The 144,179-nt window shown below is 42.0% G+C and overlaps 1 protein-coding gene across 4 annotated transcripts; it reads right to left on the bottom strand.

Moving 5' to 3' along the window:
* Positions 1-72,980: 72,980 nt before the first annotated feature.
* LOC141797346 (ephrin type-A receptor 4) lies at positions 72,981-136,920 on the bottom strand. 4 transcript variants are annotated; one of them, XM_074678650.1, is made up of 18 exons: positions 136,628-136,920; positions 134,835-134,902; positions 131,803-132,466; positions 110,558-110,713; positions 101,946-102,281; positions 94,656-94,780; positions 94,401-94,560; positions 92,399-92,504; positions 88,924-88,979; positions 88,307-88,420; positions 87,483-87,668; positions 83,803-83,864; positions 82,523-82,732; positions 82,266-82,415; positions 81,642-81,838; positions 79,160-79,318; positions 76,445-77,650; positions 72,981-74,504 (listed from the first exon to the last, which is right to left on the bottom strand). In XM_074678650.1, exons 1-17 carry the CDS (start codon positions 136,722-136,724, stop codon positions 77,536-77,538), a joined length of 2,961 nt encoding a protein of 986 aa, XP_074534751.1. In that variant the 5' UTR covers positions 136,725-136,920; the 3' UTR covers positions 72,981-74,504; positions 76,445-77,535. The 4 variants fall into 4 exon arrangements, with proteins under 4 accessions (XP_074534751.1, XP_074534749.1, XP_074534750.1 ...); XM_074678648.1 differs by having other exon boundaries at positions 92,399-92,510; positions 136,628-136,918; XM_074678649.1 differs by having other exon boundaries at positions 88,924-88,982; positions 136,628-136,918.
* Between the last annotated feature and the right edge of the window lie 7,259 nt (positions 136,921-144,179).

Genomic DNA, 144,179 nt, shown 5'->3' with positions numbered 1-144,179 from the left:
CTTAAAGGCACTCGCCGCTTAGTGTATCAGTCCGCGCGCACGGCGTGCCAGATATAAACAAACGCAGGTAGTCTGCCAGGACGAAGACACACGATGAGAACTAGAGCCTTATTTAGCGGTGTTTTTGTGTGAAAGCAATGCGCTGAAAATTCTCTAAATAAAGCGTGAATGCAGACCGATATCAGAGTTTTCGTTGGGAGTGTGTTTATTTGTGATTTTGGTCAAGTAAAATATGGCCCCGTCTGAGTGCAGAGGAAACCGGCAGAGGAGCAGGGAGGGGGTGTTTGGTGCGAGCGCTCTGGGCTTCTGCTGCACAAAAACACTGCTGTAGGGGTAATTTCTGCCCTAAACCTTGTGATAGGACCCAACTTGTTCCATCCCGGAGTATCACTTTAATGCCCTGACAGTGGCAATAAGCTTTAATTTTGTATTTACATTTTGTAAATTTGATTTGCTCTAAACATGTGATTTAACTATTACTGTATAACAAGTACTGGTTTAGTGTTTGCATGACAGATGTTATGGCACTTTCACAATGTGATTAATCATGATTAATCATGATTAATCAGGGAAATCATGCGATTAATTACAATTAAAAGTTTTAAACATTGCCCAGCCCTACTACTTACTAATTTTACTTTACTAAAACTGTATTTAAGTTTTTTAACTCTTTCTTTTCTTTCTTTTTTTTTTTTTTACCATATTCCTTTTTTCCCCATAACAGTCCATATTGATGATATTATAGAACTTTTTATTTTTTAATTTAAAAATAAAAAATAAAAATAAATCTTGCAGTAAATATAGCCTACAACCACAAAGGATTTGATGCTATGCTGCTAAATTGGAAACCTTGTTTAAAGGGACTGTGAAAAATGTTCTGGTGATTTCTTTGTATAAGATTTAAGTTTCCCAGGATTAATACTGCATTTCCCATGAGCATCATTATCCCCTGTTGTAAAGATGGGACTCTTGCCAATTCATGCAGTTCAGCTAGAAACACTCTTGTCATAAGAATTAAGCAAGAGAACCTCTCTTCTGGGAGCTCCCTGACCTGCCACGTGCCTACCTGGAACGCCAAAGCCTGGGGTTGTATTACTTCTATTAGGAAGTAGTGTATTTATTTGAAGCAATGTGCTACTTCTAAATTACATAATGACTTAAACATCCACACAGTTGAACCTTTTTGTCCTCAAATAGAAGAGAAGTGAAGTATTTAAACTCCAGAGACGCCTCACAGTGCCTTTAAACACCACACATCTGTGTCTGTCCTCTCTCCCTGTGTGGCTTTTGATGATTCAGGGTGACAAGAGGAGACAGCGTGCGAGCAGAAAGGGGATTCATCTTTTTCATTACCAGCTCTACAATAGTGTGTGGCATTCACAACGGCTGGCATTGATTCTTGTTTGTGGATATGCCTTTTGTGAGAGGTTAAATCCACTGCTGTCTAATGATGCTTTCATGTCGTCTATCTCTTCATTCCCCTCCCTGTCTCTGCCTCCGTCCTGCTCTCCTCTAATAAAGAGAAAGAGGCAATATGCATCAGACATCAAACGACATCAAAGCCCACATACTGTTTACCTCCCGTGCTTTCTCTCCTTCATGCTCTGCTCTTCTTTTTAGTGTTTTTTTTTTACCTGTCTGCAGACGCTGTTTGATGTGGAGCATCAGCAGACAATGTTGCTGTATGTGTGTGTGTGCGTGTATGTTTTCCTCTATAGACTAAGGTATTGTCCTGGTCTCAGATGCAATCAATCCACAAGTCACCCGGTGAGTGGATTTTCCACACTCACACTCAGATATACACTGAGTGTGAGTGTCTCCATGAACCTTACCTAAAAAGAGAAACTGAAACCTTTTCAACAAGCTCATCTGCCCTTTTTATCCTGGACTTTGGGGGATTTTTTGAGCAGACATTGCTGCCTGCACTGATGTAAGCACCAAACAGAAACTGAAGCAGGGATTTCCCTGTGGGCTTGTGCACCAGTGGGCATGCTACACTAGATATAAAATCACAGCATGACTAACACAGTTTGATCTTTCTTTAGACTCACCAACCAGCTCCAAAATGTGTTAGTTTGAATGTGCCTGTGTGTGTGTAGATACCATAAGATGAATCCATGTTGTAACCCTTTGCTGGGTTTACTTTAAAACATTCTGATTGTTCGACGCAGAGTGAGACTGCCAAAACCAAAAATACAACCATATCTGCAAAAGAGCCTGTCACAAGACGTTTTTGCACTTTTGTTTTTAGTAAATGCAGTCATTTTGAAAAGTGAAAACACTAATAACAACTGAGTATTAAAGACATAAAGTTTCTCTGGGTTGGTGATTGTGCTCAATTAATCTGTGCTTTGGTTTTAGTTCATGTAAATTGTATGTAAATTGTTTATCTCGTGTCTCTTGCACACTTTTATAACTAAAGCAGGATTTGAGCTCAGTCTTACTTGTTGGTCTAAGTGGCTAAACCCAAACAAACATCAGCACATGTTTTAGGGGTATGTCTTTTTTGAACACAAAGTGTACCAACATTTAACCCTTCAAAATATTTGAAAACTCTCCTGTGAGCCTGGCTGGTTATTTTTGAAAAAAAAAAAAAAAAATGTTTGTGTGTATGTGTAAAGAGGACTAGCTCAGTCTTTTAGCTCTACAGTTTTGCGGTACATTACTTTTAAGTTCTGCATAACATTTAAGCCTGAGGGTAAGCACTCATTCAAACATGTCAATTTGAAAGACTCTGTTTTTATTGTTAAGATATCAGTTTGATATGTAATAGTATAATAGTGGGTTAGTCAGCAATCAATCACAACTAATGCTAATGCTAAACTTTTATATTGCCAAGCAGTTGATAATAATTTGAAGGCTTTAAATTTATTTATTTATTTATTTATCTGTCTTCAGGGGTCTTTATTTTATTAATGGGAGATGCTCTGATTTCTGTTTGGAATATTTCTGTAGTCTAAAGCGTATTGACCAATCGCAAATCAGTATGCTTTGGTATAGCAGGAAAATACACTACAATAACACAGTGGCTTCTAAAGACGGCAAACTGACGCTGATTTAAAGTGCGGCTAACAATCTGCTCTAGATCAAAGAGTACACTTCAAATTGTCAATTTTATCTCAATCAAGAGCAAGTTAATTGCAAGAAAACCATCCTCATTTGTGGCTTCATACCATTGAAGCAGGTTAGTGTTGAGCCTCGGTGCAACTTACTGTCACACTGGCCATCCAAACTGTGCCGTGCTCAAGCACGATTTACCCCCCTTGCAGTGCCATTCCCCCTGCTGGAGAGTATGGCCAGCGGTCACACTACTCCAATATTAACCAGACTTTAGCAGGTATCACACACATACATGGCCCACCTACATCATCGTGAGGCGTCTGTTTACATGAAGCGCAATCTCATCCAAGTCAGCACAGTGAGACACAGAGAGCACTGCTACAACTTTGACTTGACTAGCGGCTTATGATAAGTTGTATTGGGCCAACAAAGCCCCCTAACACCAGCTATTGTCGAGAGGTGCGCTCACTCCAATCATACATCATGGATCACACGCCCTGTCCGTGTGCTTGTGCTCGTGCATAAAGTAAACCGTGCCGAAGCCCACCTCTCTGAAGCGTGCCAAGCTTTGCAGTCACACTGGCCATTTGAAACTTCAGCTGTCTTGTCAGACTCACCAGAAAAAGATGAACCAGCACTGTTTTAGAGGATGTACTGAACCAAAAATTGACCTTGTTTATTTTGATGTCTTCACCAAAGGTAACTTCTCAAGTTGCCCAGTGGATTGTAAACAGTGGAGGCATAAAAGGCTGGTTAGTAAGCTAAAACAGTGTCAAGGAAAATATGACCATTCTTCCAAGATTAGGAGACGTCTTCTCTCCTTTTGTAAGATACCTGGGCACTTGTACTTTCCTGTAACAAGCAGCTAAAATGGTCATTCACTATAAAGTTAGAGCATCATAATAGGGCATTTCAGTGCAATAAATGTTTTGACACTGCCTCCAGCTTCCTCTGGCTGCAGATGTATCGACAGAGGTCAGACAGAGGTCAGTCAGAGGATAGAAACATATATTCACTGAAGTCTTTTGGTCGACTGATGAATGTTTTTGGATCCCTGTGTGGGATCAAAGGGTGTCGAGGTAGTTCTCACAAGTCCTGCCCTGACAAAGACGTGTGATTGTGTGTGACTGTGATGAAGTGAGGTGCCCTGTCCTCCTCCAAGGGCCTGTAACTCAGGGTCTTCATCAATCACTCCCTCCCCTTCCTCCCTTTGCTGTCCACTCACCCCTTTAATTCTCTCTCAGCCAGCGTCCGCCACATTCCTCAATCAAGCCCGCCGTCCGCTGGTCTCTGTAGATGACTTGTTTCCCTCTTTCACCTCTAACTCAGGTCTACTCATAAACTTTTTCACGCTCCTCACTGTCCCAGCCGGTCCTGTTGCTGACTACATTCACTTTTTTCTCTGTATCTGTCTCTCCCATCACATTTGTCCTCATCACCCTATACTTAAGCTCCAGGTGAGTCCCGTTGAGGCTGCGTAGTGTGTACATTGTGCTGCCAAGGCCTCTCCCCACACTTGTGATTTATGAGGCCTTTTACAGCAGCTATGTTTGCCTAACAGTCACCTATCAGAGAGAAATCCCTCCTTCCAGCTCTTCATTTCCTCACGGACTTTCTACAGACCCCACCTGTCAACTCCAATGACCCCTTTTTTAAAAGAACAACCTAAGTAACAGCTTGTAATACCTCTCCTGCATACATACCTCCACCTGAGTGCCAAATATCTTACAAATTCATTTATGTGACTGATTCAGGACACTTGGGGTTCTCTGTTGTGTCTTACTTTATTTGAAATTCCTGTCAACCTCGCTGTAGAGTTCATACTTGTGTTCACCAGGGTGCTGATACTGCCCTGGTACATGCAGATGCTGTGATATTTGAGTAATAGAGAGACACAGGCACTGGTGTTCATATATTCAGCGGAGGAAATGGCTTCTTGTACTTTTTTTTAGAGCTCACTGAGGGTAATAAAGGGGCCACGATCAAATTCAAAATCTGACTTTTGAGCAAAATTGTAAGATGTTTTCTCAAAATTTGATATTTATCTTATTTCACCTCAGTTTGAACTTTTGCACAAACCAAAATCCAGCCTGTACGCTTTGAGAAAAAATAAAATAATATAACAAAAAATCACCAAATCCTCAGCATGTGCGGACTACTGAGCATTAGTAAGAAAAAAATAAAAAGTAGCTCTGCTGAGTTTCTTGTTTCCCTGGATCAAAACGCCAGAAGAGGAAGAAGAAAGAACTTCAGTATAAAGTTGAAATCTTCGTCGAGGATGAAGCTGCTTTTCATTTGATTCCCTGAGTAAAAAAGAGGGAGGGTGGAAAAAGAAGTGAAAGTAGAGAAGGATGATAGCGATGAAAAGTTGTTTTGAAGAATGTTGTTCATAAGCACCAAGATGTAAGGATATGAGTTATCCTCCTGAGGGGTGTTTGCTTGCTTTGAGGGCTCTTGAAGCGCTGGCAGATATGTGATTCACAGCACTCGTAGCAGTATGGTGACATAAGCCCGACAGTAAACACTGAACAGGTGGGGAGAAGAAGGACGTGCCTCTTATATAAATCTGTTAGATTTGTTTGAATATCAGGTTTGGAAAAAGGCTCTGGTTTGCTTCTTGTATGTGTGGAAAATGTTGTGTCTCCATACAATCTGCTGGTGAATCCCTCCCGTGTGTTTTGAAATGTGCTGCGTGTTGTATTCACTGTGGGCCTTCATGTTCGCTTCCACATGGTGAACGTTTCAGATCCTGATGTCTGTTTGTATCCATTCGGTTGTAGCTCGTATCCCGTTTCAACCTAAACTGGCAGTGTGGAAAAGAAACGCTGAGCAACCCAAACAAAGATATCGCATCTGTTCTGCATGTATTCAGCTTTGTTCTAGGGCTGTGCCTTTAAAACTGAGCTTCTTTCTATGATCCTCCCCCACTGTTGGATGAAAAACAGCCTTTTTGATGTTAATCTTCAAATCTCTAAATTTTTCAAAGGTTTTAGCATCCTACTAATGTTTTTTTTTTTTTTTTTTTTAATGTTGTGAGTATGAGAATGGTACAAAGTATTTGAGTGAATAACAGATAACTAATTACATCCTGCTCCAACTGGGGAATACAAATGAGAAAATACATATTTTAAACTATATTTAGGCTGCACACAAAACTGTAGTAAATCAATAAGTACTCAAGTTAAAGTAGTTAGTGTATAACTCTATTTACTCCATGAAAGAAAAAAATGCAACATCCTCTGCTCTCTCCAGTTGGTTTCATCTTGTATTGATAATCATGCTCATGATAATAATAAAATGACTTGTACAAACTCAGAAATTATGGAAAAACAGCAGAATCCAGCTTTCATTTTCCTCAGAAGTTTTTGGTCTGTAAAGTATTATTGTTGTGAATAAAAACCTCTTTTATAGTAACACGAGTAACACTTTACTTTAGAGGTCCGCAAATTTCATCACACTTAGGATTTAAATAGAAAAGGTTTTTTCTTATTTCTTTAAAATTGGCACATAATTTCTTTAAAATAATGTCCAAATTCATTGTCCCAAGTCACAATTGGTAGGTCACTGTTTTTCCAGTTTCTTTGAAATTTACTCCAAATTGCAAGGTGAGAGGGTGACGATATGCAAATAATTTATTTCAAATTAAATCACAACCCACCACAAAATGTTTTTAGAAGTATCCCAACGTTTCTGCTATTTCCACAGAAGCAGATGATAAATATCTGCTTCTTGAATACAGAAGTTAGGTTCATTGTTTCCTCTGATAATTACCTTTGAAATGTTAAGAGAGTAATTACTTTTCCCAATAAGCAGTTGATAGTTAGCTATTTGTTATTTAATTTCACCAAGTTCTTTAGTACCCAGTTTGTTGATATTCATAATTGAGGTCACATGTAAAATGATAAACCTTTATGATTAGGCCTATAATGTTTGACATGATACAACTGAACGCTCCAGATGTGATATTCACCCAGAGTGGGGTTGTAAATTGGCCTTACCTGATTGTGATAGACACTGCGAGTACAGGCGCACTGCAAAACAGAATCTGGACAGAGGTTATGTACTAATTTTCACCAAATTCTCATGAAATTTCAGGAGTAATTTCAAAGAAATAAGAAAAAAAACTTTGTCTAATAATTACTTCAGTGCAATGAAATTTGCGGACCTCTAAAGTAAGTGTTACCGTATCACAAATGTTTTCAATGTATAGTAAATGGGGGTAGTAACGTTAGGTTCAAATACTTGCAAAAAGAAACTTTCCATGTCATAATCTCTCTTGGAGCTGAGCACATTTAAAAGTCTGATCCTAAAATGTCTGGTTGAGACCATTCTGTATTCAGTGACGAGATGTGGTTTGTTAACAAGACAATAAAGAAACTTCCTCTGATTGTTTTTACAGGAAAGTGTTGTAAATTATGGCAAAAATAATCTATTTTCTGAACATGACTGAGACTAAAACTGAATTCAAAATTCTTGCTATTCGTCTGAATTCTGGACAAAGCTGCTAAACATGAAATCCTAAACTTAAAAGGCTGCTATAATCTAGTAGAATGAAAGGTTTTTCTTTGCCCATCACAAAGAGGAGACGAAGAGAAATCCTTTCACAAGTTGAGCTGTCAAAAACAAACGCTTAAAAGAGAAACAGCCAATAAAATTCACCGACACAAAGAAAACAACACTCCAGCTTCAAGCCTTTGATAAAGGGTTTTTTTTTTTTTTTTTCCTCGGTGTTCGTCTGATTCTAAAGCAGAAAATAAAAGTTGGAAAGAGCTTTTCATTATTTTTTTTTTTTCTTTTTCCTTTACTTTTTTTTCATACTACGACAGACCAAGCAGAACAAGGGAACATACTGAAACCAGCTGTTTCAATCGTAGAGATCAAAGTAATTTTATATGCACACATTAAAACATCAGATTTTTATCTGTTAACTGTAATCTTTGCAGTATTTTACTGTAATATCTGCAGTTACTGACTGGAAAAGGTCTTAAGGATTGTGGGAAAACAGGAATAATACTGTTAATGAAGATACAGTAATAACACAGAACATATCTAAGGCCACTATTTTACAGTTTAAAATAAACATTTAACATTTTGATTCATTTTTAATCCCACTTATTTAAAATACAGATCAAAACCCTTGGAAGAGAAGATGGGCAGGTTTCAGGAAGGAAATAAAAAAAGACAGGTATTTTGAAGAACCCTGAGCAGAAATGTAGCACAATGGTCAGGTTAAGTATCATTTGAATTCCCTTTTTTTGTCTAAAACAGATCAGTCACTTTGTATTTCTTCGACAAAGCAAAGAACACAGCAGCATTGTCACCCTGCATGAGTGTGTGTCAGGGTTGTTTTTGTGTCTACATGCATGACTAGACAGGAGTGTGAGAGCGTTTGTGACCCCTCATGTGTGGTCAGCATCTGTGTCACTTGTATCATACTTGAGATCTTCCTCTCCACTGTCACCTGAGCTGCTCTAGTCCCCGCCCACTCGCCCCAGGCTTCAGGTGCATGAGACCATCCATTACCCATCAATCATCCCGTCAAAAGCTGCCGATCACATCCCTCTGCACCTCCACCGTCCCTACCTTTGCGTTCCTTTCTCTTCCTTTTAACAGTCCATCTTTTGTTTCAGCTTTTAGCGTCCTCTGATTGCTGTTGTTTTTCAATTTCATGCCCATTTCTTCCCCATAATCAATTCGCACAACATGCTCATTACTTATTACGCTTTGCCTCGGCTGCAATTGTCTTGGAATTCAATAATCATTTTGCTTCTTTTCTGCTCGGTAATTGAGGCAGTGGAGTGTGTGAGTGTGTTTTTCTTCGCAGTCTAGTCGACTCTATCGCTCTGTCTTTCATTCTCTCTTTGCGTTGTGTGTGAACAAGTGTCTGAATAAGTGTGTGTGTGTGTGTACCACGGTGGCCAAACTGCGCACAGCTTGAGCACGGCAGCCCATAGAGCAACACATTAATTACACTTGATAAATACACGACATGCATGGAAATTTTCACACTTATAGTGGAGGAAACACACACAAGGACACACTGTCTCTGTATCTCTTGCTTCAGCATTTTAATTAAAAGCCAGAACTCCCAAATGTTGTCAAAACGACACACACAGGCAGCTCCAGTATTTACAATCCGATGAATTACGTCTTCATGCTGAAAACAAAACACTAATAAATCATACTTTTCACTTTTAATGCTGGATCGGGTGACAAAATATGACAGAGTTTTATGCTAGGTTTCATTTCCTAATGGTTCAGGCCTTACCTCTCGCAGTCATTCTCTTTTTTTTCCTCTCTGTTGTCAACTTCCATCACTGTCCTCATCTATCCTGGGCTCCTTTCTCCTGCCTTCACCTCCTGAGTTTCCTGCCAACATTACCTCTTCTTCTACACTTTGTCCTCTGTTTCCTTCTTTCCTGCACTTTCTTCCTCCTGCACCCCTCTCCTCCCCCCCTCGTTGGGAATACGAGGTAATTTAGAGCGATGTAGGTTAATGACAGCAGAGACCACAGTGGCCTGGTGTCTGGGAATCCAGACTAGGACATCTGACAGCCTTACTGTATGCACTGATGAGCTCTGAGGAACCTCATATGATCTGGTTTAAGTCGGATAGACCTGAAAAAAAAAGCTTCTTAGTGCCCTATTTTTCTTACGCCATGGCTAATAAAGGTGGCAGGCTGTGTGAGTTCACATACCTTTCCCCGCTGCCAACCTGACACCAAAACAAACCCTGACGCGCCGTCAAGCCTGAAATATTCAGAAGCTTTCTATAGGTGACTCCCGCTCTCAAACCCTGCTCAGCAGCCTCCTCGGCCCATCTGTCAGTGCAGCATAGGAGGAGGCATTAATCAGACAGCTCTTGACCATAACAGACCCCTCTCAGCCACCCCAAACATCCCTCAGTTCTCACACTGTTGTTTGTCAATGTCCAGCCCGCAGCGCACAGGCGACACAAAACCCTCCTTTGTCTAATTGGCTCTTTAAGACGCCCCGGCGATTAAAACTCTCTCCGGTGGCAGCAGAGGAGGCTGTAGCTGGATCACCTCCCGCTGAGCTCTGACAGGCTACTGTTTACTAAAACTGTGTCTGTTCACCCCCCAACTCCGTTATCTTTGCTTTCTTTCTCTGTGATTCTCCCACACAAAGGGAGGCTGCACCGAGCAAGGGGAAGCCCTAAGGCAAACAGAGGCCCAGGCAGGAGGACAGAGGGCTATTGATGGCCGGCGTGTTGACAATGATCCTGTAGACGCCTCCAAATGAACAGGAGGAACAGATAAATGGTTAGCTTCTGTGTAAATTGAAACAAAACTATCTTGCACACTTTAACTTCAGTTTCTGTGAATATTACCAACTGTTTCAAACATGGAGTCTGAGTGATGTCACTGTTTTTGCTAAAACTCTCATTGGTTTTCCTTTTCTTTTTGGCTTCAAGTGCTGACGAGAGGAACTGCAATTTCTAGCACCTCCACACCTTGAAACATCCAGAGTATCGCGTTCATTTTAGGGTATCCTGAGGTCTTCAAAAAACCATCATTAGTCTGAGATCAAATGGCGTCCGAGAGAAAAAGAAACAATGCCCACGACACATAACTTCTTCAGTGAGGAACTCATAGGCCAAAGTTAGGATAATATTCCAATTCAATTTTGTGTGAAAAATCAGAATTGACCAGATTTCTAGATGCACATATGTTCATGTAACTTGTCATTGTAATTCATATCTCAACTTTTGTTGCCTCTACCAGCTACAGCGGACATGCACACTTCCTGGCATTCTCATTCACACACCTTTTTGTAGCTGAGTATTTTAAAATAACAATTGTGTATCTCCAGGCAGGATATAAAAAATGTAAAATGTTAGAATAAAGTAAACGTGAACCACTGACTTTAGATCAGGGATCTCAAACTCATGCCATGGAGGGCCAAGAGGCTGCAGGTTTTCTTTCCAACCAAAAACTCCACCAGCTGATTTCACTGATGACCTCACCTTCAAACAAAGAGAAGGGACTAATCCGTGAAATCAGCTGGTGGAGTTTTTGGTTGGAAAGAAAATCTGCAGCCTCTTGGCCCTCCATGGCATGAGTTTGAGATCCCTGCTTTATCCATGTCAGCGAAGCAGGGTGTGAGCTAACAGGAAGTGGAGCGGGCAAATTTATAGAAACAGCACAGGGTGGAATTCTTATGTTTTAAGAGTGGGTGAGGCAGACTGGGGAGCTGTCCCACTCCAGTTTAGCTTCATTACCGCTTACATCATGAGTCTGAAACATGCCCCAAAACTAGCCCAGGAACAAAATCAGAACATATTTTTTGCTAGGGTTGCTAGGGTAGAGCAAATGTGGATCAATCTTGGTTAAGTGATGAGTGGTAACAGGTGGAGCAGCATGGTGGGACTTTAAGCTGGAAACGACAAAGGTGACCACTATAGAATTGAGGAGCCGAAATTCTCACTACTTCATTCCTCTCACATGCTCTGTTCCTTAATGTAGGATTTATGTGTTCCCTGCCGATATAGGGGTATGTATGTTTTTTGTTTCTTTTTCTATTGTTTCTTTTCTTTTTTTTTTTTTTTTATATAAGGCTGTTTTGTTTGAAGTAGTTCAGTTCAAGGATTTGGGGTCTGACTCATAAAAGAGGTTTTCCAGGGACTTGATGCTTTTTCAGCTGAGGTCTGACACCTTAAACTGAGACCTAAAAATGTCCTAAAATGAACATCAAAGAAGTAAAGCAAATTCAAAATTACATTAAGCATCATGAAGTATGAAGTCAGCCTGGATGTCATAAGCCGACGTTCCTTAATATTTCAATATTACAATAAGCCTAAAAACTGAATATATATATATATATATATATATATATATATATATATATATATATATATATATATATATATATATATATATATATATATATAATGTTTTTGTATGTTAACCTGTTTTAGAATAACAGTAGAAAAATATTTGAACAAGTTTCAAAGATGTTGAATGGGGACACTCAGGTTGAGAAGAAGCAACTTTTGAAAAATATATACACAGACAGAGAGTCTTTGTTTACTTTGCTTTCAGAATGATTAAGTGCTGATACTTCTGACAACAGGACATGTTATACAATATGTTTTCCTCCTTGCCCTCATGAATGTTAAGATAGCAATTGAAGTAGTACGGATGCACTTTATTTAATCTGCCAATGTCTAAATGCAGCCAAAGCTGTCCACAAAATGTAACCTGTGGTATGAAAATGAAAGAACTTCAGACTATAAAGAAACGCCTCCAAAAAAACTCTAGTTTTGGTGATAAATCCATTAACTTCTTTTTGCCAGATCCAAAGAATGACCTGGTTTGGTGAGACAGGATCTGACAAGTCAAGACTTGCTGTATGAAACATGCTAAATGAATTTTTCTTCCTCCTGAATGTTTGCACATTTAGTTAATCAAACAAAACAAACTTGGAAACCAATGCATGAGCTAACTGGAGGAAATGTATCTCATTTTCTGAGTGACAATTATTCCCGAATGTTGGCTCTGTTTGTGCATTCGTGTTCTTGCAAATTGTGAAAATTGCACATTCATCATGCCGGCAATCATTTTATCTTTCTTTGCAATTTGTGTGGAGTCAAATCAATCATATCGCAAATCACAAATGTGCCCTAAAGGGCTTGACATTTTGTACAGAATGCAACACGCTCTATCATCAGGAGAAACACAGAATGATGAAGTAATCATGCAGGAATGTGAGCTTCTTGTGTTTGATTGGCAACCGCACTGGCTGGTGTGATGGAGTCACATCACAGAGCAGCAAAAGTCGAGCAAAACAACCACTGGTATGGATGTTTCATCAATATTAAAATCCATCTGAATCTGGCACAATGATAATAGAGAATACTAAGAAATGTTCACATCAATCCAAAATGAGCTGTCAGGTTTTCAAACTTTAAGTAACAGAGGTAGAAACAGGTCAGTAAGTTCCATGTTTACTCAGTCTGATGTACCGTAGAGACAGACCACGGTGACATGTTTTATTTTCCCCACTGCGTGCTCAAACCTGCCCAAAGCAGCTGCAGATCACGACTCAGGAAAGTGAAAACTCATTCTTTCTGTTTGTTTTCTTAATGCATACAGAAGAGACTGATTCAGGGCAGGACGTGACAGATAATAACCCCAGCAAGGATCCCGTCTGAGCCCCGCGATTGGAAGGAAAAGTGGCAATCTTTAGCAGATATCCAGCCACACTTTCCTGTTAGTTTGATCATTTTCACAAAGTGCATATCTGCTTTTTCACTGTTTTCGCCCGAGGCAAATTTCCGTCTTATTATCTGTTCAGCAATTAGCAGGCAATCTGCTCATTATCAAGCCAATTATCCCGCACTAATAGCATGCTTAATCAATCTCATTTTATCAATTATTACCGTTTAAGGAGGTGAGTGCTGGATAATGATGCAGTAATTTGAAGTCAGAAAGAGTTGGAGAGATAAGAACTAAGTTGTTTAGACTGTGAGGATGTGTGTGTTCTCTGACGCAGAGCGCCGCTGTGTTTGTTGCTGTGGGCTGTGAGTGCTTGTCTGCGCACTTTCCTGTGCTTGTGATAATCTGTGTGTGTGTCTGCATGTCTGCGTGAACTTGAGCGTGCAGAGATGAATGGCAGCCTGTGAAGCGACAGGAGTGTGTGAGGTGGTGTGTGTGTGTTATGCCTGTGGCAGCAGCTGCTGAGTGCAACATTGTCCTCTGGAGATAAGAGGAGGGGGGCCGCAGTCACAACTGTAAGACTTATCAAAAGGGAGCACGCACCATTACACAGCTATTCTGACAGCCCCAAACCCACCATTACACTGTTATACACACACACACACACATACACACACACACACACACACACACACACTCATACGCAAAGCATATAGGCTCACTAACAGCCCATATGGATGCATGCTTGAAAAGATTTGCTTGAGCATACACAGAGACAAATTCTGTATACAAACACAAACCATATGGATCCCTTCACACACACACACACACACACACACACACACACACACACACACACACACACACACACACACACCAGACACACACACACACACACACACACACTTACACACACACACTCTTTGAAACACACTCACTTGTAGCAGTCAGTGTAGTTCCTCCCTTCAAACCACAGTTATTTCTGTAATAACCCCTCATGCACGTAATGTCTGTGTTTTCCTGCAACAAAAACACCACACACACACACACACACACACACAAACACACACACATGCTGTTTCCCTGCCATTGCCCATGGATGCCCAGGCGGGATGCCCTGAAGGGGGCATGGAGGACAGGATATCATTTTCAGAGGGGACTCATTGGCCCGTGTAGCCCTCTCCCCACAGGGGCAGGGTGTGTGTGAGTGTGTGTCATGATGAGGAGAGGAGGGTGGGGTTGGGGGGCATTAATTACCTGTGTGCTTCTCCCGCTGAGGGAAGCACAAAGGTCGCCCCCGCCGAGGGGCTAATTATTAGGAAAAGAGCTTTTTAATTTACCGCTGTCTGCCGCCATTCCAGCGAGGAAGAGAAGCATGTCAGTCAGCGCTGCCGCGTGTGTGCGTGTGTCCGGGCAAAGTGTTGATGTGGCCCGCACAGGTGGCCCTCCATCTGACCCTGTGACCCCCCATGACACGCACGGTTTATCAGGAGCCCATTGTGTCCACGATGCTCACAGCTGTCAATCACCCGCGCAGGGAGGAGGCGGACTGGGACACAGGGGTGTACTGTCAGGTCAGAGGAAGTGCTGGAAAAACAACAACAGCCTTTTATCTTTTCACTTTTTTGGTGTTGGTGTAAAGCTCATGTGTTGTTGCAGACACTTTGAAGTGGTGTAAAGGTGCATTTTGTCCCAAAAACTTTGAGTGCTGTACTCTGAAGACCATGTCTACTGTAAAATACACCTGGACCTCCGTATGTCAACATGTAGGTAATGTTGTTACCTGACATTAATGCAGGGGGACATTCTGAATTGCTGATCCCTCCCCATAATATTTCGTTTTTTGGAGATAGTACATCCATGATATGAGGAATTCATCAGTTCTATAATTAACACCTCTGGCTCACATCCCAATCCACTGAAAGATCAACAGCAACCTTAATGTTGCATTGTTTGAAGCAGGAGGACAAAAAAAAAAAAGAAACAGTGAAGAAAGGCCAGACAGCTCTCTAAAAAAGTGGTACATGAAGTTCATTCATGAGGATACTGTGTCTACTGTATTCTTATGCATGGTTAGAAGCTTCTGAGACCATAGATAGGATCCTCCATTATCCATCTATTAAAACAGGGCACTGGGCACGATGGCGCCCCAAAGTTCTCCTGTTCCTGTCCCCCCATGTATATCTCACTTTCATTGCATATTTCTGGTAGGGATGAAACTGGAAAGCAATTGCCCATCGGGGATAATAATTGAAAAAGTAGTCTGAAAACTGTAATCTGAAATCCATCGGTCAAGTTTTCACAATAAATAATGTCGTCAATACAAATCCACCACAATCTTTGCATTTCAAAACGTGCATTTTTTTCTTCACAATTTTTTTGGCCACTCTCTAAACTCAAATTCATATTCTGTATGTTTATGTTTCTGGTGTGTCCATGCTGTGCTATGGTAGAAACATGCAGGTGCAAGATGGCAACATACATAAAGGGGCACACTGCCATGTAGAAAAGGCTCACACAAAAATAAATAGAATGGGGCACCACAGGGTATAGCCTAGCAGTGTAGGATGTGAGCTCTTTAAGACTAGCCTTTCAGCCTGCAAAGGGAAATCAGGACCAAATATGTCTGCTACCTTGGTACTGACCAAGCAGTATCCTCTGGTCTAAGAATTTCAGACAATGCTGAAGTGCTGAAATCCGCTGTTTCTCAAGTGTCCGCTTGAGGCTGGCTCTGGAAGTACTGGAAGCCATGAGCCCCGTTTCCACCAAGCAGTCTGGTTCAGATCAGTACGGTTTGGAAAAGGTTGGCTAGGTTACGCTTGATCTTGTTTGAGTTTCTACAGCCAACCGTGCCCCCTCCTGGTAGGGGGCGTACACCCGCATGTAGTGTGACGCTGTAGCAGCGCGACACAGTGTACCCCGCTTATAAATCCAACGAAGAAGAAAAACGCGACACTGTAAATAAAGAGCATAGATAGACGACATGCAGCATTTTGTCCTCTCTGTGATTGGCATGTAGCTCTTTGATACAAAGTTCGATCAAGCTTTGTTTCAGAGACGTCTGTGTGCCGCCAGGACACATGCAGCTGCTGTCGCATGGTAAGTGATAATTCTTCCAACCATTCCAGTCAACCTTCTGCAGTGTTGTAGCTTCACCTTCTGAGAGTGGATCAGTTCAGTCTGGCACCCATACAAAAGGATCCGAAAAAGTGGGACGGTTCGTCTTGGTTATTTGGTGATCTGTCCCGGGATAAGTCCGTGGAAATGCCACAAAATGCGTGCTATACTAAGACAAACCGAACCAGACTGCTTGGTGGAAATGCAGCTATACACACACACAACCAAAAAAAGTTGTTACAACAGCAGAAACAAACGTACATACAGACCAAAAACGTCTCCTCTCTGAATCGTTAATTTTACTATCAGCACACACTGTACGGGGGCTGAATTTTTTTCTAACTTAACAGTTCAGAGGATATTATTATTATACAGAGGATTTATACAGTCTATGGTACTAACAGCAGATCGATCCATGAACATGGCAGGCTGATTTCATGATAAGTTGATATCAAGCGTCAGGACTTTGGAAATGGTTATGTGGGCCAGGCCACGAGTTAAAAACCCCTCACCTAGGGGCTGAAGTAAAATAGGAATGCTCCATTAGAAACATCTTAAACTTTGCCAATCATGATTGATTAGTCGACATTTGATTTTAAAGACCTAAATGTCCGTGTACTTTATTGAATCAATTGGTGCAACTTCTGCTTTATTTGGACCCAGAAAAAGCAATACTGGATCATTTTTGCTAAATATTTCTGAAAGTGCACTTTGGGAAAACACATGGTTCACTATATTTCACACAGTGATTTTCTCTGTCTAACCAAGGAATCGGGGGTTCTAAATATTTTGTGTTTCCACATTGAGACAACACTTAAATGGTGGTCTTGTTACCTGTTTGAGAGCGTAATGTTTGAGCTGGTTGGGCAATTTTTTCACTTCTTTGAAACTCAAAATGAAATTGAACGTTGACATCCCTCCACCTCTGGAGAATAGAGTTGGAAACCATAATAAGAGAAGATAAGGTAATCAGGGAGGTGTGAGAGAAGAGGATACTCTCTCTTTGTATCACTGAGCATCCACCAGGGATTCAGAGGCAATGATAACCAAAGTCAAAGCTCCTCTTTCCAATCTGGCAGTAATGTCCTTACTAAATAGAAATAATCATCTGCGGCACTTTCCTGCTGGTGATGTGAGTCTTTGAAGTCAAACACACACAAATTCTCACGCACAGACACACACTGATATATTTGTTTCACATTCCCTTTGACACCTAGATTCACCCCATCCCACCCCAATTCTTAGCCACTCTTTTAGCATGCAGCACTGCAGCTGCACCCGCACAGCAGGGGTGGGATCTGTGGATTTTTCAATCAGCAGCGGCTCTGTGAGCTTCTCCCCTCCTTTTTTTTTCAGATAGTCTGTCAGGTTGCTCCCTCCCAGCTCCACCATCCCACAGTCTGTCAGATCCTGCTCCTTCTGTCTCCGTCTGCAGATCTGTGAACCCAAGCACTCACCCACACCCCAACCTTCAATGCACCCCCTGGCCTCAAACCCAGCAGGGGTCCCGGTTTCCTGACACACAATGATCTCTCAATCTGAGGGGAAGTAATCCATTTAGCATGTGCACGCGGGTTTCATTTTGGTGCCTTTATCAACACGTTTCCCCTCCCCTCCCCTCCCTCCTGCCTCTCACGGTGCAGTCTCATGATTCTGCAGCCGTGGGTTTAAGAGGGCTGAAGTGATCAGCACATGGCTGGTTTAGTCTTTTCAGTCAGGCCTGTGAATAAGCCGGGTTCATTTCTGTTACATGCTCTGACATCTGCTGGGCTGGATTGTGATTCCTGCGATGAGTTTCATCGGCTCCAGCTATGATATTCAAATTAGAAATCATTGTAGTATGATCACAGAGCAGGTTCTTCATGTCCCTGCTCTGACAGATCGCTACCTCTTCTTTTCAAAATTCTACATCTTTATTTTTCCCATAAGGCTCATTATAGAGGAAAGCATTTCAAATACAGGAAATGTTCCCACTGGTGAAATTGTCAGATAGGATGTTCTTTGAGAAGGAGTGAGGCATTGGAGTCTTCAGCTGTAACACAAAATGACACCAGCTTCTGAAATGCACATGATTGTTATATAATATGACTCACGGATCTGTGTCATGGTTCACTGTGACTGTGCAAAAAGGTTTCTGTAACTTTAGGCTCAAAATACTTGGTAAAACTTTACCAAAGGAAGAAAACCTGGCCATAAGTTAAAACTGGGCCTTTTCCTCAACAATCGACCAAATTAAAACCAAATTAAGAGTCTCAGTCTCCTTGATTTAGTTTTTGGTTGTGTTTCTAAAAAACAAAAACCTCAAACTGTTTGCTCTCAAACTTATCTGCAGTGTTACCAGCAGTGCATTCCCCTTAAATAAAATGGTATCCTTATAGACTTCACACCCTCAGGATATCGTCTGATGTACTTCTCTATAAGAGGTGAGTCCCTCTAGGATAGAAGTTGCAGAAAACTGTGGAGGTAAACTTACAGTTACAGTGAAGCTTGTTTTTGGTTGTTAGCAGAACAGTTCAGCCAAAAAATGTTTTATTAGCTCAAGAAAAAATAGCCGACTGGGGAAATTCTCAGAAGATTACAGCAAGATTTGGTATTCATTTTACTGCTCACTAAAAACAGAGCTAAGTAAGATAAAGAAGCACAGGGGCCGCAGAAAATTATGCTGTCTTACTTCTTCAATTGGAGATAAAATTATCACAAAATGATGGTCTCAAAAAATGCTATTTTCAATTTTGTTTCCATAAAGAAACAGAGAAAGATAATGTGCAGAAATCAAAGTTAACTTTACAGTTTAGTATTCATGGTGTTAGTTTAGAAGAGCAGGGATAAACAATAAGCAGGAAGTTGTAGCTTCCCAAATACTCCAAATATTTGGAAATCATTTCATTGCTTTAAAAATAATCATGCATCTTCTGTTGAAAAAGGGATCTGTTGAAGCCACAGTTTGATTGTGTTCATAGTCTCCATGACTTTCCTGTGGCTCAGTACTTCATTGTGTTACATCGTATCAGCTAATTTCCCCATATGAGGACATGATGACTTTGGAAAACTACTTCTTGTTCAGAGACAAGGTTGAAGTTTTACACTTTTTCTACTGGTCCTGAATAGATAGGTAGGATTAGAAATGCAAAGCTAACAAAAGCTCGCATTTCAGGAGGTGGAGTGTGGTGAATTTAACAGCACTTAGCAGAACAGACTCAGTAGTAATGCATCATAAAAATCTCATGATAATTTTTTTAACTAACCCATTTTAAACCTGAGTGTAAAATAATTTTGTTTTATTTTGGTTGACATAGGATGAGCCTGTCAAATCTACATGAGGAAATGATCACTTTTACACTGAGGCTGTCATCTTGCACTGCCCTGAACAGGAAAAACTAGAACAGGCCTTATGAGGTTTTGTGTTAAGTGGCCATGCAAAAAGAAACAGTTGGATGAGATTAATAAGAAGATAAAGAGAGTAGCTGTTTTGTGAAAGAGTTTAAATCTGAGACAAATGCTATTGTCACCATGTAGGCTAACGTTACAGGTGACTGGCCACATGCTCATCCTGCAAACCAGCCACATATACATATACATATATATAACACATACGGTTGCTAGGCGCTACCCAAGTAGCTGCCTGTTGCAGCAGCTCTCTCGTCTTTGTCCGTTTCTTGTAATTTTTTCATCTCTTTTTCGTCATCTTTGTATTTGGAGTGGATCATCACTTTGTATGGTTCATTGTTGGTCACGGACACCAAACTTTTTGTGGCTTCAGCGGTATTTTTTACTACTTTTCTACTGTGTTTGTCTGGAGATCCTACATGTAACCATGGCTGCATTGTTTACATGCAAAATTAGCTGTTAGCAGCCTGTAGCATGTCAATGCTAACTAGTGTAGGGCTTGATGATTTCCCTCGAGCTGAGGAGAAGGAGGTGAGGACGACGTGCTGGTTCTCGGATGTGACCTGGGAGGTGACGACGTGGACCTGTCCTTCCATCCATCGTTGTTGGGAACGTGGGATCTCGCTCCGGGGGATGGATGAGCTAGCTGTGCTAATCCAGCGGCATCATGCTGTTCACGGACGTGGCTGACGGAGCTGACATCGGATGCCGCGACACATCGGAGGAGCTTCGCCTGCTGTGAGCAGACAGGATCCAGGAGACAGAGACTGAACAGACTGCTGGGGAGGCTCAGTCCTGGACCCTGTAGAGGTGGAGACTGGCTGGGCTGGAGAGTGGTGGACGAGTGGTGGACGAGCGGTGGACGAGTGGTGGACGGGATGTCATCATCTAATTTCTTATGGCCTTTTTTGCACTTTCTATACTCTTTCTTACTTTTGTTTTCTTAAATGCTGCGGTGACTCCTGAATTTCCCCTTGGGGACAAATAAAGTATTTTCTATTCTATTCTATTCTTTTCTACCACGTTGTTGCGACTTGTCATGACTGACAGGTATCAAGGTGATTAAACACATTTTCACTTCCTCCTCTCATACCAGCCACTCAGCATTACCTTACTGACCCACCCCAAGCTATTCCAGTCACAAAAACGGGGGAATGTGGCAATTCTGGACAACTGCTCTTTTTTTTTTTTTCCCATTGGCCCCTGACAGAGTCTTGGCTCCGGCCTCTGTCACTTCTCAGATGAGAGGTATGAGTAAAGTTTTCAATCAAGAATCTGGCTGCTAGATATTGCTAAATATTTTCATCTCTGTCGCTTTAACTCTGTGGTCTTCATAGAAAAAGGTAAGATGGTGAAATTCTCATGAGACTTGATGCTTCCACTCAGAGTGAAATAAAACAAGATGATGATTTGCATGAATCAGCAAAACACCTGACTGAGTTTTCTACCTCATCACGGTCAGAATCTTTGACATCAATCTTTGTTACTTACAAGACCTTGGATGTGACAATATCCCGTGCCATGTTCTGTTAAGTGGTTGATGTGTGAGCCCTCCTTAGTTTTGCAGATTTTTTTTATCTTAAACCTCACCAGGTCTCTTTTCTTAGATTTCCCGCTTTTGTTACCATGTTTTCATGCAGTTTCTCTGCCCAGCATCTCTCATCTTAAATTTATACATTTGGTCTCTCATAACTATTTGAGGCCTGATCCTCTAAATCTGATGTATGTGTTTGGTATAGAGAAAGTATGAGCAGTGAGAACTTGCTCTCCCTGCAGTGTCGTGAGGAGAGGATCTCAGAGCTCGGCAGAGTTGAAGTAATGTTTAATACAAGAAGAGAGCAGCAGCAGAAATCTGCAGAGCAACCGGTCGGCCCCGGCCTCTGCAGCGAAACTAACGGGCTCAGGGTGTCAAGCTAAGAGGTCACGATTCACACACACATTCATACGACGAGAGAAACACCAGCTCACACACACACTCATTCAAAGATGGGCCACTGTTGCCATGGGAACAACCTGCCAAATTCTGTGAGTGAGACGTATTTAAATGGAAATCTGTCCTCACCCCCCCACCACTGTTGCACAAATCCAGATTCATTTCAGACACCCGTGTTAGCCCCCCTCCTTCTCCCATGTCTCGGTGCGTTTGGCCATGGCTGGTCGCACTGCAAAGACAGCACAGCCCAGAGGTTTTTAAGCAGATTATCAAACCCGCAGTGAGAGCAGTGGGGGCGGGGATGTGCAGAAAAACTAATAAACACAGGGCAAAAAAACCACAAAGACATTTGGGGAAAGGGGTTGAAAATGGGAGGGTGTTCGGTGATGATTTAATTCAAATTGTCATGTTCATGGCTGTAACAGAGACAGAATAATTCTAGCCTTAATATGGATTTACAAAATGATACCCAGCCATCTGGGGAGTGGGGCTGAGAGTGGACATAAGTGCAAGGGAGGAAAAAAAGTTGAGACTTGAGGATTTGGCTGAGGATATGTGACAAAACCTAAGTGGCAAATTAAGGCTGAAGTTTTTCCTCTCCATTTCTTGTGTTAAAGCCAGTGTGAAAGAGAAGTGGAGGGTTTGATGTCGAGAGGAAAAAAAAGACCCTGAAGAAGAAAATAGGACAGGACAGAAAAATGCAAGAGGGGAGAGGAGGGGAGGGTGAGGGTTAAAGGATTTTCTCCTTCAGTGTGTTTTTCTTGCTGTAAAGAAAGCACATTTGGCCTGAACTGAAACGAGCAGGCATGCAGCAGATTCAGCTTTTTGAGACTGTTTGTTTGTGTTGATGTTTCCTCTCCACCTGTACGTTTTCTACCTGATCACTGCTGAATCACCAACATAGACAACAGGCAACAGGCTTTCACAATTCTCAAGGTTCACTCTGTGACAATCCATCCATGGCAGTCAAACAGAGAATAAATTCATCTGGTCATGTCCATCACCTAACACCCACATGTTAAGCTCTCGAAAACTTCATTTGTCTTCATTTTTTTTAGAACAGTACGCGTGGTTTTAGTTCATTCACAGTTTGGCAGCTCAGGCCGACTTCTCACAACTTTCATGAATGCATCGTTGAAACTCTTCCAACTTGTGATGGTGGCACTGAAATATGTGACAGAACATTTGTCCGACTCAGGCCCACACACTTCAAACTGCTGAGACAAGCTCAGAAATCAATCAGGTGGAGGAGCCAAAAGCTTTGTGTGGAAGAGAAAGCTCAGGCAGTTCAAAAGCTGTTCAAAAGGTTGGTATCTTCCAAAGTTAAAGTCTTTCTAGTGCCAAAATTCATGCTTTGTGTTACTGTCACTCCATTATAGCTCAGGAAACACAGCCGGTGGAAGCACAAAGAGGTAACTTTGAAAGAAATGTCAAACTCAGACAGCTGAACCCTCACTTTAACTCCAGATGAACTTGACATTTTTATTTTAACGTACTTCAAGGAGTATTCACTCCCACCATGGCCAAAAAGAACAGCTACAGCAGCTAATTGAGCTTTCAGTGCACAAACACAGTTTACCACTGTTGTTAGACAGATTTTAAAATATGAAACACCATTAACCTAAAGTTTCTGACCTGCACACAGCTTTATACTCCTGAAATGGACTGAAGAGTTGTTAAATGTGTCAACTTTTCTCTCTAAGTTTTCACACTGAGTCAAACTGCAACGTAGGTTGAACCAAGAGAACAAAGATCAGGTTCTATAAACACCAACAGGATTCAGCAGATTACTTTGGCCGTTGAACCGCCATGCAAAATAATCCAAATACTCACACACACACACACACACACACACACACACACACACACACACACACACACACACACACACACACACACACACACACACACACACACACAGTATAAAGTTGCACCTGTAACTCCCTTTCAGCATTAAAAAAATAGTCATGTCAGAAAATCTAAAGGATACAGACACTTGGATTGAAACTTTACTCATTTTTTTCAAAGTGATATACTATTTTGAAATAAAGCTGAATTTTTAATTTTTTTATGCACTGACAGTGCAGCATCCAAATGATGTTTGCACATTTATTTTCCTCTCTTGATAGATAGATAGATAGATAGATAGATAGATAGATAGATAGATAGATAGATAGATAGATAGATAGATAGATAGATAGATAGATAGATAGAAGTTTCTGAAGTGTCTGTTTTCCCCTCTTCTGTTGACAATGTGTTAAAAACAGTTTCTCATATCACAGTTAGTGTCAGGAGAACCACAGGAACAAAAGAAAGGAGGACCCAGACGCAGATGAAAACTAAAAAAACTTCTATTTTAACTAAGCTCAAAGAATCTAAAACCCGAAAATTAGAAACTCAAACAAAAGACAAAACTAAAAAACTTACACCAAGAACCAAGAAAAACGAGGCAACACGAAGACATGACTTACGAACATGGAGACAGCCACAATGAAACAACAGAGAACAAAGAAAACACAGACTTTATACACAGGGGAGTGATTAACACAGGTGTGAAACAAGACACCGGTGAATCATATGAGGAGCAATCAACAAGGAGGAAAACACAAAGAGAACCAAACCAAACACAGGGGAACTCAAGACAGAGACTGCGGCCGCGTTTACACAACACCAAAAACAGTAAAATCCGATAACATTTCCTTGGGTTTGGGCCTTGCTTTTGGATGAAACCATGTTGCGTTTTGTCTGAAAACGGAAACTTTCGAAAACGCTCTCCAGAGTGGAGAGTTTTGAAAATGCTCCTCCATCCAGCCTCGTATAAACACAGCAGAGCAGAGCGTTTCAGGGGGAAATGCTGACGTCGCCGCATGCGCACTCGCAGTTTCAGGTGAAGGTTGCGTGCGCAGCCACAACTTCCAGTTAAGCTATTCCGGTCCAGTTGGTGGTGGTGATGCGCCTCAAGGTTGGATTGCCAACCGTCTCACACAATAAAACGGCAGAAAAAGAAAGAACAACCACAACAAAAATTGCTGATTTCCGAGTAGCTTGTATATACACATATATCCACATCGCCATCTACTGGCCTGGCATGGCCACTACATCGTTGTGACTTTTCCTCTTGGAGTCGTATGAATGCAGATCGTTTTCACACTGTCCTCATGTAAACGCGGGTGGCTTTTGGAAAAGCAATGGAAGAATCTTTGTGGGAGTCTATGTGTAACATGGCCCAAGTATATAAAAGACATAGAAACACTAAAGATAACCACAAAAGGACACACACGACATAACCAAATCAAAATCACAAGCGACACAGACTAACGACGACAAAAAAAACAAGAAACACAGAACACTCAAGAATAACTAAGATCAACACAGGTGACACAGAAACACAGAACAGGAACAGAATTACAAAGAAACACATGAAGACCAAAACACAAGAAAACCCAGAAATACACAAACCAAAAAACCCAAACCATGACAGTAAGAAAGCATGTAGGATACTTTGATATTTGCCTCAATTTGTTTTAAGAGCACAAAACTTTAGACTCATGACTGTAGAAGTTTTGAGCATGAAGCAGGCTGAAGCTGACTTTTGGTGACACATGGTATCAAACCTAAACTCCTAGCTTAAACGTTTTGTGTTCTTTGGCCCATGTGTCATCCTGGTGGCCTGACCTATATCATTCTATTTTATTTGTAGCACTTTGAGATTTCTTTGAAATAAATAAAACATATTATTATTATTATTATTATTATTATTATTATTATTATTATTACTATTATTATTTTTTCAATTTTATTATTATTATTATTATTATTATTATTATTATTATTATTATTATTATTATATTGCTTGCTTTTTACAAGCTCATTAAGGAAGCTGTGGTTTGGTGAGAATTAGAGTTTAAACCTTGAGTGTCTTTTTCAGATGGATTCCTTGGGATGACCTTGTGCATCTGACTCATGCCAAAGACTTTGACAAAGTTTTTTTAATTTGGATTTTTGGACTACAAAGAGACCCTTCACCCAATCCAAAACCTTCAACCTACAATATTCCAGCTCTAAGTCAAAACTGAAGACTGGCTTCCCCAGGATTGTGACACAGGTATATGACTGTGTTATTCCCCACATATTAAGAGAAAGTTATTGCATGCCTCTAAACACCTTTAGCAGCCTTGATAGCAGTGCAAACCTTGAGTAGACACTGATAACTTGGCCCATTAGCGTTAGCCTCCACCAGCTTCCTCGGGGAGTTCGCAGCATGGAGGATGATTCTTCTTGTTCTACCAGCTCTGCCGCCCACAACCTCGCTCTTTAGTGTTTACCTATATATTTTATCCAGACAGAAGGAACAAATTAATCAGCCCAGCTCTCTGTAGCACAGTGCAAATGTGCTGTTTGTGACTAATGATAGTTTGAGGTTAATTTGTACACTTCCAAATGTGTCTCCTGTGGAATGAGAGTGTGTGTATAAGTGTGTGTCGATGCAGTTGTACACACATTTGCTTATGTTACATTTACAGCACTCCCCTGGGCTGAGAAAGTGCTGTACCTATGGAGGTATTAATGAATCACTTAGCTTGCAGTTACAGCCGCTTTCGCCCACATAAATAGATAGTGAGGCCTGTTTTACATGCTAATATGCACCATTTAGCCTTCTTTACCTCCCTTACTCTTACATGATTACGCATCACAGCAATTACCTCCTGGTAGAGTGAAATATTGAGGATGAGGCAGCTTTTTATCTTCATGAGACACTGTGTATTAAAAGTGATTTTCGTAAAAATTGCTGTGAGAAAATGAGTTCAAAAAGACAGCTCAAAAATATACTCAGTATCTGGGGCACTTAAAAAGTACTTTTAATAGCATACATCTGATCAAGATTTCAAGACCAGTTGGAAAATTACTCATATTTACATATTGCACTGCTTGATCTTACAAAGGTTCAAGGTAGAGTTTCAAAAGGCAAGAAAAGAAATGGTTGTCAGACAAAAATAAGTATGTATGTAATAGAGATGGGTATTTTTAACATTTAAAATGATAGGGTACCAATGCATGGTACATGGCAATCAGTTTCGGTACTCAACAGTACCAAATTTATGTACTTGTGTGTGTGTTTATGTGGCAATAAATATGTATTTTTAATTTGTTTGAATTTAAAATCTTTAAGTTTTTCAATTAAAAAAAAATGTTTTTCTTTATTATTAACTTGCAATGCTGTGTTCCTGTCCACAGTCACAAGGATGCATTTAGGTACCAAAACATAGTGTCGTTTTATTTTACATGAATCTGTACTCAGTACTACAGACCAAATTTAGTTGGTACCAATAAAACTACTTAATTCTGTACCCATCCCTAGTCAACAATTCATTGACAACACCAATTTAACTGAAAAAGGCTGTTAATCAAAATATCAAGTTTATGAGCCAAAATCTGTGCAAAAAGAGAAAAAAAGTGAATTTAATCTCATTTTCTGTCAGGTATTTAAACTGTCATGACCTCCTGATGGCAAAAGCAAAAAAGCTTTATGTCTGAGCTGGAAGAGCCAATCCCCTGTTCATCAACACACAGAATGATCCTCCACCCAAACTGAGTACTAGTGCAGAATGCAGCTTGATAGTCATTTTTTAAGATTCAACAGTGCAAAATGTAAATTTGTTTTTCAACTGTTCTTAGCATTTTGATCAGGTGTATATGTCACACATTATGTCTTGTAGTATGCACATGAAACCTGGCTTTGGTGCGCAAAAACATATCCCAAAAAAAAAGCTATTACCTTTCATCTACCAAGGCTGAGAGAAATTGGCAACACTGTCTTATTTTAGCGATGCCAAAAAAAAAAGAAACTGAATTCGGCTTTTAGCTTCAATGAACTGGAATGGACTTCAATCAGCAACTATGAGTATGTTTCAGCTTAGACTTTTACTAAAATGTCTTTTTACATCTCTAAAGCTGCTTTATCCACACACTTGGGAAATTTACTGCACCTGTGCAGAAAACAAGGTACAGGAATGAGCTTGTTAGCTGACTTCGTCCTTAAATGACATTGTACTTCCCTTAGCTTTCAGGTTTGGGTATATATATACAAGATACATATGCAAGTGGCATTTATTCTCTGGGAATGGCAAACTTTGACATAAAACGATGAAACCCACACATGAAACTGCAGTTCCATGACTGTCCACTTGGAGCTAGTTCCAAAAGCCCAGGAGACCCAATCAACACCCATGTTTGAATATTCATTTTAACAGTAGAATTGAAACATGTTCACTCCTTGGAATAATAAAAAAAAAAAAAAAAGGAAGATCAAAATATTCAGTTTCTCTTTCTATACACATTGCAGAAATAGATTTTATTCAAAGTTAATTTATTGAAAAAGTAAGCCAAGCCCCACCTCTTTTCTTATTGTTACATTGACTGAAAGTAAGATTGAGTCAGCATTTCCAATATGGTGACAGCCATTAAAACTCTGCTTCACAAACCATTGGGTGATGTCACTGCTTTGTCCCTGAAAATGTGAATCCACCTCTTTTATTCAAAGTGTATCTTTTTGTTGTGTCTTCTTTTTTTCAGTATGCAAAGCTGGCTTCAAGCTTTAAGCACAGCATTAGATCATCAACTCTCCTTGGAAGCATTGTGGCACGGTGGTTTGCATTTCAGAGTGGCACTAGATTTATGATGGCAGATACCGGCATGCTGTGTGACACAGCGCTGAGCTCATTATGTAGGCAGACCTTCATTTGATAAGCATAAATCTGCATACCAGAGCAGGGAAACTTTAAGTTGTGTGACCTCATCTTATATCACCTTTCTGGGAGAGTCTTACTTGATTAAATGAACCAGATGACATGATGTGTGCCTCAGTAACTGTCTGTAAAATAGTCATCATTATGTCAGTTGATTATGAGTGGGTAGACCTTTTATTGCAGGCCATTGAGCGAGTGCTACTGAACCATAGAGTCATGCTGGATGTATCTGTTCCAGTGTTTTAATGGATAAAGAGAACAGCAGAAGAGACCTAAATAAACTAAATTGACAGGCTACAGAAGGACACTCAGGAAATGATACTTAATGACAGATTCGACCTTCTTCCTGAACATTTCTATCCAATCTAACTGGTAGAAAATGAAGTTGTCTGGTGGTTGTCTGAGAAACATTTCCAACAGCTTTGTTGTCTTTCCATATGTTTTACCCACAAATGATTTTTCCCCACTGTAAAGCACCCCTGGGTTTCGCTGTGGACTCGGCACATGGATGTTTTCATGTGTCCCCTGCCAAACGCTTGCTCACTGCTCAGCATGTTAACGACCACCCCAGATGGTCTGCATCACTTCCTCGCCGAGCAGCCTGCGACAGCTCTCTCAAAGCGAGAGACAAGAAGATAGACAGAGGAGAGGGGGAGAGGGGAAGAGGGGGAGAGCGTGGTGCCTGGCAGGCGATGGAGGAGAGAAGTGGGAGAGAAGATCACTGGAGAGACGTTTGTTTCACATCAAAACTCTGGCGTGCAGAAAGTGGCCAGTTACGACTCAATTCTCACAAACTAAATGTTAACGTTACACTACGGCATTAAACATAAATGCCAAAAGCTCATTGGCGTTGAGCTGGTGGGAAATGGGGGCTAACTTCCCAGAGTTCTTAATGTGGAGCAGTTTGATTGGTTGGATTTCAGCGCTTAAGCCACTTGTTGTAAGTGATAAATGAAAAGCATTACAGTACAATCTTGACTCGGGTATGACTTTTGGTTTCCCGAGATAAAACTTATTTGTTTCTAGACCCAGCTGATCTGATCAGTCTTTTTTTTTTCTTTAAGTGTGTTTATTTCAGGCTAAGGCCTTTTCATGTTGCCTCCTAATTGAGTTGGTCCTCTGGGTCCTGGTCCTGGTGTGATTCCATCTCCCTCTGTGTCAACCTTGAGGTTGATCGGCAGCCTGTCCAGGATGTATCCTACCCCTCACCTCATTACGGCTGAGATCCCTTCCAGTCCCTCTGACCTTCAACAGGACAAGTGACAAATACTGAATAGATGGATGAATATTTTGGATGAGTTTTCTGGAAGTTAGTTGGAATGTCGAGGCATCTTGTGTAAGACTACTTTGTTAGTCTGTAACACATCATCAGACTTTACAGACGTCTGGATCTGACAGTTTGGGAATAAGAAGAGGCTCATACTGAGTCTCTCCATGTTTGTAATGGAACTGAATTTGGGAAAAGAAATGCATTTCATTTCTTGGGCTCATCTACTGCTTGATATGTTGCACAAAACCATCATCATCTGTTTCAGCAGGCATCAGAAGTGTATCCCATTGTTGTTGTTTCGAGGTTTGGCAGTGGACCTGAAACTAGCAGAAGCACGAGTGAATAAGCAACACTTTAAACCAGAAGTCGAAATAAGAGAAGGCCTAGTGAAATATAGTACATACACACTATATAAGTCATGAAATACTTAATAATCTGATCAATGGATAGCACCTCAAAAACAAAGGCTATATCCTAAGCTTTGAATTTGGTATAAGATATTGGAAACAGACTTACAGGAAAGTTTGCTGAGAAAGTATCCAAATACAAGTGTTCACACACTGTACGCACACATACTCTGTTGAAACACACTCGTGCCAAACCAAGACAGTAAAACTTAATCATGCAACACACAGATCCTCCTCAGACTATCTTTACCTTACCTCACCCCCACCTCATGACACCCCTACTTTTCCAAATCGTCAGGTCCAGAGGTACAAACCCGACATCAGCCTTGCACTCTCAGACCCGAGTCCCCGCCTGTGGGCCTTCAATCTTACTCACTCTGATCTCAAAGCCAGGATGCAGCTGGATGAGTGTCAAAGTGGAGAAAGGCCAGCCACAAACTCCCTTCTCCTCTCCCCTCTACCAGGAACTCGCTGGATGGATACCACCTCCTTAAAAACTCCCTCTTCATCTCCGTTCCTCTCTTTAAGCTCGTATTTCTCTTTTGGGAAACCCCTCCATCTCTTGGTTGGATCTGCGTTCTCTTCTTAGCGTTGGGCTGTTTGTGGTCCATTTTGTCTCCATCAATAAAAGCAATATGTAGAACATATTGGATCATTGTGACATCTGGGTCTTTGAGTGAGTTTGTGTGTGTGTTTGTGTGTTTTCGTGGATGGCCCTCCAGAAGGTCAGAGGGAGAAAGACAGAGCTGCAGAGATGTGGTTGCATGTTTAGCTTGGATCCACTCTGACAATGATTTGCTCGGCTTCTGCACAATCTCACATGGTTGTAATATGATGGGACGTGAGCCACAAGGTCAGTTTGTTAGTGTGCGTGTGTTTTCTTTAGTCTGCCTGTATTTTTATGTCTTTATGTGCATATTTGTCTTACTTTCTCACTTTTTTTCCCTCTCCACTCCTGTGCGTATGCTTGTGCACTTGTGTTTGTGTGTGGTTAGTTGAGGTTGATGAGAAACCCAGTGTTTGGCTGGGAAGCCATTGTGGCCGCTGCTCTGTTTATACAAGTTCCTGGCATGGTCTTTGTGTAAAGCATACGGTCCTCCTCTGGCCTCGCAAACAGCAGCGTAAACACACACACACACACACACACACACACACACACACACACACACACACACACACACACACACACACACACACACACTCCTCCGTGGCATCTATTTTCACATCATTCACTATTGTAAGAATCTGCTGTAAAACCTGACTTAAAAGCCAGTCACATCAGGGTGAAGGAATTAAAATTAATCAATCTTGTAAAAAGCTTGTGCTTCGAACAGCCGCAGGTCTTAGTCAGCAATTGAGCCAATCTGTTTGTTTGATTTCTCACCGGCTTTACTGAAAGACTGAGGAAGGAAAACAATTTAATGTCCGATGCTTAATAAATCAGAGTACTGTACCTCACTGATTAATTAAATTCTGTTGCTTAAGTTTGATTGGAATAAAAAACAAGTCAAAAGCAAAAATTTTGGCTCCACTTTTACCTGAAGTCGTCAGTTAACTACAAGCAAGCCGTCTGGGTGATGATATCCTCACTGAGTGGAGCCTCTCTGCTGTATAACTGCAGAAATAACAGAGCAAAAACTCCAAAAATAGTCACAACCAGATTTACATCCAGGCCACTGACTGGTTCTCATGACTTTCTTAACAATTCATGGAGCTGCAGACCAGGACAATTGGATTATCAAGATCAGTTACAAGTCTGGATCAGTGTGCCTTGTCACTCTTAACATTTATGATCATAACAGAGAGTTTCCACTGTGATGTGGACTCATTTGTCTTGTTCCAAAAGAGCAGAGAAAATACCATCAGTGAGATTTGAAGCATGAGCTGAATAAAAAGACAGAGACTAAAACACAAGAAAAAAAAGAACAGAGAAAAGAAGAGAGGAATAAAAAGAGATAAGACTCAAGTTTTTGTTGGATGACCATCAGAGAATTGAGAGAGGGGGATTAATGACTGTCTGTATCTCTGTTGGTGTGTGCCGCCATGGTGGCAGTTTGAGAAAGATTTAAGAAATGATTCTCCAAAGTGATGGATTCATGTCTCCACCATTCAACATCATGCAGCGTCATGCAGCTGTGCAAAATGAAGACAATGTGGAAGTGCCAAAAACTGCAGTTTGTCAAGTGTTCACTGGAGGCTGGCTCTGGAAGAACTGTGAACCATGTAGACACATCACATAGACAGATTTTAAAGAAGTAGGTTTTAGGACAGCAGACACATCAACAGCCTGGTACAAAACAGTATACACAGGGAGCAAAATACTTGCTCATTAGCATTTCCAATATGGCTTCCACCGACTGTAGGCTTCAAAAACCAGTATTAGAAAAACACGAGTGATGTCATTAAACCCAATAATTCAAAGTCTATGATCTCTACTGAACTCTTTAATATCAGCATATTATGGCTGTGTTTCTGGTTTTATTCCTTCATTTCATTTCCTGAACCGTTTATTCTGTTCAGGGATGCGGATGGCTGGAGCCTATCCCAACTGTCATTGGGCGAGAGGCGGGGTACACCCTGGACTGGTCGCCAGTCAATCACAGAGCTGACAGAGACAAACAGACAACCATTCACGCACATACTCACACCTATGGGCAATTTGGAATGTTCAATTCACCTGGTGAGCATGTTTTTGGACTGTGGGAGGAAGCTGGAGTACCCAGAGACCACGAATGCACAGGAAGAACATGCAAACTCCACACAGAAAGGCCCACCAGCCAAGCTGGGAATCAAACCAGTGACCTTCGTGTCGCAAGGCTGCAGCACCAACCGTTGCTTCTGGTTTGGTAAACCAATAATTTCGAACATGTCTCAAATTTCTTCATAATTTTGAAAAAGGCTTTATGGTGTATATATTGCAAGACCTTATCTAATTGTGTGAATCCTAAAACTACTGACTATTAACTAGTACAGACTGTAACAACTCAAAAGAATCATGCTCACAAAATACCAAACAGCTTTAGTATTATTCTCTGCAAAAAAAAAAAAAAAAATGCCAAGAGGGTGTACAATGTTTCTTCAGGAGAAAGTATTTTCCATGACTGTGCTTATCCTGAGAGGCAATACTCAAAGAAAGGAATACGATATGTAGTTAAGCTTGTTGGTTGATTCCAACATTTCTTCTAAAGGTATTTATTAGACTATCACGTCGGTAATAAGCTTAATAAATGACTATACCAAAAATGTGAAAATTATGCTCCTTCATAAAGAACATCTACGCTGTTTTCTGGATTAACTTCTCCTGGCTGTGTCTGGTCAGTGTCTTGTTAAAATGAATACCATGTTCACTTGTCACTGAAATCTGACTCCATCACAGTCATGTTGTGTTTTTCCTTCTTTGCCTGAAACAGATCGCTGTTTATGTCTTTCCATCTCCAAATATTTACATGCTGTAAAGGTGCCAGTAAACATCATGTTCTGATGGCTGCATTATCCCTCCAATCCATTACTGATGAGGATGTTTTGCTTACGAAGCCTCCTGTCACCTGCTTGGATCCACACGACAAAGCTTATTTCCCCTTACATGACACAGAGAGCATCAGTGTTGGCCTCAGCTGCTGATGTGGTTGATGAGGTGCTGGGTGTATTTACATCTGGATGTCGAGCTCTGTTTGTTTTAAAGTCTGGATGCAGTTTAAGAAATAAACATGTTTCTCTCAGTCTTTAAGAACAGATATCTCATTCCAGGCTGCGGGGTGTTAAAGGCCCACGTCGTATATCTTTCTGGAGGTTTACTGACACAATTTGGGCAAACAATATTTTCCAGTTTAAAAAAACAGTGTGCTAGTTTAGAATCTGTTGGGATGAACATTTGGAAGCAATAATGTTGTGTAGAAAGAGGGATAATGTTCCTTGGTTCTGACGTTTCACTGCTGGATTTACCTACTGAGAGTGGAGGGCGTTCAATCATCAGGTTAACGCTTGTTATTCTTCAGTATTTAGGGTTTAGTCTGTTGCTGTAAAGGTTTACTGAATGTCCCGTACAGCTGATGTCTGGACTGCATCAGATAGTACATGTAGTTTAAATGTGTTTGATTGTTGCAACAGTGTGTAAAGTTCAGTATCCCGCATCACATAATGTGATTCCCTTCTTTCACCGTGTGTCCATCATTGTCCAGTTCAGCCAACCTCCACCTCCACAGGGTCCAGGACTGAGCTTCTTCAGCAGTCTGTTCAGTCTCTGTCTCCTGGATCCTGTCTGCTCACAGCAGGTGAAGCTCTTCCAATCAATGTGGTGTTGGTGTCATTAGCGCCATTAGCCATGTCTGTGAGTAGCATGATACTACTCTGCCCTCTGGTATTCCCTCTGTTTTTGGGTTGGCACGGCTAACTTGTCCATCTTATTGGAGATAGATCTTATGTTTCCAACAATGATAGATGGAAGGACAGGTTGATGACGTCATTTCTTAGCTCACACCTGAGAACCAGCACGTCGTCCTCACCTCCTTCTCCTCACCTTGTGGGAAGACATCTGACCTTGCACCAGCTAGCATTTACATGCTACATTCTGCTAACTGCTGATTTTGCATGTAAACAATGCAACCATGGTTACATGTAGGATCTCCAGACAAACACGGGAGAGAAAATAGTAAAAATATCACTGAAGACAAAACCAGTTTGGTGACCATGACCAACAAATGAACAATACAAAGTAACAACCCACTGCAAATGCAAAGATGACAAGAAAGAGATGAAAATATTACAGGAAACAGACAAAGAAGAGAGAGATGCCGCAACAGGCAGCCACAACCAACAAGAAGGTATCTAGCAAAAAAGCGTGGGCTCTAAACTTCCTTTTTAAGAGCTGTAGGGCACCTGTCAGCCACATTTGGACAATCAGGACAATCCTAATATTTTCTAAGCTGCTGAGTCAGAAAAAACCCCACCATACAGTTCGTAATGACAGCAAAATTAGTGTTTCAGACCCATGCCATTTTTTTTAACCAGGCTGCAAGTATGTTTTTTTAATGCCATAACAGTTAGTTTTTTTGGCCGGATGTGTACGTGACTTCTGGTCTTTCTGCAGCCAGCCTCAAGCGGATTCTCAAGAACAGCAACTTTTAGCACTTCGGCGAAGGCTTCATTTATTGAAACCGGATGTTGCTCCTTGACTGGAAGAAGAAGATCAGACGATGATCTGCTCTTGTGCTTCTGATACTACATCACAACCGATGTGACTGGGCTGAAAAAGCGACTTTAAAAGCAGTCGAGCAACTTAAACATCAACTCAGAATCAGTCTTCCTTTGCACGTTGACCACATTGCATAAGTACTTGTTGATGTAATGAACTCAAGTTTATCATATCCACCAAAAAAGAGAATCAAGCTCTCCTTCTAGGAAAAAGGACGGCATTGTCTTCACCCTAAAAGCAACGGTTCAAGCCCCCAGCAGGTACCTACCTTTCCTGTTCTCTTTTTTCTTTTAGTTTTGTGTAGATTTTTTTTTTTTTTTAGTTTCTTTGACATGGACCAAAATCAACACAAGCACTGAGGCAGAGTGAGATAAAGAGGTTAATTTACATCTGTGACCACTGGGCAGAAAGATATAAAACAAACTGTACAAATCATGGACCACATTCAAATAGTTTAAAAAAAAAAAAAAAAAAAACTTCACAAACTCTAACTAATTGAAATATATTATATATATATTGTCTTTGAGATCATCATACACAAGGGTTAAATCGGTGATCACATGACTTGTTTGTCTTGTTCTATCATGTAAGTAGTTTAAAAAGCTCTGCAGGTCCATTTATCTGCGGCTTAAATGCAGATTGTCTGGAACAGATTTCTTAGATTTAGCTGAACAGTCAGCTCTGGTTTCTCTCGCTGTTTAGGTCTCTGGATATTTTTAATTCAGGCATGCAAGGGGAAATTTATTTTCACAGATCTTTAATAGAATTGGAAACTGTAAATATTAAGAATTTAATCTGATTGTACTCAGAAATGGGAAAAAAAATAAGCATATTTTTGTGCTTGTGTTATTAGATTTCTTTCAAGATAAGAACTCTGTTCCAGCAGCCTGACTCAGTCTGGCACCCGTCCTCTAATTGACCTGGCGTGTAACCAGCCTTGCTTTGTAAAACTGAAATAAGCAGAACTTATTAAAACGAGTGAGTTCACTTGATGAAACATCCCCTCATGTGTTCAGTCGTGTAACCAGCTCCTCTGCCTCGGTAGCTGCTCGCTCCTCCGGTTTTAAAGTCACCTTTCTGCCTGCGCTGCTGACACACCTGTTTGTAATTGGCTCATATTAAACGACTAATGTTTTGCACCTGTGCCACTCAGCGACACTCAGTCATGCGGCCAATCAGGAGTAAAAGTTGTAAAAGTCAGCCTATGAGGGACAGGGCTTGTAAAAGTCGATTAGACATGAAAGAGGAGCTGGGATTGATGCCGGCCCTTCAGGGGAGGATTTTGGAGAGAGGCTCTCAGAGCAGAGCAGCTTGGATTTATTCCAGGAGTGAAAAAGATACGCAAGATGGGACAGATAAGTGTTTTGTCAGATGGATGTTTCTGAAAACACGATACTCTGCTGATATAATGTTGCATATCACAGAGTTCATGTTTATTTCTCTCTTTATGTGAGTAACTTTCAAACAGAGGAGGCTTCTAGAAAACTCTTTTCTATCTGGGCTGTGAAAGTTCAGTGACAGGTCTCGTCTGTTTGACTGGAGTTGTGTCAGTATGATACATAAAAAACACCCACAAAACGGATTTATCGTTGTACTTAAACAGACCTTTACACACAGATAAAAGTGGTAATACCTCCCACACCCACCCCCACTGTCTTGATTCACGTGAAACAATCTGAGCATGCAAAGTTCAGCTCCTTCTCTCCCCCCTCTCTTCTTCTCTTTCCTCCTTCTCCCATTCCTCCCCCATTCTCTATCTCCCCCTCAGGACAAGTTCAGGGTGAGGGCAGCTAAGAGAGGGAAAGGATGGAGAGATGGAGGAAGTGAAGGTATGGAAGGAGGTGCAGCGGCAGCAGCAGCTGTCCACTAATGAAGTGCCTGGCTCCCACTATAAACCACTACTGACAGATACAGCCAGAGGACGGCAGCGCTGTGTGTGTGATTATGTGTGTTTGCATCATTGTGTGTGCAGGGCAGGGAGAGCGTTAACATGCATGAGTGGATACATGTATGTGCTGGGGAAACTGGGGAGTTTTACAGTAAGAGGATGGGTGAATATTATGAGTTAAATGAACACATGAGTGGTCATGCCAGTGTCACTGCGCAGATGATGATCTGTGATGTGAAACATGGATGCCTGCTCCTGGCTTTAGGAGCCGTGTTGTAGCTGTGAGATTTGGAGTGTTTCCAGTTCTTAAATAGCAGAATTTGTATTTTGGATATCATATTTAAAGCTAAATTTGTTACAGATGAATGAATAAGCAAGTCTGTCTCATTTATCTGTGTGGTTTTTTTCATTTCCTTGATTTTTTCCCATGAAAAATAAATGAAAAGTTAAGACTATTTTGACACCAACTAGTCTAAAAAGCCATTAAGCCCAAGTGACATTCGCCCCATTGAACTGATCTAGACTTGAATCAGTTCATCACAGTAAAAGAGATGGTGTTTAAAATACAGACATAGTGACAGTGACATTGCAGTATAGTTTTTGAAGAGGTGTTTTGGAGCCATCAGTTGGTGGTAAACCATTCTTTGACTGTTTATCATATCCAGGAGCCAGTCTTAGATCCACCTTTCCTCCATGGATGGAATTGGGGCCGGCTCTAAGCCTTCTTGTGCACATCTACAACGCGCCCACCTGTCTGTTAACTAACCCATATATCTAACGATGCTAATTTATGACTGACTCTCAGCTTTAGCTTAACCAAAGTGGATTCCACATTGAGGCCATGTCCACACGTGGCAAACTGCATAAATTGTATATGTTTAGGTCTGCTGTCCACATGAAACCACAGCTTTACATCACTAAAAATGATGTTTTCTGAACACTCCAGCCAAAAGCGAAGATTTTGGAAGACTCGGGTTTCATGGTTTCTTGTAGACGCCGGGAAATGGAGTTTTCGGTTCTCAAGTGTCATAGCTGAATGACAAGGGTTAATTCTGATTGGCTGGCATGGGTCTAACGTCTGAAAAAAACAAAAAACAAATATGGGTTTGAGAAGACTCAACTCACACCTATTGTATTTTTTAAAACAAATGAGGGGTGATATTTGTTGAAAATACCCGCCTACGTGTGGACAAGGCCTTAATAACCAAGCCATAAAGAGAAAATCTGTTTTTTACCTTGCTGTATCAATTTGCTGTCAAAAACATGAAAATTTGAACCCTTTATCTGACAAGGAACTATTTCTGTAACTTCTACACAGGCTACAAAATAAAACATTTTGAAACATGTCACAACAGAAAAAAATCACGTTTTGTCCTCCAGTAGCAATCTAGGGTAAAAAAAAAAAAAAAGTCCAATTCAAAGTATTTCAATGATTTCCTGTAAAGGGCAACTGTGTGCTCCAATGGGGATGCCTTAGCTTTAAAGCAAGCCTCAAGTGGACACTCAAAAAACTGCAGTTATTGTCTACTTTTGTATAGGCTTCATTTTCCAAAAGCAGAGGTTACCACTTCACGATAACTCTACAAAACAGTTATTGGTGCCAAAAAGGATCAGTTCGAAGTCAGTTTCTGACTTTGGCTACCACTTTGATATACTTAAAGCAAGTGGACTGATTAAGAATTTGAAATATGACAATTAAAGAAAGGGCTTGATGAAACTTAAGGGACAGAACAAATCAATTCTCCAGGTATGGAGTCCTGTTTGTCTTCTGTCTCATCTCTCTTTTTTCAAAAAGTTTCGCAAAGACTAAACTCAATCATTCCCTGTTCTTTGGCTGACAGTAACAAGCAAAAACCGAATTGAATTTTTAGAAATTTTGCAGATTGTAACTGCTTTGCAAGTAAGATCACACAAAAACTGTTCAGTAAAATGTGAAATCAAACAATGAGCGATGTGCTGCTCATGACTGTGGTTCTTGCTTTCTCATAAATGTTTAAGTTCACATGGTGCATAAGACACAAAGAACAACAAATGAAAAATACAATTATATGCTGAATTCCGAGTTTTCATGTGAGTATGTTCTCTATTAGTACAAAACCTGCCAGTTAAACCACATGTAATATCTTCTTTAAATTTCCTGGAGAGCTGTATGGGACAAACGTTGGCTCAGCATTCAGCATGAAGCAGAGGGAAAGCAGAGCCTGAATTCATTTTCTCTTAATAATGAACAGATGCAAAGACAGGAGTAAACGAATTAGAAGCAGCATTCAAACAGTCGTAATTCACTTCTTATCATAATCTGTCAAACTTGTGGGCCAATAGGAAATGATTTGGAACAAAGCATTTGGACCACGCAGAGAGCGTTTGATGCCACTTGCCAGATGCATGAGAGGCCCCATAAGATTTTCTCTACATGGATTTGTTTTTGCAGGGCTTCTCCTGATCAGATAAGGAGGAAAAAGACATCTGATTGGACTCAGAAATACAAAATTTGATTTTAGGCCTTCATGAAACCAATGTTTTTCTTTTTTGAAGTGGTCCAAAGAGGAAAAAGTCAGATTTTCCCAACTGCTCTGCTATGAAGAAATCTTTATTTTGTTCCCTTGAGTTAAAGAAAATGCTCATAAGATTCCGCTTAACAAAAAGAGAAACAGGGGAGCTGATTTTGCAAGATTTTTCGTTAAAGAAGTGAAGAAAAAGAACCCAGACTGAATGTGATTTGAGACAGATCAAGCCAGGCAGAGAATAAGAGGGTTAAAGAGAAGTAAGGGAGGGTGTATCACACAGCGCTAGGTGCGTTTGAGATTTACAGCGTGTGGTCTCCTGCTCTGAGCGCAGATATTAAAATCATTACCGCTGCGTGTTAGCATAAGCTTTCCTCTGCTGGAGCCAAAGGGCCGTGTTTTATGGCACTCTTATTTAGTAATCCACTGTGGTTTCTATGAAGCACAATTTCCCCTCTCACTCTCCCAGACGGACTCCGATCCTCTTATCAAAGACGGCCTTTGTATACTTATTATTTAGCTCCTAATCCAGTTATCACTTCTGGCACAGGGGGGAAAGTACACACCGGCAGTCCTGAAGGTCGGCCCCCAGGCAAATTGATTTAGAGACAATAGATTCTGGAGACAGAGATAAAGAAGAAGGTGGAGAGAAATATTTCCACTAAGTACGCAAAGTCAGAGGCATAAACTGTACATACAGTGCAGAAACACACCCACATGAGCACACACACATACCCAGATACCTTGTCCTCACTTTAACAGCCTTGTAAAGATTATACATAAAATGTGATGCATTCAAAAGCTCTTATTGGTGTGTGTGTTGGTGTGAGATGGCGGTCATCCGATACAAACAGCAGCACAGCCTCGGAAAAAGAGCGGCTCCGTGTATCTGGCATTCCAGTGCAGGGTAAACACTGAGTCAGAGCTGTGTTTTATGTCAGACCGGAGAAATTCATTACGTCTTATCACACATTCAGGTTTCAGGGTCAGTAGAGGAGCACAAACCCACACATGTACTCAGTGTTTATTATTGTGCACTTACATTTATTACACTCCTACGTTTTCATAAGTCGCGCATGGGGCAAAGGCCCGGGCTGGAAATTCCTTGTTTATTAACCGTGTTGCTACGCAGGAGTCTGTGGAAAAGTCGGTGCTGACATTTTTAGAGTATGAAGAGAAGCAAAGAGGGGTCGCAGTTAAAGAAAATAAAAAATAAAAGGTTGTTTTTCACCAAATTCCACACAAAAAAACACATTTTCCCACTTCTGCTAACTGCATATCTTTGATTTTCAAAAAAAAATAAATAAAAACAAATCTTTGCACCTTCCTCTCTTAAAACACACCTCTAATATGACATAATTGGTGCTCTGGTTTTTCCAGTATCCTGCTAGGAGTCTACACAGGCCAACAAACTGACACCTGAACCCTGCAGTCATTCAGAACCAACACTAACACTTACCTCATACCTCTCAGATTCTAAATACCGTCTTATTTCTAATGTGACATTTAAATAAAAAGGGCATCATAACATGTGTTCCCTCCAGAAACATCACTTATCTTCACATATCAATCCAACCAAACTGGATTTGTAATCTGGCTAAAGCTCCGCTCGTGTTCACACATTTCTGCTGACAGCTGTCCATCACAGAAACGGTGTGAAGCTGAGGGCACATTAGTGCACTGCATCTCACACTTCCTCCATCATTCTTCAGGGGGTGACACAGCCCTCAGCTTGGATCTGATTGGTCACTACATATTCCACAACTATGATTGGCTATGTGCCTTGTCAGTGGTGAGACTTCTATTTAGATTTACAAGGGGCTGTGTTGTGGCTGATCGTAGCGTTTAGTTGATCTCAATGGGTAATGTGTTTTGTTTTTACATATTAACGTTATCGTCTTTAAGCCCTGAGCTGTTTTTTGAGTCTCTGCTGTAAAAAATGACATATCAATATTAAAAAGAGTGTATCTTTCCACTACAAAGTGTATTTGAATCATTTTAGTGTCGTATTAAAGGGAACGCCCATGAAATTTGCCTAAAGGTGAAACTATTGGTATTTACGTCACTGGTTTAGAGTAATAATTCCAGTGGTACTCAAACAGAAAGTTTGGTTGAAGTATGATTAGACTGCATTTGTAGCAGAGTTTCTACTGTTTAATCTTATGAGCCTTTTGTCGAGGAGCAAACTCTGAGTCCTCCAATTGGCGAACCTTATGGTTCAAAGGGTTAAAAATTGTCATCATGAACCATTTGTCTGTTGACCCTTCACCGTGTTAAATTCATAGATTGTATAATTAATAGATGTAGTCTCCCCAACGTCACCTGTCTGTTTCTGAATCAGACTTTTAAAGCAAATTGGCTGCTGCAGCCATATTAGAAGTGACGAGGCTTCGGGTACAGCTATAGGGCACCCGTCAGTCACAGGAGCTGAGTTGTGCCTCTGGTTGGGCGTGCTCACGATCTTAATATCCTCTGAACTGCCGAGTTAGAGTTAGAAAAAAATCCCCCCCAGTGTTGGTGATGGAAAAACCAGTGATTCAGACAGGAGACGTTTTTTGAACCTGGCTGTAAATACTTTAATTTCTGCTCTGAAAACTGTTTTATTTTTTTATTTTTTGGCTTGGTGTGTATGTTACTTTCTGTACTTCCAGAGCCAGCCTCAAACAGACACTGGAGAATCTAGCACATTTTAGCACTTTAGCATTGTCTCATATTTTTACACCAGGGGTTACTGCTTGATTTAATTACTTCAAAAACCTAAAACAGATTATTATTTTTATTTATTTACTTATTTCTACAATACTTCCTCACTTAACTTTCCTCTGTCTGATTGCTGACCATTTTTAGTTTTGTCTGGTTCACCAGTTGTTTGTTGTATCTATGTGGTCTGTGTTGTGTTTGACTTTCATATACAAAAAATTCAATAAACATACAATGACCAAAAAAAAAAAAAAAAACACTGAAGACAGACCAAAAGTTGAGGACATGTTCCTGAGTAAAGGCACAGAGGGAGTTGGTTTGGGTTATGGAGAGATTTGTTCTAGTGTAAATAAATGATGTAGGCTCACCACAGAAACAAACTTTGGTCTCCTCTGTCAAACTTCTGGTAAACCATACAACCACCACAACCTCCTCCTAGCACTCCTAAACTTTGGCTCTGGAACAAAATCACACTATTACTCATATAACTCCCAAGCTGAAGGTCAGTAGATGAACTGCCTCTGTGTTGGGGACAACATGGCACTGCTTCTTCTGTCTGACTCAAGGGCTGTTTACAGAGAAATGTCTTCAACATAAACAGAAAACTATCGTCACTTGGTGGACATTCCTTATAGAGAAAGTGACATTTATGGTGGCTGAAAACACATTTTTAAAACGGGACTCCAGAGTGGAGTAAGATGAACATGCCATCTTTCCTGTCATGGTGTCAACTGACAAATCATGGGAAAACAGTGGATTCACAGCCCTGTTCACACAGTTTTATTTCCAGTCAAGTAGTTAGCTGCTCTGTTGAATAATGGCTTGCATGTGTGAACTTCAGATATGTTTCATTTCTAAGTTATGCTGCCAAATACAGGCCTGGAATGGGTTCTCCAGAATTTTCTTTTCTCTCTTAGCATCCATGCAAACAAACTTTTAATGAACAGAGATTCTGTAAAGAAAACAAAAGAAAGAAAGAAACAGTCGGAACAGACAGAGGCAGTAAAAGGTCAACTTTTTTTCTGAAGCAACAAACCTAAACCTGACAAAAACAGCACCTATCTGTCGAAAATCTAATTTTATGACAAAACTTTTAGGGTTGAAGTATCATAGGCTCCTGAAGAGCTCATGAAGGAATTGTATGATGTTTACCCTGATTTGGGTACCCTGATTCCATGGGGTAAACAAAGACTTAGTATTGTTAAATATTGGTATCATAAGAAAAACAAACCAGAGGTTACTCAAATCATTTTTTTCAATATTGTTTTTTGTCTGTATTCACTTTGTAAAATATTGTCCAAGGCCACAGAAGGGCGAATCTACATCTCCTTCTTTCCTTCACCCTTGGTGTTCTTTGTTTACCTTGATTATAAAAGTCCTGTCTCCTTAACTAAGCTCAGCCTTGTCTTTTGGTGGTTGAAATATTTATCATGCCTTGGTAAAATGAATTCAGGCCTTGGGGTTTAAAGGCCAAACATTCAGGTTTATGGAGTTCTTTGTTTTGACTGGTTGGAGCATGAGTTAATTACTCCTCACACCGCATACTCAGACCTTGCTCCCCTCCCACAAACACCCACAAACACTGATTGTACCTCTTTATCTTCTCCTGCTGCCTGCATGCCAGCCCTCTCTGTGTCTCCGTTTCACTTTTACACACCGATAGCTTTCTTGGCCTAGAAATGAGTTTGCCCTTCTGTGGATAGAGGCTCCCTTGTGTACAGGACGGCTTTTCATCTGACTCTGGCAGATACCCTTGGCCCAGTTCATCTTCAGCTCATCACATGCACGTCAACATGGCCGACCATGTAGGCCGTTTCACATGCTGTTTAACATTACGGATTACCTTTTATGAGCACGGAGACGCCTGATGAGTCAGATGAATTGATAACACTTTGGTGATAAAACGGTTTATTGGTTGTCTGTGTAGTAAAAGCAGTGATGATATAATGAAGAGAAGACCAGGGGCAAAGTCTTCAACAAGGACCAAGTTACAGTTATGTTACTCACTCTGCACGTGCTCAGTTGGATTCGGCTCATATGGGATTCATTTCATCACAGCATAAGCTCAAAATCTTGAGGTATAAAAGTTACTGATAATGTAGCATGTGTCTCACATGAACAGTTAAAAGTTTGTTAAGGCTACTTGATCAGAGGACTCTTAGTTTGACTCAAGCAGCGGAGAGAGAGAGACTGAGACAAGTGTGTTTTGATGATCATCATATATTAAAGAGATACACACAAAAACAATTGCACAATAAACACACAATAATAGGCTTAACAACAGTTCATATATACAGTGCGCGCGATCACTGAGTTCTCCCAACATAATTAAAGTTCAGTCCTTTTTTCCCCTCTGGGATGTGTTAGTGCAAGGTGTGAGTGCGTGAGTTGAGGGTTCGATGACAAAAAAGAATGAAAGAAAGAGGAAAGAATGAAATAAAGAAGGGCGGCTGCAAGAAGCCTCCTACCAGCCCGGCCAGAGCAGGGGGTTGGATTGGGCAGAGCAGGGATGAGCTGCCTGGGGTTTGTGACCTAACCGATCATGGATTCATCACAGGCTCATAGAAGTCAATGGATTCATCACAGGCCCTAAGCTCGCCATCAAACCTGGCCGGTTCCAGAGTTTAATCAGTGCGAACGTTCCATTGTCGGCGCTGGTAGTCGGCTTCCTGCAGCAATCGTCTCCAGAGTGTGCTCTATCAGCGATCGATTGAACTGTGTGTTCCCTTCCGGCATGCCCCGTTCTAATTTGCTACACCCAGTCACCTGACCGCGTGACATACACCGCGTGACATACACCGCGTGACATACACTGCATGACATACACCGCGTGACATACACTGCATGACATACACTGCATGACATACACTGCATGACATACACAGCGTGACGTCATGACACAAACCGTGATTATGCCAAGAGGCAGATAGCTGAAGGCTTAATTTTACCTGGGTTACAATAGCATTTTTGGTTATGAGGCTCTGCTCTCTGAAGTTGCTATGACGGTGAATTTAAACTTAGATCAATTTAATCCCAAGGCAAAAAATTAATATGAACCACCAGCATTGGTATTAGTCACGGGATACAAGATTTGATCATGCCCGTCCGGGCAAGGGCAACAGAAATAGTTAAACAATTGAAAGAAAATCATTATTTAACTCTGAGCTGCCATGTTTTACTTTTTCTCTGCCACAACATACAACGTAAAATGTTTTTTTTCTGAAAGTATTACCATATAAGCATATATATATATATATATATATATATATATATATATATATATATATATATATATATACATATAATTATTATTCCTTATTATTGTAATTATTATTATTTCCATATAATTGTTAGGTGACCTAGTGACAAGCTGTGTGACCGCCACCAGCAATTTGTAAAAATCCTTTTTTCCTCAAAACGAAGTACAAAATGGAAAAAAAATAAATACAAAATATGATTCTGAGGGACTCAACTGATAAAACTATATGCCTTACAACTCTGAAAAAAATATTGTGCATTAATGGGTTAATTTTATGGTTATTTTTTGCATCTACTTGGTATTATTTTTAGTGATGGTGAGGAAATTCCCACCTCCTCTATCAGGTGAGCTGCTGATTGATTGTTTTTCATTTTCATGACACAAAGACCATAGTTAGAGGCAGCAGAGACGTGAAGCTGCAGAGAAAAAAGGGAGTATATCTTGGAGTATGTATGGACATCCTCTCCACACTGTGTTCAGTGTGTTACTCTCTACAGATTGCAGCTTTGGTGACTGATGCCCCGTCCTCCCTGTCTGCCCGCGTGGATTGATGCACCCGACTGCACCGCACTCAAGGCCAACTCCCCCCTTTTCCCTAAGGCCCTCCCTGACCCTCTTTCAGCCTAGCTTAGCCTGCATCAGAACAACCCAACCCTCTTCTGCCCCGTTTGACCCTGACCAGCTCCGCTCAGCTCTCCCCCAGCGGAACCCGACCCTCCTCTGCCCGGTCTAACCAAGCCTGCATGAGACCAGGGGCTCTGACCGAGGAGGACGAGGGGGAGTCTGGACCTTGAGGGCAGCAGATATATGAGCCCTAACTGCCTTTTCATTAAGCTGACTGTCAGCATGAAAAAGTCCTTTCTTCTACCTTGTTTTCCGTCTCCTCCTTCCTCTCGCCTCGTCTGTCTCCCTAATACTTTTACGTTCAAGGACAGAGCAGTCGTTTGGTGCTTTACGGTGGAGAGGAGCCGGGCTGAAATGACGCTTTGCTCTCCTTTGTGTGTGTGTGTGTGTGTGTGTGTGTGTGTGTGTGTGTGTGTGTGTGTGTGTGTGTGTGTGTGTGTGTGTGTGTGTGTGTGTGTGTGTGTGTCTGTCTGTCTGTCTGTCTGTCTGTCTGTCTATTTGTTGGAGAAAGTGCACTTCATGTGAGGGAGTTGCAGAGCTTGAGGAGATAGATGTTGAGAGAGGGATGGCTGCTGGGAGGTGATGACCTCAGTAGTGTGGAGATTTAGTGAAGTGTACAAGGGCAATGTGCTCTTTTGACAAATGAAGCGGTGTGTATTTCAAGTCGGTAGACAGCAGCAATTCTGCCACTACTGAGGCAAACAGAGAGCGTATTGTGCTGAAAGGAGAGTCCTCACTTTTTGCACTTTTTAAAAAAAGTTTCATTTCACTCTCAGTTACCCAATCCTCTACCCTTCACTCTCCAGTAATATTCCTAAAGATTTGTAGCTCAGGCTTTCGATTCAGAGTTGTTTGCTTGTGTTGAATTTGCTTAAATTACCCGTCCACGTAATTGGATGTAATGATGGTTTGAAGGTACCACACACTTGCAGTGTTGGATACACACACGCACTCGTGTTGTCCTTTCAGTCCCCTCTAAATTCAGTACACCGGCAGACAATCTACCCCGACATCTCTGACATGCTGCAGCTGTATAGCATTTTTATTTTTCTTCTGTCCCAAACAAAGCCCATAACTCAGGCACCCCTTCCACTCCACATCGTAAAGGCCGAGGTGAAAGGAATGAAAGGCGAGTGGCTGTTTTACGGCAGGGAGTGGGATGTAAATCCCTGCTGTTGTCAAAAGAGGGGCGGTTTGGCTAAAGAAGGCCCCCATGACTCTGGGGTACAAGTCTTAAAAAAAAGAAGCAAAGCAGTCATTAAGGACCGCTCACACATGCTGCAGCAGCATCTGCTCTGAATCTGAATGTAAACAAGCGAGTGAAGAGAGACGACACTATATCACCCTAATCTTCACTTCTGGAGGATCCTCTCCTCCTCCTCCTCCTCTCCCCTGGATTTCCCCTCTTCCTCAGCTAACAAGCCGTGTTGGGTGACCATAAGTGCTGAGAGCGTGCTCCGCTGACAAGCACAGTGACTGTATTTATGGCTCTTTCATAGGTCCTGCATGAATTATGCATGAGGTCTCATTGTGGCGCAGCGAAGAGCGCTGGATGTAAATCGATAGGTGTTCACTTCGACTGACACAAATGATATCTCCCCTAAGCAGCTCCCTCATCTCTCCCTCTGCCTCTCTCTGGTTTTCTCTGCCTCTCTATGTCTCGCTGTCAGTTTACACCTCGTCCCGGGATAATAATGTTTACCAATGCAACATCCCTCGCCCTTACAAAAAACACATGCGAGCAAAACATAGGATCAGAGTAGCTGTGATGAGGGGATTCACATGTCGAATGAGCAAATAAATTCATCTTCATTGCCTGAAAGGAAAAAAAGGGAGCACACTGTGAGTGCAGCTCATTTTTCTCCTCCTCTCTTCGTGGTAGTGGAGTATCTTGTGAAAGGAGAGTAAGTGATGTAATGGTAGGTAACAGCAGCACAGTCTCTGGGTTACTGCAAAGCCTGAAAGTGAACTCCAGATGCCAAAAACTGTCATAATGAACCCACTCCTCACAGTGTGGAGAATTTTTTATGGTGTTTTTTTTCTGGTCCATTGATTTTTATTATTCCTGATTGGCACTCAGCTCTAAGCAGCACCTGAAGCAGACTTGATGTCTTCATCTGCTCTTTGCAAAGGCTTCCAGGGCACTCCAGGACTGGTGTCATGATTTATGTTGTGTTATTACATCAGAAAGAAAGAAAGAAAGGGCACTGATCAACTTTGATTTAAATTATTATTATTATTATTATTATTATTATTATTATTATTATTATTATTATTATATTTTTAATTAATTTATTTTTTGTTTTTTATCATTAATTATTATTATTTTTTTAAATTCTGGTAAACACTTTTGTATGAAGGAGGATTAGGGCCACCAAAAAATTATAATAAAATAATGTTCAAAAATGTTTTAGCCTACTTTTTTTTTTAAATGAAGTTTGACTTCTGAGAATAAAAAGTCAGAATTCTGACTTTTATCCCAGAATTTAGACTTTTTTCTCAGAAAGAAAGATCAGTAATAATAATAATAATAATAATAATAATAATAATAATAATAATAATAATAATAATAATAATAATAATAATAATAATAATAATGATAATAATAATAATAATAATAATAATAATAATAATAGCGATGATAAAACAAATGCACATATTTATTTCAGTGGCCCTAATTCTCTTCCATACCTTCGTCAAAAATTTATATTTTGCTCTTTTTTTTTGTTACCAGCATTGGTTTTACCAATTTTACATGTATTCATAGTCAGTTGATGAAAATGCTTGTTAGGTTACATCAATTTCAAGGACTCCATCACAGCTAGGAAACTATCTGACAGTGATCCTTCTGCTGCTCGATTCATTCCTCTCCAAGAATTTTCCCATATTGATCTGTGTCGACAAGTTGCATGAACAACAACTTCCTTTTCTGACACCACTGGTGTTTGTTTGTTTCCAGCACACAAAGGGACTCCATAAACCCTCGCTGACACCTGTTTTGTAGGTCAGAGAGGTCATGACCTGCAATGAAAGGTCAGAGGAAGTGTGTGTGTGTGTGTGTGTGTCAGTTTATTGACTCAAACCATCCCTCAGACGCTGGTTTTCCTCTGTCCAGTTTTATGTTCTGTGTGGTGACGGTGGTTTCCTTCTGTATATTGGTTTCGTTTGTTTGAGGAAGCATTTTTTTTGCTTCTTTTGTTTCATAACTTGTTCTGTTACACACACACTAACTCACACACATGCCCCCCTACTTTCTTGCACCCATGTTGAGCATTCTCACAGACGCGAGTTGTCCTAATCCACCTGGCTTTGGCTCTCGACTACTCAAATGCCGGCAAGAGAGCTGGTCATAACTCATCCCACACACACACATACACACACACACAAACACACACACACAAACACACACACACACACACACTCGCTTATACTTAAGAGTCACACAGCTGCCCCAACTCCTGAGGCTTTTCTTTGGTGAGCCATCGGCGCCGTATTACATTAAAGGTCAGTTACTGAGTTTCCATTTCAGCTTCTCCTTCTGCCGGTAACACACTGTGAGCCAAATAAATTGCAGGATTGTCTGTCAGGCCGACTGTTTGATTTCCTTGGATGACAGGGAGGGCTCGGCTTAGAGGATACTCCCTCTTCCCTTTCTACTGAAGTCACACTCTGAGACCTGAAGCGTGGGGAAAGTGTCATCATGTACAGCGGCTTAACTCCAGGCTGTGATCCTGTCAATGAGTATGTTAAGAGTGAAATGAGACCCTGCTGATGTAAAGGTCTAATGTGTGTCTACATGTGTGTGTGTGTGTGTGTGTGTGTGTGTGTGTGTGTGTGTGTGTGTGTGTGTGTGTGTGTGTGTGTGTGTGTGTGTGTGTTCCTAGATTAGACCATTGACTGTTTAAAAAGGTGGATGATGTGACAGTTTGCCAAAAGTGAAGAGAAAGAAATGTCACTACAGAGTGGATGGAAAAAAACAATCCTCCATGTGAACAGATGAAACATGAGTCAAACCACTTTCGCGTCAAAAAGATCTAATAGAGGGTTACTGTCATCTGAGTTAGTTTAGTAAAGTTCTGTAAATGTATATATATATATATATATATAGAATAGAATAGAATAGAATAGAATAGAAAATACTTTATTTATCCCCAAGGGGAAATTCAGGAGTCACCGCAGCATTTAAGAAAACAAAAGTAAGAAAGTGTATAGAAAGTGCAAAAAAGGTCTGTAAGAAATTAGATGATGACATCCCGTCCACCACTCGTCCACCACTCTCCAGCCCAGCCAGTCTCCACCTCCACAGGGTCCAGGACTGAGCCTCCCCAGCAGTCTGTTCAGTCTCTGTCTCCTGGATCCTGTCTGCTCACAGCAGGCGAAGCTCCTCCAATGTGGGGCAGGCGTCCGATGTCAGCTCCGTCAGCCACGTCCGTGAACAGCACGATGCCACTGGGTTAGCACAGCTAGCTCGTCCATCCCCCGGGCTAGATCCCACGTTCCCAACAACGATGGATGGAAGGACAGGTCCATGTCGTCACCTCCCAGCTCACACCCGAGAACCAGCACGTCGTCCTCACCTCCTCCTCCTCAGCCCGAGGGAAATCATCAAGCCCTACACTAGTTAGCATTGACATGCTACAGGCTGCTAACAGCTAATTTTGCATGTAAACAATGCAGCCATGGTTACATGTAGGATCTCCAGACAAACACAGGAGAAAAGTAGTAAAAAAAATCACCGAAGCCACAAAAAGTTTGGTGTCCGTGACCGACAATGAACCATACAAAGTGATGATCCACTCCAAATACAAAGATTACGAAAAAGAGACAAAAAAAATTACAAGAAACGGACAAAGACGAGAGAGCTGCTGCAACAAGCAGCTACTTGGGTAGCGCCTAGCAACCAAAATCAAATCAAAATCATATATATATATATATATATATATATATATATATATATATATATATATATATATATATATATATATATATATATATATATATATATATATATATATATATATATATATTTAATCTGTATTTTTTTTAATCTGTGTTTCATCTGTTTAAACTTTTTTTTTTCCTTAAGATTATTTACCTTTGACCTATTTGCTACTACCAGGTTTTGGATGCTAAAGAAGCTGAATGTTTATGAACAAAATGTAATGTTTGTGCCAGCATTTGAATGCTTCTTAGTTCTTTCGGGACAAAAGAGTCAAACCATGTGAATATTAACAGTAATCTTACACTACAGATTTCTTGACAAAGAGGTTAAAGACAACTTCCATGTGTGTTTTTCATTTATGTTTCCTGTTTTATTTTGTGGTTCTTGCTCCCAGTGTGCCTAGTTTCGTTTTACCCCCTGCCCTAGTGTGTTTCTGTCCTCTTTGGGCGTGATCATACTACTCCAATATGAGCCATGTCATACTTAAGCATGAATGACTGCCCCAGCCCCATTTCCCCACTGGTTCCTCTGTTCCAGCATGAATCAGACTTAAGGCACATATGTGGCCTGCCTACATCATGAAGCGTCTGTTTAAATGAAGTGCAATCTCATCAGAGTCAGCACAATGGTAAACACTGCTGCAACTTAAGCTACTTTTTGGCTCATGTTAAGTCTTTTTGGTCCAACACAGCCCTCTTACCTCCCTGCTACTGTTTAAGATGATGTCGAGGGGAGCGGTCACAGTGATTATACATTATGGATTGTGCGTGCTTGTGCTTATGCATGAAGTGTATCGTGCCAAAGCACACCTCTTTAAAGTATGCATAAGCAGTCACACTAGCCAAATAAGCCCTTTGGTTGCCCCTCGATCAAATTGCTCCCGCTATGGCTACCTGTTGTGGCAGCTCTTTCTTCTTTGTCCATTTCTTGTAATTTTTTCATTCCTTTTTGTCATTTTTGCATTTGGAGTGGATCATTACTTTGTATGGTTTATTTGTTGGTCATGGACACCAAACTAGTTTTGTCTTCAGTGATGTTTTTACTATTTTTGCTCCTGTGTTTGTCTGAAGATCCCACATGTAACCATGGCTGTATTGTTTACATGTGAAATCAGCTGTTAGCAGCCTGTAGCATGTCAATGCTAAATGGTGCAAGGCCTGATGTTTACCCACAAGGTGAGGAGAAGGAGGTGAGGACGACGTGCTGGTTCTCAGGTGTGAGCTAAGAAGTGAGGACATTGACCTGTCCGTCCATCCTTCGTTATTGGAAACATAAGATCCATCTCCAATAAAATGGACGAGCTAGCCGTGCTAACCCAACAACAGAGGGAATACCAGACGGCAGGGTAGCATCATGCTATTCACAAACATGGCTAACAGAGCTAACACTGGACTACTGAAGAAGCTCAGTCCTGGACCCTGTGGAGGTGGAGGCTGGTTGAACTGGAGAATGATGGACAAGTTGTCATTGTCTATTTTCTTATGGACCTTTTTGCACTTTCTATACACTTTCTTACTTTTGTTTTCTTGGTTGCTGCTGTGACTGTTGAATTTCCCCTCAGGGATAAATAAAGTATTTTATATTCCATTCTATTCTACTCTATTCTGTTCTATTCTACTCTATTCAATTCTATTCTACTGTAAAAGCTCTTTGTCGCACCTGTGTCATCTTCCTGTCACAGCTTGGCAACAAAGGACCTATTTGCAGAAAAATTAAAATATTTTGTTAAACAAATAAAAAAAGGAACACTCAGAAAAAATCACTGGAGTGCAACAAAAATATGCACACATGGTAACAAGTAACATGGCAGGTGGGACAAAGAACAGGTGAAATTAATGACGTGTAATTAAAGAGGAGGGAAACTTGAGGGCAAGATGTATTACTAATATAGAGACACGGGGCAAAAACTTCAGGAAGGGTTCGCCATAATGAACTTAATAAACTATTTTTAGATTAATTTTGTCCCTTTTACTCTTAAAAAACAAATTTAGCTTCCAAAAAAATGAATTGTTAACATAATACCCTAATGTTGTGCTTTGTCAGTTCACCGTTACACCAGAGGGCTGTTGTGCCCCTCGTCTCAAAGAGCTGAGAGAAAAGCCAGAGGTCTATTTTTAAGTGAACTGGATTCCTCACAGTGAGCACACTTTCTTCTTCTCTTTCTCCCTTGTCTCTCTGAGATCCCCATGAGTTACTCATTACTCACTGAGTTACTCCGGCAGACACTTTATTTAGACTGGGGAGAGAGAGAGACAGAGAATAAGCAGAGGTTGGGAGGGAGGGAGTAACGTGGGTGAGTGCGGCGCAGGGTAATACACGGCCGCCAAACAAACTATGTTTTAGCGTCAAATTCATCACGCTGATATATCCATGTTGGTGAATGTTGTTATCCCTGATGAAAAATGTTCAAGTGTGAAGTCTTTGGCAGGTAAAGTAATAAATGCTTGTTCAAGTCAAGTGTACTAAAGCTGTTTTTTGAAAGAGTTTTATGGGCTCGAGGGTCGACTGTCATCGACACCTGATCCTTTGGTTTTAGTGAACATCATCAGAAGCACAGAAACAAAACTGTCAAAATGGCAAAAAGACAGAAAAAAGAAACTTTATGTGTCACTTTTTCTGACAGTCATCTATTAAAAGACAAGATATGATTGGGAAGAAGTCCCAAACTTTCAAGAGAGTGGACATAAATTCAAGAGAAAAAAGTTGAAAAAGAATTTAAAAGATGAGAATAAACTTGTAAATGAACAAGTTTAAAGTTGTTATTGTACAAGAAAAAAAAATAGTTGCAATTGAACAAGAACAAAGGTCCCAGATTACTTGGTAAATTTAACAAAATCACAGACAATTACTAGAATGAAGTTGTATTGAAGGCTCTTGTTAATTTTTACGAGGGCTAAAACAACACAGAGAGATTTTGAAAGAGCATCAGCTGCCCACACTAAAAAGAGCAACATTGATCATTTTGTGAAGTTAAACTCAGCAGCTGAAGATCAAAAGTGGACACAAGGATGTTCTTCTGCTCGTGCTGTGCTGAAAGATTAAGTTTTTACTTTTTATGAAACTAAAATTAGGATAAAACTTAATAGAATTTATGTCTCACATGGTTGCTTGTTTTAGTTTAGGAGGATGCCGGCTGCTCCTCTGACTCATCCCTTCAAAATAAATTAAACCTAACTAAAAAGTGAAACTTTTTTTTTACTTGTGATTTTGCAACTTTGTTCCCTTAGTCTGAAGTCCTTACCCTCATGGATGTATGAGGTTTTTCCTGAAAATAAAGGGCTATATTCTTTTTAAAGAGGGTGGCCCTAATACTTCAATTTAAAAGAAACAGCAAAGTTCATCCCATTTCTGCGGCTCAAAATATATCTAAAAGAAAATAAAAGAAGAAGAAAAGAAGAAGAAGAAAGAGAGAGATCGATCCGACTGTTTGTTGAAACATGTCATGGCTTTTGTCTAGAAGCTGAAACATTTGCCTGCCACACAAACGCAGTTACATCAGATGGCCTCAAAGTTTCTTAAAAGGAGAGTATTGTGCTTTTCCCATTTTGTGCATGTTTTATCAATTTCTAAACAGCTCAATGCTATGAACACCATAATATCTTCACCAATCTTACTGAAATAGAGTCATCACACAAGGATCTCCTAACTGGTTCATGGTACACTAGATGGTGGTCCTCAAACACCATGGTCTGCCCATAGCTCTGCCCCTGATAGACCTATAAGGGCGCGGTCACACTGGCCATCCAAACCGTGCCGTGCTTAAGCACAATTGCCCCCCCACAGAGCTGTTCCCCAGCTGGGGAGTACGGCCAGCGGTCACACTACTCTAATATGAACCAGATTTTAGCAGGTATCACACACAGTATTTATCACACACATCACAGCATGAGACACAGAGAGCACTGTAACAACTTTAGAGACTTTTGGACTTATAGTAAGTTGTTTTCGCCCGACACAGCCCTCCAACACCCTAGCTTTGTTTGAAATGATTGTCGAGAGATGCGCTTGCAGTGATCATATTTCATGGATTGCACGCGCTGTCCACGTGCTTATGCTCGTGCATGAGGTAAACCGTGCCGAAGCCCACCTCTCTGAAACGTGCCAAAGCACAGAAGCGAATCATGCTTGAGCACAGCGTGGTTGCGGTTACACCAAACGTGTGCTGCCATTCCAAACGTGCTTTAGGGCTGAAGCTTGCTTAGGCACGGCACGGTTGGCCAGTGTGACCGCATCCTAAAGGGCTGCCCAATCAATAGGAAAGGAGTTTGTGGAGAAAGAAGCCTTGAGGAGAAAGCAGCTGAAATAAAGTGATCCAGACAGAGGCTGAAATTAGAGTTTTCTGAAACATTCATGTGAGGATTTTTTTCAGCTGTAAAGCCTGTTAAGCTACTTTGGGGAAAGCAAAAGAACAGGTGCAGAGGAAAGGCCAAATACCCCCCATTTTACAGTTCTCTTTATTTAATGAGTGGTTATTGAGAAATGTAGCAGAACAAGGAGAGAATTAGTTCAATAGTTCACTAAACTTTTGCTCACAGTGCCTGATATTAACTCATAGTTTACGCATGCATGTGTTTGTGTCTGTCTGTTTGAAGTCAGGGCACAGATCTGTTAGTCCGAAGGTCCTCTGGAGTCGAATTACATTGATTTTCATTGCTGAACTTTATCTGTTAATGTTTCCTCCCTTAAGAATCAGATAAAGCTCAGATACTGTTTTGAGGGCTCATTTAGATCAGAATTACAACTCTTTTCAATATTTATCAGGTCATTTATTTGACCTCACATTGTTTTTTTCATATATATTCCTTTTGAATCCAAACCGTGTCCTCAATCCAAGGAAGAGCTTTGACTTTTCTGTTCTTTTAGAAATATCACATATACCCAGGAGGATATAGGAAAGTTATTAGACCACTTGGTTCCTTAAGACAGGCTCTTGACCCAGTTTAATTGCCAATTAATAAGAAGTAAGACTTCGGTTTCCATGGTGATAGTCGAGTCTTAAGTTCCCCTGATAGGTCATTTGACCTGCAGTAATGATGCTAGGGATGGAGCAGTAATAGTCATTAATAGGTACATAACTTCTGGGTTAACCTGAGCGAGGGAAGGAGCAGAGTCACAGAAGTCAAAGCTTCAGGTTTTCACTGTAAATCTCCAGGGCAGGTTTGATGTCATGCTGGTTTAGAAAGGTGGTTTAAGGTGATTGTTTATTTCCAGGTAAAGCTTGTGTGTCACACACACACGTTGTTCACTTTGACCTCTCATAGCTTCTTAATGGACTGTACAATTAGTGTCATGGGTTCAAAAACTGCTAGCAGGCTAACCACTGAACCAAAGCACAGAGCGCTTCATTCAATTAGCCCAAATTTAACCCTATTACATCCTTACCCTGACTCCATAAGTGTACGCCCTGTGGCTCCTCTGAGTTCAAGTGAGTTAGTCAGATTTATAGACAAAACCACCATAGATAAATTCCTGTACTTAAAAAAAACGTTGCGCAATATATGTTTACTTCTCAGATTTGAATGCAGACATAAGGATGAAAAAGTTGTGATGTGCTAACCCTAACACAAGCACACACATCACAAGAGTTACACACATTCCCTCAGAATACACACTTAACTACTAAAAAGGTTTGCTATTTAAAACTTTTATACCTGCAAGCACATTTTCTCCCAAACAAACACAAACACACTCTGCTGCAGCCCTGCATACATTTTACAGGCTCTTCTTTGCTGATTATACACACATAAACACACATACATACACACACACACTGCAGCTGACTGGCCGGTCAGCCTCAGTTGTTTTTGGACTCAGGAGTCTAGTTAGCACAGGCTCGTATCAATCATTTAGCCGGTGGAGAGCAGCTCAGCCGATGGGGTCGTGAAAGGGTGAAGCACCCGGCTTCTCCCCAGAATCCCTCACTGCAAGGGGGGTCGGAGGAGCTGGGATGATGGGGGCCCGTGTCAAGAGACTGAATGATGTTTTAAATTGAATGTAAGGAGGCGAGTGGAGAAAGGCTGGGTAGAATAACTGGGAATATAGATGCAGCAGAAAGCGGCCCTGCTTATTACACAGCTTTATTAAGTGCTCAGTTTTCAGTGTCCAAAGAACACACGCTGGGCTCGGCTGTGTCTGAAAAACACACTGCTGCTCCACATCAGATGATATCACTCTGTGGGATCTCTGGTTCTGTAGTTTTTGTTGATTTCTAATTAGCAGAGAAGGGGAGAAACATGCCAAAAAAAGCAAATCAATAATTTAGAAAAACTAAGGATTTGGAGCCAATCCCAGCATGCATCAGGCAGCAGGAATGGAAAAATAAACATGTTGGCAGTTCTCCTCAGAGCTCAAAAAAACACTCATGCCTTAAATTAGAGTTATCTGAAGTTTAATTTATGTTAATTTAACCTGCAAGTTTTTGGACTGCTGTAAAAAAAAAAAAAAAAAAAAATGCTGTGTCCAAACTTCAGAAGCGTCCAAATCACACAAGGTCGATGAAAAAGATTTAGTGGTAATGATTAAACCAGGACTGGTCTCTGAGACTTTCTCCTCAAGATCAACAGGAGTTGCCAAGTTATCACCATGGTTTTTCTTAAAAGACGAGAGAAATGAGAAAAACTGGCAAATCTTAATGAAGCAAAGTGAAAAAGACCTGTGTGAGGTTGTCACTGGATTAAATAGTGTGGTGATACGAAACACAGCCAGCCAATCACAACACTCCACAGAAGGTGTGCCAATCACAGCTGGCTTTTAAATTCTGATATTTTTAAGGCATTATTACATAATGCTTTAATTGCTTTTATGTTACACTTAATTTATATTACAAGATGAGACTGTGGATTTCAGCCACTGTGCTACTTTTTCACTATATTCACGATACTTGTTGCACCAGAAGTTTTGTCTTTTCAACATAAGTTAAAGTAAAGTATTAGCTTTAATTGTTCTTTCTGGGTCAGTTTATGACTGCTTTATCTGACCCAAACATTCATGATCAATATCACATTCATTGTATTCAGGGTCTGGGCTGGAGCCAATCCCAGCTGTCACTGTGTAAGAGCCTGGATTCACCCTGGACAGGTTGCCGGTCACTCAGGGCAGACAGAACAAGTCACATCCTGTGGTGATTCAGAGCCATCAGTTCATTCAATAAGCATTTGCAGAGTCAGCCATGAGTCATTATCAAGCAAAATGACTCATGGCTGAAATACACCAGATGCGTCTGCAGTGCGTCTCCACTTAAACACGGCAAACAGATCAAATTGGTTTCCATTCAAGTCAATGTGCCAACTCACACTAGATCTGTCATGTTGCAGGTAATACGCAGCCATCCTGTTTTTGACAGACGCAGAGCTGTGACGCATAAATTCAGCATAGTGGGACAGGGAGTAATGACTAGAAACTATCTAAAAACACCCAGTGACTATCAAAATAAAACAAGCTGTGTCAAAATCAGTTCAAATTTGTCTTGACTATGATGATAAACATACAGATTAAGCAGAGCCAGACCAGGAGTCAACAGGTTTGAGGTTTTACAGCCCAACATGAATGAAGAGAGACCAATGGAGTGGGAAGAGCAGGAACTCCTCGGCCTGTGACTCCAGCTGTCTGTCAGTCATACAGCTTGTTGGACTGAACACACAGCCAGTGGAAATTGACAAACACAATTGAGACGCAGCACAACAGAGTCACACTGCAGACATATCTGGTGTATTTGGGCGTTAGAAGGAACCCAAACTTGCTCAGGGGGAACATCCAAGCAAATAAACTTCTGGGTGGCTGTGGGTTTCATGCACTAAATATCCTTCCTGCGGGGGACTGTTGCTTATCTGCTGATTCAGTTAAATTTTTCAAGGATATAAATGATCACATGGAAACTGACTCAGTGGTGAGAACTTTATACTGTATAAGGTGAGAACTTGAACAATGAAGTGCAAAGAGTTGCAGTTTCCTAGGTGTTCACTTAAAAATAGCTCCAAAATCCAAAGGAAACCCCACTAGAATTACTAGACACTAGAAGTTTATATTACAATGCCAGTTTTATATCAAAACTTAAATCGATTTTACAGCCAGGTAGTACAAACATACAAAAAAGGTCTCCCTACATAATTTCACAGACAGGTGGTGTGTTGTAGAGGTTCAACAGATTGGCAAGTATTGCTGTCTCCACTTCTATTTTTCCAACTTCTCTGTTCATTTACTGGAGTTGCCATTTTTAAAATGGTGACCACAATCTTTGATGTCTTTGAAAACCAGCTGCTAACATCACTGAGACTAAAGCCAGATTATTAATTTAGTGTACGAAAACAATAGGTCTGTGCAACTCCAAACCTGCTCAGGGGCCTTCTAACATTTTTTGACACCTAGGCCCCGTTTCCAGAACAACGTCTCATTTGAAAACGCTAAAACGCAGTAAAAAAAAATCTGCATGTAAAGGGAAACACCAAGGGACTGAAAACACTGTAGTAAGCATGCCAGGCCTGTAGTCGGCACTATAACTGTCTTGTCCAGAAGCCGCTTTTGGGAGGTCTCCACCAAAGTAGAGTTGAGCCGATCATCTGGCGTATTGGTGAATGCTAAGTGCAAAAGTGGAGCAACAGATGCACACTTTGTTGAAAGACAGTCAGCAGATACAGCAGATTGAGCAGCACAAGCACAACATGGTAGTTTGCGACGATTGTACCAACGCTATTGCTATAATGTTGTATGCGTGAAGCGCGAAGTGTGACGTCATCGTTACCACTGAAAACGCCGGCATACTGTTCACACGGCAACGGTGTCTGCAGCGTTTCAGGAAAATCCCACTCTGGAGGCCATTTTCAAAAGTTTGCGTTTTAGGTCGGCTGATAATGTGTGGCTGCAATGCAACAAAACTTTTGCGTTTCACCCTAAAACCGTTGTCGTGTAAATGCCCCCCTAGTGTCATACTATAGTTCTTTATTTTAGTTCTTAGTTTAGTTTTAGTTTTACTTGTTAGTTCCTTGTTTTCTTCAGTGTTCTTAACTTTTTTTCTTCTGTTTTATATATTACTGTAAAAGCCAAAAATGTACAGTATGAAACAAAGTACTGGTATTTTACATGCTGATGTAGTTGTTATACATTCTAAATATGAAGCATGACTCCTTATATCTCACACTAACACAAGAAGTCTTAACAAAAAAATATGGCACGCAAAAACAAAGGGACTGTTGAGCCGCCCTGTTTCCTTCTGTACTTCTCTCCTCAGGATCTTATCACACAATGTCTTACCACAATCCTCAGGCATGGGTGCTATTTTAATTCCATTCTCCAACCTGCTGAAAAGAGGGGATTAAGACTGTGTGGATCATGTGTGCCTGTACATGTACATATGTCCACATTTATGCGTGTGTGTGTCAGCGCTCTTACATGTGCTGTGGCTGCACATGTGAGCAGTGATAGGAATCTTATTGCTGTCATCGGTCTAAAGGCCAACGCTGTGCTGAACACAGAAAATCCCCGCTCCTGAGCCCTCTGTCTCCTTTAATCTGGACTCCTTTTTCTCACCGCTGGGCTCCAACCAGGAGATGATGGATGGTCGCTGTGTCAGAGGGGCTTTTTTCGTTCTTTGTTTCACTCTTTCATTCCCCCTGTTTTTTACTTTTTTTAGTTCCAACTTTTTAAATAAAACAAGGTTAGAAGTGGAGTTTGGGTTCAATTGGAAGAGTTTGAATTGAATCACCCAACTTGTGCTTTCATCCACAGGTTTCTTTTTGTTCCTCTTTTCCACTTTTCTCCCTCTGTCTTTTTTGATATCCGCAGCTGTCGGTCCATCTCAGTCTATCAGGCAGTTATCAGGGGATTTCGAACATTGCTTTCAGTGTGATAACCAGTTTCTGCTTGAGCTGATAGCCTGCTGGACCTCCATCAGGCTCCTGTCCAGACACAGAGAAGTGGAGGGGGGTCGAGGTTGACTTGATTAACCTTCATCTTGCCGGCAGCGATGGAGCCAAATCCACATCACCCACTCCTCACAGATGCACTTTCACTCCTTAACCTTAACACAGAAGTCCAAGACAAGAGACAGGGTGGCTCTGGAAAGTGCTCTCATCTGGAGATTAGCATGTTTGTGTGTATGCGTGTGTTCAGTGAGGTCAAAGGTCGGACTATCAGGAGGAGCCAGCAGTTTGGCCAGAGGATCTGGATAAGGGCGATTGAGTGGTCAAGTAGGCGACCTCCCTGCGCCTTCATTTTAGGAACAGGCCACCCAGAGGCACCCTTTGGCCCGGAGGTGAGATTAGTGTGGTGGAGCTGATAAAGCTTCGCATTCTCCCAACAGAGCAACAATCAGTGAGGATTATGCTCCTGGAGAGAGCACACAAAGCAGGTGCAGAGGGATGCAACGGCTGCTGACTTTAAGGCTCTTTTATTTTATGCTTTGGTGACTACAGACTCTAGCAAAACTTAGGGTAAAGTTAGGGTGAGCTAAAATCTTTGCTGACATTTATATCATGCAGTTGGTGTTCTGCCCAGTTTTGCGACTTGGCTGAAAAATGATGCTGTGGCATAAATTGATAGCAGAGGTGGACTGTTTGCTCTATTTATCAATGTTTTTACACAACTTCCTTCCCCCTACTCTGTGTCACAAACAAGTGTTAGTGTTTTATAAGAATAAGGTGAAGATATTTCTGTACTCCAATGTGATTTTTTTGTTTAATATTTATCCCAAATCCTCAATCAAATCCTTAACAATCACTTAACAAATGTGATAAGCAACCCTTTCCTTAGCTTAAACCCACTCTGAAACACTTTATTCACTATCCTGTTCAGGTTGTACCAAGTCTAATCTATGGTCCAGCTTTTTTTTTCTAGCTTATCATCTACAGTTTCTCCCTGCTGTTACTGCTAGTTTTTCTAATGACAGTAAACTGGCTTACAACTAGACTTCCCTGTACTGTGTTCATAGCAACAATCTGTTGTGGTCTGTTGTGTTGATGTCACAAGACCACAACAGCCCTTCATTGACCAATCAGGACGAAGTGTTCAACCAGGCTGTATAATAAAACAGGCATGTTTTATGATGTGCTGAGTAGTGATTTCATAAACAGAGGAAACCCCAATTCTACTGAGTCCAGGTTCCATCAGAGATCTCTTTACCATGCGTCCATGTCCAAATAAAAAACACACAGAGGCTTCCAGCCAGGTGGATCAGTCTGTACTGTTTGTAGAACTACAGGTGCATCACAAAAAAGTGTATTTTCATGATGTAATTCACAAGATATTTTATTGTCATCATATGTTAAGTGAACTTTTTCTTTTGTTTCCAATTTGATGATGATTTAATGCTCATTAAAATCAGAAATCTATAGTTTATATTATTAGAATATTTTGTCGCAGTCAATCACAAAGGGATTTGTACGGAATTCAGGTCAAGTGATTTGGCTTGTCAGTCAAGCACAGTATAATATGGTCAGAAAACATTTGGTAGTGGTTTTGGCGCTGTGGGCAGGTATCATGTCCTGCTGTAGAAAGAAAACCGCGTTTCTTTAAAGCATGTCAGAAGAAGAAAGCATACAACTCTCTGAATTCCCCTGAGTGACACATGTGACGACTTTGGACTTCACAGGACACAGTACCAAGAGCAGCAGATGACACGACACCCCAGGTCATTGCAAAAAATTCACACTGGATTTTAAAAACATTTGATTCTCTCTCCTCGGGCTCCAGACCCTTGGTCTCCAAATAAAATGCTCCATTAACTTTCATCTGAGAAGAAGACTATGGACCACTGAGCAACAGTCCCCCTTCTCCTCCTTGGCTCAGGCAAGATGTTTCTGGCATTGTCTCTGGTTCAGTAGCAGTTTGATGTTAGGAATTCACCATTTGTAGCCAACCTCCTTCATATGACTGTGAGTGATGGCTCTTGATGCACTGACACCAGCCTCAGTCATCTCCTTGTGAAGCTCTCCCAAGTTCTCAAATCCATTATTCTTGGCTGTCCTCTCATGGCTACAGTCATCCCTGATGCCTGTGTATTTTTTTTCTACCAGACTTTTCTCCTCAAGTCAACTTTGCATTCAGGTTTCAATGCAGCACACTGCAAACGGCCAGCTTTGATGATCTTTTCTGACTTCCCCTTCTTAATGAAGGTGTTGATGACAATCCTTTTTCAGTCAGCAGTCTACCTCTTGGCTGTAGCTTTATGTTCTGAACTGGACCACTGAATAGAATAGAATAGAATAGAATAGAATAGAATAGAATAGAATAGAATAGAATAGAATAGAATAGAATAGAATGCATTTTATTTATCCCTGAAAGGGAATTTAGGTATTTTGCAGATTAAATGATAAAACATTACATAAAACAATAAGTTTCCTGTCATCTCGTCTCCCATTGGCTAGAGAGTTATGAACCCTAACCCTGAAACAAGAGTCACCGTTTCTGTTTCTCTGGTCCACCAAGATGTTGTGAAGTGGATCTACTTCTTTGTACATCAACCTAGTTCCAATCACCGCCCACCCGTTGTATTTTACACTACTTCCTCAGCAGACTGCAGCATAGAACAACACATTTGCCACCACAGAGTGATAAAACATCTGCAGCATCCTTGAGCAGATGTCAAAGGATCTGAGCCTCCTTAAAGGTAGGGGCTGCAGGATTTCCTAAAAAAATAAAATGTCAACTTTTACAGGAATAATCCTGGTCTATTGTCACTTCTGGGCATCTATACATGCACGTGTCAGTGTCAGCATCTGTGTCTGCCCCAACCCTCTGTATGTCAATGTTTTGGTTTTATTGGACAGATAGTAGCTGTGGTCACTTCAGCCAATCACACGTGCAAGTGACTTTGCTTGTTGATGATAGTGAGTGGAGATGTAATCATGAGTGGCTGCAACCAAAGTGAAACAAAAACGCCAAACAGATAAAGCTTTTTGCCAAATGAGGGTGAAGTTTGGCTTGACTTTCACTTGCTTTTGGGCACTTGGAGAGCAGCACGGCGCAAAGAGTGATGCAAGATGCATGTAAAATACCTGTGACTAGCTTGTGCCAAGTCAGGTGCATGGCTCTCGAGTCTTTCTAACATAGAAGCTGGTTGCTGGTCTGGTGAGTGTGTTCACTTAGTCACTGTCAGAGGCTGTGGGTGTGTGCTGCTGCTGGCACTGAGCCAAAGAGGGGGATCCCAGTTTGAATGTTGTGTTCACTAACAAGTAACAGAAAAACCTGTGGACTCTACCTTTAAGAAAAAGAGGTGGCTCTGCCCCTTTCTACAGAGGGCATCTGTGTTGAGGAACCAGTCCAACTTGTTATCCAGGTGTACATCTTGATATTAGTGGGTTGGCACCACCTCCATGTCCACCTCACGAATGTTAAATGGCTGATGGCAGAGCCCAGATCTTCAGAAATCTACAATGGTTTATAAAAAATGGTTTATATAAAATGTTTGTTTTTCCCACTCGTTTTGCTGTATTATTATTATTATTATTATTATTATTATTATTATTATTATTATTATTAGGATTGTTATTACTATAAGTATATTATTATTATTATTATTATTATTATTATTATTATTATTATTATTATTATTATTATTATTATTATTATTATTATATTTTGTTATCGACCTCCACAATATCATATATTATAATTTATATAATAATTATATGATTAGATATTAGATAAAATAATATTATATAGTATAATATTTAATATTTGAAGTATTTGATAAATAAAATGAAATTGCATTGATACACCAAAATGGCTTTTATCAGACAGTTACTATGGATTTGATGGTAAAATATTGTCAAGACTAAAAAACTCAGTTACACTGAATCCTCAGGAGGCCATGAAACTCAGTGCCGGATTTTGAAGCCGCCAATTGTTTTAGAACACGTCAAGTGATTCCACTACATTTCTTTTCACATGACAAGCCAACATTGTCTCGATACCTGCTGTTAACTTATGTTAAAATATTTCACAAAGAATGAAAGTCAAGGACAGGTGATGAACCATGGAGCTAAAAATGTTTTTACTGACGGTGATGAGAGAGAAATTTTCTCCTCTGAGTATCAAACACTCCAGACTTGTTTACGTCTACCCTTGCACATAAAAGCAAAGTCTCCTCTGCTGTTTTTGAAAATCTTCTCTCAGAACTCTCAAAAGGACATCTGTTAGTGATGTATAGTTTTTTTAATCATTTTTAAGTACACTTGAATAAGTATTCTGTGATCTGCTGCCATGAGGAAACTCTTAACTTCAAGTCGCTCCATCTACTGTCACTGTTCTCTCCTCTATCGTCCCTCTCTCCATCTTTTGTCGAGCCGCCTCAGAGCTCTGTTTTCTCATGTTTGTTTTGTTCTTTGATTCTCATTCATCTCCCATTCATTTCCATTACTCACAGGAGACTGAAGGGAGAAAAAGTTGCCTTCAGGCCGGGTTGCAACCGAGAGTCGATGCTTCTCCAGTAAGTGCTTTTTCATGTTGTCGGGGTTTTTTCTGCGATAGTTTGTGCTTCTGGTGTTTGCTGAACCAAAGCTGTGTTTGACGGCTTCACAGGCAGCGTTTGACTGGGACCTGAGTGATTTCAAATGCAGCTAAATTAAGACACATTCTGTCATGCTGCCAGACGCGGCTTGTTTTGCTCTAACGTCGGCATCTTTTACGCCTTTTATGGGTATAGCTGCATATGTCTTGTCCATCAAACGTCCTCAGAAGTAATACCTCACAGACCAGACACAAGGTCAGCTCTGTGCTGGAAGCCTCTCTCGATCAATATGCTCAGACGTTTGAGAGACTCTGGCCAGATATTTTCCCACTGAAGCTTTCAGCTCTCGTCGTTTTTCTTCCTCGGCTTTTTCCCCTTTTTTTCCTCCCAGATATTTCCCATACATCATAGCAACACTCTGTTTTCTTCTTGTTCAGTTTTCTGTCCTTCATCAGGACAGAAACGCCAACCTGAAAAGTTTAGAAAACAAACTCTCAAAATTGATTGGAGTGGCTATGGATTAAGAATGGAAGCGTTTGGATTATGGATTATAAATTGGTGGGGGCTGAAGGACATACTTAAGAGCAACAATACAAAGGCAGAGTAATCACATGTCAGTGTGAAGGGTGGGGCACATTGTCACAGGCTTAGAGGACAGGTCAGGAGGGGTTTTATCTTTGGATCAGGAAATTGAGTTATGAAGCAAAGTGGCTTCAATGAAAAGAGGTGAAGTGACAGTTCGGAGCTGCACGGGTTAAGCCATCTTGAAGGGCACCTAAAACTTTCTTAATTAGATTGTCTGACAAAAGCATGTGCGTGTTTGTGCACGAGTGTGTGCTCAAGGGGATTGGAGTGACTCGGGGCTGGGGTTGTTGACTTGGGCTTCATTTTAGCTCCTTTGTGTGCCTTTAAGTGTGAAAGGGTTCACTGAATAGAGGCCTGATTGAGATCTCACAGCTGAGACAAGTTTCAAGGTGGTTTTAAGGAACCCACAAATCCCATTTCCAGTCAAGAATATGAATACTGGATGATTCTGCAAAAGCAGGGATTACATTCAATGTCAGTCTTTTCAAATTCACACTTCTTGTTTGACGTGGCAACCATGGAAAGGTAACAGCCAAGCAAAGAATGTGGGACAGCAAATAAACTTCAGGGCAGTTAGAAGGGATGTCCTGGACAAGGTTCTTTCTTTTGGCCCTGTTCTTGATCTGCATTTTTCACATTGGATATATGAGCACAATCCTCATATTTAACCAAATGACCCCAGTGTCTACATACACCGCCTGGCCTGAAAAAAGTCACCACCAAAGAAAAGGTCACACACTCTAATATTTTGTTGGACTGTCTTTTGCTTTGATTACTGCACACATTTGCTGTGGCAGTGGTTCTATAAGCTTCTGCAATGTCACAAGATTTATTTCCATCCAGTGTTGCATTAATTTTTCACCAAGATCTTTCATTGATGATGGTAGAGTCTGACCGCTGTGGGAGCCTTCCCCAGCACATCCCAAAGATTCTCAATGGGGTTAAGGTCTGGACTCTGTGGGGGCCGATCCATGTGCGAAAATTATGTCTTATGCTCCCTGAATAACCTGGTCATTCAGTATATTCAGGTAGTCATCTGACCCCATTCTTTGAGCACAGACTGTTGCTGAACCTAGACCTGACCAACTGCAGCAACCCCAGATCATAGCCCTGCCCCCACAGGCTTGAACAGTAGGCACTAAACATGATGGGTGATCACTTCATCTGCCTCTCTTCTTACCCTGATGGCCCATCACTCTGGAACAGGGTCAGTCTGGACTCATCAGACCACAAGACCTTCTTTCTTTGCTCCAGAGTCCAATATTTATTTCCCTTACGAACTAAAGCCTTTTTTTTCTGGTTAGCCTCACTGATTGCTGACTGACAGACTCTACCATCATCAATGAAAGATCTTGGTGAAAAATTAATTCAACACTGGATGGAAATAAATCTTGTGACATTGCAGAAGTTTATCAAAACAATGCCACAGTGAATGCGTGCAGCAATCAAAGCTAAAGGTGGTCCAATGAAATATTGGAGTATGTGACCTTTTTTTGGTGGTGACTTTCTTTTGGCCAGGCAGTGTATTTCAGCCAGACATCTCACATTTTACACATTTCATGACTTAAAAAGTGCATTGCAGCAGAAAAAACATTGTTTGTGTTTGGTAACTCAGCTCCAACTTGATCACAGTTTCACATTTACCTGAAAAATATAAGAAATAATGCGATAATATGTCAAACCCCACTTTAGTTCGAGCCTGGAGGTGGATTCTGAGGAGATGATGGGGCTGAAAGTTTGAATGCAGCACTGGTGCGGAGCAACAGTGACAATAGTGTTAGTGGTGAGGGACCAGGAACCCATTAGCTTAAACAGGACACCAAATTGGGAAGATACACTGCATTGGTGATGCATGTGAAAATGGTGCGAGTCAGGTGTGAAATCAGTGCAGCATGAGTCGCCTGCCTTTCTCAGCACATTATTACATAAGATCAGCTTAAACAGAGGATGTATGCAAATTTGGTCAAATACTATAATTGTATGAGGTATATCCAACTGAATAAGGCAGACTTCATTTTTCACAAGCTTCTTCAACCATGCAGCTCCTGGTTCTACAGCATCAGACTGATAAGCTTAAACTGTTCACATACTCAATATGAACCTAGCATAATGCTTTCTGCTCTGCAAAGAAACCACTGGTTTGATGAGCATGTTTTACCATATTCATGTGGATTTCTTATCAGAGTTAGTGACATAAGTACTCAGTTGAAACAATAAATATCTCTTCCTTTTCTTGGAAGCCTTACTGGCAGTGCAAACGCTCTGGGATTCATCGCTCATGAGCAGTCGGGGACCTGTTCTGCTGTGTTGCTTTGGCCAATAAGTCTGTTTGCAGTGGTTCCAACTCCAAAGCCTCAGCCAAAACATGACCTTGTCATTTAATCCTGTCCCAAGATGCATCATATTCCATTTAACCCAATGCACTCATCTGTTGGGATACAATCTTTGTGTGCTGTTGAAAGGTTGCTTGTTTGCAGTACAAGGAAAGACAATGACACAAAATCCAAGCCTTGTTCTCTGGGCCACAGACTGCATCACTGTGTCCATCAAATGATGTCACTCCAAGAACGGAGCTGTTTCCCAGAGAAACAGAGAATATCCTTGAAACAATATTGGTCATGTTATACTGCACCCCTCTACAGTTTTCTAATTATTGCCTGGCTGTGTTAAATACTTGATTCTGATTGGTCAAAACCGCATGACCAATCCTGAACGAGACAAAAAAAAATAATTTAAAAAATCACATACATCATATCAAATTTATCCAATAAAGAGTCAGGGAAATTTATAAATCACATGATGTTTCCTCTTCCTGTTGACAGTGTGGCAAAATGTTTTCTCTCCATAAGATTGGTAGCATACCATTTGTGAAGAAGATCCAAGATACTTTCTTATCTGTATCTCACATAAAACTTCATATTTGTGAGGTATAGCTGACCATTTGAACAAAAAAAGAGGAAAACGGTGCTGTGATGTATAGCAGAGATTGAAAAAAATGGCCAAAAAAATAAATAAAAAAAAAATTCTAGGTCAAGCACTTGTATTTTAGTTTCCTGCAATAAACAGCTAGCATACATCACACCACAAGTATTCCTTTGGCAAAAGTTGCAGATCTGCAGTTTCACATCTGTGATAAATAAACTCACAAATTAACCCAAATACTGGACGCTCTTCTTCCACCATCTGTGCTTGATTTCTACCTGTAAAAAGGATAATGGGCTGTAAAACCTGGAAGACCATTTTCCCGGGCAGTCTCCCACTGAGGCTGCGGTAAAAAGAGAGGCTTTGTTGACAGAGGTGTTGGATTGTGCTGATTATATTAAGACAGCACCAACATTCCAGCCGAATCATGGACACTGCCTGAACTTTCAACATGACTTGGTTTACTTTGGTTTGCCAAGTCCGGCAGCCAAAGTCTTCTTTCCATGTGACCTCCCTAACTCTCTGCGTCTGGGTTTCTTCCTCTCATTTTGTTATTTTCTGTCCCACTTCTTGCTTGCAGCAAGGGCAGAATTTAGCACCTTTCTTTGTCTCTCTCCCCCCACATCTGTTTATGTTGGCCACACAGGCAACGCTCTTCCGTATTTCAGCAGCTCTTGAAAATGTCACATTAATCTAACAGTTGTTTTGCCAGAGGATCCTCTGCTTTTGTTACAACATAATTATCTTACAGATGGATGACTGTGAACATGGTGAAGTATTCATGGTCCCCAGATGTTTAATTTTGGTGATCTCCAGGATTATTTTTGTGCCACCATGAGAATGGCACATGATGTACAGTGTTTTTGAATGGATTATTTCAAAGGGATAGTATTTTTTTTTTTCAACATCTCTTGTTGTTCTTTTGGTCAATTTGACACCAAATCTTTTACCATCAAAAAACAAGGTTTACTTTTTTTGTTAGAATGAAGGGGCAAAAATTGTGGTAATGAGTTGGGATAAATACTAAAGGTGTAACACAGGATTGATGACAATTTATTCCATAAGCTTAAAATAATAGTCAAACCAGGCCGGAGTCATTTTGACCCCAAAGGACAAAAGGTGTATGGCAAAACAAGGGTTGAAGTATTTCACAAGAGGCAGTAATGATATTTTTTTAATACATACGGTAGATGCCAGTGAGACACCTGTGCCAAGTCTATGAACTGCTTCAGACTGGACTTAGATCTTAATATTCTTGAGACACAAAAAGCAATGGATCTGTGTGTACCGGCCAAAACATGAACTTCATTTTAGACTTAATGTGTTCAATATTTTTACCTTACAGTCAAAAATCAACTTTTAAATACATGTGGATATGGGTGTGCTAACTATCTAAGATGTATGTTTTCATTTGACCAAAGTTTAATTGTCGTCATTATACTCGTGAGTCAGCCCCCAAATTTGTATTCTATTGAATTATTTAACTTCTCTGTATAACAGGCCTGAAATGCTGTTCACGTGTTGTGTCTAAGCTGCCAAGACACCTGTAGCTTAGGTTAGAGGCTACAGCCGATGCTCAACAACCAGGATGTAAACAGGCACAGAACAACAGGTGTTGTCTCAGAGGGCTGTGTGATTCTGCAGCATTTTGAGGTTGAAAATGGGGATAAAGTGGGATGCATGGTGGTGCTGTCAGTTAGCACTGTTGCCTCACCACAAGAAGGTTCCTGGTTTGATTCCCTGGCCAAATGGGTGCCTTTCTGTGTGAAGTTTGTATGTTCTCTCCATACATGTGGTGGCTCTTTCTTGGTACTCCTTCCACAATCTAAAAGCCTGCTCATCAGGTCAGCTGGTCACTTTGAATCAGTGGCTACGTTTACACTCAGACAATAATCAGGTTAAGGTCCATATCCCGGGTTCTGAAACATTCGGAATAATCCATTTACATGCAGGAGCAAACAGAGTTCATCTTGTTTACACGGTATCCCAATCAAAACGGGAATGCACGGGTAACAATCCCGATGCATGGAAAACGTCATGACGAAATGTGTATCATCTCTGCTTTGTCTTGCTGTACCCACAGCAACAACAACAGTAGCAGCACAGTGAACTTCCTGTACTCAAAAGACCAAGGTTCCTTGCAAACAGAACATGCGCAGAACACAAATTTATGTTCCTTTAGATGGGTATATCCCGATAGGCGTTTACATGACCAAATACTCGGGTTAGAAAAGGAGTACCATAGGGATGTTTTACAGGTTTTTAGAATTATATGAGCTTATTCTGTTTTTTCAAAAGAGTTTTTGGTGTTTGCATGAACCTTGCACAACTGGGTTAGGTCGGCAACCTGTTCAGGGTTGGTACCCCACCTTTGGCTCAACAGGCAGCTGGTATAAGCCGCAGCTTCCTGCACCCATGAAAGGGAAAAGTGGTTAAAAGTAAGGGATGGAGATAAGTTTTCTGTGACCACTCAGCTGGAGACTTGTGTAACCACCACTGGCATTTGGATGTTGACTTACAAGTAAAATCAAAGGCTGAAATTAGCTACACCTGGCAAACCAGATGGATATTCTTTACCTGATCCAGTGTTGAGAACTTGTGCTGGATTGTGACTGATTTCTTATTGCTGTTATACCTTAAGACCAGTTTGCAGTCAGAATCTTAATTTAACTGACTGACCTTGCTTGTGGTAAATGCCTCGTACAAGCCTTAGTTTAATCTGCCTCTCCAAAGAATGTTCCAGGTTGGCTGAGGATAAATTAATGGCCCTCTGATCAGTCTTCTTCTAACTTTATGTGTACAAGATGGACTGGCATCAAATGTTGTGCAAACCAAAAACTTTCCAGTCTTTTCCATCCAAGTTGTGTTTCTGAGGTCAGTACGATTTTTTCACGCTGGAAATATCCCCGCTGTATACATGCATTCTTTGTAATTGTGTTATTATTTATTTATATAAATGTTTTGATCGTTCAAATGCAGCGCCAAGTTGTCAGAAATCTTACAAACAAATGTTCTCAGTTGATCAAACTCAGCCACGCTAATCTTCCTGCGTCTTCCTGCTACTCCTGCCAACATTCTGCGGGGGAGGCACACGTTCCCTTTGAGGCCGATAAACATCTCCCACTGCAAACTTCAGAGCTGTAATGTATGCATGCTTGGTGCTGGTAATTTCTCCAGAAAATGTGTAAAACATCATTTTGGCTCAACGTTTTCCTGAGCCTGTTTCTAAAACTGTCCAGCCTCTCTCCTGGGCCATTATCAAAGACTCAGGACAATCAGCGATTTATCGCCGCTGGAAGTCTGCACAGGAAGCAGATGTTGTTCTGATTAAAGGCATACACACACACATACATGCATATGCTGTGCCAAGTGAGTGGCTTCAAGGCCTGATAGGAGCTGAGAGCCAAGTCCCAGAGTCCAGAGTCATGATATCTGCTGAGCATGTGCTGCAGGGGGAACAAAGTACCAGCAGATAGGTCAGAGCTTTATTTTCTGAGAGTGTTTTGGTTACATGGGGAGACAGTGACAAAAAAGGAGGAAAAACAAGGCCAAGGATGTGCTTGATGCGCTACTTTGGCTTCTTCCTTTCGTTTCGTATAAGCCCTCCATTATTTGCAATCATGTAATGCAGTAATCAATGCAGGATAGTTAGGTAATGATCTCTCCTCTGCAGACTTAATGACGGCAATAAACTGGGAATACGCTGATGGCTTTTCCATCAGGCTCTCCTCCTAATGTGTGTGTGTGTGTGTGTAGGTGTGTGTATACATGTATAAATGAGACATAAGGACATCATCATATTGTTTCTACTTTATTAAGAATGCACTTTGGCACCCCTTTATTTTCTTCACTTTAGGCTATTATTTTACAAACTAGATATAAAAGGACATAAATAAATGACATAAGTTACATGTACCTAGAGCTCCTTGACAAAAACAAAATAAAACAAAAAAGAAACAAGGCCAAAAAAACATGATCATGTCAAAAAATGTACAAAAAAGATTGAGAGAATGTTAGATCTACATGACTAGATCATATGGCATCGGAAGGCATACAATGACAAACATTAACTCTTGTGTTCTGTTAATTTTTTTCTTCTTTTTTCAAATCGTCCAACATTTAAGTAAAGGAAAAAAGTATTTTACAGTACATTCTGGTTTCCTTCTCCTTTCCAACATGTCTTGCATATTTCCATACAGGTCCTTTTGTCGATAGATAAAACCCAAAAGAAGAACGCGTCGCCAAAAAAAAGGAGAGCAGTACAGCTGTATTAAGGACGGAGGTGTTTCTGTATTATATGAAGCGTCACTTACAAGTTCAAAACATTCACATAAGTATAGTTTAAAGAGATAAAAGATCAAAAAGGATATAGTCCATTGGGTTAAACCTGTAGCTGTATGATGTGCTCTGGAGAAAATAAAAGAAATCAACAGTTTTCCCTTCTTAAACACCTTTTCTTACACTTCTGATCCTTTATTTGTGTCTTTTTAAACTGCTTCCATTTCCACATGGAGAGAAACAGAGTTCCCACATTTCCTCCTCGACCTTTCAGGAGCTTGGAGCGTCCAAACTCAGGAGGCTTTTGGTCACACTTGTCTGTGTTTCCAAAACCGTTTGTCCATTTGCAAGCCGCAGTCACTGCCAAAGCAGAAATGGGGTGCATTCCAGAAAGCGGTTTTTATAAATGCTGTAACTGAGAAGAGTTCGCACGATCGCAGAGACACAGCTGACGTTTTTTTTGTTTTTTTTTAGAGGACTTAAAAGAAAAATAGTCCAAGTTTTGTTTCTTTTTTATGTCAAAACAATACATCTCTGTTGTCCCCTCTTCCTCCACAGTGGCATGAAAACAGACACCATTACTGATAGTACTTCATAGACGTTGCCACTCATACAGCTTCACACACACACATACACACACTCGTGCACACACGTCATCACGTCCACACACCCAAATCAAACGTTTGTTACATTACATGCAAACAGAACGAAACAAGAGAAACCAAACAAAAGTCACAAAATGAAGTGAAACTTTTCAAATTAAAGTACATTATCCGCTGGAACAAGCCTTCTCTGTTATATTACATTCTTCTCATTGTCTCTGTTTTATGAAGCTGTTGAATCATTCATAAGATTTCCAGTACATTGCTGAGTGGCCAAGCACAAGCACGTGGAGGTGGCCAGTATGTCAAGGTGACGTGTTGTGGTGACGGACGTCCCAGACGCTTGTGGATGGATTTGTCGTCTCAGTGTCAGAGGGGGGAAAGCAGGAGGAGGAAGACAAAAGAGGAGGTCGAGGAAGAATCCTGATCGTGGCGAGCCAGGCTGGGATCCATCAGGATGGACGGCAGCAGCTGTGGAGAATGAAAAGGGGGGAGGAGAAAAAAGGGAGGCTGCATCAGTCATGGTGGTTTTGAATGTAAACAATTTCTACTTGGCATGCCGGCCCGACCAACAATACTGCTGCGCTCCAGCTCCAGCTCAACGGAACATTCGACTCATCTGCTAAACAAAACCCGACGCCAAAGCCAGAGCATCTAGAGACTGCGAGCGGCCGCCCTGCAGGGAGAAAATATGGATTTCGTGGCAACGATGTATTAACTTGTGCGCACCACATGTTGTTGTGTTTGTATAATATATGAAAGATGCCCTTGATTTATTGGCCCACTTTGAAAGCGCACAAATAGACATTTAACCATCCAGAGTATTAGATAAATACTGCAACAGACGGTCAAGTCGCTCTGTTTCCAAACTGAAATAAATCCTCTGTATGGTCTTCAACATTCCTCAAACAGGAAATATGGATTAATTACAGCACAGGAACTCTAAATATTTATCCCAGCTTTTGTTTCATGCTCAAAAAAACCTTGTAAAGCATTTTTGGATAATTTGTTTAACATGAAGTTAATGGGTTTACGCTGAAAGATTAATTGCTTTATGATGCTGTTAGGCTTTTCCTCGAAATGAAGTCCGCCAGCACACATTTGAAACAGAAAGGCATAATATTAGGAATACTACTCATTAAAGTCACATTTACACATGATGAATAGATTAAGGGGATATAAATTAATCTAAAGTTAATTCTTCTATCAAGTTACTGTTTCTTTTTCTGAGTCATTTATAAGATTAAGCGACTTTAGGTTGAGGATTTTATGTCCATTTAAATAACTGGTGAGAAAATGATCCAACTTTTTTGTGTGTTTGAGACAATTTAGCGCACAAAACAACCTTTAAATCCCATTAGAGTGGTGCTGATACAGGGATTTAACATTAAATTAAATACACAATGTATTATGGGAATAACTAATGGGCATATTAATCGAGAAAATGAATTAAAAGGCTGTGTGGTAAATTATTTTAAAGAGAAAGTTTTGTTAAGTTCCAAACTTTGGACCAATTAGTTTAACATCATGGAGGTGTATTAATCAGTGTATCAAACAAGCATTTGATGCTTTGTTAACTGTGTCTTAAAGTTCTCACAGTGATTTAGTTAAAGGAAATAAAGCAATAATGTCTCATATGTAGGTATTTGTTCATATGACGAATATCTTCTCACATCACTTTGATGACCAAATGCATTTTATGGGTTTTGCCTGATTCTTAGTCTTTGGCATTTTGTGGTTTGAGTGCCATCCTTTTTCACATGAGTTCAGGATTTTTTCCTGATTTTTGTAATACCCGTATGATTTATGTGTTATCATGTACTTTTGAACTCATGCCTGCTGCTGAAAAACAATTTTCCCACGGGACTATAATAAAGTTGAAGTTGAAGACACCTTAAATCTAAATCTAGACAAGCCAATAGAAAACAACGACCAGTTTAACTTAACAAAATTAAAAGCACGATGCTTCTGTTACCATGAAAACAAAACGCTGAGCTGCCTCCAAACAAAGTGTGGCCAACACTTTCTCCTCTATCTGCAAAGTGTTTCACAGCTTTACTGGGCTCCTGTTTGGCTGACTGGAAGTCAGCGGCTGATTAATTTTTCCCATTAACATGCCAGCAGCATGAGGCCCACAGACTGATCACAGACCAGCAGCTATTGATCCGCTGTGGCTGCCTGAGGTGCAGCGACCGGCTTGTTAATTAACACAATTTCTGGAGCTGAGGGGCCACTGATGAGAGACGGGGGGGACTAATGAATCTTCTGATACTCTGTGCCTGGACACAGTTCACATTAATCGCACATTATGATTATAAACAGAGCTTTAAGCCAATATATTCATCTGTGTCTTCTTAATTAGACCTTTTTTTTCGCTGAGTCTGTGAGAAAAAAATAGAATTTATTCTCACCTTGATGATGGGTTGAGTAATCTTCTTCACATTGTCTTGTTTATTTTCTTGGTGATGATGATGGTGCTGATTCATTCTTTGTCTTTGTTCTCTTTGTTGCAGCCTTTTGTCCAATAACTCCTGCGACTTAACTCCATCAGATGCGTCCAATTCATGAAGTCAGTGTGGTTTCAGAGGAAGAGCTGGAGGGTCTTACAGAAGCAGTGGGGCAGGGTCTCTTATTCACATGTGGGGTTGAATGGAAGTATCCAAAATGTGTTTATCTGAGGTGTAGGAGGGCATTTTTTTTCTGGGAAGACAAGGGAGTGGGAAAAAATCCTCTGGAAGATCAAAGACATTCTCAGCAACATCCTGAGGGCAACAAAAGACAGCGTTCTGGGAGAAAAAACAAGGCCAGAACGGAGCCAAAAACACAAAAAGCTCCTCAAGATAAGCCCCCCGTGAACTGCCATCTCTGCCCGGAATTCAACCCTCAACCTCTCAGAGAATCACTGTTCATACACAAACGTCAGGATCCTCATGTGGGAGATATCAAACAGATCCAGCTGAGAGGGAACAATGGCGGCGTCAACGGCCTGCGAGTTCCACAGAAACAACTCATGTACAATAAACATAGTCACAGGAAATCAAAAGAAAAAAATCTGCTCCACGGATTATTCCAGAAAGAAAGTTCCAGAAACAACTCTCTGCCCAACAGGAGGAAGAAAGGTATGGTTCCCTCCCTCCTTCGCTTTTCCTTCCAGACCATTAAAGGCACTCCAGATTGGCCTCTCGGAAGCACTTTTCCAGCCGTCCCTCCGTCTATCCGTAAATGCTGCTCACACACAGAAGCGTCCCATTCTCCAAAACAACACAGAAAGGGCAAGGTAAAGGTCTGATTCAAAAAAAGTGCCATTTTCTCCACTTTTTTCTTCTACATCGTCTTCTCTTCTTTTAGATCCAATTTAAAGTGCATGGATGAGGTAAACTATTTCTTCATAGTTTATTTGTCTCTTCTTTTTATACTTTATCTTTTTTGTTATTTATTTTTTTCATAAGAAACGAAGTCGCTTTGAATCCTTTTTTTTTCCTATTCCTTTGTTTGAAATCTCTCAGACGGGAACCATTCTGCCTTGCATCTGTTGCATTTGAGACAGCATTCCCTGGACACTGGTTAGGATCTTGTTCTGATGCGCTGCCGAGGAGATGCCCATGCGAGCCATGTCCCTGAGAAGGATAAAGAGAGGAGGCCTTTTAGGATCGGGGACAACAAAAACAAACAGGTAGATCAACTCCACATGATGAATTTAGCAGCCGAGCTGCTCGACAGCTTAACTGCTGAACACGGAATTTCACCTGCCAACACAGTGATGCTAATCCTGTAATCTAAACAGATGAAATATACATACATTAAGATCGCAGACAACTGGCAGACACTTAGGAACATTTTACACATGTAGAGTTCACTGACGACCACAAAAAAGATTTTCCTCTCACTATGGAGAGGGAACGTTGAACTTGTGCTGCTTGTTGCTGCTAAAGCGGCGCTCTACATCACCGTGTTGAATCTGTACGGTAAACTTTATTCTGAGGAGATTTTCTTCACAGAAGTTGTTAAATTAAAGATTTAATTTCATATTACTAATTGAATTCTTAAAAAGTTTTTGTAATAAATCAAGTACCAGCCAGGAAAATTGTTGAAAATGTAATTCCCTAAAATGTTCTTATAATTGCTCCTTCATTACCAGAGTAAATTGGCTTTACTTCAGAATCTCTTTTTCCTAATCATCCATAACTTTAGAAAAACATCAAATTTAGATTTATTTATCTATCATTGGTTAAATTCTTTACAGAGATCTCTGCATATTTAACCCCTTGTGTAACCTTGCAGAGCAGATGGACCTGCCTGATTCAGTTTCTGAAATCCTGCAGATCCATCTTGCCTGGTTCCATTGACCAACGATTTCACTCAGCTAAATTGTAACCGGCCCAATCAGAGAAGAGAGGCGGGAGCTACTGAGGTGACAAGCAGATGTGGCATCAGCAGGCTTTCGTACTTGTCAGTGTTCCTTTGATTCTTAAGCTAACTTTACAAAAAAACAGCAGCAGTCGTATTACGCCATAATCACAGCTGTTTCTCACGTTCCTGTAATTGTTCGTTAATTGTATCTCAGCAGCAGTGCGCATAAGCTACGTCATGCCATGGCTTGATGTGGATTGCTGACTTCTTTGAAGGTCCTACCTCTGAAAACAAACCTGAAGAGCTGCTACCCAGATGGACTAGTGAAATATTTCCATGGCGGAAATATGAAACTGTTCGTCTGGCGTGTCAGCTTAACCCCTTGTTGCCTGTCGTCGCAAATTTGTGACATACCCTGTCAGGTCTTGATGCAGCTGAAATGACTTTTGTATCTCATTATTACCTTTTGATTTATATTCCACACATACCAAAGATCACATCAGATCCATTATGTCACAATATGTTGGTCAGGGGATGAACTTCTCATGTCTATGTATATAATATAACTTAGTTATGACTTTTGTGTGCACTCTACTCAAATTTACAATCTCCACTCAGTTAAACATCTGTAAGAATGCAAAAACACATAAAAGCAATCTGTTTTTATAATTAATTCAGGCAGTAAGGGGTTAAAGCTTTTGGACCCCAGAAAACAGGAAGTCCACCTCAATTCACTGTTTACTCCTTCACTCTTTTCTTTCAGTCTCTCCACTCACTCTTGTGTCATGTGGACCACAGCCTCTGGAGTGGTGTATCCAGCGGCGGTGAAGTTGTCGCAGTATCTTTCCATGCCGATGGCCTGCAGCCAGTCCTCCACTGTGCCCGCAGCTGATGACGCCTCGGGGCTCCCTGGTTCCAACAGGGTGGTGTTCGGCCTGTTGGGTGGAGGAAAGAACAGTTGAATCTGAGTTTTATTCACTTTTTTCTTCAGTTCGTGTTTGAAGCATCTGCACCGTGATGTTGGCAACTGCCTGTGCAAAGAGGCGATAAAAGTTACATTCTGTTAAAGTGCTTTTGATTTAAAAGGTAATGATCCACTTTCTTTTACAGCCTAGAGCTCCTCTGATTCATGACAAAACAGCGGCGTATGGGAATAAGGGTTTTCCTGATTCCCGGCTTTGATGCCGTGGAGTCAGAAGTGTATGACACATACACCTTGCATGATGACAGAGCGCTTTCCACAAGCCGTAAAATGCACCGTGCAACATTTCTCCCAAGTTTTGTCCTGTCAGCAGCTCAGTCAGGGTCTGCTCTGGTTTGTGTCCCTGTTTTGTGAGTCCTACTTAAAAATCCAGCCAAAGCAAACACGGTTCCTCCTGAGTGTGATGGACACAGTTAGTTAATCCTTAATTCACGAAAAGCACACAACCCTGCCACACTTTGGTGAATTTTACCACACACTAGAGTTTTCATCACATTCAGATATTCATCGGGTGAATATGTCTCCCTTTTTCTCACATTCCTCTTTTCCTTTTCTTTCTGTTTGAGCGGCGCCGTGGGCCATGAAACATTTACACGGGGCCGGTGAGTCTGAGTCGGTGGCGGTGTCGTTTCGCTCTGGTGACTCTCTCGCTCTCACACTCTTTATCGCTCTGTCTTCTTTAAAAGGGATGTTGAGTTAAACTGTGAGAACAGGATGTCAGACTCTTTAATAAGTCATCTCTTCTCAGTAGGTGGAAAAGATTATGCATGGAGATCCCTTTTTCACAGACGCACACCTCACTCAGACACACACATTCCTCTCTTCCCCTTCTCTCTTGTAACTGTAAAAGCAGCATTTATAGGATTCAGCTCTGCTAATTACTCCACCAGGACCCTCTCTTGCTTTCGCTGCGTCCCATTAGGTGAGCGTCTGTGAATGTGTCCTGCTTGCATGTGCGCACACACTCATTAAAGTCAAACAGACTCCCACTGGCCTGCGTCGAGTCTGTAAACACACGTAGGTCATTCTTAACACGTTTAGCCGCTCGGAGTAATGGTGTCGGAGCCGTGGGGTCATGTTTGTTTTTAACTCAGCGTTACATCGTAATTCTCCCCCCTGTTAGAGCGGCTACATTCCTGATTATACAGCACCATTAAAGCTAGTTTGCTGAGAAATCCATTACAGAGGGTGTTTGTGCTGAAAGAGCCACTCGTTGCTGCTAGATAATGTTTAATGGTGAATGTAAACAGCGGCGCGGGGGGACTGTGAGTGTGTGTGTGTTTGCTTTGGTGTGAGAGGTCAATAATGTTGCACAAATTGCGTTGAGCCACAAATAAGCCTTACGAGTGTGTTTATGCTCATTAAAGGTTGAACAAGACATAACTGCAGAGTGCCATGGTGAACTAACTGCATCCTCCCTCCACTTTCTCTGCTCTTTTTGAGACTTTTTTAAAGATATTTATTATAAAGATACTTTTTATAAAGATATTCTATAAATTTTTGAACCTTATTCCTAAAGAGCAAAGTAATATTGACATTTACTTTGATTTAACAGGCAAAAAAACTGGAGTCCAGGCACCAAAACTATTGTGAAATGATTTTCATCATAATAAAAGAAAAAAAAAAACTTTTTTGTGAATCATGTCACTCCCTGAATTGTCTGATAGTTGGCTCATTTTATAGGAGCTAAGGACTCAAAAGCTTCCGTATTTGCTGATCTATAAATGAGGAGAGTTAATGGGTGAAGGGCCGGTGACTGAGGGTGGAGCAGAGGGACACACAGTTTTTTCCAGTTTCACGTAAAATTACTGACAAAACCTCATCTCTAAGTCCAATGCATGTCTCAAAAAAATATGAAAAACTAACTTGTGTGACGGTCCATCTCTCCTTCATATGAAGTCTTAAATTATGTGATTCATCTGTTTTTTTCTTATCTTTCAGACACAAATGTTTAGCCTCTTGAATCAGATTAAAGTTTAACTAATGATAAGAGTTTATTAGCTTATGAATCTTATATTGTGTAATGGTGATAACAGAAACAGCTGAACAAATTATTTTATAACAGTGTTGTAACTCTTGATAGATGACCTGGAAAACTGTATGATCAAAAAATACCAAACAATAAAATTACGAACATCCAGCCACCCTGATTGTGGACAACAGATTAAGACATAAACATATTTACTGGTGACTTTGTATCTTAGAGTTTATAGCACACAGACAATTTCAGGCGAGTGAAATAATGTGTCTTAGGCTGATGCAGTCGTAATTCTCACCTGACAACAGCTTCTCCCCCGGTCCTTTTCAGGGTGTTCGGGTTGCGGATCAGTTTGTCCAGCATGTTGACAATCTGTCCAAACTTCGGCCGGTCAGCTCTTTCTCTCTGCCAGCAGTCCAGCATGAGCTGGTGGAGCGCCACGGGGCAGTCCATGGGCGGGGGCAGCCGATAGCCCTCATCAATAGCCTTGATCACCTGAAAACAACATCAATGAAGTGGTGAGTAACTTTGTGTCTGACTGCGTTTGTTTGGAGAAAACTGTTTGTTAAATTTCTGTTGATTAAATTTGTTGTCAGCATCTGTGGTATTAGGCGTGAACCCAGTGTTTTCTCTGAATGATTTACTGCTTTTGTGTTATCACCCGTGTTGGTAATTTAATCATGTAACTAAGTTATGAAGGATTTTTACAAATCCCCCCCACACACACACACACACACACACACACACACACACACACACACACACACACACACACACACACACACACACACAAACACACACACACACACACACACACACACACACACATCTCACATTAGGGTGTTATCATTTGAGCTCACACATTGCACCCTAATGCAAGATTCATGATGGTCTGCACATAATTTAATTCCTTCAGACTTACGTCTTGGTTGCTCATATCCCAGTATGGTCTCTCGCCGTATGACATCACCTCCCACATGACGATGCCGTAGCTCCACACATCGCTGGCCGAGGTGAACTTTCTGTAGGCGATGGCCTCTGGGGCTGTCCAGCGGATGGGAATCTTCCCTCCCTGAAATTGAAAAAAGGGGCTGATTAATGAAAGCCGACAAGTAAGGTGACGCACAGACAGACCACTTGCTGTCTCAGGAACATGCTCACATACACACACACACTCACCCTGGTGGTGTATGCAGCCTCAGGGTCGTCTTCCAGTACACGGGACATGCCAAAGTCGGACACCTTGCAAACCAGGTTGCTGTTGACCAGGATGTTGCGAGCTGCCAGGTCGCGGTGAACGTAGCTCATGTCTGAGAGGTACTTCATTCCTGATGCAATCCCACGCAGGATGCCGACAAGCTGGATGACGGTGAAGCGACCATCGTTCTTCTACAGAAGGAAAAACAACATGATTGAAAGCTTTTCTCATGAGAATGTATGAAGTATGTGTTATATTCCACTATAATTACTTTTAAACATCATCACGGCTGAACTGTACATGAAAGGTTGTTTTTCTTTCCATCATCTGAGTGCAAAACAATACATAAGTCCTTATCTGCTTATATCTGCGTACACACACCACTCAGTGACAACTTTAAACTAGAAAAGCACTAAGAGAGCACAGACCTCTGCCAAGCATATTGTGGTTGTCATGGGACACTTTCGTCCTACTTTAATGTTATACTCCCTTTCAGCAGACTGTCTGCTACAATTTGGTGTTAGTTGCAGGTTTGTACCATAATTTGTTACCTGACAGTGTTGAAAATTATGATGACCCAGTATGTATCTCATATTCTAGATCTTAGTATCCAGAAAATTGCCAGGAGCTGGATTGTACTCTAACATCTGTCAGAAATTATGGTGACCTTGTCTTGTATTGTTTTGCAAAGCAATCCAACCATTTATCATGGTAATAACAGCCCTATCTAAGGATGATAAGGAATCCTTTAAAAAAGTCCAGGATCCAGTCAGTAATCCGGATCACCTCCAGAATCTAATCACTTCTCCCTTATCCCATTTTGAACATTCCCTGAATTCTTCTTTAAGATCCGTTTGTTACAATTTGAGTTATGTTGTTCACAAACAGACAAACTCTCCCAAAAACACAACCTCCTTGGCGGAGGTAATTATTCAAACATTTTTAGTCTTCTCTAACTTTTATCTCCCTTCTCTGTCACTGTGTACTGCATAATCTCTGGAAAAGGCACCATAGCATCATCTGAAAACCAGAAGTTTAGTGAACCCTGAAGGTAAAACCCGAGCCAACCAATCACCTTGTCAGAAAAACAGTAAGTCGATCAAGGGGAGGATAAAGATTAGGGGGAATGTTTGTGAACGAACACTTGTAATTTCAGGTGGATGACATTACAGAGATAAGATGGGATCAGCACGCTTCAGTTCTATCACACACACACACACATAGGTACACACACATGTGCAGACAGAAACGCATGACTGACCCTTAGGAATGCATCCAGCGATCCGTTTTCCATGTACTCGGTGATAATCATCACTGGCTTACCTAGAAAGAGGGAGAGGAAAAGAGTGAGAGAATGAAAGGCGGATGATTATGGTGGTAAACGATGCACATCACAGCCCGACGTAGCAGGGGGGTCTCAGGGGAATGTGTGTGTATGTGTATGTGTGTGTAAGACCATCCATCTCTGTCCCGTAGTGATTTAATTAGCTCAGTGTTACGGTTGCCCTGACGTCTCTCGTCTTTTCCTGCACATGCAAAGGCATCTCTACTGAAACAAAACACCACTACACACACATACACACAGATACACACACTAGCTTGTGTTTATGCAAATATGTACTGACGTTGGATGCATTATCCAAAGTGTCATCACAGTCAACCTCCCAGAATCCCTCTGACTCCCTATTTATGTCACTCACTGTCCCTTTGCCCTCTTTCTCCTCTGCCAATTTTGGACGCATCTGTCACTCTCCTGCCAGCTCCTCTATGTTTCTCCGTCTCTAAATACTCTCCCCTCACTCTCTTTTCCCCTCCGATCCCTACCACTGCCACTCCTCTCTGGCCTTTTTCACCCCGTCCCTCTGTCATCTCCTCTCCGTCTCTCCTGGGGGATCGTCTGTGTCTTTATCTGAGCCGGGGCAGGCGACGGGGAGGGTGGACATTCCCTGGTGGGTCTCTTTCTGTCTTTGTCTCATAGGATGGGGGGGAGAAAAGCGGGCATGAGGAAAGGAGAGAGGAAGAGGAGAGAGGAAAAAAAGGAGGGAGGGTGGCTTGTTTTTGTCCCAAATGGCAGCAAGCTGGTGCGTAACCAGGCATGGCGGCAACACATGCTGAAAAAAGCGAAACTGTAAATTCCAGTGAGAGCAGTGCCGTCTGATTTCAAGCAGCTCTGTTAAGGTGGACTTAAATGCTCAGTACATTTAGGAAAGTGCTGACTTACAGCTAAAGTCTAGTGTGAAAACTCTCATGCACTCCTGCAGAACGCTTACAGCAGCGACGGCTGAGCAGTTGGCAGCTGAGGTCTGGAAGGTGAAGTTCCTCCACTCCACAGCAGGCCTTAAGCCGTGCCAAGAGGCCGTCAGTCACCGCCTTACCCGCCGCGTGATTGGCACTCCATTAATTACGGGGCACTCCGGCAATGCCCCAAAAAGAGGAAGTGAAGTTAAAGTTGGGGGAGAGCTGGGGGCTCTCTTTGTCAGCCATCTTTGTTCCCTTTGTTGCGCGTCTCTGCCCCAGGGCGGCCGTTGATTGACAGCTCCCCAATCAAGTCTGAGGAGCGTCTGACCTGCGACCTTAAACTCTCGCCTCCACAGCCCCGCCCTCTTCCTCCCTTACCATTTGCATGCTAATTCCTTGTTTACTGAATACGCCCTGCCGCCTTTGGCAATGAACTCTGGGCAAGGGCCCCGCCAATGGGCCGATTATCACCTGCCAACAAAACCAGGGCAGAGAGGAATAAAAAATGCAACAGGGGTACAATATTGGGGGAACGTTGAGCAAACGCTCTCCAGAGGCTCTGGCGTTTGCAGAGAACAAAGATCGGGCTCTTAAACGCAGATCATTTTCAAATTAGCACGCTCTTACTTTATGTAAATCAGCTGTTAAACATATCACGTCTGAGCTCTAATAGGGCAGAGAGTTTAATTACATGCTAGCATGATGGAAACATTAAGTATATCCAAGCTTCAAGACGGAGGAGTCCAGCCAGCAGTCCTCAGTGAGACGTTTTTGCACATTTATGTATTTCAGTGCCTATTTGGAGTTCCTCCATAATTAATAAGGCTTAATTGGCTCTGTTGGACGTGCCAGCAAACTGAGGCCAGATTGAGAATTCCCTTTAACTTGATTGTAATGGAGAGGGGAGTGCAATTCAAATAATGGATTTTTAATAGATTCCACTGACACTCTCAAGTGTGAAGGACTAATTTACCCAAACTTTGTGTCAAGCTCTGAGGAGCAGGAGTGGAAGAGGTGGAAAGAGAGTTATCTGATGATCTCCTTGCTTTGGCTGCTGTCACTGCTGCGTATCTCACCGTCTTTGTCTCTTTCTTTTCAATCCACCGGTTCAGCAGTTTTACCTCCCTGCACTTTCCCTCGCTGTCTTCTACGCTGCTTTTCTCCGTCTTTCCGTGAATCCATCAGGCGCTAACCGCCCCCCTGTCTCTTCCTCTCCACATCTCTATTTGCGCCCTCCCTCTCTGCTGCTTGTCTCCGGTTTCCCTCCCTTCCTCCTGTCCATCTGTCCACCTTTTCTCGCTGGTTCCTGCTTTCGTCTCTGTGAGGTCTGAGAGGTCATTCCCTGCGCTGAGAGGTGTGATAGGTGATAAGCAATTCAGCCTGTGCTGCTGTTCACTTTCAGCTCAGGCTAGGGCCAAGTGTGTGTGTGTGCGTCCACCCAAAAGTGTGTGTGTGTATGCAAGAGTGAAAGAGACAGCGTTATCTAGCGCAGATAGAACAGGGCTGTTGTGTCACGACACATTAAGGCACTTCATCCATCTAACCTGCGCACTATCAGCTACGGTAACACTCACACACACATGCATCCAATCGAAGACGCACAGACGCTGCAGTGGCATGTGGCGACAAGACAAGACATCCACACACACACACACACACACACTTCTGGCTGAACAAACAGCATCAGGGAAGGTGTAAAAAGTAGGAAGAACAAAAAGAGGGGAGTGCCAAGGGCAGAGAGGGGGAATTGGTCGGTGCTTTGTGGCCGAGCAGCAGCAGATAGAGGAGGGATAGAGTATCACTCCCTAACCCCAAACACATTTACCGCTGACACCATGATTAATGAGCCCAGTGCCACGCTACAGGGCCTGTTTCTGGACCCATTAGACCGCCTACTCAACTACCAGGCTACCTCTAGCTCCCCCCACCTCACCAGCGTTAGACCCCTTCCATCTGGACACAGACCACCTGGGGATACACTGGATGGGACAAAACGCAAGTGCATGAATTTTAACGCAAGCCCTGAGACTTCTGAGTGGTTTTAAAGCTCAAGATGTCCCTCTAGGCTTTGTTACAGATTAATCATTTTATTTTATAGCCTAGTGTCTGCTTTGTATTTAATAAATTGGCATCAAAACAGTTTAAGCATTTAAAATTCCTCGCTTTTTTGCAGTTTGTCTGGTGTTTTCTTAAAGCAATTTAACTGTAACTCAAATAAAAGCTCTGTGTCCCATTTTTTTTAAATTAAATTAAAGTTAAAGTGGCACTTTCAGAAGCTGAAACCACTTGAAGTAGTCTTTTTCTTACCTTTTTGTCATTAAAATAGATCACTGCATCATTTCCAGAGGGAAAGAAGGAGTATGCAAACATTCAAACACGCACTGCCACACACACACACACACCTTTTGCTCAGCTAAGATCTGTTTGTCCCTGCACTCACCCTTCTCCAAAGTCACCTAAAAACCGCAGACGTGGTTTGTAATGATTTATTGTTCCAATTTTTCAAGGAAGGAAGGGGACAGCAGAAATGAATGTCCTTTCAGTGTTATTATAATAAAATAGTCATTGTGTGTAAATGTGATTGTGTGTGTGTGAGCAATCATTTCTTGCAGCGATGTAGTTTTCCATTATTTAGAAATGAAAACCCAACACCTGTCACCCCTCTGTGCGTGTGAGGTAAATAAAATGTTGTGCTGAACCTACATTTGGTGACTACGCCCTCCAGGTGGATGATGTTCGGATGGTCAAACTGTCCCATGATGCTGGCCTCAGACAGGAAGTCCCTCCTCTGCTTGTCTGTGTAGCCGGCTTTCAGAGTCTTGATGGCCACGCAGATCTCCCTCTTGCCTGGCATCTTCAGGCGGCCGCTGCAGACCTCCCCGAACTCCCCTGCGAAACAAACACGATCCGGTTTGAAACATGGAGCGATGAAACACAAGCACTCTGATACCAAAGTGCTTGGATGATAAATCACATCAGGACGGGAGTTTGAGAAAGTGTGTGTGTGTATGTGTGTGTGTGTGTGCACAGGTTAGAAGGGGTCCACTTTAAACATTGATCAGGGTCTCTAATCCCTCACGCTCCCTCCTCCCTTCAGCCACTGAAGCAGAGAGAGGGGGAGAGGAAATGGATATTGATTCTTTCTCTTTATTATTTTGTCATTGGATGACTTTTCTGTGGCCACAGGAATAGCGAGGACAACATATTTAGCCTCTTATAGCTTTCTTTCCCTTTTTTTCTGCAACTGAAGCTCTCTAAATGCCGACTAAATGTTGTTGTTCAGGAAAACAAACATTTTTTATCCTAAAGGAGAGCACATAAAAGCCTCCACAGCCAAACATGACTCACCAGAGGCAGATTATTTGCATGAAGCGAATACCAAATATATGATTATCCAATTAGGTGGATGCTTTTATCCAAAGTATGTTACATTACGCTAGACTGAAAAAGCTTCCCATAAAACTTCACTTATAATAATTTGTTTTAAAAATGGCTCAAAGAATCACAAACAAAAAGCAGCTCCTCACCGATGCCAATGACTTTTTCGATCTTGATGCAGGAGGCATCGATCTCTTTGGCAAACTCTCGGACAGCTTGGTTTGGGTCCTCGTAGGTAAAGGGGTCAACGTAGATCCTCACTCCTGAAGGAAGGAGTACAGAAAGAAAGAAAGAAAGAGAAGAAGGAAGGAAGTGAAAAAAGAAAGAGAGAGTGAAAAGTGAAGGTTAATTCATTCCGGCAACTACACTCCATCTGTTCTTTATTTCCATCATGCTGCAGGCTACACCGCCTTCCTCTGTGGAACCTCTCCTCCTCCTCCTCCTCCTCCTCCTCCTTTCTTCTCTCCATACCTCGCTTCACACTAACTCCATTGCTTGTCATGTCACTGTGGCTGACTCAGATGAAGACGGAGCTCATTAGCTTGAAATTTTTGTGGGACACAAATAACAATGCTGATGACTTGATAATGAGGTGTTTGGAGCGTGCAAGTGTGCAAGAACATTAACTTCAGAATAGTTGCTGTGTTTTTCCCTCTCATTTTACGGGCTTCATTTGCAGTTTAGATTGAATGCACATGAACACACCTGACAGCGCTAATGTTTTTCAATTACAGAGCGTGTGGGTGGAGTGTTAACTAGGACTTACCTTGATGTAAGTGCTTCTCTTCGTCAGAGTCCTGCTTGGCCTTGCTGTACTTACTCCTTCTGGGGGCAAAAACAGCAGGGCGGTCAGTCACAGTCACAACAGCAGGAACAAGGATTTCACTCTTCAAATGTCAGCGAGGATGTGTCAGAGAGAAAAGCAAAGATCTGCTTGAAAGTAATATTTAATGAAAGATTAATGTCTGTAAAGCCATATTAAAACTTCAACCAAACACTTAAGAAGCAATTACTTATGCGAAGTGGAGGCACAATCACTGATTACTGAAGAGACTTTGATATGCTCAATTTAAATTATTGTTCTATAAATTATTAATCAAAAGGAACTCATTACTAAGGCAGTAATGGGCTAACTTTCTTTGTCATGGTTAAATCTGCTTTTTTCAGCTCTGAGAACAAGAGGATGGCAAGAATTTTTCAAACATTTACATAAATACACTTTTAGACTCCGTCAAGCATTAAAAGGATAATTTATAACACTTTGACGTCTGTCAGCGTGGGGGTGCATTGAGAAAGGGTTAGCATAGCTTAGCATATATTAACCGAAGCAAAGAAATCAGAGAGCCTGGTTCTGTCCAAACACAATTTTTGAACCACTTAAGCTCATAAATATCAGCAAAGACTTAACAAGTACTGCTTTGGCCACAGGGGGCGCCAAAAACAATAGAAAAACACAAATGTTTAGTTTTCGCTTGAACTTAAAATTCTGTAACTTGACTTTGTAAATGAACAGGTATAAATGTTCCATATAATGACTTAAGTTGTCTACATCATGCTGTTGATGTCTTTTACACAAGGCTTTAAATTCATTGGCTAAAGCACCGCACACCCAGAATCTTTGGCAGATATGTAGCCTCCAAAGCCGCGTTTCCACCAAGCAGACCTGTTCAGTTCGGTTTGTCTCGGTAGGGTGCGCATTTTGTGGCATTTTCACTGACTTATCCCGGGACAGATCCCCAAATAGCCAAGACGAGCCGTCCCACTTTTTGGGACCCTTTCCTATGGGTGCCAGACCGAACCGATCCGCTCTCGGAAGGTGGAGCAACAACACTGCAGACCGTTGATTGGCCGAAAGTTTTTCTCCTCTGTTGGATTTATTAGCTGGGTAAACTGTGTCGCGCTGCTACGGCTTCACGCTATCATTGAAAGGTGTGGCTTTTGACACCCGGCTTACACGCCGCCTACCACGAGAGGGCACAGTTTGCTGTGGAAACGCAAAAGGGATCAGGCTTAACTGTACCAAACCATGCCAAACCGGACTGCTTGGTGGAAACGCAGATTTACTTCCCCCTTTTCTCTTTAGGGATGATAATGAGGGGCAGCACTGTTCAACTGTTACCTGAGAAGGTGTAGACTGATGCAGATAAATGCAGAGGTGGAAAAACACCAAAACAAGTGCACCAGAAAAACCAGCGCCAATACATTGCACAAAATATCAAGAGTTTGACTCCGAACAAGAGGGAGCAAGGTGCTGAGATTTTGCAACTAACACCAGAGTAAGTGGTTTGTCCAGTCCTAACTTTGGACATCTTGACACTCAGGTGGAAACAACTGAGGGGTATAAAAGGGAGATAGTTTTTCAGCTCCTATAGTAACAGTCATAAAAGAGCCAGGTCAAATAGCCTTAAACAAGCCATGTTTTCCTATGGATGAGCTGCAGAAAAATGCAGACTTTTTTGCTTCCATATTAGAAAGGTTGCAAGGATGAGCAATATATTAAGAACTAAGCAACAAAAATAATCATTTCAATCATCTGAGACCTTTAAAATGCTGTTTAGATGTTGAGGGTTAACACTCTAAATTATATATATATATATATATATATATATATATATATATATATATATATATATATATATATATATATATATATATATATATATATGTGTGTGTATGTATGCACAATATAGTATTTGCAATGCTAAACTGTGCAATTCTGTAAATGAGAGTACTGACGGTCTTTTTTTCTTGTACTGCTTTATAATCATCAGTGCATCAACTGTTAATAGATTTACAATGTGTAATGTGAGTTTATTTACATATCCCTGCTCTCTGTTTGGGTCAAACACATTCTTAAGCATAAGGTTTATAAACCTAATTCTTTATTTCCTAGTTTCTAGAAGAAGCTGCAATAAAATGCCTCTCAACCAGGAGCATCCAGTGCTTTCATTTACAGTCTTTATATGATTTCCCTTGGTAATAATTCTGTCTCCCTTTCAGTAAACATAGGCTTATGCTTGTAATGGGCTCTTTTTTACTGTGTGGTGTTATTACTCCGACTCTTCAGTATTCTTTGGTTATAAGGGGCTTTGAATGGCGCTTAGCATTCAGCAGCAAATCAATTCTAGAAAAACTGCTCTTAAATCTATCTGAATCCCTCAGGCAGCCTGACACCTGTGCTTATATTGATGTGCCGGGGTCAGTAGTGGAAATGACCAGATGTGCGAGACATTGTCCTCCTCTATGCTTGTGTAATGATGGTAAACGGCTACGTGATTACAGTCCCTCCCCACAATCACAGGATGGCCGCGGCAGCACAATGACAGTGGCCGTCACATGCATATAAAGAAGGCAGAGACAACCACCTGCTTGGCTGTGAAGAGACGCAATCAACAACCTCCCCCTCTTTTACTCCTCATCATTCTCAGCACCAGTACGCACATGCACACAAACAATGCTCTGGTTTCCATATAGAGAGGCACACTACCACACACACACACACACACACATGAAGGCATTAAGTAAAGCCATAAAAAGTGACGTGCAGAAATCAGCACACACACTGTTAATGCTCCCCTTCCCCCGCACACACAGAGGTAATTCCTTTTTTGACATAAAGACATGCACACAGACACACACATGGGGGAGTGTGGTTAACACCCTGAGGTGAGGCAGCCCCATCTGCATGTAATCCCATCTGTGTGACGGTGCTTTGTCCTGCTCCCTGGTTAACACCCTGAGATTGGGTCACTGCAAATCCACCTGATGCCTCTGTGTCTCCCTCACGCTCCCTTCTCTGTATTCTATCTGCTACTTTTCACTGCCTGCTTATCTCATTGTCCACCTTCCTCTCCCTCTTCCTCTCTTTTTTTTTTCCTCTTCTCCTCTAGTTCTCTTCACGGCGGTCAGCAGGAGAAAATAACCAGCGGCAGGATTACAGCCACTAGCTGAGCCATGGAGGGAGAGGGATGGGAGGATGTGGAGGACAGGGAGCGAAGGGTCGCTGATTGCATCTCTTCAGCTGTCGGGGCTGTCAATCACGTCTCCGGTGTGGCGAGTCATCACTCATCCGATGTGAGTGAGAGTGCTGCATTGGCTGTCTGGATTAGTGTGTGTGTGTTTTTGTGTGTTTTTGTCTGTTCCCTGACAGCTACTTTTCCTGGTGCTAAGCAAGACATCGCTCACCTGGGAGGAAAGAGAGTGGGACAGATAGCAGAAGGGACAGACAGGATGAGGCTCACCTCCTGCTGATGACGAAAGCACTGATGAGGATGATGAGAAGGACCACGCTGCCCACGACTGACACCAGCAACACCGTGGAGTTGGCCCCGTCGCCTATGATGGGAGCTGGAACTAGGGGAAAAGGATGGAAAGATGGGGGAGCAGGTAGAGAAAAGATGGGGGTTGGATGGACAGAGACAAAGAGCTAGGTCAATATGATTTGCCTCCATCGAGCAGCCACACATGAGAGGCCAGTAAACAGTCTGTGTTTGTCAAAGTCATTGACAGCTCCTCCCACTTCCTCCCCTCATCTCCCTTCCTATAGCCTTCCATTGAAAGACAATGACGGCCCATTAGAATGTGTGCTTGACCAAGTCCTTATTATGCACTGCTGTCTGGATCTGCATGACAAAAGGGACATCTGGACTTAACTGTAAGCTGGCTGACAGCGTTGTGGAAATTTTGCACCAGCTTATACCTATTTTTTCTTCTCCTTATTTTTTTTTAGATTTTACTCAGAAATACAACATTTATTTCAAAGAGCTGGGACTTTTGTGAATGTAAATAAAACAGAACTAGTTTCATAAATTATCTTAACTTTGCATTTAATTGGAAATAGTGACGGACAGCATAGGAAAATCTTTACCTCCATTTTAAATTTGAGGTTCAAAACACATTTGAAAGAAGTTGGAACAGGGGCATGTTTACCTTTTTGTTTCTTCACCTTTTTTTTTATTTACAGCAATCTCTAAACTTTTGATAACCAGGGATTTTGTCTCTGAAATCAGAAAGTAAATTGTTTTTCAAGTCTTGCTTGGTTAAGAGTTTTAGAAACTCAACATTTTGGACTCTCCTCTGACATACTTTTGTTGTCATACAAGGGATGGGTACTGAATTAGGTTCTTTTATAAGTACCAACCGATTTCTGTTGAAGGTACCTGGTACCGATTCACATAGAACCAAAAGGTACCATATTTAGGTACCTAAATGCATCCTTTTAACTGTGAGGGAGTGGAAAAACAGGAAATTTTCCATGCTGGACGTGAACACAGCATTTCTAGATTATTGAAGAATAAATATGTTAAATTGAAAAAAATATATATTTTATTATTAAACAAATTGATGTGTTTTACCACATAAACACAAAAAAGTACCAAAAATTGGTACCATTGAGTACTGGTACTGATTGCCAGGTACCGAGTATTGGTACCATGTTGTTTCAAATGTGAAAGGTATACATTCCTATGTCATACTCATTGTTATCAATAACAGACAAGTCCAAGCTTCAGGTTAACCACTTTAACACCTGGGCTCCACTACTTTAGATCGTGAAATTCTCTATATCTTCATTTTAGTACTTTAAATGCTGTCCTTCCACCATTTGTAACAAAACACTGAATAAATTATTTGTAAATGTTTTTTAATCAGCATTTCCCACAGTGCACATTTTTAAAAAAAAATCATGGTTGTGTTTGTCAACATTTTGGCCTAAAAGCAAATCTAAAAAAGACTGTTTCTATTTATTTTAGCAGCTCTTTGCGTTGCCAATTTGGTATTCTGACCAGAAATCCACCATGTAGTCTCTGTTCCTGTTATTTTTCTGAGCGTGTTAAAATTTGGAGCCTGGCAGCAAAACTGAAAACCTCTTTTTGGCTTTGAAATCAGAACATTAGGCGACAAAAAGAGTAAGAATTACCTAGCAGCAGTTTTTTTTGGTTAAAATAGCCGATAATGTATCAAACATTACACCCGCTGAGGTTAAACCCCGGTTACCACATCCAGTGAGACTCATCGCAACTTGAATAATGGAAGCGATCAAGTTGCCAGTCAGGTTCTGGGGCAGAATATCATTTATCTTTTATAGATGACAGCTATTTTGATGAATGGCTCTACTATGAAGGAGAGAACCTCGTAAAAGATGCTATCACTGCAGAGTTCTCCAGGACTGGGTGTGACAGAGCCGGAGTTAAGTGTCTGACTCTGCAGCACACCAGAGTCATTAAAGCGGGTAGCTAAACTCACCAGAGTTGGTCATGAACTCAAACGGGCTGCTGAAATCCCCGTAACCGGCGGCGGTGCGAGCACGCACATGGAAGACGTAGGTAGTGAGAGGAGTGAGACCTTTGATATCTGTGTTCCTTGATGAGGTCTTGATGATTCTGTAGCTTCTTTCATTTTGGTCCTGGGGATGACAAACATAGAGAAACAATGATGAGTACGTTCTACAGTCAAAGCTTAAGATGTTTTTTTCAGAAAAAACATGACATGAGATCTCACCTTCTCGTAGTACTTGACCTCATACTCCAGGATGACCCCGTTGGCTCTGTCTGGTGGTTGCCAGGCCAGCGAGATGGTGTGTCTTGTTATATCCTTGGCTTGTATGGAAGTCACTGGCGAGGGAGCTAGTGGGATGATCAGAGACGACAGAAAAAACAGAAACACAAATTAAGCCAACTGCTTTATCCAAGTCCCTGTTGCTGTTTTCAGCCTCGGAGACACTGAGTCTCTTTTGTGCTGCTCTCCTAAATCTCCCACTCCTCAGTCCTGCTGTGAAAGTCAAACACTGAGCCAGGCCACAAGGCAGTCGCTTCCATTTGTCTTTGAACTTGGCTTCTACTCAAAATTGGAGGCGCTACAGAGCTACAGAGCCACACAGCAGAATCCCCGGAGCTGAAGAGAATAGCAATACGCTATTTCTTAACTGATGCTCGGCATCAATAAAAGTGATCCAATTTCACTTCGACAGACACTGGCATGTCAGGCTCTTTTCCTACACGCTGGTAAAATAATGTGTAACTTCATTTTCTGCAGATACTCAGGTCACCCTGGGAAACCCACACTGCTTTAAAGTCTGCCTCAAAATGCTCAGATTGAGCTGGATGCCTTATTTTCTCTCTCTTTTTTTGTCTTCAAGAGAGCAAATCAATTGGGTTTCATTAAAGCTCCAGCGAGCGATCTTATCTCAAACCCCTTTCTGCTGCAGCTGATAATGAGGCCATATTTCAAGAAGCAGTGCTATCTGCGTTCAGACGCCTTTAACATGTGAAGGTTAAAGCACAGATAATGGCTTACACTCAGCCCCCACCTCCTCCTCCCGGAGTGGAACCGCTGCACAAATCAGACCTCTATCTGCAGGGAGTGTGACAACGCCAAAATTGGGTCATACGCACTCTTGACACTACAAAGAAAAACTCACGGGCATGGGAAAGATAGCATGGTAAACAGAGAAATACTCATGTACAGAGAGGGTTTTGAGCACAGAAGAAGATGTATGGGATGGAGGAACAGAGTGAGGAACAGAGAGCTGCATGGTTTAAAATACAACTCAGGTGCAGGCAGAGCAGGGACACAGGGAAACACATGTCTTCTGTTCTTAAGGTTATATGATCTGGGCTTGTATGCATGTCCAGACATCAGCGGGGAAAACAGACCGTTTGTACTACCAGTGGGTAGTGGTTTGCATGAGCCAGGTTAATGCCCAAAAGAGCGTTAAATGTAACGGAGGTAGATCCCACCATTGCAGGCCATAACGTCAGGATTACTGTGCCCGTTTGAAGGCAGACATCTCGCGAAGCGTTACAGTGGACAATCCTTTAAAAAGTGGCAATGTGCAGCCATACAGCAACTTTAGATTTAGGAGACAAGACATTTTTTCAGTGAGCAGATGAGATAAGGGAGACCATCGAAGTCTCAAACCAGCAAGGCTTGCTGCCCTCAGTTTAACAAATTTGATTCGCTCTTTGCTTTTATGCATCTGGATCTTTTCAAGATGTGTGTGGTAAAATGTTGGAGTTAATAAACTGCTTTAAGAGTTATTCATGAAGACATTGCTGTGGTGCTTGTTCCGCAAAGTAGTTTCCTTATAGCATATTTTATTATTGAGGTTTTCTACTGTGCGCTCGGAAACACCACACGCATTTACTCTGTTTAAGACTGCCAAACTTTCTCTTTCTCTTTGTTTACCCAATTGACTCACTGATAACAGCTGTTTGTATATTCTTGTTATAAAATTTCCATTTCTTTTTCTGAAAAATGTTTTTCTTGATCTTCTCTCAGTCACTGCTTGCCAGTTTTATAGCTGTTTATGAGTGGTAGACATGCACAGTTTGAATTTTTTTTCCAGGAGGTTCCCCTTAAGTATGACGTAATCTTCCCCTTTGTCTCTTTTATGGTGTAATTAGTTAGCTGGCCGATTATTTGCAGTCATGCAGCCAAACGGGCCGTTCCTTCACAGAATGTAAGGACTATTGGTCCCGTTTGTTTAATGACTGAACGTGCATAAGAGCCCTGGAAAGTATCCACAAGATCTGATCATATACAGGACAAAGTATCACATTCAAAAGAAACGTCTGCTGGTGCTCAGGTAGCGTTTTAATGAGTCTTCTGCTCTTAAGGAGAGAATCTTTGACCTCTGATCCTCGGTGGTACTGTAACCTTACTCGTTCCAGACCATCTGCCTTTTAAAAAATTACAGTGGAATGATTAATGAGGGGTTCACGCTCCACTGATTATGATTGGATTATCTATGACATTATATACATTCTCATCACTTTGACCAGGGGCTCCAGGGAGCCAAGTCTTCAAGCTAACGTTAACAAAACCCTGCTTTTAGCTGCGGATTGAGTTCAAACAGGCCTGGAATTCAAGTGCCAGCCGCAGATTGAGTTTCAGCGGGGTGAAGAAGCTGCATCGAAGGGGGGGGGGGGGGGGGGGGGGGGGGGGGCTGGGATGGAGATGGAGAGGGATGGGATTGCAGACATCTCTTGGTAAATAGATTAACCCAAGGTTGTGTAATCCTGTTGGCCTAATGTGTTGCGTCTGCGTTAAACAATTAGATGGCGGCCATTTGTATCCCTCCGATCAATCTTCCCCGGCAGCAAGAGCCAATTTGAAGGCCCTCCTGGGGCCGAGCGAGGACGTTCTGGCTCAGAGAGAAAACCCCTGAGAGGTCACAGGCCTTCGTTCCCCAGAGGTAATCCACACATCCATCTTCCCTCCAAAGATGACAGATATGGCAATTTAATCTTGTTCCCCTCCTCTTGTTGCATTTTTATTTTTCCCTGGACTAATGTGAGGATAAAGATGAGTGATTTTCTGAGTGGTCCCTTCTGAGGTTCCATACGTGAGAAACCAAGGTTGAAAACAGCCCAAATGCTGAACAGGTGATCCATCAAGGCCAAGGTTTATGACGTATTAAAGATGATTTAGCCAGAGGAATGTTCAAAAACAAAGCAATACACATGATGAATGTAGGAAAAAAACTGGCAAACCATGTATGCACAAAGTGTGCGGAGCTGATGCAAGACAAACCTGACACCCTGAACAGAGAGAAGTTTAACCTGAGGCTGTTACTCGGGCAGACAATGCTCAACAAGCTGGCATCGCTGCAAATGAATTTCAATTATTTGGGGGCAGATCTGTAATTTCTTACAGCCCTCTTAACGCGTGGGCTTCACACGCAGATGGAATAATAAGTGTTAGATACAATGAATATTCAAATCTCGTCTCAAAATTGTGGGCTCCGAAGAAATTAAACCCTTCTGCAGCCTGCAACGCTGACAGACACACTTACAGTATACACACAGACGCCTACTTCACCAAACAAAAGACCTCATTACTCAAACAGCTAGACCCTTTATCTTAAAAACCAAAAACTCTACAAGACTACCTTTGCATACATTTCTGCAAGAAAACATTTCAAAATGGTGTTGGGCTTTGTTTCTGCACACATCCTCTGCAGATGTTTCTGATGTTTCGTCCCCACGTTGATGGATCACGGTGAAGTAAGCAAGTTTGTCATTGCAAGGATGTTTGTGCTGTGAGGAGCAGCTGTGGCCAACACAAGCAGTCGCGCAAATATGCGGTTGATAGCAGTTTGACATTAAGGAACACTGGGGCCACACAGCACATGTGGTTGCCAGATTGAAGCCTGGTTGCCAGATTGGAGTCCCTTGATTTTGCTGCCTCTGAAGGAAAAATAGCCGAGGTGGGAGCTGTTTGTCAGGATGTCGAGAATTCAGCTCCCGCGTATGAGATCCTCCTCCCCAGTCTATAAAGTCTGCTTCCATCTCCCCGAACACATTTCCACATGTCCCGTATGTCTGTCAGATTTTGCCAGAGATATGGAAACTCACACATATGGGCTGACGGACGTGCCCACACACACTCGCGCTCTCGCATGCACTAATTCACTTTCAGTCACCTGAGCCTGCCAAGTATTTTGTATGGAGACATAAACACCTCTGACTCTCTGACTTTCTTTCCCTCTTTCTCACACGTACACACAGAAAGAGCTTGATCCCATAAAAAGGGGGGAAAACATCCATTTACAGCCAGGGGTCAGTTCAAAGCCTGGACATCCCCCCTCTCTACTCTCTCCTCTCCTCATGCAGCGGGGTGAAAGGGTTACAGCCCGGCCGATTTACGACTGAGGAATTGTTCATGGCTAGACGTGGAATCTGACCTCTGCACACACATGCCTGGTCACAGATGTGTGTGCATACACTTTAACAACACTTAAGTCTTAATTTTTCCCCCTCTCATCTATTTCTTCCTCCAAAAGAAAAAAAAAATACATCCCGCCCTAACAACCTGCCTACCTCACTTCTTTTCCTCTCACTGAAATCTGAACTTTTCTGGAAAGGCGCTGGCGGGGGTTTCTCTTCCACAGCACTTATAAATCCTAATAAATCTATCATAATAAATGTGTAATCCACGGTGTCTGGATGAGGGGAGGCGATACAGGGAGAGGGACAGCCACAGATGACTGCCTGGATTACCAGCGGCTGAAACCAGAGCTTCCAAAGCCTCTACCAAGCATTAGCAGGAAGAAATCCAATCAGTCTGGAGCTATTCTCTTTAACACGACACACACACACACACACAAATTAGAAAAGACACGCACGCCCGGAGACGCATAGAGGACATTGTTTGAGAGGTGTATGTAGATCATCTTCATCCATGAGTCTGTGTTACACATTTTCTTGCTTTTAGACAAGCCTGGAGTCAGAGTTACACGTCTGAAAACAGCACGCCATATCACAGCCCCTCCAGCTGCAAGCGTCATATAACTAATCCTGAGGAACAGTTGTGGAACATGCAACGGTGACGAGCCAAAGGCAACACCATCTATATCCTACATCTTGGAGACTGCAGATTAGCCTAGAGCAACCTCAAGGGGACATCGATGTGTGTGTGCGTGTATCGTTATATCTTTGTATGAATACACGAGAGTGTGCGATGTTTTATCCGTGTGACCACATTGACATCCTCCTCACAAGCCCTTGGCCTGAACTCCGGGGCGTGCTCCATTACAGCCCCCACACATGCCTGTCTGGCAGGACTTGTAGCTCTCCCACAGGCAGCACATCCATTCATCTCTATCTTCCTGACCCCGGCTTATAAATCAAGCCACTGTGCCCTTAAATCGCCATCCCAAGCCCTATTCAAGTTATTCGCTTTTCCCAGGGATGGAAATTAGTGATAAAAAAAAAGACAACACAAAAAGGCACTTAGCTTGCCACCCAAGAGCAGAGCAGTAAAGAAGACCATGTAATGATCGGCTATAAGTGGAGGAGAGCAGGGAGGGATGAAGAGAAAGGGCCAGGGTCGTAAAATCCATTTGCACAACAACCGGTTACAAAATAGCTAAATGACAAAACAACGGGACGCTTTGAACGCACCCCAGGGCTGGAGGGCTCTTCTCCAGCGCTGGAGGAGAGGCAGTATTCATGGGTGTATTCTGCTGGAATAATTACACACACACTCACACACTCACACACACAATCCAGCAGCATTTGTAATGAAGCCTCCACAGATCAATACAACTCATCTAATTCATTAGCCAGAGAGCTAAATATAGCACGTTGCCCCTATCTCCAGCCTAGGCTTCATGTGCCTAATTATGCAAAACTCCACTGAATTATTGCAGAAAATCATCTCCCACTGCAGAGAATCCATCACCCTGCTCAGTAATCATCCAGCCCTAACACAAATTATTTACAGCTTTAATAAACATGTTTTGACACGCAGATTGTTGCTGTAAAAAGGTACTTCATGCATTAGTGTGACGCACCTGAGCTCTGCATTAAAACACAGCCATGAAACTCCTTGACAGAGGTTTATTTACATGCCATCACAGACAAGTCAAGGTAAACATCCTCTAGCAAGGACACTAGAGCTGGGACGATATGCTATTACTACGATTCGATTCTATTATGATTTTTGGGTTGCCAGTTCAATTTGATTTGCAATTCTTCAATATTAATGATTTTTGCAATTTTGATGTGATAAAGATATGTTTTTTGGGGGGTCAGAGAGAAATATTTTACCCTCTGCTGGAGAAAAAAGGTTCTTTTTTTTCCAATCCAGTTTTTAAACAAAGTCTGACATGAAGAATTTGAATTTGAAAAAAAAAAATAAATTAAGGAAAAAAATTGACAAATTATCCCGATTTCGATATTTTCAAACAAAAATCCTGATATATCGTTTTTTTCCTCACCCCTGAAGGACACCGTCTAAGATATCCTACGTATAGAAAATTAGCGAAATGTGAACAATCAAAAGACATAAAACTCTTTTGATCAACTTCACTTACTTAAAAAGTGTCAAGGAGTGACTGAAAACCTTGATTTGGCTAAACACTGTGGTTCAGCTGCAGATAAAAGACTGAAAACCTAAGTAGGAGGTTATGATAAGCCTCTTTCACACATGCACAAAACTTGTGAAAAATCTCCAGATATTGCTCAAAGTGCAGCATGTGTGAACACAAACAGACAGATTTTGAAGCAACAGTTTGGGCACTGGTTGGAGTCAGAGGCTACAGTCTCTGAAGCAGGAGGCCAGAGATAGACTCCATTCAGCAGCTCTTCATTACATGTAACTCCTCATCCTCTCTTACAAGGTGAAGAAAGCCCAGAAAAAAAGTAAAATTAAAAACAACAGTTTTCACCCAACTGCCTCCTTACTATCATTAAAAGTAGTACGATCATGTGAAACAAGGTGTTTGCATGAAAGATAAGTTATTGAAAATATCCAGTGTCCTGAAATGTCCTGAAATTGTCAGGAGTTTCAGTCTGAAAGGAGCTATGGTAATCTCCAGGCAGCTAAATTGATGTAACATGGGGTCCTGCAAAAGTAATAGCTAACAGAAGCTACGCTTAAAGAAATATGTCTACCCAGTATTAGTTTCATGCCAAATTGTTCTTGGTCCCTTCATCTTGCAAAACCACTTAGTATCAACGTCAGTGAATATCAGACTAATTTGTCCTGAGTGGGAAAGATTGTGTCAAGTCCTGAGTGGTTGTAAAAAAAAAAGCAGAAAGAGTGACACTGAGAAAACTTAATTAGTTCTGAAAAATAGCAAAAACATATCTTTATCACGTCTAAGTTGTTTTCGCATTAAAACTTCCAGCTAGAGTTTGGAGTTCAACTTTCAAACTTTGGAAGCAGAAGAGTTAAAAACAAACATGAATCCTAAACAAATCCAATTCCCTCTGCCTACCACTGTTTTTTCCTCCCATCAAACCCTGATAACCCACTCACTCAAAGCAGCATTGATCGTCTTACCGGCTTGGTTGGTAGTGACAGTAACAGACACTGCCTGTTCCGGCCCTGGGCTCTGAGGCGAGACACCATTCACTGCCCACACCTCAAAGGTGTAGTTGGTGTGGGCCTGCAGCTCGTTGATGGACACCCTGGTTCCCTTCAGACTCAGCTGCTGTGGGCTGAAGTGGATGCCGTTACCGCAGGGCTGACAGCGCCGGCCGTCAGGCCCACAGCGCCTACACACCACATTGTATGTCAAGTCCTGGCGTCCACCTGTGCTCCGGGGCGGACTCCACTCCAGGTTTACAGAGGTCTCATTCACATTTGAGATGAGATGGACAGGCGCTGATGGAGGGCCTGTGGAGGAGGAAAAAGAAAGAAACGGTGTCAATACTAGGAGTGTGTGAAATACAAACGCTCAGCACAAAAAAGGAATAAAACAAACCGCTGACTGTTGCATTAGCAAAAAGGTTTTTAGTGAATACTGTTAAGAAAGTATCTTTCCATGCATACACATAAAAAAGTAAATGTGTAATTGACTGGGTTCTCCCTTCATTGAAAGCTGGGGCTTCTTGAATTCCCTTTTAATGTTCTGTCCATTACAGCGAGGGAGGATTCAATTTCACCTCAGTTAATTCAGCACGTTAACTGAAATCCAATAGGCCAGCAGATTTCTTTCCCATTCATACGTTGAATCAGCTGGAGGTGGCAGAGCGCCCAGGCTTGCTGCTAACACTGGGGCTTTATGGCACCCACTCAATAACTTTAGACAAAGTTTGCTTTGGACCCTGTTATTAAGTTTCTGCTTTGATGTAAAGCCTACTTGCTGTACTTTTATATGAAAAGCAGCTCCGCAGATCTGTGACGCAAACTCCTCTGCTCATCAATCCCAATTTACATGTCAGCTCTATTGTAATTAATGTGTTTTTTTGCGTTGCTTTCAAACATAAGCGACGGTAATTGACTTAACTCTCCCTCTCCCCCCTTTTCCTTCCCAGTGTCTCTGTTTTCCCTGTCGCGCTTTCTCCCTCTGACTAATGAAGCGCACGCGAGCGGGCCGGGGAGATCGATGCGGGGTGAAATATGAAAGCTGGTCCGTCCACAGACGAATCATTTCACAACGGAAATTAATTATCAGTGTTATTTTTGGAGGAGCAGAGTGGCAATGAATGATTTCACAGAGACACAGAGAGCAGCAGAGGGGACCGGATATAGGAGTGTGTGTGTGTGCTTGGTGCTCGAGGAGCTATAAGAACGCTTTGTGCAAGTGTTTTGCTTCATTAGTGGAGACATGGACGCACAATTTTACACATGGAGCATGAATCTTTAGAGGCGTTTAATACTGTCTGTGTGGACTAGTGTTGTGAAGGCGTGCAGAAGCTAAAGCGGTGATGAAGGACAGACAGAGCGGACAAACACTATCTGCTCATCCAGGAAGTTTATCGCACACTGATTAGTAAGTAAGGAGCAGGTCTGGGTGGATGGAGAGAAGGATGGGAGGGAAAGACGGGGTAGAAATGAACATTGGCGTGTGAGGAAGGGAGTCTGTTTGAATGAATTTGACCTCATAGGCCACAAACAGACACAAGCAGTGAGATAAAGAGATCTGAAGATGCCTACACTGGCTAATATTAGCCTCACTTCCCACTTCCTCTCACCAACCAATGAAAACCTATTAATAAGTTCTCATTAAAAATGATGATAAAGCCCTTTCCTCCCTCCTCTTTTTCATGATTTTTTTTCCTCAGCACCAGTTTTTCTCTCTTTGTTCATCCACCTAACTCTACACGTAACACGTAACAGATGGAGCTTCTATATTAAGGTGCACCCAACCATCATCATTATAGCGCCTTCATTCATGCGCTAACCAAATACTGTACTACTCCCTTTAAACACACTATTAATGATCAACTTTAGAAGTATTACTCAGCTGTTATCTGGACTTACAGTGTCATAAACCCAGCAGGACAAAGGTGATATCAATATTTACTTTGTCTTATTATATGTTATTGTTGTTGCTAGGTTAAAAAAAAAGATAAAGCTGTTCCTGTTTCTTACTAATAGACAGATGGACGGTCTAAAATATAGACACAGAAACAACCATGTACTTACTTCTGGTCTGAGGGGCACTACTAAATGCCTTGAAAGCTAGAGCATGGCGACAGTTAGCTAAGTGGCTAAAAAGATGCTAGCATAAAGCAGAAAACACTTACTGTGATATTTTCATAGAGTTAGCAAAGACAGGGCGAGAAGCTAACTGTTGAGCTTCACAAAAGTTTGTAGTTTTTCATTTAGTTACTGCTAACATAAGCTAAGCTAGCTAGCTTCTGGTTTAGAACTCATGTTTAGCATAAAAACATATAAAGGTAGTAACTATTTACTCATTTTACTCTCAGTAATGATGTAACCTAGCATATCTGAAAGATAGAATGTGATACTAATGTTGTGAGAAGATATTATAGTGTGTGTCAATAAAGCGTGTGTGTGTGTGTGTGTGTGTGTGTGTGTGTGTGTGTGTGTGTGTGTGTGTGTGTGTGTGTGTGTGTAATCACCTTTGACGGATGACTGTCTGTTGCCATGGTAAGAGTGGCAGTAATGCCGTATAACTTTATGACTGTATAAAGTCTTAAACACATTCCACGTATGTCAACGCTCCTTGCATTCCACACACTCTTACATCACACACACACACGCAGACAAAACTACCTTTAGCTCTACCTGTCCCTCTCCCAGAATGCACCAGTGGGAGCAAGGGAGCGTGGGAGAGCCGTCGGCTGTGACTGACACCCGGTAATTAATCCTGAGAGAGAGAATGGCGGGTGGAATTGGGAAATGAAACGCTCACACAGCCCTCATACTAAGTTAGCTCCACATGGCCTTAAAATTCACACTCCTCACGGGGAAGATCCGGAGGGAGACTTGCAAAGTTTCTCTGAACAAAGTTGCAAATTTCTTGCCTCCTTCCTCTCCTTTTTCATTCATGCACAGCTCTGCAATTTGCTCTGAGCCTTGTTCCTGACTTTCCTGGAACTCCTTTGCTTCCATCCCCGTCTCTCCTTTCTACTTCACTCCTACTTTCCTTCATCCCTCTCTCTTTCTGTCTTTTTCTATCAGTAATTGTTAGCTGAGTGTTGTGCAGGGCCAAGGTAGAGAGCACCACACTAAATTGGCCAGAACATCGACCCCGCTATTACCATCCGGCTGGGATTCATTCAATGCCCCCCTCGAGTCCACCCAGATCTGCGCCTGTTCCTCTCTCCATCCCTCCCTTCTTCCTAAACCAAACCAAACCGCTGCTAAGAAAACTGGGGAAAGTCTGAGAAACACATCAAGGGCCAAGAGAAACCCCAAAATGGAGAACACCCCCTCAATTTAACCTGAGCGCAGCAGAGAAACCAGCTCCCTTGGGTGTCTGTCCCTGGTCCTCATTACAGCCCTGTGGTGGATGCACACACACCCACATGTACTCATGCGTATTACCCTCAGCATAGTTTGATATACTTTACCGAAGTCTGCCCATTAATTGATTCAGCTACACACTGTGTTTAGGGAACTTTGGACTTAGTGAAGAAAAAATCCCCTAACAGAAAAAATATGCCTACGGAAGTTAGACATTCGTCTTCATTAGCGTGAAAGTCAGAGTACGAGTTTCTTCAACTGCTTCTGAAAGAGTCTCAGTCTTGTTGATGCCTCTTCCTGACCCACATGGTCAAACGGTTAACAGCCAAAGGTTTGGTTATATTTTAATAGAATCTTAGTTCAGATTTTTTGTGAAAGACAAAAGAAAACAGTTTTCAGCACTCACCAGGAACTATATTTAGATCTCCTCAGGTACGCTTTGGCAGCTAGCAAGTTAGCAAGCAGGAGGATTTTTTTTTTTATGTATTTTTCACATTCTTTATTCTTTGTACTCATGGCTGATATTGGATGCATGTTTTTGGTTGAACTATTGTTTTAGACAGAGGAACTTTACCACCAGGGCTTCTGAGCCTAAGAGCAAAATGGTTCTGAGCAGGATTTAACGTTAATGCTTACATGTCAATGCTTAACTATTTAATGAGAAGGAAAAAGTGTGTTTCACACTGCATCCTGCCAAAAGTTGCCTTGAAGAAAGAAAAGTAATCTTTATAAGACTTGCTTTTATTCATTTGTTTCCACAAATGCACACTTTAGCAAAAGCCACATCTTTACAACAGTGGGCAATGGTGCTCATGGGAAATGCAGTCATCATCCCAAAAAACACTACAAATTTCTCTGAAATGGTTCACCATAATCACACCATGGAAACGCCTCATAGTGACTAAAACGATGCTGAAAGATGACATAAAATTACTTGTGTGGCAATGTTTCATAGGACAAAAAAGGGCAAAGAAAGAGAGTGAGAAACAAAAATACTCACTACAAAAAGATTGGAAAAGAAAACAGAAAAAAAAACCTTCAAATTCTGTATTAAACAGAAATATCCATCGTGCCAGGCTCCTCAGGCAGGTTGATCCAAAGTGGGAGGCAAACAATAAAAGGCTCTCGTTTCTAATCTTGAAAGCAGCTGTTTCAATCACATGTGCCACACATTAATCACAAATCAAAGGAACAATTGCTGCAAAGGAGCAAAGATACTGAGGCCGGCGCTGACAGAAATACAGCAGAAGTGAAAGGCCTGCACACAAACAGTCCCACAATGACAGAATTACACAACATTCATTTTTAATCATCATCTCCCATCTCCAGACTCGGAGCTAAGAGAGGGGAAAAGCGTTTTCAATTACCCCCCTGCAAACACACACACACGCACACACACACACACACACACACACACACACACACACACACACACACACACACACACACACACACACACACACACACACACACACACAGAAAGAGAGAGATGCAGACATGCACCTCAATTACCAGAGATGCCGGCTCTTTCCCAGCCTGACCTTCAGCAAGGCAAACTGGGAAATGACTTTAAGAGAGCTTTTCTTTTTTTCCTCATCTGCTCTGTTCGTGACTCTGAGTGGGTTTTATGCGAAAGAGAAGGAGAGAGAAAACAAAAAGTGGATGAGTAGGGCTGTGTGACTGACAGCTGTAATTACAGAGCTCCGCCATGTGGGTGAGAAGTTAAAAAAAAGTAGTCGAGGAACGAAAACAGCAGACGACAGGCAGGGTGGGAGTTCAAAGATCAAATGTTGAACGGCTGACGAGGCGGGGCATAGGTCAGCCAGAGAGTCCGGCTAATGTTCAGTTCCTCTCGGTGGAGCTGGGAGCGTAGTGGAGACGGCATAACAGGGTCCAATAAAGTGAGCCCAGTAATGAGCTTTGACAGCTGTTGCTTGCAGCAGCCGCACTCAAATGCCATACCGACTAACGGGACAATGGGGATGGGTTCTGAGCTCATTAATTAAAAGAGGGGTCGTAACTCAATATATTAGCGGTGGGAATAAACAGTTAGTGGGCACGCAGATGAAAATATACCACAAGTTAATTAATGTCTTTTGGTCTTTAAATGTTATAAAACTTCACCTTAATTTAACAAGGTGTACAGAAAAGTGTTAATGTTTGCTTTGTGGTTACCCTAGTTTTTCCTGGTCTGAGTACAGGACAAGAGCTGGAATTTGAAGTTTTTTTTTTCTTGCAGTGATAAACTTTTACCATTTTTAAAAACGTATTTTAAAAATAACACAATGTTTTGTTTTGGGCTTTGTTGTTGTGTTCTGCACAACTCAGCTTTTAAAAGTGTTAAGACTCCAAAACCAAAGTGGTCTTCTTGGGATTAGTTGACACTGAAAATGACAGTCCTAGTTAAGCAAAGACAACCATTAAATTGTTGTTATTTGAACTTTTTGAATGACTTTTAGTTAAATCCTCCGCCAAGGAGGTTATGTGTTTGTTTGTTTGTTTGTTTGTTTGTTTGTTTGTTTGTTTGTTTGTTTGTTTGTGAACAACATAACTCAAAAAGTAACAAATGGATCTTGATGAAATTTTCAGGAAATTTTCAAAATGGGATAAGCAAGAAGTGATTAAATTTTGGAGGTGATCTGTATCACAGACGGAATCCAGGATTTTTGTAAAGGATTCTTTATCATTGTGAGATAGAGCTGTTTTCACCATATGTGCATATAACTCCACGATAAATGGTCAGATTTGACTTGCAAAACGATACAAGACAAGGTCAACATAATTTCTGACAGCCGTAAAAGTATGATCCAGATCCTGGCAATATTCTGGATACTAAGATCTGGAATATAAAATATGTACTGGATCATCATAATGTTCAACACTGTCAGGAAACAAATTATTGTGCAAACCTACAACTAACACCAAATTGTAGCAGACAGTCTGCTGAAAGGGAGTATAACATTAAAGTAGAACTAACGTGTTGCGTGACAGTCACAATATGCTTGGTGGAGGTTTGTGCTGTCTGAGTGCTTTAGTTTATTGTTACAGGGAGTGAAACTTGGATTATTTTTGACTATTTAGCATTAATAAACCACACAAAAAGTACAAATACAATATTTACTTTATGCCAAATAAGGTTTAGAAAAACACCAACGTACTTAGAGTTTGAGCTAAGGGGTTGCTAAATAGAATCACGACAGCAGCAGAGCAGGAGTGTGTTTTTTGGAGTGTGTGAATGGCCACAGGACTGTGTATGAAGCTACACCAGGGTAATTAACTAGGAAATATAGGAGGTCACCTCAGTATAAAATTTGACCAAAAGGGGTTGTTCAACAGGCTTAACATCATTAGGATAAAGTTATAAACTATTTTAAACAGAAGCCAGTTCAGCCTTGTGGTTAAAGGGCCTCAATTAAAAATGTTTTCACTCTATTTGATGCAGCCACTGGCTCCACGTCCGGCCACGAGCCTTTGCTGCAAAACATCTTCTTGCCTTGTCTCCTCCTCTTATATCCTGTATTCCTTCAGCTGTTACATGTATAGAGGCAAAAATGCTCAAGATAAAGTATCTTAACCGTGAAACTGCTTTAAAAAATGTGATTAATCCTGATCAAGGGTTAAAACTCAGTGGTTAACTGCAGAATAAAAAAAAATGCATCCTCTTTTGCTAGCCATGGGGGGAACAGTTAAGTTTGGAGGTTTTAAATTAAAACTTAGTGATGAGATAAACTATTTGTGGGATTAATCTACTGATTGTTGAAGATCTAGAATCTGTGTTTTCTTTATAAATGTGATTTTTCGGAGTGCCTGGTAAATAAAGTGTTACTTTTTACGATTATAAATGATACTGTTTTATGTTGCTGGGATATTTTGTTCAGTTTATTTGACACAGGTTTCAAAAAGATTTACTGTTTGTTAGTGTAACTGAACTTTTTTATGATCTGTTACACTCAAACAGAGAAAAAAATTAGGTCAACGCTTAGCAACAAAAAGCTGTTTCCAACATGAAACAATCAGGGATGCTGCAGATTACCATCTTTGCCTGAAGTCTTACATTTACATTTTATTCTTAATCATAAAAATATGCCAGAACAGAACATTGTTTATGATCCTGCAGAGATACGGTACAGCAGGGGAGTAATCAGAGACTGTTGGGCTCTCTGCAGTGAAGTGTCAGGCAGTAAGAGTTCGGCTGCTTGTCTGAGTCAATAAACTGTTTCGCTGAGTGACGAATCCACAGGAACTTGACAGATCATTCAGGCCAAATGTAGAGCCAACTATGAGCTCAGCAACCTAGCAGATGTTTTGGTTGTTAGAGTTGTTTTATGACACACACACTCACTCATACACAGACGTCTGCCATGTTAGTATGAATGCTGTTATTTTCCTGGGGAATGAGAGTGCACGGCTTTGTGTGTGTTTGTTCTCTGTTTGTGTAAACTTGTACCATTATGAACTCCCAGTCCCATGACTCACGGAGGGAAAGAGGTTTTGAAAAGGAAGAGGTATCATTAGGCTGTTAACGATATTTGTTATCACAGTGGTGCTGACCCAGGCGGGAGGTTTGGATTCGCCACTGGTGGATTCATACAGCCCGGCGGAGCAAAGCAGAGACACACAGTGTGAAATTGAAATGTTCCTTTAGTTTGATGCATCTTATCTTTCTCCTTGCTTCTTTAACTCTGTTTCTTTATCACATATCATATCCATTCCCTGCCTGTATGTCCAGCTTTCCACCTGCCTTTATTTTCCTTCCTTTTCGTTCACCTTACTGCGCCTCTACTATCATTTTATCTTTTTTTGTCTTTCCCTATTGTTCTGGCCCTCCTCTGCTGTGGAAGAGTGTGAACAGAGAAAGCAGCGGTTTATACCCTCATTAGTTCTCTGTCACTATGACTGATCACTAAGTACCACCTGGAATCAAAAGACACCTATTAATCCAGCAGCCGCCTCTTTATGTGTGTGCAGAGAGTGTGTCTCTGTGAGTGTGTGTGGGGGGGGATACTTGTCGTGGCATTTGAGTGGGGAAGAGAGGTAGAGAATGCAGATCCCTTTCACCGTCTCTCTTTAAGTTTTGTGTTCTTTTCCAACTCAATAATAATAAAAGAAGTGAGCTGAGCACAATACTAACCCTGTTTAAAATTCACTCTAAATCACATCTTTAATGGCTCAACAGTCAAACCCTGTTAAATGTACATTTATGGAATGTACGCTTTAAATGCTGCTGGACTTACGGGTGCAGGGCATAGATGCCGGGTCAGTTTCAGAGCGAAAGTATCCTTTGTCACAAACGCAGGACGTGGATCCCTCCCTGACGGAGTAACTGTGGAGTGGGCACTTGGAGCAGGAGCCATCAGTTGCCAGAGCACGGTAGTATCCAATCTTGCAGGCTAAAAGATGATGAAGAAAAAGACAAGAGTGGTTTGGTTAGATGTGAGGTCAGCATTTGATATAAGCATAAATTTACTTGAAGCTGAAGAATATCGTGCATGAGGTTTTAAAAGTGTGGTGAAAATGTACAGTTGAGCCATTTTATACCATCAAAGATCAAAATGATATATGCCAAGTGGAATGGGTCATCTTTCTAAAACTTTAACAACAGGCTGTATTAGTAGATGTAGCTTCTTGTTTTCAAAAGGGACACCAATATGGAAGAAAATGTGAACAGCCAGAGGGGGGTGACTTAGCTGGTTGCAATGATGGGCATGAACCCAGTTTCAGTGATGTTAACAACTGGTTTCTGAAGATAGGGCCCAATAAAGAAGGAGCCATATTGGAAATACTGGCATTAACAAACTTCTTACTGATCTTGAAACTAGCAGGAGTAGAGAGGAAGCTATAGGTCAGAAGTGGCCAACCAGTCAGAGGCCAAGAGCCACATCACACAGGTTGTCTTACAAACGCACATCCTCTCACACATAAACCAAATGATATAAAATGAAAATCAATATATTTACAATTTTCAAAGCAAGATTTATTGTGTTTGTAAGTGTGTTTAAACTTAGAGCCGTGTCAAAGAAAAAATTCTGTTTTTGCTGCAGAAGAGACAAAGTTTCATCTATCTATTTATCTATCTATCTATCTATCTATCTATCTATCTATCTATCTATCTATCTTTTTATCTATCTATCTATTTAGTTAGATAGATAGACAGCTATTGGCACATGAGCGATTTAGAGGAGTACATGTAGAGAAACGAAACTGAAACTTAAGTATCAATCTCATCAACCAAGTATTGATCATACTGATCCCAACGTTGGCATCACCACTATTCATAACAATACATATACAATATACATATATTTTTTTTAAAGGATGAATCGAAGAGCCACACACCGAAAGGCAAAGAGCCAAATGTGGCTCACAAGCCACAGGTTGGCCACCCCTGCTATAGCTCCTCCATTGGCCAATCAAGGAACTGCAGCCCATTACCCTCTTGAATTTGCTTCAGTTTTTAAGTCTTCCAGATTGTTTTATTTCTATAGGGACATTTTCTTTTTGAGTTTATGGTTCTTGGTTGCAGGTTTTGGGTCTTCTTCATCACAAAATGTTGATTTCCCATTGCCTGGTTTATAAAGTGAATTAATGATAAAGCAGAGTATACTCAGAGCCATCGCCGCAGATCACTAGTACTACAGCAGACTGTCATGGGATAGAGTCAACAAACCAATGGGTCTTGGCCTGGTTGCCTGGTTGCCTCATCCGATGTACAGTACAGAGTATGGTTGAAACAAAAGGCTTGGGTGTCAAACTGAAAACCTGATGACAGCCCAGGAATAGTCATTTTAAAGCTTCATCCAAACCAAGTAAAACAAGTTATGTTGGTGTTTCTGCTTTCGATGTTGAGGAAATGTGGCAGTAGCATTCCAGTTAACAACAAATGGTTGTTTTCCACTGAACGGGGAGAGGGAAACTCCCAATTTTTCCATTTCCTCCCAATTATTACAATATGTAACCCAGAGGCTTTCACATCTCTCCCCAAACCTCCCTCTGTTTTGACTTTATCCTCCATCTTCAACGCTTCCCCATCTTGGTCCTTTTTTTCTCACGAAGCTGCTTTCTATGATCAAAAACAACAGAGCCGGAGTAAAGGCTGCTATTTTCTCTGACAAAAAAGAGCAGATCAAATAACTGCCCCGTGTCTTTCTCACAAATTTAAGCTATGCTCCATTGGCAAGATTTGGAGCCGCAGTGAAACCAGAGCCATTGGCATTTCAGACCATTTAACAAACAAATGCCACCACACTTGGCACACCAGGAGCTCTGTCACTCTCACAAAGCTGTTTTCACAGTGGGAGGCTGAACACACACCTATGCGTACACCTCAGACTGAAAATGGTAACCTAAGTGACACTTTTTCCGCTTTTGGCGACAGTGCTCACCTTTCTTTTGACTGACAGTTTGATTGGAGGGCTCGTGTTTCAAGGGGTTTCTCTCTCATCTATCCGTTTCTATAATGGCCGGGGAAGCCTCGCAGGGTTCTATTTCACCCCCTGAGCGCTGAACCAGAACAGGAGGACAAAAGAACAATTCTCTGAGAGGTGCTGTGCAGACAGTCACGACACCGATTGGACCAAATAACCTGTCAATCAGTACGGCTGCTGTGCGCTTGGATGTGGGCAGCGAATGAAGCCGCAGGGTTGGTGGTTTAGGATTTTATGGAGTGGGTGGTGTGTGTTAACGTATGTGATGTAAAAAGAGCCGCTGGAGATGGATGGGTAAACCCATACCCAATATAAATCAGATGATTATACACTTAGAGCCTGCAGGGTGAAGCTCCACACTCACACTGAGTGCCAATGCACGGCAGATACACAAGAAATCAAATAGCAGCAGATGCAGGAGTGCAACAAACTGCAGTTCCATTAGTGTCCACTTGAGGCAGGCTCAAAAAGCCACAGTAACTCCATTAACACCCTTTTTAATGTTTTTTACAGTCTAGTCTCTATGAGTTTTTAGATATATGACATGGATTTCAGTGCTACAGTCGTGAATGCATCAGGGGGCACAATGCACAAAAGAACAGTCCCACACTCCTGCATGTGCTCACCACAACAGAAATAGAATCAGCATCCATCCACACGCTGCACAGCTAGAAGCAGATCTGTCCTCCAACAAAAACACACATTCCTCCAACCATTCCCAAAATACCGGGAAATCCCTCTCTTAGTGGTGTAATAAAGTCAGGCTTTTTGCCCCGCAGCCACTCCCGCTCCTGCAGCTGGATTAGGATGGCGTAGCGTTAACCCAGGCTGGGCTAGCTGCTACCTGCTGAGCCATTCTTCACCCGTTCCCTCTCAGTCAATCAGGGCTAAATCCCTGCCGCTTCACTCGCTAAAGCTAAGCTAAAGGTCCCTTTGATTGTAGCCTGCAGGGGTGCGTGAAGCCTGCGTTTCTTTTCTTCAAGAAGCGGAGAGATTAGTCAGGAGGTGCTTTGTGTTATCTCTCTATCTTTCAAGAAATCTTTAAACGCCCGGCCTCATCATGAGAGACAGAAGCACACTGGGATTTGTGAGTATTGTTTAAAAGGGTTGTGACCGCTTCAGGTGACAGAACACAAAGTTGCAGTAAGGGTTTGTACATGTGCGTTGACCAGGAAAAGTGTCCAAAGTTGAGAGAGGGGTCACCCAGCTGTTTGAGACGATGGCCCTTTGCTAAGAGCTGCAGGGAGAGTTAATTGAGTCCCATGCTTCACAGCTTTCCATCCTGAGCCTCTTTAAAGTGACGGTCTAAGACCAGGCTACCTCAAACTGTGCACGGTTGATGAGTTTCTGGCTCATCAATTATTAAGCTGTCCCAAGCTGACCTCAGTGTCCCCACAGGCCGTCCCAAAATTCCTTTCTCGACTCCAAACCTTGTTTGCAGAAAACACACTCTTGCATTTTTATCCGCGGTTTTAAAACTCAAGGTTTCAGAAATTGAGTTTGAAAATGTGAAGTCAACATATAAAGGCTTGTTTATAGCGGCGACTGCCCCGCAGAAAGGAACAGTCAGGGGAAAAGAAAGGTCGATATCCAAGTAAAGCTGGGGAATTTGCTTCCTATTAGGGGTGAGAGTGTGTGTTTGAGGGAAGAGACCGCACTAGTGGGTGGTCCAAGAGACCGTGGCTTCGGAGAGGAATCTCCCTTAAGACTTGTTGGATTTATCACTGCCCGGGCCAGCCCTGGCAAACCCACACACAGACGCAAACACAGACACACACGAGCACAGATGTATTTAGTTTTATGGGATGTGAACGGAGGAGCTCATCATATCCCCTCATACGGCTCTGAGAAGTTAAACCCACTTTTCCACACTGTCTTTTTTACACTGTCTCGTTTTTCGCCCTGTCGCTCTCTAACTCTCCTGTGTTATTTTTTTCTCACTCTCACTGCCCTCTATCTCTCCCACTCTCCGAGGCTTTCTCTCCGCAGGCCTCCTTTCAGACAGAGAGGGGTTTGTCAGGTGCCAAATCCCTGAGCTGAGAGATCAAAGGCAAACAAAGAGACTGGTGACTTACTGTTCTATTCTGGAAAGGCAAAAAAATGGAATCCCTCATAGACCGGGACATCGCATTCTTACCCTTTTTTCTCCCCCAGCAGCTCTTTCACTCATTCAATCCTCCTCTCTGGCTTTAGTCCTTTTTCCCTTTTGTCAGGCCTTCCCCCACCCCATTCTCCATCTCTGTTGTCTCTGAGCTGAAGCACGTTTGGAGGAAAGGGGGCGACGTGGGTGGAGGGAGAAGGTTGAGGGAGTTAATGAGTAGTTTTGTCTGTGTGGTGTGGATTCTGCTTGCTGAATTAGTTGTGCCGCGTTAGGGGAGGGCAAAACGGGAACTTCTGTACAAAATGAAACCATCGACACTGCCGCTGACGAAAAATGAAGGCACAGAAAAGCTAATGATACAATGATGACTACCCACACACAAGCCAACTAAAAACCAAGCTAAGTTTTCCTCTGAGTGGAGACAGCCTACACAGTGGGCTTTGAGCAGCCGTGGATGCTCCCTTATCTGCAGTTAAATAAAACCACATCCACCCACACACCCACCCACTGCAACCCACCTTGAGTGACCTGCATGAAAAGCCTGATAGGCAAGCTATTCTGCAGCCTCCACAACAAAGTCTCAAATACACTGGGGACTGAAAGCATGAGAGCTAACTTGTGCTACAATGGCCGGCCAAAATCCCAAGGAACATAACACCCAGCACACGGCACACAATAACAAGACCTGCCCAGGCAGAACAATCACCCGTATCTTTAAAAAAAGGAAAATTAAGTTCAAGCTATGACATTCTCCCTCCTTTCAAGCTTGCACTTTATCTTCTTTGGATGATGAAAACTCGGTCACTCTTTTTTTAGTCAAAACAGACAGTGAGCACTCTTCAGAGGAGCAGGCAGAGGCATCCTCACAAAGGCGCTCTTTCAAACACCAAGCGATCAGTTTTCAGGACCTGGGGGCAAGGAGAGTCTCTCCTTCTCCTGCACCTTAAGGAGCCAGTGATCTCTATTCAACCTGCTTTTCTGACATATCAGTCTGCCTCTGTGTCTTTTCTATCTCTATTTCTTCTCCTTGCTCCCTGCGGAAAGCACCGCCCCGCACAGGTGAGACTCCGGCTTGAAAGGATTTCTATTCTAAGAGTGCTTTGCTTACCAGCTGGGTGCAGTCCAATGTTGAATTCACAGAACAACATATTCAATATCTTGGGGGTATATGCTGTCGTTTTCCTCCAAAACATGCAAAGAGATGATAGAGTACCAGCTGCATCAATACACCTGAGCCACTGGCATATTAGAGGGGATAACTAGCTGCTGACCGTTAGCATCTGTCGTCGTAACAGCAGGAGAGTGGAGCAGGTTAACTCATTAATTCCTTCTCTGGGGGTTATTAATTACCTCCGGCCCTGACGGCGACACACAGCCACACGGCCAGCGAAACCCATCAGCGTGATGGATGAGGGACACACGGCAACCGAAACTGATCACCATGATTGAAGACATTACACTCACCACACATCTTGACCTTGACCTGAGGGGAAAAGGTCCCATGCTAGTGCTGCCCTTCTCTTAAAAGCAAAAGCAAAGAAACTCGAGCAGTGACATCTGGGTTGACATCCTTACTGGTGTTAATGAAGGCTAAGAACAAAAGCCAGCAGGGCTAACGATGTTAATAACACAGCAGCCAACCTCGCTGACAATCACCGCTACTTCGCTAATGGTGGCCAGTGCCAGGGGGTGCAAGAGTTGCCAGCAGTTTGTCTGTCATTGCTGGATGATTTATAACTGTATTTTCAGCAGCACCGATCCATCATGCAAGAGCCACCCAAGACACTGCCCTAATTAAAATGTCTGTACCTGACATATAGGAGCAGTAGCTAAAGGAGCAGATGAGCAAAACTTGTTGTCAAAATCAAAATTACAACCAAGGTAGAAGGTTTCCAGAGATGTGATCAATTACAAAACAAATTTCTTGTCATATATGTTGATTCTGTCCATATGCACACAGCAACAAGGTTTCTGCCTCACAAGTCCTCTCCTTACCTACATTTCTGAGCCACTTTTGTTGAGTGAGGTGCCACCTACATTGTCCCAGTTTTGATTGCATAACTGAAATATTGAAATATTGTTCTGAAGGCTTCCTGCAGACCGAGGACTCAACGTTCTTATTGACACGTAGGCCACAGCTTCCTCCCAAATTCCTCCAGCTTGGCCTCAACAAGGAATATTAGTACAATGGTTATATCGTTAAAATCTCAAGTATTCCACCCAGCCACTTCAGAATGGACAAAACCACCCATTAAAAATGAGGCTGGGGTACTGGATGTGCATCTAACAAGAATAATGGCTGAAAAAAAATGTGGACACAAAGGGGAGAGGTATGGCAGCAAACAAGTCCATCTTTGTTTGGTGAAACCCTGTTTGACTTGGCTACACAGGGTGTGGACCACTCAGATTCCCCTTCTGCACCCATGCCAGGTCCGCAAAAGTGGCACCACCCAAACCTGGGCAGAGAGCCAAACCCTCTGTAGACCTTTTGTGACCTAAGATTTGCACAGCAGGTGGGTAATGGTAATGGTACGCTCGGAGGCAAACAAGACAGAGATACACACACAAACAGAGGCTTACATCTGCACACCTGCACACTCTCAGGTATGCACACAAAGCCCTTCAAAGGCCCTCTGGACTACACAGACGCACTGAGCAGCACCATACATGCAAATCACACACAGAGAGCACTACACTTTATGTACAGAAGAAGACACAGAAAATACGACGGGATGTAAACAAATTCAGTCAAGGTGTTGTCTTGGTCCAATTTCCCCAAGGTCTCATGGGGTTACAGTCTCATGTGGGACATCTGTGAGAGTGCATCTGTGTGTTTATCTAGCATGCTTTCCTGACATTGTTTACAATGAAAAGAGACGCATTTAAATTCAATTATGAAAAAAAGAGACACTGAGTTGGGAGGTAGGGGAGTATGCTAATGTAGCCGCGCGAGGGAACGCTCTCAGCGGCACACACCGCTAAACAATTGGGAGAGCTAAACTATTCTGCTCGCAGCAAGTCAAGGAGAATGGGGCAGGAAAAGGGAGGATGTGTGAAGGAACACACAAACAAACACTAAGAATAGGTGAAGAGGAAGAGGAAGCGATAGGGAAGCAGTCTCAATGGGGCCTCATATCCAAATCTGTAAACAAGTGTAAACCACGTGTAGGGCTGAAGCACAAATACAAAACAAATCACTAAAAATCCCCCACAATGCATCGCTTAAAATACAATAGTTCTGTCATGTTAACATGAGGTAATTTTTCCTTAATTAATTTGTGCAAAGCAAAAATTGTGCATATTTGAGAGCGAGATGAATGTAAGATAAGATCGTTGTGACATACGGTAAACTTTGTGTCATAAATGCTATCTCTAGCAGGAGTTTGCAGCATCTGTGCAACAAGCGGAACAAAGCAGATCTGACATTGTAGCTTCACAGAAAAGTCACAGAGTCATCCTATGCACATTGTATATTCAAAATGATCAAAATGGATTATACAGTTATGTTACCAAGTTATTGCTTTCATCAATTTCCAGAAAAGTCTATATTATTTGATAAAATGGGCATTTATTCAGCAGTATTTTGGCTATTTAGCCTACAATGGTGATGAGGAGCTGCACCATTGATTTGCAAGTCAGTCAATACTATTTCCAATAAAAGGAGTAATTAGCACTTAAAACACTAATTTTGGAGATAATAAGTTAAATTTAAGCATTTGTGTAGAATAATTTTAATAGATAAGTTTTAATACATCAATGCATGCCCATCTTTCTTTCTTCTGATTCATTTTATTTATTTATCTATTTAATGTTCAGGTAGGTTTTTTTCAATGATTTTTAAGAATGCACTGATTAGCATTTTTGCCCCTGATTAACTTAGTCCAGCTTGTTTTGCAGTTTAAATCATCTCATCTGTTTAAGATGAAACTTGTGTGCAATAAAGAAGCACAGAAGGTGAGTCAGCTCTGACTATAACTCTAGGTGCATGGTCCAAAAAACTAATTACAGATAAATTAAAGATTCCAAGATCAGCAATATTTCAGTGTATCACTTGATATTGGGATTGTGTTGCAGTGTGTCTTTCCACGGGTATTTAATCTCAGGAAAGGAGAAAAATCTTGCTCTGGTTCCTATTAAAAGTTTCATTGTACTGCCAAGAGAGGAAAAATTCAGCGAGAGATTTGACATATATGAGTGCATGCATTACACTGTTCTTGCCCCACTAACCACACTTGGATAAAAGCATTATAAACCAGGATGCATATTTACATTAGAAGTTATCTTCTGTCCCTTTAAATTGTAATAAAACCAAATATCCATAGAAACGCTCTTCACACAAGTGTCATAATTGCCGTGCATACGCAAGTGTCAACAGTTAAGTGCGCAGAAACATGCACACAAAAACTTTAATTACCCAGTTGCCTGTGGTCTTGGGGCAAGTTTACAACAATCAACTGTGTCGGTTTCTCAGAAGTGGTTCCGTAGTTTACGAGGAGGGGTTGGCAAGGGTCGACCCGTGGGTGAAAAGGAAGGTATTTTTAGGTTGTTTGTCTAGGTAATCTACTTGTAGCTCCCAGACGACAGCCTGTCTGGGGCCTTAGAGCACCTCCATTGTGCATGTGTGTGTGCGTGAGGGTGTGTGTTCCTGAGAACATTTTGCACACCGTGTGTGAATACATGCAGTTTTATGCAATGTGTGTATAGTAAGTGTGTGTGTGTGTGTGTGAGTTTGTGCGGTCAGTCAGGGTACATAACAACTTTCCTGGGTCACTAGCTCTTCAACAGCTCATGTCAGCCTGATGACGCTCTGCTGGTCTCCACTGTGGCTGTCACTGCTTTAACCTTTGACCTCTGCTGGTGTCACTCAGGCCTCAGTCTTCAGACCACTTTCTCCCCCCTCTCTTTCTCATTCTCAAAACAGCATCGAGGTCAGCGCAGTCATGGAAGTGATACCCTCTCCAAGTTGAAACTGTGTCAGCTCCTGTTTGCATGGTACGGCTCTGCATGTGTGTGCATTCCTCAGCTAGTAGCATGTACACATGTGCGTCCACACGCTTGGTGTGTGCTGTATGCCCTGCCCTCCCTAACCCCAGGCTAGTTGAACCTGGCCTTGCATGGGGGCTACAGGGAAGTGAAACAGGAGCCTGGGGTTAATGACTTCTGCTTAGGCAGGGTTACTCTGCTAATGTGTAACATTTTAGCTTCTAGCTTTGAAGTGAGGACAGACACGCTGGCTCTGTGAGGATGGGAACAAAAAGCAAGTAAGAATCCTTCACAGGCAGCTTTGAAATGAGTGGGCACTGCTAGAAGAGGGTCAAGTTTCTGGGTTACGTTTTATATATCTCACCGTCTTTACTCATACTCTTGCTACTGCTCTTTTCCTGCCCTGACTGTTATCACTTGGTGTCTTTCTTTCCTTTCATTAAGTCGGGTGATGCTCCAAACTTGGCAGGTTTGTCTGTGATTTAAGCAGCACCAAATGCTCAGCAGAGCTGCCAAAAGGGTGTTCACAGCTTCCTTTAAGCTCTGTATTATTACCACTGTTTTAGTATCCTAACACATTAACAAAATGAGAAAACTAGCATGATGTCTCACTAACAAAAAATCCCCACTGATAAAAAGAACTGCAGAGACAAAGACAAATGCTACATAAGCTAGCTTAATTATTACTGTCAGATGTAACTAAAGAGATTGTCGACTTAAACATGGTGGCTCACTGCTAGGTGACATATAGTTGTTCTGCTAGGGCTACCTGAAGTGCTCTTTAGCTCTGTTAGCATTCAAAACTAAATCTACCAAACACCAACATTTCACTACAAAGCTAGCTTAACAAAATATTTAGCCTTAATCTTTGTTATTATTAACAAGACTAACTTCTGGGCCAACAGTTAAAGGTATAAACTGTTTTATTTTATGTTAAGGGTAAAAGCTCCTCCCTTTTAACTTGGTTAATCATACAAACAGAGTATTAGCGTTCCAGCCCTAGTGCTCTACATTAGCGGCTAATTTCCAAGTTCCTTCCAAGAAAATTAAAATTCTGACAAACTGACAAATATCAAGGTACAAAAAAAGATGTTCAGGATCACAGAGTCTGCGGGTATAAACAAATTGGTTTGCAGAGGGTGGCTAACAGCAGAGCTAGCTCCACTAACTTACAGCTCTCCTAGCAGGTTAACGTCCATTATGCTAGCTGTCAGCTTCAGGGGTTTCATGCTTCAGCTAAGACACAACAAATGAGAAATTTAACAATCAGCTCACCCAGCTAGTAGTTTTGTCACCATCTCACAAGAGTGATGTTAAATTGTGTCTTAAAAAAAGCTGAACATCCAAACTCTGTAGTAAAAAGCTTTGACCTTGCAAGCTCCTTTAAATTCACTTTCTAGTCATTCTTCATTCATTCATTTATTTTCAGCTAGGAACTGTTGATTTAACTGTTACTACTTTAACTACAGTGTGCAGAGTTCACTGAGAGAAGACCGCCCTCCACACAGTCGTGTTATTGACAGTAATATCAACCTGAGCTGCCAGAGGTCACGACACAGACGCACTAAGCTTGTTCAAAAAGCGATCACCATCTGTACCCAAACCCCCCTCTTCACCTTTCACATCTCCAGCCGTTTATCAGGGCCTCTAGACAGGAGTCAATTCATCTTTCTGTCTCCTTTAGGGGACATACACACTCCCTCTGTCACACACATTCACGCTCTGTCTATGCGGCTGTTTTATTCCAATCACTTCTTTTCCTTTATCTCGTTCCTATCTGTCTTCCTCTGTTTTCTTTCTACTCCTTCCTCTTTACTTTCTCCATGGTGTGAGCCTTTCAAGCGGTCGCATCTTTTTCCTCCCCTTCCAGTAGTATTTGACAGCCTGCCGCGGATCAGGAGGGATCAAGGTTTCTAATCCCAGAGACGTGCCCTAGCATGGACACACCTCTGCCTTTGGCTGGAGATCTGCAGCTCTGGATCCCCGGGTTCTGTAAGACCTCAACATCCTAAATTACATTTCAGCTCTCCCACAGAGAGGTTACACCTCAGAGGCAACCCTGTGGTGTGTTTGATACACATGTAGTTTGAGCGCCGGTATGCAGACACATGTATTCACAGCAAGAGGTCAGTCACATGATCCTTCTTCTGGGCTTTAACCCGGATAGGTGCGTGTGTGTTTATGGAAAATGGCAGAAAGAGCAGCCTACGGTTATTCTCATGTCGATGATTTCATTATGGGAATAGACAGGTATTTTAAGGGACATGCAGATTGGATCTTTTAATGTTTATTCTGTAAACGCTTCTTGAAAAGTTGTATTCAGCTTCTCTTCTTTATGTTTCAAAGTACATAGGTCTGTACCTTGAACTTGCAATCAGTGAATCAGCTTTTCTCTAATGCAGCTGTTCATCTCTTGCGGTGATGATTCATCAGTGAGAGTTTTATGACCATTTAAGTCTTGGAAGTGCTCCAAACTCATCCAGCATAGTCTATGGCAACCCTATCGCAGACATCCTTGCAACAGCCTGCATAGAAACCACACAATCAAAGTGCGTGTGAGTGTTTTTCTTTAAAGCGAACACGCCAGTGTTGCCATGTCCTCCAGCACCACGCTCAGAAAAGGGGGATCTCAGCTCATTAAAATGGACACTGTGTCCACTCTCAGGGCACATCAGATTACAGAGCGGTTCTTTATTGCCAGGCTTTTTGTCATAACCCCTAACTGATTGCCACGGAGCAGCCTTTGATTTGGCCAATGAACTGTGCACCCCCTGAGAAAAAGGATGACGGCGAAACGGGAAGAAAGACCACCGCACCACTATCGCCGGGGCAGGATGGAGAGAGCTTAAGATAGAAATCAGCAAGAGAAAGAAAGAGGCAGAGATAAACATTTCCAAGGTGTTTGCAATCAGCCTCTCATTGTTGGAGGGAGAGCTGGATGTCCGTCTGAAGAGCTGCCGGCTGCTTTGTCTGCAGACGCAGATCGCGCAATAAGATTGGAACGTTAATAGAAGTTTATGATACAGCATGTGATATGCCTGCTGCAACAGATGCACAGAATAAATATAGATAATAGTTCAGACACACACACTTTCTGTCCGTCCACACACACCACCACCATCCTCGCAATCAGTAACACATTGCCCCAGATCAAAGGGATTTCTGTGCAATGGTGAACCTACGGATGAAGTGTAGAAAAAGCACGGTTGCCAGACTGGAACTAAATCTCTTTCCACTTCACTTCCCCCCCGTGTTTTTTGTCTCCCTCCTTCCCTCGCTGCCTTCTCATCCCCATCTCCTCCGCTCTCCTTGGCGAAAGATGTCTGTCCTCCCTCCCTTTCAGCACAAAGACGGTGGCAGAGGCCCTCTTTCTCTTTCATAACCTCCCTCTTTCTCCCACTCTGAAACAGTCCACACATGCCCACTTGATGGCTGTCCACTTCTGCCTCTCTCCGTCTTTCTCTGCCTATACATTCACCCGTCTCTCCCTTCACAGCTCCTTCTCTCTGTCTGTCAGCTGAGGGGGTGAAAAGGGTTCGGCAGGGAAACATTTTTAAGTGAGCAAAAGAGAAAGAGGAGAGGGAAGCGGGAGAGCGTGGAGAGGAAAATGGAGAGCGAAGGAGGGAAACAGGCAGAGGAATGGGGGAACAGCAGGGACAGAGAGATTGGGGGGAGGTGAAAGGACTGCAGGGTTGTGTTGGTAGAGAGCTGGGGTATTGATTCAGGGCCTTTTGACATGCTAATTTGCTTGCTGACTGCTTTAATCGCTCCCTCTTCCCATCGCGGGCTTCAAAGAGAGGATGCTTTTCAAAAAGATGAGAGAGGAGAGCAGAGGAGAGAGAAAGAGAAATTTTATCATCCTTTAAAAGCCCTTTTGACACTCGTACAGCTATATGCTCCTGATGCCAGCCAACAACCATGTTAGCGCTGCAACAACATCAACGCAACAGATCATGTAGACAATCTATTACCGAATAATAAGCTTCACGATGTTCACTTTGCGCCAACCCAAATTCCCTTACAGAGCTGTCCCATTAAAGCTTTTAGGCTGAAAACTGCACATGGGATTATCTTCAAAATGCTAAATCACAAAGATGAAAACAGAACTGTGTTCAGTGCTGATTAAAAGCTGACATTTTGAGATGTGTTGTCTTCTGGTGGTGCACGGTATTAGTCAAACTGCAACTTGACGGGTGACTTCTTCAATGTCAGGTTTTGTTTTTATCCATTTCCTCCAAAATCCCTGAAGAGTTGGCTTTATGCTTTTTTATTTTTATTTTTTTTTTATATCCTCAGATGCTTTCACACCTGTAGCTCATCCTTACATCTTCACATCCCGGTTTCCTTTTCCCAGTGTACGTTAGTCTGTTAGCCCTCCAACAAACTAAGCTGTGGGTCAACTTGGAGCAGAAAGGAGGTTAAAAGCCTCATCGACATTTGAATGTATGAAAATTCTTTCAACTGTTGGGCATCACTCCAAAAAAGTTCAAAAGTCCTCAAAGTTCAGAATCAGCCAACAAACTGTGTCTGTAGTTCGTAGAAGTCTGAGACTCGCCTTGTAAAAATGGGTATCACACTTAACCAGTTGATGTTATCAAGTCATGTGATGTTTTTATGCCTCTTACTACCAATACTGATTATTGCAGTTTTAACACTTTAACACTGTAACCCTAATGCACCCTGTAATTACGACAACCAATAATGCATCAGGCTGGAAGTCGCCAGTTTACAGGGCAACAAATTAAGCTGAAACACCGACCCCACTCTGCAGTCTTGAGGCAAAGTTGGGATGTTTACATTTAAGCTGCTGTAGCATTGACGTTAGCCTATCGCTATTATTATGCTAACTATCAGCTGTGGTTGAATTCGCATACCAGCTGGACTTCTGCGGCTGCTAGCAACTACTTTTACCACCTAAAACTCTCATCACTGCTAATAACATCAATGAACTAGTGCTGGGGTGTTATGAAGAAAGCAGCTACATGTTCAAGTTTCCACCTCCCAGGTAATCTCAGCTCACTTGTTTTGTTCTACAGCTAACAATTTAAAGATTTTGACATTATGTCTTTGGAGCGTTCTCCAATACATGTGATGCATAATAAAAAAGGTCCAAGACAGCTGAATTTAAAATAATAAATCCTGTTTTGAGATTTACTTTTGTAAGAAAAAAATCTCAGATTTATGAGTTTACTCGTAGTTTTGAAAACATAAAATCATGAACCTCCACTACCTAATTTTAAAAGACACTTGTTGCTTTTCTGACCTTCATTTGAAACCTGTAAAATAATTCCTCACAGTTTCTTGTAAAGAAAAAAAAATGTGACTTAAGGAGAGAAAAATTCAACAGCTGAATGTGTTTTAAACAGTCTTATCTATTTCTAAGTATTTGCCAGGACTTATGTGTGAAATCATGGGAAGTTTCCAAATGTTTCTAGAATCAAAACTGGTTTACATTTACTAGGTTTGACAGGAAATATGACACTTGTTGAAACTAAGATTTTTTTTTTTTTTTATCTTGAGAGGAGGGGAAAATAATTCTCCAGAAAATGGCAAAAAGGAACTTAATTTTCACCAACAACATTAGCTTTGAAATCTCAACAGGAGATGAATGGCTTCAGGATGCATAGTGGTGTGGCAGCCGCTGTGGGAGCACTACGACCATCAGCCTCGGGTCACGCTCAATCACCAGCAGCTTCCTGCCTGAACAGGGCATCGCGAGGGGAAAGAGAGCGCAAGGGGTGATGAGTGTTGAGAACTGTAAAAGGAACAAACACTGAGGCAGGACGGCAGCCCAAGCAGGAAAAACATTTCAGCACCTCGGCTAATGACGGCTGAATTACCACTGAGCCCCCCCTCCCCTCACCTCACCCTCCATCTCCATCCAGTCAGGGAGGATTTGTGTGTGTTGAAGAGAGATTTTTTTTCTTCATTTGTGGAGCTAAACAGGAACAGAATACAGGAAAAAAAGCCTTAAGCAATTATTTCGGCAGTAAGAGGAGGGGGTGGAGGGATTGCTCGTGAGACATTTTGTCCTCCCTTTCTGTATCTGTTGTTCTTTCCTGCTCTCTGTTGGTAATAGATTCCTCGTCTCTATTCAGCAGCACAAAATGAGCCTCTCTGGTGGCAGAGAGAGTGATGAGTACATTCACCTCCATTCTGCTGCGCTGTGCTCAGCCCTGAGACTGTATGTGTGTGTGTGTGCCAACGCATACTGAAGCCTGAGTGTGTGAGCGCATGTGCGATACATATTTATGAATGTGTCAGTGTGCTTGAGTCTATTACTTAACGTGTCTTTTTTTTCTACATGCGTGTGCGCGTACGTGTGTGTGTGCAGATTTGCGTGGGTATGTACATGCACACACTGGTCCCTGTCTCCTTAGACACCCTGCATGTGTCCAGCTTCTTATTATTCAGGTTCGTGTGCACGCTCACACTCTTGTGCATGTGTGTTTGTGGGAACAATGACGGGTGATGATGTTCTATGTGCCGCTGCGAGCTGCCTCCCTCCCCACAGTGAAGGTAATCTCATTATTCAGCCCACTTCCTGCCGCTGCCACCAGAGACAGGCTGACAAACACTAACCAGCTCGATGGCCAGTGGGAGAGAAAAAAAAAGAGACGAGGACAGAAAAGACAGAGTGTGAACTAGTGAAAACCACGAAAAGAAACTCAGCCTAAAGAAAGGAGGGATGTTTGAAAAGAGGTAAAAGCTTGTAAAGAGAAAATGAAGCAACAGGAAATTAGAAAAGACAGTAGAGAAGACGGACAGAAAAAAAACAAGCAAGTATCCAAGCCAGCTGAGAAGAAGATGCAAATACTTAATTTGAGTGTATGCAGAAGAGCGGAAGGAGGAGGGAGAGGGATGCACAGCGAGAGACTCAGTCAGTGTATTTAAAGCCATCGGGGACCCACGGGCTAAATAGAATTACGTGGTGAATTTAGAATGATGCTCCCAAGCGCATATTTAACACTGTCAACAGAGGGAGGGAGAGAATGAAAGACCCAGTTACACACATACACACTCCCACGCACACACTCACACACTGTGAGTGGTGCACAAGAGGAAAAACTTCATCCCTAAAACCTCTTAATCCAACATGAATGAGAGTTTCCAGCTCAGCTCAGACTGTGGGGAATAGAGAGGGGCAGAGGGGGGAGGGGGTCTCAGGTGGGAAAAGGCTCTGATCACAGGCTGACATCAGAATCAGGAGCTAAGCTACAGGTACACACTCTCACACACACACACACGCAAACAGGTTGAGTCAAAGTTTGAAAAGACGATTAAAATTTGTGAAAGTGATATTCTTTATCCTCTATAGTGGTCGGCTCAGTGGATCAAAGAAGAGAAATGTTTAATGGTGTGTATTACAAACGTAGAACAAAAGGATTAATAGATAGATACAAAAAAAGTCTAAAAGGTTTAAATTCAGGTTTCCGATGATTAAAAAGTATTTTAAATTTGAGTGACCTTGCTTTAAACTATCTCAGTTGATTTAAGGTAAATGCAGCTTAAAGCTCCTGTAAGGAACTCTGAGTTTGTGTCACTCTTGGCGCCCCCTGTGGTCAAAACCATGATAGCATTTTAGGGCCAGGACTGAGAAAAAATATATATACTACAAAAAGAAAAAGACACTTTTTCACAACATCAAGACAAAATATGGAGAAGGAAATTATTTTTTCCTGAACAAGTTTGAAATACAATTTCATAAATAAGTTGGCTAGCACAGGTTTTCTAATAAACTTGTAGCTTTCCTTTTCTCTTCCTCTGTGTCCAGTGACATGGGTTTCAGAAAGACTGATGGCTATTTTGTTTTAAGGCTATTATCTGTCAAAGAGCCAAAGCATCTCTATCTCATGAGTTCTGACGTTGACATTTTTTTTTTCTTGGAAGCAAATTTTGACTTTTTGTGAGAACTTCAGCTTTGCGTTTGACATTTCAACTTTTTCCTTGAAGTACTGATGAAAAACAGTCTTCCTCTTCTGTTTATTTCCCTTTCCTGACCCTAAAACTGTCCCATCTCAACAGTAGCCTATCTTCTTATTCCTTTTTCTGACTGTGCAAGTAATGTTTTCTTTCTATTTATACACTTTTATTTCCTCAAACTAAAACTTATTTCCTTATTTCCAAAATCAAACGCACCTGTAACAGGCATTAACATCATTATGGTTCCTGATGGTTTATTTTGATTTCTTAGCCATGTAGAGTCCGTGGTATACACTTTGGTCTGTTTTGTAACCAGATAAAAACTCCTCACAGGATCTTTAAGTAGTGTGTGTAAGTGTGTGTGTTGATTGATGGTGATGAAAGGTTGTGGATTGCCAGTTCACAGCTCAGCGATGACCCAGCATTCAGCAGTGTCAGAAGTGTCTGTCACCTTCACAGCTTTTACTAAACTGTTTCCACAACAAACAGACGGTCAAATAAAACTTGCTGCATCTGCTAAAACACACACCACACACCGCAGAGGTAAAAACTGCAGTCCACGGCACACTGCTGTTCAAATGTCTCTCTCAACAGACAAAGAAAACAGTTGAGGTTATCATTTCCTCGTAGTGACATACACGCTCTTCACTAATCTCACCCTCCCTCCCCTCCAACAGTAGGGACCCCCTCACCAGATGAGGAGCGAGGAGTCTCTGTTGCCCCCACTCTTCCCCAGCAGAGTGTGTGTGAAGGGGGAGGTGGTGGTAACAGTGAAAAAGGATCCCAAATGCAAACAGACATAGACCTCTCTTCTCGGATCAGGGGGCCCCGTGGCCCTCCGTGCCCTGGTTGCTCCTCTCGCCTTGGCCCTGGGTGTTCACCCTGGCCACCCCTGGCCCAACTTAAGCACAGGCACACACACACACCCATGCCCCAGCTGTCAAAACCCTGATGTCTTAATCAATCCTGGATCCGCAGCCCTGTCAGACGCATCAGTAAGATGGATGCAGAAGGGGGCGACCTCTGACCCCTGCCAGGGGTGTAGAGTAGCCCCCTCCTCACCTATCTCTTTCCCCCAGTCTCAGACTCAGCTCTGCTGCTGCCCCGAACAATGATGGAGGAGAGCCCATTCATCCTGGGCTGGGAACCAGAGGCCAAGGTGCCCTTGTAACCCCGCACGAACACAAGACAAGCTCAGACCCACAAGTTTGGGAACACACACACTCATATACACACTCACACAAACACAGTAGGGCTTTTTCTGAGTCTAAGACCAAATTGAGCCAATGTTTTTGTGTACGAGCTGATGTTCTCTCGCACATGTTTTAAATATGATATCAAATAAAGATGAATTATCACACTTTGAGCCTTTAGCGTCACACTCACTCCCCCCTCTCCTCCAAACTTGGACATAAAGCTCTGTTAACACTGTCGCACTGGAGGGAAGCTGCTGTCCCGCAGAGCTTGTCACATCAGAGAATATTAACCAGCTCATCAGTGCACTTGAAGAGTGACACTGGCCAGCACCTCTTCACCCTTCAGTCCCCAGAGCTGACCCAGTCTGGCGCCTCAAGCACGCACGGCGCAGCATCAAACCAAATGCTCTTTATCCGGCTTCCAACTGGAAGTGAAATGTTGAGAAACTTTTCAAACAGCATAATTGAATCAAAGAGGGATGAAGTGAACGTACTGGCACTGCAAACTTAAACAAATTAAAGCAGATTCAGTGATATGTGAACTAAATGGATGTATTGGCTTGAAAATCAATGCTGCCAGCTCAAAGCCTGGCAGGCGCTGTGAGACTGCATTAGTCACATAAAATCACAGTTTCCAAATCCTTTGTTGCCCTCTTTAGAGAGTACGAGCTATTTTTCTCTGCTGAAAAGAAAGAGGAGCGATAAGAAGCCTATTTCAGTCTCGCAGGCGAGTAAAAGTTATGATATAGAGTATGAGATCAGGGTTCTCACCGTGACTTGAAACAAGAGAGGTTATTACAGTAAAAAGCATGATATTAGGAAAACCACTTCAGGGGAATTTTACCTCAAATCTGTAACTAACTACTCTCTGGCCTCTTTCCCTCCATCTCCATCCTGGATCTTTGAAGCCGACCCTGGGGACAGAAACCTGGCCAGGGAAACCTGAACCCAGCAACAGGGGAGATGGGCATCCGTCCAAGAGACAGCTCAAATGATACGTTTTTGGACGACTTCACACACAAACCCCATCTGTGGCTCCTTGCAACCATTTTCCTCCCCACCCCCTAAGCAGCCAGTGGTACCCTTAAGTCAGCAGACCTGCTTGTCATGCAATTAGTGGCTCAAGATAAAGGCTCCCTCGTAAATTAAGAGAGGTGTAGCAGTCCGTCCCCCTGTTAATCACCCGTGCCCACCCTCTGACCCCTCGCTGCTGTGTTTCACTGCTTTTTGTGTGTGGCAGTGAAGGCTGGCTGGTGGATTAGACCAATAAACTGTGGTGGCAGGAAGGCATTCATTCGTCAGGGCAACCAACTGCTGCTCAGTGCGGCAAAATGCTGCATAAAGTAATACCAAGTGCTGTCAACAATTAACTTCTGCACCAGAAAACTACAATCAGCTTTTCAGCGAGCACCAGCAGGGGTGTGTCAAGACTTTTCAGACTGGAGGGGACCTGCTGGGATGCTGATTTATTGAGGGGTGGCAAGAAGTATCTTTGCACCTTCACACATAAACATTATTTATTGAGCCTTTCTTTCTCCTCGTATCATATTTACTTTAACTTCTGCTGAAATTAAAGCATCACATTGGTGATATAACACTCTGTTTCATATAAAAGTAACACAAACATCTTCTCAACATAGCATATTTTTTGTTAACGTGCAAATTTATGTGCTATTTTCTGAAACAAGATCATTTATCAGATACATTTTAGTACCTAAATAATGTTAATTACTTTAATTAAGCTTATACTTGGATGTATGCAGAAGTTTACAACCAATATTTGATAGACTAATTCTTCTCTTATTAACTTGTCTTGATGGATGTGAGAGTACTTTTGAACTATTACAAGTCCAAACAAAACAAAAATACTGAATTGAAATGCAAAGCAGCCTGTTTTGAAAAGGTAAACAGCCAATCACAGTGTCAGATTTTGGGTTGCAACCATTTTTCAATGGGGGCCCATACCATCCCTCTACACATGCCCCTGAGTACCATCAGGATAGTCTTTAATCGAGGTCAAACTAGCAATATCCTAAAGCAAGAATTCATAAAAATATGTTGATGTTGTTCCAAACAGGAAATTCAAGGTAGTTTTGTAAATTCTCCAACATGCTCAAGGCTCTGAAGTGCTCCTGATTTATAAAAAAGAAAACTGTAAGGAACCACTGTGCACTGACCTTAAAACCTCATCAAACATCCCACTATAGGATCACAGCGAGCTGAGACTAGAGTAATCGCCTACGAAGGGCTATTCCCCCATGCCAAATAGCACCATTTCAACCTCATCTCACAGCTGTGTATTTTCACTCGTCTCAGACCTGCTTGGAATGATAAATTCACTTTTTCTCCCTCCTCCCCTTCCTCTAAAGCTGTCTATCTCTTCTTCCCAGCTTCAGGCTCCATAAGGAATAAGAGGAAAAGCATCTGGAGTGAAAGACACAGTGGTAGTGCAAGCCCTGGGAGCCCTTCTCTCCTGGTGTCATCAAGTCTCCTGGGATGCATCCTATTGCACAAAACCTCCCAGTGGGCCAGCTAATTACTTCATTTACAATCATCATTGCTTCTATCAGCCAACCATTCACTGGTGAAAAGAATGGGGAGAGTGGAATGGGGGGAAAGACGTAGACGAAAGACATATCCAGCAGAGTGCAAGGTGGTTAAATCGAGGGAGGCAGGAGAGAAGGGACAAAGAGACTGAAACATGGGGACTGAAGATAGAGATATAGAGTCAGAGTATGGGGAGAATTTCTAAGGTTTGATACTGTGAGAACCTGCAGAGTTCAAGGAAGAGTTAACCATAAATAGAAGAAGAGTCAGCCCTGAAGAACAAAAGACAAATGTCAGTCCTTTACCTTGGCATTCTGCATTGCGCTCCTCATATCCAGGGTTACACAAGCAATTCCCAATGGGCACCAGCCACTCCCCGTCAGCCCCGCAGTACATTTTTGGAACCTCTTTCTCCTCTGAATTATCCACGCATGAGCCACGAACTTCCACAAGTGAGGAGGTATCAGCTCCAGTGATGGTGTCAGGAAACTGGGCCAAGTTACGCACCGCCAAGGGACATTTCTTGTAGAAGACCCTGACAGACACAAGCGCGATGCACGCTCCAACATCCTGGAAGGCCAAGTAGAAGCCCTTCCTGTTCAGGGCACCTACATCCCGGACCTCCGTGTTCAGCTTCATGATGCGATCTCCGATGTCCACCTGAGTGAAGCTCTCATCCGCAGCGATGGTGTCGATCTTGACGAACTGGTTCTCGCGGATGTAGCGCTCCTTGTCGTTGTTGGACTCGTAGTAGTAAAGATTGAAGGTTTCCTTGCAGGTTCCCATGACCCCCGGGAGGCTGTTGCAGTCTCGCAGGGTGAACTTGATCTCAATGTAGACACGCTGGGCTCCACCTCGGGGGATCCAGTCAGTGCGGAGCCAGTTGTTCTGGCTGGGCTCCATGACATTACACACCTGGTACGTCCGAATGGGAATGTTCTTTTCATCCATGATGCTCACTTCCTCCCACTGGGGAAAGCACAAACGTAAAAGATGTTACGAGGAGCACTCCTCCATAAACCGTAAATGTTTCAACAGTGTCCTGCTTGGATGAATTTAGATTGTTTTCCAAAAGTACAAACACTCTTTTAATTAAAATGGACTACTCGTGTAAACATACATGGATGAGAGCAAGTCAAAGCAGAGAATGAAAGGTGCAAAAGAGCATGCAAGAAAGATTAGTCAGTATTTGAGCCTCAGCAGAGCAATTAATTGATGGCTAAACTTAATGCATATTTTATGAATGGCACCTAATAGAGTTGTTAGGCCCTAATATAGAACCGTAAAGATATTAATATTCATGGCTTCTTCTCAACTGTGAGAGAGGAAATTTGTAATTAGTTCTTTGCCTCAGTAATACCAACAGTTCAATTACTCGTCAGGTGGCGTAGGAAATTGTCTCCACGTATACAAACAATAACTGTCAGTGCCATGCATGGCTCAGAGTGTTAGAGACGAGAGAAAGAGAAGAATGAACCGTGAACTTTAGTGGATGACAAACCAAAGGTCTCCAAATCAATGCTAATGATGTGCTGTGTGCATGCCTTTCATGTGCATACGTGACAGGGACTGCGGGACGCAGGCACACATGTTCTCTAACATGGACTCATAGGAAAGAGAGGGGGACGCTGACGTGGGGATAACGTAATCCAGTGCGGCCTGGTTTATTTTCACCAGGAGGAGAATGTTTGTTTTACTTATGGTAAAGTTCCCCTCTTGACGGATCCCTGTTGAGCAAATACGAGCGTGTTTGCCTCAGTTTTGCACCGTGTGTTTTAAATGGAGTCCTTGACTGAGCTGGGCTGTAAACAAGAGTAGACAGGCATCTGGCTGCTGCATCTTCCACTGTAAAAAAGTCATAATAGGACAGTGGAAGATATGGCATATACTGCCAGATTTGATTTGACGCCTTATCATAAACTATCTGACTTTAAGCCTTACATCTCCGGAGGAAAGAGGGTAATGCTTAACATAGCTGCTGCTGTGTGATTCGAGGGAAACGTCCATTATTTCCTGCCGTTCATTCCACTCTCCTTTCCTCCTTCAGCCCCCTTTTGTTGTGGAAATCAAGCAGCGCTGAGATAAGGCCGCACCTTTCCCCGATAACAGGGAAGAGGCAGAGGAAGGCCAATTGGTCGTAATGAGAGGGTGAATGCTGGCTTGCTGGGGCTGCCAGGACCCTGTCAATCACTTGTTTGTGATAAATTGGTTCAGGGGAGGACCTGAGCTTAACGCCAGCCAAGTTCATTGAGAAAAGATCCTGAGCTGAGGCTGTAACAGCTGCACCAGGTGAAACCCAGATCCCTCTGGGTTCGTATTCATTAGCTGGCATCAGTGTTGCTAATTTGTATTAATTTTCATTAGACATTTAAGGTTTGTTGTGCTCACCATGACATTTCTGTGCGTAGAAGCAATAAAGAAGTAGCTGCTGACTGCAACATTTCTATTTGCTGAGCAGTTATTAATTTAGGTCATCCCTGACACCCCAAAATATGGCATTTCAATCATTTTTACCCATTTGTATGATAATTTTACAGACTTTTTAGGAAACGCACAGCCTCTCCTTCTCCTCACCCTTTAATGCCCACAGCAGACTGCAGCCCCAGTTCTCTCCTTATCAGAGCGCCTCTCCATATCCCAATTAGACTGAGGGATCATGCATTTGCGCGACCCTATTTTCCCGTCTCTTTATAGCCAGATCCAGTCGTCCTGCGGCAAGAGCTGAACCCCACTGCACTTTCCCCTCTTATTCATCCATTCCAGAGGACCCTCTCTCAGCTGCCAAGTTCCTCTCCCTCTGCCTCTCCTTCACTCAATGGTGGAAAGGGATATAAAGTTTCTCCACAAAGACCGATTCAATCCACCGTCTATTCAGGAAACCTGACGCCCGCTGCAGTATCGGCCCCTGCATCTGACCATTGCAGAATGGTTAGAGAGGAGGGGAGCGAGGAGAAAGGAGAGCAGGGGCTGTTGGTGAGGGGGTGCCTGTCGAGCAATGCTTCTCCAAGTGGATTCCGGGGACCCCACTGAGGCCTAAAGGGTGTTGGAGAGGGTCGCTATGTACACACTGAAATTGCGAATTTCGATTTTTAAGCCCAAAGACAAAGGGAATTCTGCGGTGAACTCAACCTGAGCCTAATACCCCTACCGTGCAGACAGCTGCACAATAAATCATCAACAAAGATACTCCCATGAAGGTCTCACCAGGACAGAATCTTATCAAAGAGGACTGTGTATCCAGTCCAGAGCTCCTGCCAATAATGGATATTATCTCTCCATTTTTGCTCAATAGGGGACCATGCGTCCTAACAAGGGGACACTTCTTTGCAGTACTTACCCCTCCTTCTGTCGGGTTAGCGACCCATCCCAGCTCCCCCTGAACAGATCTGGAGTCCAATAACGTGACTGGAAAACAAAAAAGGGAGAAGTGAGCACGCAGTCTGTGTCTGTCCACATAACATCAGCTCTGGTAATGTACAGTCCACCAGCGTTCGACAAAGAGAAGAAAAAAAGATTTATTTAACTTTTTTTCAGTCAGGAAGGGCTTTATGAATACAAGTGAGTGATCGAGGAGAGAAATCTCCTCATGATGGATGTCAGTAAACAGAGGAAAGACTGTAGGCCGGAAAGTCTTCATAATAGACGTGTCGATGTTTGGTTGCGTATAATCCCCTGCTGTCGTCTGCTTTTGATTGATTTGCGTTAGATGAATGATTTTCAACAAATATATGCTAACAGAAACTTCGAGAGATTCTTTTTTTTTCAGTTTCCTTTAGCTCCAGCTCTCGGCTCCTTTGATGAGATTGAAATCTGCCTGGAAGCCGTGCGCGTAAACTTGGTCACTGAAGATTTAAACGCATTTAAAACGTGTCTGACACAGAACGAGTTGCTTGAGAAAAATATGACTCTTTTTCCCGTGAAGCAATCATTATGATAAATTTTAAGTAGAGCTGAGATGAATGGAGAAGCCTCTGCGCAAATGTATAGGGTTGTTTTGACCCCTTGTGAGTTAAATCCACAGCTCCGTTTAAATGATTCAATCAGCTCGTTACATAAGTTATCAGCATAAATTATTTGGTGAAATGAGGATGGATTTCTTTTGAGATTTGACAAAGTCATTTCATGTTAAGTTAACTGAGCTGGTGATACGGATTTGCACACTTGTTTTGTCAGACGGCTACGCTCTGCGGAGAAAGCAAAAACAGAAACACAACTGTACTGGGGACGGATTCATTCAGCTCTTGAAGATGTTTCACTGAAATTTAGTTTCATTTACTGTGTTTATCCTTGGATGGGAGGATGAATTCTGTATCTGGACTTGAATTTCGAAACTAGATTCACTGCGCCTGGACCCTGAGCAGGGCAAGCACCTCGAGTCCCGAAACCCTCCGCGCTGATCTAGCTGGACGCGACGTGCTCGATTGAAACAGAATGCAGCTCGGTTGTAAAAACACAAAAAAGAAACAAATATACAGTTTAGAAATACCATTTAGATTTTAAATAGCAGAAAAAAGTAGATGTTTCATCCAGTGTGAAAACACTGGACGACACACTTAAACTTTAATGTTTTTTTTTTTTTTTTCAGTTATCTCCACAATCACATTCCCAAAACTGTCCGTGACAGCACGAGCGGTCCCCGCAGATACACGAACGTGACAAACACAGAGCCACTTGGTCAGTCGGACGTGTGCCGGATTTGCGACTCGTTTTGAGCTTCATGTCTGCTTTGCAAGACCCGTCCGTGAAGCTTTGCAACATAGAATTGTTTTTGTGCACACAGGTTCGCTTGACCTTTTCTCTTGACAAGAGATATCCACGCGCATTACAACTGCACGTACTGTTTTCCCCAGGCTTTCAGAGGCTGGCGCGATCCAAACCCTGAGACGAGACCAAAACAGCCGATGCGCATTTGGACAGCCACTTCACATTCCAGTTTCGTACACGAGAAACGCAGCAAAAGTCGCTGCGTAAAGGTGACCGTCGGTGTTTTCCACCATTTAACTCATTGTGGCTCCACGCACTCGCAACAAGGGGCCAAGAAGTGAGGCTCCACAGCGCAAACACGCGCAGAGACGGAGCAGGGATGAAGTCAGAAGTCCGCGGCAGTTATTTTTCTCCCGACAACCTTACCTTCATTTGGAGGGTACGTCCGTGCCGGCGAAACAAATGTAGGAATTCCCAAAACAAGAAAGGTAGCCGTGAACAAAATCCCTGCCATGAGTGCCATTTGTGTCGTTGTTCCGTTTTTCTCTCCTCTTTTTCTTTCGTTGCTCTTCTCCCAGGTCCTGCGCTCTCTCTCTCCCTCACACACACACGCACACACACTCACTCTCTATGGTTCTCTCTCCCCCTCTCTCTCTTTCCCAGTGGAATAAGGGTTTGAAGCGGACAGCGGAGAGAGACGCAACCAGCGCACCACAGCCAGGAGGCGGGCCTTGTCTGTGCGCTCTGACGCGAACCCCGTCTAATCATATAGAAAACGCAGTGGACAGAGAGAGGGGGGAGGTGGTGGTGGGGGGGGGGTCAATAATCATTAACCCCCCTTAAACATTTTACTTTCTCATTTAGAACAGACTCAGAGATGGGGTTGTTGTGGAAAGTGTCATTTCACTTCGCGTTTTCCTTCCAGGTACAAAAATGCTGCGAAAACTGACCAATGCTGTGTGAGCCACAGAGTGACATGACACGAAAAAACTGCAAACAGGGAAACATCTTGCTTGTCAACCGTAGAATCGGATGGGAAGCGTGCGCGCTGCCTGAAAGGGACTCTTTCTTTGTCAAAGTCATTCTACTTCTCCCCCTGCCTTCTCTAACAACAAATATAAACTCAAACTGACCCTAAATTCTCTCTTTATGTCTTTGTTTGAATTGCAATGCGTCACTTTCTGTCCTCGGTGTTCCTCTGTAGTCTCACTGTGCTGTTCCTGCATGTAGTCTGGCTCCAGTCAAGCGCAGCGCTGTCCAAGGTGAGCCGCATCGGACTAAGGTCGCCACCTAGCGGCGATATTGACGCCTGTTCTGCCTCTAGAATTGGATTTTAGAACAAGCATGAGCATGACCTCCTTGACATTACATGCTATTGCACTTTGTGAAATTGACAGTGCCCGTTTTGTGAAGGGGGGGCAACTTGTATTGGATTATTGTCACTTGCTATTATTCTTATATTACAGAGGCTTTGAGGGCACTTATGATGAAATGCGCACTAAGATTCATCCATCAGCGCTGACTGTGGAGCACGCCTGTTGCAGTGTGGAGCTGGAGAGGTGAATGATGCTCAGGAATTGATGTTACCTCTGCAGTTTTTCATCAACAAAGGCTTCATTGTTCATATTTGTGAAAAAGCCAGCTGTGTCCAGGTTTGGGGTTTTGCCCAGGGTGCTCTCACTCTTTTATGTCCTCCCACACAGGTCTTCTATTGCTCCCAGGAGATGTGCCTTTCAATGATCTGCAGAGGAGATTGTCACTGTGTGGGCAGGTTAGGGCGTTCTGCATCACCACACGCTGCTGCCAAAGACTACAGAGAGGTTTGCACCAGCACAACCAGCACCTTTGTGTATGTGTCTCTTTTAGTGTGGAATTTGGCCTTTAGCAGCACACACAGACAGTGATTCAGACAGTGATTCATCCAGGAATCGTGCAACCTGCTCGAGCGTCCTTGGATAAGTCATTGGATCTTTATCAGGAGTAGAGATGTTGATCATTTCTGAGGTGGGGAAGTCAAAACAGAATTTGTCTGCAAATCAAAAAAGGTGGCTCAGTTTCTGAAGCTCCTTCTCAGGAAATCTGCTGTCCTTCAAGTTTCATTTGACCTGCATTTCGCTTCGAAAATAGCACATTTGTGAAGACGTTGCTGGCTGTATGCACTCAGCAGGTGTCTGGATTCTCTCTTCTCCAAATCATTTCACTCTCACACATCTATGAATGTGTCTTTGTGTGGAAATACAGCCTATCACCTCTCCACGTTTTATAGATCCTAAATGCAGTCGTTCCCATGCCTCGCTGTAGCTGGCACACAAACCTCCCAGTTCCAAAACTTGGCTACAACATATATACTTCTGTCCATACATGGAAACATCTATGATTTTTCTCACAGGGCTGATCTCACTGCAAATAGACCTGCCTTTGTCTTACATGCTTCTCCAGGCAAAGTGTGGCTTTATTTTCCCTTGCAGATGTCACTCAGAGAAAGAGAGAGTTTAGTGTTTTTATTTAGAGCTGGTCTGAGAAGGACGCCAAAGAGTTCTGCTCTTGGATTGCTCAAGAAATGAGAATAATGACGCAGATTTGGGGGCTGTTTAATTGACTTCGGTTTTAGAGCAAAACAGACAAGTATTGTTGTGTTTCAACCTTGCATTTACACAGAAATGACATTTTAGCCAACTTAAGACACAGACATCAAAAAATGGCTTCCAGAGTGGAATTTTTCTGAAACTCTGCCGCCACCATTGCCATGTAAAAAGTAAGCGGAAGTGCTGGCGTTAAACTTCGCTTTGCACAAGCCCATACTAGAGTACAACAGTATCGTTGTTTCAATTGTCATGGACTACCATGTTGTAGAGGTGCAACAGCACACAAAAAATTTTGGTTCGTCACAGTTCTCAGTTTTAAAGTTTTGGTTCGGTACATTTTCGATACAACAAGGGACACGACAGCAACATTTTTTTAATTTAATGAACATTATGCATTTCTGTCTTCTGTCTTTTTCTCTCAATTGCAGCATCAACAGGTTTCTTAATAAATAACATTTTAATTTGAAAAATGTAAAACAAAAACATAAAAGAAATAAGAGTAATGCTGCAACCTTCAACCAAAAGATGCCACAATAAAGAAAAGGTAGTAAAAGCATTCAAGGATCATATATATATATATATATATATATATATATACATATATATATATATATATATATATATATATATATATATATATATATATATATATATATATATATATATATATATATATATATATATATATTTATACATATAGGTTATATCTAGAACAAAAAAAAAGTGAGTGTTTTTCTTCTTGTCTTGTTGTAAACAAACACACAAAGTCTCAAAATGAACAGTTTAAGTTTATAGGCTAACAAACTAAGATATTGTCTTTTTTTTTTTAGGGAAAGGAACTTTTCCACTTGGTCCAAAGGGCGGCATCAAAGGTTCAGTTACAATTTAAATGTCTGATTAGTTCCATTTAATGTTCATTTTTTGCAAGAAAAATCAAGTTTGCTCCATAATCTCCTTTCTCCTAGTCCCAGTTAAGTTAATGTTCGCGTGGTGCCTCTTCAGAAGCTTCAAGACGTGTTGCCAGCACTGTAGCTGATGACTGCTGTTGTTCCTACACAGGAGACCTCAAAGATGTCGGGGAATCTTCCAGCTCGAGCTGTTGATTTGTTGTGGTTGCCATGCCGCTTGCGGTCTGTTATGTGCTACCTTTTTGCACACCATGAGGAAACAGGAGTACAGGCGGAAAAAAACTTTTGTACTCAGATCACTTCGCATGCCAACCAGACTGAAGGCCCTGTACCGAAACCGTCTTGTCCGAGTACTATTACCATTACACCCCTACTGTGTTGTGCTTGTGCTGCTCAATCTGCTGAATTTGCTGACTGTCTTTCAACAAATTGTGCATCTGTTTCACCACCTCTGCTCTTAGTATTCACCAATACACCAGATGATCGGCCCAACTCTACTTTAGAAAAGCTGCAGTTATAGAGTTATAGCGCCAACTACAGGCCTGATATGCTTACTATAGCGCTTTCAGACCCTCTACGTTTCCGTGTAAACACAGTTTTTTTTCACTGCGTTGTACATTTTTGGACGAAACATTGTTGTGTAAACAGGGCCTTAGGAATATATAAAGGGTGTGTGGATTTTTAAGAGTCTGTGGTGCCCTGTACGATTCGGGTCCTTCCTGTCGTAGGATCTTGACTCCAGTAATGAAGCACACAAAGCACCTGGTGCCTCTCCAAAATTGGCCAATTTACCCCCTGTTCATTGATTGTCCAAACCTACGCCCCCAAAAGAAGCGCACTTTCCCCTTTGTGTCCCCAGCTACAAGCTTAGCAACCCTACAACAGCCTGAGGGGGACCTGGAGGGACGCTTTTGATCTTTTTCACCAGTGGCCAAAAAGTTTTATGGAGTGAAAAATGACAGACAATGATGGTGGTCGTCACAGGGTGTGTGTGTGTGTGTGTGTGTGTGTGTGTGTGTGTGTGTGTGTGTGTGTGTGTGTGTGTGTGTGTGTATGTGTATGTGTATGTGTGTGGGCAGGTTTCGTCTCTCGTCTGCTTTATTTGTGTCACACTATTTTTGATTGATTACACTCTTAAATTTCCCTTTATCCAGCTGTCAAACCAGTTTTTTTTTTCTTTCTTGGGGGAGAGTAGTGGAGCCCCCCCTCCCTTCTCCAACCTTTCAATTCCTCTCCTCCACCAGCCCACTCCGCTTTCTCCAGATGGCATCTGCTGCCCACACATCTGCATTGTGTGCCAATCATGCACACCGACTCTAAATTCTTTGTTTGAGCACACACACACACACACACACACACACACACACACACACACACACACACACACACACACACACACACACACACACACACACACACACACACACTTTCTCAAATAAACTCACATTCACTTTTGTAGTAGGCAGATTTGAGATTCCAAATATCCTTGATAAAAATACAACTGCATATCTGTCACTTGTGTATACTGAGCTTTGCATCACTCAGGGAGTCAGTCTGGGAAACCATTCATAAAGCATAGCTCAGATTTATTAAACATCTTAAAGGAAAAGTTGTATAGGACAAAGCTGACTGAAGCTGAAATTGAAATTTCTAGTAAAGATTATGAAAACACAAATATTATAACATTTGAAATGAAACATGTCTGCTGGAGATCTGTTGGATTGAGATCTGGTGACTGTAGAGTACAGGGAACTCACCGTCATGTTCAAGAAACTAATTTGAGATGATTTGTGACATAAATCGTTATCCTTCTGGAAGTAGCCATCAGAAGATGGGAACACTGTGGTCATAAAAGGATGGACATGGTCAGCAACAATACACAGGTAGGCTGTGTGCCAAGAACATCTCCCCCACACATTACACTATCAGCAGCATTCTTGTTAGAGCCTAAATGTAACAACAACCCAAAGTGTACTAACTGACCCAAAATGTAACAATTTGTTACCTTTTGGAGGAAAAGTTATCTCACTTCAGGTTTTATTACTCTTTTTATAACATTTTGGTCAGGTTTAGCTGTTTCTGTAGTTTATAATTAGGAAAATCTCTGGAGAAGCTTTACAGTCACACTAATTCCCCTTTGATGCTACTCACTCATTTGATCCCATTGTTAAAAAACAGAATGATTCACATTAAATTCATAAATCTGTAATCATCTCCAGAACCCTGTTACCTGCACTCTTTCTGTATCCTTTATCAAAGACTGCACACACCATATCTGTATTTGTCAGGTTTTATTACTTTTTCAAATTACATTTTGGGCTCTAACAAGACTGTTTGTTGATACAAGGCAGGAAGGATCCATGCTTTCATGTTGTTTCCGCCAAATTCTGACCCTACCATCTGAATGTGGAGCAGAAATCCAGACTCATCAGACCAGGCAACCTTTTAAAATCCTCTATGGTCCAGTTTAGGTCAGCCCCATAGATGGTATGAAGCATGGGCGTAGTCTACACGACATCACCTGTCTGTTCCTGATACCGTGATATTAAAGCCAATCTGCAGATGCAGCATGAATATGACTTTCAGCTTCATTCTAACAGCCAAAGAGCACCTGTCAGTCACGTGAGCTGAGCTGTGTGTCTGGTTGGACAATCAGACAATCCTAATTTCTTCTAAACCAGGGGTGTCCAACCTGTGGCTTGGATGCCGCATGTGGCTCTTTGCCTTTCAGCACGCAGCTCTTCGATCCATTCGTAAAAATTTATATGGTTAGGAGTAGTGGTGTGCCGATCAATCTAAAATATTGATATACTGATGCCAACGGTGGGATCAGTGTTGATCAATGTTTGGCTGGACACATTGATACTTCACTTTCAGTTTCTCTTCTCTAATATGAATTTAAACACACTTACAATCACAGTAATCTTGCTTTGAAAGTTGGAAATGTATTGATTTTCATTTTATGTCATTTCGTTCATTTGTGAGAGGACGTGTGTTTGTAAGACTACGTGTGTGACGTGGCTCTCTGTAGTACCACGGTCATTTCTGTGGCTCTTGGTCTCTGCTTGGCCACCCCTGTTCTAAACCATCAAATAAAAAAAAATTCACCCCCATACGGTGTGTGCTGATAGCAAAATTAGCGTTTCAGATTGAAGCAGTTTTTTAAACCAGGCTGTAAATACGCTTTTTAATGCTGTAAAAGTCTGTTTGTTTAGCTTGGTGTGTATGTGGTGTCTGGTCTCTCTGTAGCCAGCCTCATGTGGATTCCTGATGAACTGTAACTTTTTAGCACCACCGCAGAGGCTTCATTTTTCTAAACCAGATGTTGCCCCTTGTTGAACCCGTGTGAGCTGTTGCCTCAGAGATGCTCTTCTGCAGACTTTGATTGTGACTCACTGGATATTTCCTCTTTTTGTGACCATTCTCTTAAAACCCTAGAGGTGTGTGTGAAAATCCCAGGAGATCCCAGCAGTTTGTGAAGTACTCACTCAAACAGTCAACATTGGAAGTCACTTGTATAAGTGTGCTGACAGTTTTGCTGACCGAAAAAAATCAAATCAAATTATCATCATCATCATCATCATCATCATCATCATCATCATCATCATCATCATCACTTTAAACACCTTTCCAAATGCACAATGCTGACATGCGAATGGCTGATTAGATATTTGTATTGACAAACAGTTATACAGGTCTAAGAAATAAAGAGGCTGAAGTTTACTTTTGTCCCTTAGCTTGAAAAAGGAAAACCAGAATACAGAAAGTGTATTCCACGTGTTCAAGTTTAAATCATTTACCAGCATTTTTGGATAAAAAGTAACTTGGCACACAAGTTGCTGGGAGGCATCACTAATAACATTGCTGCCATAATAGATGTGCATTTTTGATGTGTTGTAATTTTGAATAACCTTGTGTATTTGGCTTAATCAGACTGTTTCAAAACGATTTATTTATTCAGTTTGGGTTTGATGCTTTGCCACATTTTCTCTCAAAAGCAGCAACACACTACAAAGTGCATATTTTTTATTCTTAGTGTTCTGGTTTGAAATTTGTCTGGCCAGGCGTCACTCTTCATTGCTGACTTCTAGAGGCCTTACACCTCCCGGAGAGTAAAACTGCTCAATCATCATGTCTCTACAGGAAGTGCACCTCACATTTAAAGTCAGCAAAGCAAACCTCCTTGTCTTCCATCACCTCCCTCATACAGTTTAGGCCATTGTTTCACTTTAAAGCTGCTAATGCCCCTCCTGCTGGCCTGTGACCCCCTCAGGCTACAGGCCCTGCCCACCGCCTTCGGATCCCCGGCTTCATGCGAGGATCTTGGGCCTCGACAGTCTGTGGAGGTCAGTGTGAGTGGGAGTCGGAGGAGACCAGGACAGAAAGGAAGGAGGAGATCAAAGGAGCAGCAGGAGGGCAGCGCTGAACCGCAATGTCAGAGAAGAGATAAAATCCACGGGACTGGATACATCGTTCTGAAAAACA

The sequence above is a fragment of the Halichoeres trimaculatus genome, unplaced genomic scaffold (assembly GCF_033239565.1).
Source record: "Halichoeres trimaculatus isolate MK-OKI-2021-1 unplaced genomic scaffold, fHalTri1.1 fHalTri1_scaffold_9, whole genome shotgun sequence".
Lineage (NCBI taxonomy): Eukaryota > Metazoa > Chordata > Actinopteri > Labriformes > Labridae > Halichoeres > Halichoeres trimaculatus.
Note: the sequence above shows the minus strand (reverse complement) of the source record. Positions and strands in the feature narration are given on the sequence as shown.

Coding starts and splice junctions, on each gene's coding strand:
- LOC141797346 (XM_074678647.1), bottom strand. CDS start 136,724: ATGGCACTCATGGCAGGGATTTTGTTCACGGCTACCTTTCTTGTTTTG. Junction 132,467..134,834: donor CTAACCCGACAGAAGGAGGG/GTAAGTACTGCA, acceptor TGCTTTCCCCAG/TGGGAGGAAGTGAGCATCAT. Junction 83,865..87,482: donor GGAGGGCGTAGTCACCAAAT/GTAGGTTCAGCA, acceptor CCCTCTTTCTAG/GTAAGCCAGTGATGATTATC.